Source organism: Heptranchias perlo, chromosome 25 (assembly GCF_035084215.1).
Source record: "Heptranchias perlo isolate sHepPer1 chromosome 25, sHepPer1.hap1, whole genome shotgun sequence".
NCBI lineage: Eukaryota > Metazoa > Chordata > Chondrichthyes > Hexanchiformes > Hexanchidae > Heptranchias > Heptranchias perlo.
Window position 1 is genome coordinate 28,114,647 of NC_090349.1, and position 144,179 is coordinate 28,258,825.

The following is a 144,179-nucleotide window of genomic DNA, read 5'->3' on the forward strand; positions in this document are numbered from 1 at the left end:
AAATGTTTTAAGAGAGTCAATAGGGTAGAAACTATTTCCTCTGGTGGGGGAAATACAGAACAAGGTGGCCCCAACTTGTTTCATGGGAATTGTGAGCATCATTTCCTGTTGTAGCAATGATGTCTTTTGCTGTTCCTTGCTTCCCATGCCACTTGTGTTAACAGCTATCTTAAAAGCTGTGTTCTATGTATGATCGTGTTAATGATCAATTCTGGCACATAAGAATGGATGTAAAATATCCCTGTCTCTAAGCTGTAGGGTGCTGCTTGACACAATGCCTGATTGAATCAGTTGAGCTGGTCATGTATGAAAAAGTACACACAAAAGTACATTAGTACAGAATATGTGTCAAGTACACAAGAATGTTTTTAAAAATGTATTTTGGGGCTCTGGATGACGCTGGCAAGGCTGCACTTTTGTGACAATGAAGGACTAGATATGTGTCCAAGTCAGGAAGGAGCATAACTTGGAGGGGAACTTGGAGATGATATTGTTCTTATCCTTCTTGGTGGTGGAGGTCACAGGGATGGGAGGTGCTGTCAAAATAAGCTTGGTAAATTGCTGCAGTGCTTCCTATAGATAGTACCCACTGCAGCCGCAGTGCATTGGTGATGGAGGGGATGGATTTGGGTCCAGTGGCAACAGAGCAGATCGAACAAATGTCTCCATCCTGAATGGTGCTGAGCTTCTTGAGTGTTGTTGTGGCTACACCCATCTAAGTGAGTGATAAGTATTCCATCACACTCCTCTTGACTTGAGCTTTGTAGATGGTGCAGAGGCATTGAGGGGTTAGCAGATGGATCACTTGTTGCAGAGTACCCAGTCTCTGTCCTGCTCTTTGTAGTCACAGTGTTGATATGGCAGGTTCAGTTAATCTTCTGGTCAAAAATGATCCCCAAAATGTTGGTAATGGGGTACTCCACTATGGTAGTGCAGTTGATGGTCAGGAGGTGATTGTGGTTTTTCTTGTTGGAGATAATCATTACCTGGCACAAATGTTACTTGCCACTTGTCAGCCCAAGCCTGGATATTGACCAAGTTCTGTTGTAGGCTAATATAGGCTGCTTTGTTATTGAAGGAGTTGTGAATGGAGCTGAACACTGTGAAATCATCAGTGAACAGACCCACTCCTGATTTTATGACAGAGGGAAGGTCATTGATGAAGTAGCTAAAGATGATTGAGCCAAGAACGCTTCCCTGAGGAACTCCAGCATTGATGTCATGGGGCTGTAATGATTGGCCTCCAACAATCATGACCAGCTGGAGGGTTTTCCCTTTGACTCCCATTGACCTCAGTTATTCCCTGGCCCCTTAGAACCATAGAAAAGATACAGCACAGAAGGGGGCTATTTGGCCCATCGTGTCCGCGCCAGCTCGAAGAACAACCAGGTGCCCATTCTAATCCCACCTTCCAGCACCCGGTCCGTAGCCCTGCAGCTTACAGCACTTTAGGTGCAGGTCCAGGTACTTCTTAAAAGAGTTGAGGGTCCCTGCTTCTACCACCAATTTGGGCAGTGAATTTCATACACCTACCACCCTCTGGGTAAAAAAGTTTTTCCTCATGTCCCCTCTAATCCTTCCGCCAATCAGCTTAAATTTATGTCCTCTAGTTCTTGAACTCTCCGCTAGGGGAAACAGGTATTTCCTGTGTACTCTATCTGGGCCCCTTATAATTTTGTACACCTCAATCAAGTCACCCCTCAGCTTCCTCTGCTCCAAGGAAAACAACCCCAGCCTATCCAATCTCTCCTCGTAGCTGCAATTTTCAAGCCCTGGCAACATTCTTGTAAATCTTCTCTGCACTCTCTCCAGAGCAATTACATCCTGCAATGTGTCATACTTGGTCAAACGTTGTTTTGATGTTGAGAGCAGCTGCTCTCGTCTCTCCTCTGGCATTCAGCTCCTGTTTTCATGTCTGCATCAAGATTGTAATGAAGTCTGGAACCATGTGGTTCTGGTGGAACATGAACTGAATGTCAGTAACCAGGTTATTGGTGAGTAAGTGTCGCTTGATGGCATTATTGATGATTCCTGTTATTTTACTAATAATTGGGAAGAGGTTGACCGGATGGTAATTGGCTGAGTTAGATTTATTCTTTTATTTGTGGATGGGACACATCTGGGAAATCGTCCATGTTGTTGGGCAAATGCCAGTGTCATAGCTGTACTGATCAGCTCGGGTTAAGGGGATGATTAGTTCTGGTGTGCAGGGCTTCAGCACTAGAGCCAGGCTGTTGTCAGAGCCATAGCCTTCGCTGTGACCAGTGCAGTCAGCTGCTTCTTAACATCAAGTGGAGCAAATTAGCTGGACACTGGCATCTGTCATGGTGAGGACCTCGGGAAGAGGCTGAATAAGATTGCGAACTCAGTATTTTTGGCTGATAATACTTTTAAACACTTACATGTTGTCTTCTGCACTTGAGCTGGACTCTACCATGGTTCAGGATTGGTAAGTTCATGGAAACTTCTCCTCCCATTTATTGCCTGATTGTCAAACGCAATTCTGGATGTGGTGGAGCTAGAGAGCTTTGCTGTCATCCATTAAAATCATAGAATGGTTACAGCACAGAAGGAAGCCATTCAGCCCATCGAGCCCTGGCCCAAGAATCTGAAGCCCTCCCTCCTGCACCATGTCTCTAGCCACGCATTGACCTGCCTTATCTTCCCATTTCTGTACTCACTAGCGCATGGCACTGGGAGTAATCCAGAGATTATTACCTTTTAAGCCCTGCTTTTTAACTTCCTCCCTAGCTCCTGAAACTCTAACCGCAGGACCTCATCCCTTTTCTATGTCGTTGGTACCCACGTAGTCCACGACTCCTGGCTGTTACCCTTTCCCCCGCAGAATGCTCTGCACCCTCCCCATGATGTCCTTTACCCTGGCACCAGGGAGGCAACGCACCATGCGGGACTCACGTCGGCAGTCACAGAAACGCCTGTCTGACCCCCTGACTATCGAATCCCCTTGACTACTGCATTTCTACACTACACTGTGCCCTCCCCATTGGTTGTAGGCCTGCTTACCTTTCTCTATGGCCTGTAGCTTTTGATGTTTATCATGCAGGTCAGTCTGTGTTGTAGCTTCAGTAGGTTGGTATCTCATTCTAAGGTAAACCTGGTGCTGCCCTTTTACATCCCATGCTGAACCAGTATTGGTTTTCCAGCTTTATAGCGATGGAGTAATGAGGGATGTGCTGGGCCATGAAGTTTACAGATTGTGATTGTATACAATTTTTTGGCTGCTGTTGGCGCACAGAGCCTCACAGATGTCCAGTATTGGGCTGCTAGATCTGTACATAGCCTGTTTCTCCTAGCACGGCAGTTGTGCCAAACTACACAATGGATGACGTCCTCACTTTTGTGATAAGACTTTGTCTTCACATGACCATGGAGTGTTCACTCCTACCAGTGCTCTTGTGGACAAATGTGTAGGTTGGTGAGAATGAAATCAAGTAGGTTACTCCCTCTTATTGGTTTCCTCACCACCTGACACATACCCAGTTTGGCAGCTAGTTTGGTCAGTGATTGTACTACTGAACCACTTAGTGCTGTACGCTGTAGTTCCCCAATCCAGAGTACATTCTGTGCTCTTGCTTCCCTAGGTGCCTCCTCCAAGTGATGTTCAACAGTTGAGGGGACAGTAGGTGGTGATCAGCAGGGATTTTGTTGGTCTTGTTTGACCCGAAGCAATGAAACTTCATGGGTCTGAAGTCAGTGGTGAGGGCTACTGTAAACCACTATGTCCACACCTCTAGAAGAGCCTGGGATGTTGGCTGATAGATATAATTCTGTGAGTACAACTATGTCAGACTGTTGACTAGTCTGTGGGACATTTTGAACAACTTGGGCACTAAATGTTAGTAAGCAGGACATTGCAGGTTCAACTGGGCTGAGATTGCTCAAGTCTGATACGTTGCCGGTAAAATCCAATCTGACTTTTTCCCTTATTATTGAACTTTGTAGGGATAGGGCCAGCAGGCTTCACTCTCTAAAGGACATTATTGAATCATTTACAAATATACGAATTAAGAGCAGGAGTAGTCCATTCGGCCCCTCGAGCCTGCTCTGCCATTTGATAAGATCATGGCTGATCTGATTGTGACCTCAACCCTACTTTCCCGTCTACCTACTATAACCTTTGATTCCCTTGTTAATCAGGAATCTATCTAACTCAGCCTTAAAAAATATTCAATGACCCTGCCTCCACCGCTCTCTGGGGAAGGGAGTTCCACAGATTCACGACCCTCTGAGAGAAAAAAATTCTCCTCATCTCCATCTTAAATGAGAAACCCCTTATTTTTAAAGTGTGGCCCCTGGTTCTAGTCTCTCCCACAAGGGGAAACATCCTCTCAGCATCTACCCCTTCTAGTCCCCTCAGGATCTTATATGTTTCAATAAGATCATCTCTCATTCCTCCAAACTCCAGTTTATACAGGCCCAACCTGTCCAACCTTTCCTCATTAGATAACCCCCTCATCCCAGGGATCAGTCGAGTGAACCTTCTCTGAACCACCTCCAAAGCAATTGTGTCCTTTCTTAAATAAGAAGACCATAACTGCACACAGTATTCTAGATGTGGTCTCACCAATGCCCTGTACAACTGTAGCAAAACATCTCTACTTTTATATTCCATTCCCCTTGCAATAAATGACAACATTCCATTTGCCTTCCTAATCACTTGCTGTGCCTGCATACTAACTTTTTGTGATTCATGTACCAGGACACCCGGATACCTCTGCACCTCAGAGTTCCGCAATCTCTCTCCATTTAAATAATATACTGCTTTTCTATTCCTCCTGCCAAAGTGGACAAGTTCACATTTTCCCACATTATACTCCATCTGCCAAATTTTTGCCCACTCACTTAACCTATCTATAGCTCTTTGCAGACTCCTTATGTCCTCTTCACAACTTACTTTCCTACCTACCTTTGTGTTATCAGCAAATTTAGCAACCATATGTTCGGTCTCTTCATCCAAGTCATTGATATAGATTGTAAATAGTTGAGGCCCAAGCACTAATCCCTGTGGCACTCCACTTGTTACATCTTGCTACCCTGAAAATGACCCATTTATGCCTACTCTCTGTTTCCTGTTAGCTAATCAATCCTTTATCCATGCTAATATGTTACCCCCTACACCATGAGCTCTTTGGGATTTTATGACAATGTTGCAGTTTTCATGGTCATTTTTCTGGTTCATAACTTTGCCATGGTGGAACAGTTTTCCATATTAAACCCATTCCTTGCAACAGACCATATAAAATGTGTCCAATAGTGGACTCTACCCAATTTATTTAATCTATTGCGATAATTGAATAACCGTAGGTTAAACTTCCAAGGAGATCAAACTGAAAATTTTCCATGACTTCTTATGGTAATCAAACAAAAACTCCCAGATAGTAAACACTTCAATAGCCTGTTGAATATGATACTTATTCAATTTGTAGATCCAACCAAATAAAGCGCAAGCAGGTACGTGAATACGTGTTGGATAGGGTTCCAAGTGTTATGCATGATATATGACTGTAATAATTAAAAATAGTGAACTTACTGACCAAGTGGTTTGAAATGTGGAAGCACGAGTACACTTCAAAGCAATAATACATCCTGGATGATTGGGTCATTGATAGGCCATTCAAGTTTGTTCTTTCAATATACAATGTTATCTGAACCCCTTGATATATTACTGCCCCTGAATTAAGTATGTGATCAGCAGCACAAATTTTTTAATTGCTTTAGTCTAGAAGTCATACTGCACACAGGACAATCACAGGCTGAGAAAATGAGTGCAGAATTAATTTCACTGGAACTTTTAAAAACATTGATAAAAGCCTATTCATATCATAGAACATCACTTGAGCAATGCCTTTTCCTGTTCAATTGCTGGATGTTTCTTATTTTAATTTCTTTTAGTTTTGGACAGGAGATTGTTTTGCATGTATGCCTAGGGCCAGGAGTGAATTTGCTATTTACTGTTTGCTAAAAGGGTGTGCACTCTGACTCTTTATGAACAAAATAAAAACGCCAGTAAATAACCTAATGAAAACCAGGGGTTCTACTTCCCCTTCCGACCTCATTCTATGCAAATCTCACACATCTTATTGCTTCAGTAATAGAAAAAGAATATTCTGTGCTATATTTACATCAGTTTTAGTGCAGTGTTAGCCAAGATTGTTACTAAATAAGAATGCAACAACATTTTTATTAAAACAGTGTCCTTGGGAACTTTGAATTTTAATTCGTTATGTCAATCCAGAATTGAAAAACAAATTAAAACACATATTTGTGAGGTTTTTGTGAATATCGTGTAGCAAATGGTATTGTGGCAATGTGGTAATTATTCAGTGAGTTTTGCTTCCGGGTGGGGAGTGGTTTTGGGGGGGGCTGGTGGTGGGGTGGGGGGGGCATGCAGGCTTATGGTAGGCCAGGTATTTCCATCTGCAGCCCCCAAGTGGTGAGTTTGTGATCTCAGGCATGCTGCCAGACAAACGCACAGAAAAAAGGTCAAGCACTTCTGCACAGGAGGTAAGGGTAAACCATACAGCACAGAATTCGGGATCATTCTTTCTAACCTGTGTCTACCTCTCAATATTGGCAGAGGCCTGAAAGCAGGTAAGCATCAATAACTTCTTATTATATTGTGGATGAAATCCAGAACTCTCTTGAACTCTATATATTGATATCAGTGAAGCCCATTTCAGTGTACAGTACTCTTCCACACTATCATTTCCATGCATTGAGGCCAGTTACTGTAATTTGCACTATCCATAACACGGCCATCCCTAAGTCTCGAAGGCACTAATAACTGGGGAACACCGAAAATTTAAGAGGACCGCACGGAGTTGCAACAGTATGATATTCTAGTGCCATCATGTGGCTCTGATAGTGTAATAACAGACACACTTATCCAAACATTGATGCAGTCACAGGTCTGCATAATTTTTGCTCAGGATGCTCCCTATGCACCTTATCAAATGGAACCTCACAGTTTTACCCTTTGTAATGATCCTGAGGGAAAGAAAGAAAGAGGTGAAGTGCTTTTGCAGTTGATGATTCTGTCTTTATTTGGAGATTTTCTTCTTCCCTGCACCTGGGGAATTGGTGCTTTCCAGGGTAGGGAAGAGGAAAAAGGGATGGAAACTTGTTATGTCAGGTCTTTTTAAAAAAAAAATTAATTCTTGTGATGCGGACGGCACTGGCAAGGCTGGCGTTTGTTTTCCATCCCTAGTTGCTGTCAAAAGGTGACGGTGGGCCACCTTCTTGAACCACTGTAGTCTGTGTGGTATTCATTGTAGCGGATTTGATACAACTGAGTGGCTTGTTAGGCCACTTCAGAGGGCAGTTAAGAGTCAACCACGTTGGTGTGGGACTGGAGTCACATATAGGCCAGCCTAGGTAAGTACAGCAGATTTCCTTACCTAAAGGACATTAGAGAACCAGTTGGGTTTTAACAACAATCCGATAGCTTCATGGTCACTTTTTTATTGATATCAGCTTTTTATTTCCGTATTTTTGAAAAACCGAATTCAAATTCTCAAACTGCCACGGTGGGATTTGAACTCATGTTCTCTAGATTATTAGTCCAGGATTACTAGTTCGGTAACATAACCACTACAGTAATGTACCCCATTATGCTGCCCTAGGGGCACCCGCTGTAGTAGCTGCAGGCCCAACGTACCTATTTTAATGAGGCGGAAGGTAATTTCCCGGCTTCATTTTCCAGGGACTATGTTCAATGGGCGCCTCAGCAGAGGTGCCAGAAAAAGCTGGAGCATTGGCCTGCTTTTGGAACCCCGCAGATTGGAGGGTCAATAGTGGCACTGGGGGCAAGCTGAAGACATAACAGATATGTGAAAACTTTTCATCTAATAACCCCAAGCGACAATCTCCAGCATTTGGACCTGCTCCCAAACAGCAGCCAAAAGGCTGCAACCTCAGCAGCCAGGTCTGATGTTATGCTTCTATTTCCTCCAGGATCTTTTGACACAAGGCCCAGCCAGGCGATAGGTCTGCACCTGGAGTGTGCCAGGGCCAAGCAAATGACTTGTGGCAGGGGAAATGGAGGCGGGGGGGCGGGGGGGTTAAGTCAAAAATAATCTGCACATTATCTTAGTGAGCGAGTGGTAAATATATGGAACAGGCTCCCTAAGGAGATGGTGGAAGCAGATAGTGTCATTCATTCAAATACAAACTAGATAAATTTCTTTCAGAAAATAACATTTTGGGATACAGTATATGAGTAATTTGAGACATAACATATGGTAAGTGTAGCAGCTCGGGAGGAACAGGTGACTTTGGAACTATGATTCTCAAAGGTTTCCACCATTGGGGGTTTTCCTCGCTTCCTGTCTGGGTCTATTGTAGATTAATTGATAAGAGATTGATTGCTGTGATTAGTCAACAGCTGTTTTATTGTGACTACTCGGATGGTAGAAGGTGAACAAGACTTGGTCTTTTTTTTTATCTAGTAATTCCTTTGTTCCTAAGTAAAGGAATGCATGCATGGAAAAGGACAGTTCATGATAGTAACAGTTGGTACAGTGATGTTGTAGTGGTGAGGCTATTGAATTTCTTGTGACACTGCAGCCATGTACTCTGGATATTGCTACTGGCATTTATGGAGTTGGCCACCTCTTGTCAAGGTCTGCGCCCCATTATCTGGGTGACCCATCATCCATCTTATGGAAAGAGGAGGTCTGCGTTAAGCTGCTGCAGGCCTTTAAATTCCCTCCTTCGATTGGGCTTGTATTTAATCCCCAGACGCTAAGCATTTCACAGAATGGCATGGTATTATAGAAAATTGATTAGAGATTGTGCCATTATTTCAGAACCACAAATTGCAATTACTCAATGGAATATGCCATTTGCACAGTCTACGAAGCGCCAAATGCCTTCTTGGTTTTGAAGAGAAACCTGTGTATAACAATTTTACTAGTTAAACACTATGGTTTGGAGTACACGCTAATGCTTCAGATTTGGGTCGAGACCATGACGAACTGTTTCATCTCGACCAAAATAGAACCAGAGGATATGGCCTGTGCTTGGTGGGGGGGGGGGGTTTAAGTCAAAAATAATCTGCACATTATCTTAGTGAGCGAGTGGTAAATATATGGAAATGCAGATCACCTGAACCTGGATATACAGATGGGTTCAGGTGTGTTCCACTCGGGCACATTTCGGTTCCATGCTGCATGACTTACACTCGGACGGAAAGGGGTGGAAAATCAATCCCCCATTGTGCCCACATCAGTGCTAATTTTAGATAATGTAATTTTACATTAATTTGGTTTTATATTCCTTCATACAATGAAAGGGCCAGAAAACACAAGAAGGCTCTTCATTTAATAGGGATGTTGCAGCATTTCTTTTTTCATGTGTTATATTGATGAGTGATGTGTTAAATATTAATGAGAGTCATTGACAAGCACTTATAGCTGTTTCAAATAATAATAAGTTGCTGTCAATGACTAAAAAGAACAAAACGCTTCTGGTATTACCTTAATTCATTTTTAAAGGGATCAGCGACAGTGATTACAAAACAGCAAGACTAAATAACTGGTGTACGTTTCTCTTGTGTTGGGTAAGTTGTTTTAATTAGCCCAAAGGCTTTTGCAAGGCCATTGTATCTACTGGAAACATTTCATATGTACCTAAGTCTATGCTCCCATGAAATTATGGTGTTTAATTTTGGCTGTTTCTTAGATGATGAGTCTTTTTAATACAGTGAAATCCTGTTCGATTAGACAACAAAAGTTTTTTATAACCAGAGTTGCGTATATCGAGAATGATTATATAAATACTGTACTGACGGACTTCAGAACAGGTGGAGATTTGTTTAAATGTGATCAAGTGAATTATTTTAAATCAGATTTGTTTCACACAGTAAATGATAAAAAGACAGATGAACTCTGTAAAGTTTTTTTGGTCAGTTTTTGTGCTCATCTATGTGAGAGATGTTAGCGCTGAGGAATGAAATACTTCCCCCATTTTGGTCACTCATTGTCAGTATCAAACATTCCCAATTAAGATATAACTTGGATGAGATACAGTGCAAATGTCCCAGCAATGTGTCTTAACTCCAACATCAGTACAGCATCCCCTACTGCAGCATCGTAACATTTCCATTTCCATCCTGGAGACTTTTCTGAGTGAGATTGCCAAATTAGGAGCAGGTTAGTGCTTTGGCCCCATGCTCACTGGTAAGAACTGAGTTGAGACTGACCAAACTCATTTCACTGAAGGAAAACTTTGCCTTATTTGGGCTCGGGATGTGGGTGACACTGCAAAGCCACATTTTTATTGCCCATCCCTAGTTGCCCTAAGAAGGTGGCAGGCTGTGCTTGAACTGCTGCAGTCCTTGTACTGTTGGTCCCCCCCACAGTGGTGTTAGGTTGGGAAATCCAGAATTTTGATTCAGCAGCGATGAAGAAATAGCGGTATATGTCCAAGGCAGGATGATGTGTGTCTTGGAGGTGATGACATTCTTACAATCTTGTTATTTTGCTGGATACAATAAAAAAGTTATTAATGAGTTTCACAATAAAATATACATTTAAAATAGCTAATGTCTGCATTATTCTCAAACCAAAGTTCATTGAATTTTTATAATATTTTATTCTCTCTGGATCTTTCTTACTTTAACCTCCCAGGACAACCCCCCACCATAAACATTTATTTTAAAACAAAAGGTAAACATCTGTATTTTGAAGAAGTTAGTTACAACATTATTATTTTGCCTATGAAGTGTCCAAACCTCCCCCATCCCCAAGTCCCACTATGCTTCTTTCAATGATGTGTGATAACAACATGGGAAACTCCATGATGTGCTGTGTGATGGACCATTAGTTTCCAAGAGACACCGAACAGATATTATTGCAGCACTGAAACTGGAGCCGCAGCCTGACAGCTTCCCTCCTTACCGAGCCTGACAGCTGCACTAAAAGATGCAGTTTCATGGCGAGCTTTCTTCTAGTCTTGACTTTTATTGACTGACTTGACAATCATATTAGGAAACAGGAGCTAATCTGGCAATTAAAAAAAATCTGTGTTCTTTCAACTTAAGCCAACATTACTCCTTTACGAAACAAACTTTTTTCCAATTTGTATGAAGCAAGTACGTTTTCCTTTTATTAGAGATAAAAGGAAAAACATCAAGTGCTGGAATCTGAAACAAAACCAGATAATGTCTGAGAGAAACAGAGTTATCGTTTCATGTTCATCTCCAACATCTTCCAGTTCTGATGAAAGGTCATTGACCTGAAACGTTAACTCTGTTTCTCTCTCCACATATGCTGCCTGACCTGCTGAGTGTATCCAGCATTTTTTGTTTTTATCTCAGAGTTCCAGCATCTGCAGTATTTTGCTTTAGTTTGACCATTAGTAAAATGTTTTCAATCAGCAACTGAAAGAGAAAACCAGACCAAGATTTCATATGTGATCCTTCATCACAACTGGAAAGATCAGCTGGAGAATTGGGTTTTGTAAGACTGACAAGGACAAGTCAGGACATGCACAGGAAGACAGGGTGGGAAGAGGAGAACAACGGGGAGAAATCAAGAATGCAAATACTGTATATTGACTCTTTTCTTAAAGTGTCTGCTAATGGGTTCAACAGCCGACTAACCGATTTTAAAGTGCTGGAAAGAGGCATATGATGTTTTACACTATATGAGGATCAATTCAGGTAATTGGATATGCAGAAATTTTAATGGCATTGGAAAGACAAAGAGGGCAGCCAGACATGGCTAAAGGATAAATGTAAATGACACCTAAATAGGATAGACAGCTGAGATCTAAAGTTGCTGGTTTTAATGTTTGGACTAGAGGGCTGAAGGGTGATCATGAAGAAGATGAAATACTGTTCTCGAAAGTTTGCACTGAGCTTCAGAAATAGTTCTTCATCCTCCTCTTGTGAACTCTTCTTGGAAGAAGAGAAAATACAAATGAGAGTTTAGTGAATTGCTTTTTCATGTACAGATATTTTAAAGTTAGCATAGGGGAATATATCTATCTGTTCAGTAACTAGTGCAATATTCATAAGAATCTTTCATTAGTCATTTGTTAATTTAGTCCTTAAATGTATACATTGAAGTTTGAGAGTGATCATACATGTAGTGACTAAGTAAAAGTCATACTGAATGATGGATACCTGAGCGATTACAGGACAGTAGTCTGATCTGATGTCGTAGACCACAAAAGCAACATCAAATTGTTTATAATTATCTGGGTCTCGGAAAAGATCTGGTTATAATATATAAATTCAGAACTTCAAGGGGTGGTTTTATTTTCTTCTGGATCCATGTTTTGGTAGTAGCTGTGGATGCCTGTGGTTGGTCATTCAGGCCCTCATTGTTATTGCATGAGGATATCCATACTGAATGATTATGTTGTATCACTGCTTGTCTATTATACACAATTTGCAATTGATTGCCAGGAAATAATATGACATCTGGATCTTTGTCATGCATCATTTTATAACAAAAAACATCCATGAATGCAACAGAAATGAGAAAACAGGTATAAAAGCCATTGACGAGTGTCTATGATCTTCAGATTACAGACTGTCGGAAATGAAAGGCAGCAACCAGCAGCTATACCATTGCCGCTGGGAACAAATTAAGTAATTCCTGTAATTAGTGCATGGGTGGAACGTTTGATAACATCTGCCGCCTATAGGTGTTTGTGTCTGACTCAGAAACATTAGGGTAGATTTTCCAATCGGTTACACCTGACATGGGTATAAAGTGATCATAACCAATTGCAAATATGCTGAATAACCATTATGCAGGATTGGAGTTTGTTATATTAAAACTAGGCTCCAATGATGTAATTTAGATGTCCATTCAATTTACCAGCATTTACACTATAGTGCTCTGTCATCTATCCTCCCATATAAAATGGGCATCCGGGACTGCCAGAGACTGCTGGATTTAAAGAGTCCTATTGTAAGATTTGTGGCATTTTGACACTGAACCTTTTACCTTGTTTCCTCTTAGCTGGTCAAGAGATTTTGTTCAAGAGCTACTTATACGTGATTTCCCACATGCCACCTCCCCAGCAAGTTCCCAGTACCCGGTCCAAAATGGACTGGGAGCGTGTCCACACTATTTAAATAAAGTTGACCCCAAAAAATCAGGCAGGGTCAGCACATTAATTGTTGGGAAGCTGCTAATAAGGCACAGGCCAATTAATATTATATATAAAATAAAAACAGAAAATGCTGCAAATACTCAGCAAGTCAGGCATCACCTGTGGAGAAAGAAACGGTGTTAATATTTCAGTTTGAGAACTTTTCGTCAGAACCGTCTTTGACCTGAAATGTTAACTCTGTTTCTTTCTCCACAGATGCTGCCTGACTTGCTGAGTGTTTCCAGCATTTTCTGTTTTTATTTCAGATTTCCAGCATCTGCAGTATTTTGATTTTGACAGGCCAATTAATGCTGGGTTGGAAACTCTAACCTTCACGTTTCATATTGTAAGAGCTCAAATTTGTTGAAGTCCCTGATATCATCTCACTCTTAAAGGAAATGAGTCCATTTGCAATCTGATCAAATTCTGACTTTAATTAAGAGGACAGGCAGAGAGATTGGTCGCAGATGACAATCTACAGAAGCTATGTGGGATTGAAGACACCGTGCATGCTCTCCTGAATGCAAACCTATAAATTTCAGCCTATTACATGTGTTAAGTTTCACTATTTTGACTATATCAGCAATTGAGTTGTACATAGTAACTTAATTACTCTTTACTAATTAAAAAAAAACATATTGGTTGCATTTCAGTTTTTTTTTTACCATTTAATTTAGTGCTATTGTTAATAACTATTGTTAATAGAGGCATGGTGTGTGTCCGTGCTGTGTTCAGGAGGATGATAGTAATACACTCACACAGTTATGGTGAGTTATCCTGCTCATCATGTCACTTGTGAAGAGATTCTGGTGTCTGCTGTCTGTCTAGTGACGACCCACACTAGTCAGTTGGCTGTTTGATGGATGTGGTAACTCCCATCAGTATGACTATTTTAACCAGAGATTTTATTGTGAAGAAATAGTAAAACACATTTCTTAATTATTTTTTTGAATCCAAGAGTTAATTGTTATAAAGCTTATACTTTCCTCCTTTAGGAGTCTGCTATCGGAAACAACCCATTGCTAGGTTTCACTATCATTGCCATTCCGAAAGTGGCAACGAAATTCCTCAAAAACAGACAAAAGTTCTCTCTGATTTTTCTCCCTCCTTATGGGGCAACGTCTAGGGCTCTTCATGGCAACTTCACAAGACTGCATATCTTAGACTGAGAATTCAATTGTCAGAGAAAATCACAGGAATGGTCCACTCTTCCACCACTATGTGGCACAATACACTAACATGCCACTCTTCATTTTATCTGGCCACCCAATTGTGCCAAGAACCATTGTTTTTGTGTAATTTCTGGCAGGCCTTCCAAGGCCTATTTAAGTGGAAATGAACCTCTTAAAGTGAGGTTGCATTCCCTGCTTTCACATATCACTATTATACTGCTGCAAAGGGGGAATCGTAGATATCTTCCTGGAGGTCCTGGTGGAGGAGGCCAGGGCAAGGAGGGTGGTAGTGTTCACAGCACCTGCAGGGGCATTGCCAGAATGACTATCCAGCAGGCCTGGATAGAGGTGGCTGAGAGGATTAGTGCCAACAGCATCACCCCAGGACCTGGCTTCAGTGTAGAAAGAGATTTAATGACCTAACGAACAGCAAGGGTAAGTACAGCTCGTTATCTCTCCATCTCTTTCAATAATACTTGCCAACATTCTTTTCACCCCTTCCCCATCACTTGCAACAATTCCATCCCCTCCATCACATCCATTACCATGCAATCAATGACACACTGCAACAACCCTCTCATTCCAAACACATTCACCTCTTCCTTTCAAAGACTAGCTGGACATTAATGGAGTGGTAACCCATCCTATTGACGAAGGCTGCTGGCTGGTATTTGGTGCCCTGATAGCAACATGTGTGTAGTCAATGATGCACCACTTTTAACTCAAGGAAGCGTACGGGAGGGTGCGAGGCAAGCGGCAAACCGTCCCGACCTCGGCAGCATGAGGCCTGGGAGATTTTAACTCATGGGCCTCAACTGCATAGGACCCATCAGCCTCCTGCCCGAAACTGATGGGCAGTGGCAGCTGGCCGGCGGGAAGGAGAGGAATGTTGCGCGGCTAGAGGCCAGCACTGAGATAATTATCTGGGAGGAACTTCGGAAGGGCTGTACGGTCGGGGTAGTAGGGAAGCCCAAGGCAAGGGAGACCTAAACATTCCTGCTCCTAACCCCACAAGCAAAGTAAAAAATAAAGCAAAACCACTTGCTTTTTTAGGCCTTTTTTGGCCATGACTCCTCTTCCCGCTAAATTTGCCTGATGCCTTTGGAGCCAGATTTGCATATTTAAAGAGTTTCTGGCAGGTAACTCGCAGGTTAAAATAGGAACATGTGGGAAGATAGTGGGATCTCAGCGGGCAACGCGAGTGGGTGGGCAGGGTTACAATCTCCTCTTGTCCTACCTTTGGAGTAGAGCCATCTTAATAGGATCCCTCTTGGTCAGCAGCTGCTTTTGTTGCTCCTCCTACTAAGAAATCAGCGTTAAGAATATGTGTACTGATGCTGAATAACAATGTCATGGTCTGTGTGCCCCAAAACTAAAATGTTAACGTGTATAACAAGTTTGCATCAGGCAAGTTCAAAACTGTTGCAGTGAGCTCCTTTGGAATTGGTTTGCTATGTACAACTGCATTAGTCAATCCTATGCATCATGTTAGTGAACTATCTCATAGAATGAACATAATTGACGCAGTCAGCCCAGGAAATGGGCAGTCAGCTCTGAACCCTAGAATATGAAACAAAACATTTTTCACTCAAGTTCAGTATCAGAAAGCTTCCGTTGGGAAAAAAAAGGTTGGGCTATGTTTGAGACTCTAATTATACAGCTCAGGGTGTCTTTGAGCATATGGGTGGAGATCTGTGTTTCCTGGTGAAATTAGAAATACACATGTAAAGAAGCAGTTATGCTTTACTAGAAATAGCAACCGGGGGAAATCTCCCACCAAGCCAGTTTAATGGCAATTCATTAAACACTGGGACAATGGAGAATAAATCAAAGATTTTTTTAGAGATTAGATTAGAAATAAGGGCACTGCCGTGGAAATTGTTTAGCGATGGTGGTACCAGAAGATTGGAGAGTAGCTAAGGTTATTCCAAAAGGTTTCATTTTTAAAAACAGTTCAGGAACATGATCATCGGAATCACAGACACGTTAGCTCGTAGCTTGGTATCTATTGTGGGAAAACTACTATAAAGGAAATTAATGACCAGCTTCTCTTGACACTAAAGGCAAAAAATTGAAATTAGCAGAGATTTATGAAAAACAACTGGGGACTTTCATCTAACTGAGCTAGTGGAAGAATGTGATCTAGTTGATATATATTTTGACTCCCAGAAAGCATACGATCAGTCCCTTCATAACAGACTTAAGGGCTAAAGTGAAATTTTGTAAGATCAAGAGCAAAGTTGTAAACTGAATAATAGGATGCAGTTACTAATTATAATTGCTCTAATTGAGTTGGTTTGATCAGAACCTATCTTGGGACTACGACTATTCATAATATTTGATGATGATGTTGATAAGCACATTGTTAATCAAGTTTGGCGATTGTGTGGTACAGTAGGTCAGCACACAGTTCTTGGACCTGAGATGGAATCCAGCCCAAACTGATGGGATGAAAATGTCCTGTCTCCAGTAGTTGTAAAAGTCTGATGTGAAATAAATTAAGGAGTTTCAACCCCATTCCTAATAGGCACGAGTTTACAATATCCAAGTAATCCTAATTTAGCACCAATTGGCAATGGATTGGAAATATGACTCAGAGGTCAGAGAGATTGTTGATGTAGAAAATTGAAAGAGGCACTCTTCTGAAGTCGAGGTTGAGACGCATTATTCAGGAAGAGCAAAGGGAGCTTTATTCTGCATCTGATGAAGCAAAAAGGGAACTGGGCATGCTTGATACTGGCAATAAGTAATAAATATTAAAAACTGTTCCATTCCTCCACAATAATAAGAAAGAAAATGACTCTTAATAAGTTATTAAAAGTAGTTTTCCTGTCAAAACTTCACCCCATCCTCTCATCCTCAATCCCATTCCCTTCCCATCTTTTTTCCCATATTCCCATGCTCCTATTGCCTCCTCTACCTCTTCCCACTATTCCCTTGCTTCATTGCTTTCCCTACACCTTCACGTCATCAAATCACCCCGTATACTCCTCTATAGGAGAATATATTGCCTCTACTCTCCCTTTCATCTCCTTGTAACAGCACTTCACCTTCAGCCCCCATTCCCTTTCGTCATATCACCCACATCCCCATCACTTTACCCCATCATTCCCTCTCCTCCCCTCTCCTTCATTTCCTCAACCCCCTTCCTCTCCCCTCACCTCCCCCATTTCCTTTGTCCCACACCAGCTTGACCCCTAAGTCAGTTTCCCAAGACTAAGCCTAGTGGCCCAAAGGTTGGTAGATGAGCATCGCCAATGGGGAGAGAGAGTAGTTAGGCAGCAAGAGGGCCAAATGGGGCAGTGGAGCATATGGAACAGGGTGGGAAAATGGGCAAGTTTTAGAAAGAGGGCATCAATGATGGGGACAGGAGAGGGGGCAAGCGTTCTGAGTCTCAAGGCCCCACGATGGTGAGAAGGGAAGTGGACAGTCAGGAGGAAAGACCCATTGAGGCAGCAGTGGCAATAAATTAAAAATAATGCTTATAAATTTAAAATAAAACATACTGCAGGGAACATGGCAGCCCAGGAATAAATATTACATTTAAATAAAACTTACATGTAGCATTACCAAGGTGTGTGGAACTCTGGGTGTGTATGTGTGTTTATTTCTTTCCATCTGTGTCTGCCTATCTGTCTTTTTTTCTTTCCTTGCTTGTCTGTATATGTCTTTTTATGTGTGCTGTTACAATGCAGCTGTGTGAAGTGGTTTCAGTTCACATTGTGCTACAGTTATGGTGTAAATCCAGTCGTGTAAATCCAGTCTAATTACGGAGTCAGGGCCTGAACTGACTCATGCAAAATAGAGTGTGACTCTGGCGGACGGAGTCTCACGTCTTTTTGTCCTTTTGGGCCATAACTCTGGATTTGCATTACACATTTAGCATTAGTGCTAAATTTAGCACTGTTTAAAAACAATGCTAAATTTGTAGTGTAAATGTACCCTTTGTCTGTCTTTGTTTCTTTCTCTTCCTGTCTGCCTTTCTCCTCTATCTTCTTCGTTTTTCTCTTCCCTGTCAGTAAGTAAACAATTCCTAGGAAATAATTTTCCCATTAAAACTTGCCCCAAAATTAGTTTTGAAAGTTCATGCTTTAATTTGTGTTGAGGTTTTTGAGAAAAACAAACTCAGAATTATTGTTTATAATCTCTTAGCTTCAAATACTACATAGGTTTTCTGCACAGACAAATACTGATGCATGATGGGAAACTCTTCCACTGTGTACATGTTCAGACTGCAGCATGCTGGGAATTGTAGGCACAGATGCGTGCTGGGAGCTGCTGGTGGTATCGTTGGTCTTTCTAATCAATGAATTCTAGGTTTTCATTGTTATGCACATTGAGCACGGAAAATGCTGTTGCATGGGCAAATTTAATCATTTTCTTGTAATTTTTAAAATTGTTTTTATTTTATTATGGTACAATCCTTACTTCCAGTTTTCAAGATGGCAGACGAAATGATTTTCAAAAGTGTTTTGAGCAATTTGATTGGCTTCTGCTTCTTGCTATTGGTTTATTGTTGCTGACTACCAATTTTTATTTGGAGATTTTTTGAAATTGCTTATTAGTAAGTTTCTTTCCTGGTTGCTACTTGTTGATTGGCATGTTCTGTACCTGTTCAGTTGTGATTTGTCACAGTTTTAAGAATATGAAATTTGATTGTGACACAAAAATTTGCATGATTTACACAGACGCTGAAGTGGGATGCCTAAGCATGGCCCTGAAGTGTGACACAGGGAGTGTGACAGACAGGACATAAGCAGTCGTACCAATTTTATTTTAATACTAGTAAATTGCCTGTGGCATTGCTCACTCTGTCTGTTGATGAATAAGTTTTTTTTATGTACAAGATGGCAATGGATTTGGGAGGAAATTCAGAAACTCACTCCACAGAACTACCTACTGGCCAGAAACTGAAACTACATTTTGTTATAGACAACCATTTACATGCAAGATTTGTATTCTAAATGTTTATGTAGGCAGTTTCAATGTTAAAACTGTGACCAAAAACTGTAACAACAGGTGTGTGCCAACACAAGACTTTTAATAATATGTTATTTAATAATATATATATAAAATAAAGAAGGAAGGAAAGACTTGCATTTTATACAGCACCTTTCACAACCTCAGGATGTCCCAAAGCACTTTACAGCCAATGAAGTGCTTTTGAAGTGTAGGAAATGTGGCAGCCAATGTAGGAAATGTGGCACTCAATTTGTGCACAGCAAGGTCCCACAAACAGCAATGTAATAATGACCAGATAATTTTTTTTAGTGGTGTTGGTTGAGAGATAGTATTATTTAATATATAGATACTAATGGATCTCCCATAGTATTGCTTAAGGTAATTCAGAGGATACACTGATTTGTAATGACAGGAGAGTTATTCCATTAAAATGTAATTTAAATCAGCAGTATGTTTTAAAGCATTGATATTCTGCCTCATTATTATCTGTGATGTGGAGATGCCGGTGATGGACTGGGGTTGACAAATGTAAACAATCTTACAACACCAAGTTATAGTCCAACAATTTTATTTGAAAATCACAAGCTTTCGGAGGCTTCCTCCTTCCTCAGGTGAATGTCAGGAAATCCTGACATTCACCTGAGGAAGGAGGAAGCCTCCGAAAGCTTGTGATTTTCAAATAAAATTGTTGGACTATAACTTGGTGTTGTAAGATCATTATTATCTGATTAGGAGTGAAAGAAATTACAGTATTAGCTGCCCGTACAGTCAGCACATACTTTGGTTACTGGCAATTTAATCCAAAGTCTGATTTTAAACAGTGCCAGTGAGCTGGAACTAAACTGCACCTACATTTATGTTTTACTTTTTAAAGTTAAAAGTGTAAAGTTGAAACTACGCAAATCAAAACAATAAAGGGAAAAACCTGAAACACCAACAATTCCCAAAGGCTGCTGCTGCAAAACACATGCTATTGGCAACTGTAGCCCAGAATTTGCTGTAGCCGGTCTAAGAACGGTGCCCGCCATTAGTTAAGACTTGCCCTGCCCGTTTAATTTCCATGAGATTTTGAACTGCAAGTTGTTGGATCTGCGAGATGGAAATGGCTTGGCGCCCTCTACAGGGCATCTGGGATCTGAGTGAACAGGGCAAACAACTGTGTATCTCCTTAACCAATCAGATTGAAGGATTGTTAAATGACCAGCACAGAGTCCGTCTGTCTGTCTACAAGGCAGTGTACGTTAAAATAGTGAATTCAATATCAAATCAGGTACAGAAAGAGAAATAAAGAGAGAGAAAGAAAGATTGGATTAAGAGAGAGAGAAAAAAAGAGACAGAAGGAAAAAGTAAAAACCAAATCTTAATTTTAATTTTAAAAAAAATTCTCCCAACAACAATTAAAAGCTGAATAAATGAGACTCCACACTTGTAATTGTTAATTTTCAGTGCCAGAGAGGTTGTTTGGCAGTAATTAACACTTATCACGCTGTTAAAAAGGATACTTAGACTGAAATGGACAAGCCCTATCTTTCTGTGGCGAGTTTGGTTCGTATCTACCATGCACTTACAGGAACTTCACATCGTTCAATGCATTTGAATGGTGAGTCAGACAGTGAGATGCCGTTCTCGCGAAGCTAATGGTGGAGCGGCACATCTCGGACAGGAACTTCCGGATTTTCATGTTTAACTGCGCATCTGCCCTCGCCTGAAGTTACTGTGCTATTTGTGCATAAGTAATGGTGAGCGCCGTTAACCTCCATTATTTTGACAGCAAATTCTGAGCCAATGTGATTAAAAGACACAAAACCATTCTGAAATATGTAACATTCAAATGTTGCTTTGTACTAAGAGCTCACTAAGAACGGTAGCCTCAGCTAGAATCATAGAAGTTTACAACATGGAAACAGGCACTTCGGCCCAACATGTCCATGTCACCCAGTTTATACCACTAAGCTAGTCCCAATTGCCTGCACTTGGCCCATATCCCTCTATACCCATCTTACCCATGTAACTGTCCAAATGCTTTTTAAAAGACAAAATTGTACCCGCCTCTACTACTGCCTCTGGCAGCTCGTTCCAGACGCTCACCACCCTTTGAGTGAAAAAATTGCCCCTCTGGACCCTTTTGTATCTCTCCCCTCTCACCTTAAATCTATGCCCCCTCCTCATAGACTCCCCTACCTTTGGGAAAAGATTTTGACTATCTACCTTATCTATGCCCCTCATTATTTTATAGACTTCTATAAGATCACCCCTAAACCTCCTACTCTCCAGGGAGAAAAGTCTCAGTCTATCCAACCTCTCCCTATAAGTCAAACCATCAAGTCCCGGTAGCATCCTAGTAAATCTTTTCTGCACTCTTTCTAGTTTAATAATATCCTTTCTATAATAGGGTGACCAGAACTGTACACAGTATTCCAAGTGTGGCCCTACTAATGTCTTGTACAACTTCAGCTAAGCCAAGGTATATTTGATTTTTCATCGATCCAGAATGGAAAATCCAATAATTCAGGCCAGAACCAAAACTTACTGAATTATGAATAATCAACACAGATCATATTCTGGAAAGGGTGCAGAGGAAGACCACAAGATTGAGTCCCAGTTTAAAACATCGTAGCTTCCCAGAAAGGCTTAAAGAGCTGGGTCTGTTTACTTTAGAGAATACATGATGCAATATCTATCCTCATCCTTCTTGAGCTCTCTGCAGCCTTTGACACAGTTGACTATGCAATCGTTCTCCAATGCCTCTCCTCCGTTGTCCAGCTGAATGGGACTGCCCTCGCCTGGTTGCCCTTTTACCTATCCAGTCGTAGCCAGAGAATCTCCTGCATTGGCTTCCTCTTCTCGCTCCTGCACAGTTACCTCTGCATCTATCCTTGGCCCTCTGTATTTCTCATCTACATGCTACTCCTCGGTGACATCATCGGAAGACATGACGTCAGGTTCCATGTATATGATGACGACACCCAGCTCCACCTCACCACCACCTCTCTCGACCCCTCCACTATTTCTGTGTTGTCAGACTATTTGACTGACATCCAATCCTGGGTGAGTCACAATTTCGTCCAATTAAACATTGGGAAGACTGAAGCCATTGTGTTTGACTCCCACCACAAACTCTGTTCCATCTCCCTCCTTGGCCACTGTCTCAGGCTGAACCAAACTGTTCACGTCCTTAGCGTCATATTTGACCCTGAGCTGAGCTTCCGACTCCATATTCTGTCCATCACAAAGACCACCTACTTCTACCTCCGACTCCTCCCCTGCCTCAGCTTATTTGCTGCTGAAACCCTCAACCATGCTTTTGTTACCTCCAGACTCGACTATTCCAATGCTCTCCTCGCTGGCCTCCCATTTTCCACCCTTCATAAACTAGAGTTCATCCAAAGCTTAGTTGCCCGTATCCTGACCCGCATCATGTCCTGCTCACCCATCACCCCTGTGCTCGCTGACCTACATTGGCTCCTGCTCCACCAACACTCGATTCTAAAATTCTCATCCTCATGTTCAAATCTTTCCATGGCCTCGCCTCTCCCTATCTCTGTAACCTTTTCCTTTCCTACAAACCTCCAAGAACACTGTGTTACTCCAATTCTGGACTCTTGTGCATTCCCCACTCCCTTCGCCCCACCATCGACAGCCGTGTCTTCTGCCATCTAGATCATAAACTCTGGAATTCCCTCCCTCAATCTCTCTGTTCTACCTCTTTCTCTTTCTTTAAGACCCTCCTTAAAACTTACTTCTTTGACCAAGCTTTAGTCACCTGTCCTAATATCTTCTTTGGCTTGGTGTCAACTTTTGTCTGATTATGCTTCTGTGAAGTGCCATGGGATGTTTTGTTACCTTAAAGGTGCTAAAGAAATGCAAGTTGTTGTTGTTGTATACTTAATCACCTCTACTTGGTATCAGGTTACAGCTTGCATTACTTAGCATTGACTGCAATAACAAGTATGTTCAATAAGTTCAATAAGTAAATAGCGCCTGGTTAAGGTCCAATTACCTTGTGTATTTAATCTCCTCTAAATGGTGTGGGGTTACAGTTTGCACTATTCAGCATTGACTGCAGTAGCAAACATGACTGGAAAGAGGAAAGTCATGAATCTCAGCACTAAAATCAACCTACTGAACAAAATCAACGCAAGGGTAAGGATGGGGAAGTCGAGGAGGCTCTTCTCTGCTGGTTTCAGAATGCACGTGGGAGAGATGCACCTATGAGTAACCCCCTTCTAGCCCAAAAAGTCCAGCAGTTGGCTGAAGCATTGGAAAGCCTCATTTAAATCCCTCAGATAGCTGACTACGGAAAAGGAAGTCTCTGTTCCGCCCTGCACACGGGTAAAAGTTTAACTCAGATGCTGCAGGTGCACAGCTGTGGTTAGAAAATGTGGGTGCTATACGAGCCCAAAATAAAGAGGAGGGACAACAGGAACAGAAACTGGATCTGGACAATAAAGAGATTATGGTAACACTGATCGATGTTCGTTTTGCGGGTCTCATGTTGTGGTTATGGAGCAGTATCTGATGTAAAATCAGACTGGGAGGCCCTCGAGGGCCAACGAGATGCCTCGCTGCAGCAATTTCTGGGCCCCTATGTTTTAATCCCCATTATTTTCCACAGTGGATTTGTGGGTCTTGCTGAAGCAGCTGTTGGTGCAGGAATGTCCATGGAGGTTTTTACCACTGTCGAGTCTCCAGTGACCAACAGACGATCAGTTGCTTAGCTATCTGGCAGACTCCAGCTATAATGTCAATAATCAGTAATGATGTGGAGATGCCGGTGATGGACTGGGGTTGACAAATGTAAGGAATCTTACAACACCAGGTTATAGTCCAACAGTTTTATTTGAAAATCACAAGCTTTCGGAGGCTTTTTCCTTCGTCAGGTGAAGTGTGGGATTCCTTGAATGTTACTGCATTTATAGTCAGAGAACAATATCTGGTGATTACAGATAATCTTTCCAACTGCCCGTTGTCAAGGCAATCAAAGTGTTCAGACAGAGAGATGTTACATACAGGACCACCGAATATACAAACGGCCAGAACAGCAGTCAAGGACATTCAGCCACCGATCTTCGGTTAAGCGTTCTCCAAGGCGGCCTTCGAGACACACGACAACGCAAAATCGTCGAGCAGAAATTGATAGCCAAGTTCCGCACCCATGAGGGCGGCCTCAACCGGGATCTTGGGTTCATGTCACGCTACACGTAACCCCACCAGCGAAAAAAGAGTTATCTGTTTTTAATACAACTGATCATTCTCTCTCTTTCTCTTCCTTTCGGATGTTTCTCTCTCTCTCTCTCTCTCTGTCTGTCTTTTGTTCTGGCCGTTTGTATATTCAGTGGTCCTGTGTGTAACATCTCTCTGTCTGAACACTTTGATTGCCTTGACAACGGGCAGTTGGAAAGATTATCTGTAATCACCAGGTATTGTTCTCTGACTATAAATGCGGTAACATTCAAGGAATCCCACACTTCACCTGACGAAGGAGAAAGCCTCCGAAAGCTTGTGATTTTCAAATAAAACTGTTGGACTATAACCTGGTGTTGTAAGATTCCTTACAATAATCAGTAACAAAGCGTATCATAACCAGTCCTTCCGTGACTGGTGGGCACCGCAAGGAATGGAGTGTCTTATAGACACGAGTAATAATATTATGATTTAGATTTATAAGTTTCTCTTTGTTGAAAGTACATTTTATATTTGAGTTTCTTTATTCGTTGTACCCCTTTTATAAAAAAAGTGAGGGGGGGGGGCGAGCACGTGTACATATTTTCTTTCTATTGTGACACTGGGGCAAACCATTGTTTGAAAAAAGGCATAAACCGTTGTCCTCTGGCCCCGATGCAAACATCAGTCACCCTCGGCGACCAAAAAAATCTCATCCCGAACACCATTAGCCAAGAATTTTTATTCAACAACTTAATCTGTATGGAGCATGGAACAAAATTAAATCTTTTTAAAGTTTGATGGATTTTTTTTCCACTGATAGTGCCTCATAGTTGTTATTTGAAAATGTTCTGTTTGGTTGTCAGTGCATTCTGGGTATTGTAGTTACAGAGGAGTAAGGCGAAAACTACAATTCCAATAATGCATCTCCCACACACAGACACATAACTAGTCCACAGCAGCTGGAAATCTGCATCACAGAGACACAATGAAATTTCCAACTTAAAACTCAGGCTGGAGATAGAAAAGCAGGCAGAAAACTTCTTGGAGAAATTTCTAACATTAGGTAACCAAGTTTGTTGATTTTATTCAGAACTATGTCATTTTTAATGGTTTTTTTAAGTAAACGTTATTCTAGTTGTATAGCTGATTCGAATGAAGAAGGAAAATTGAAGTTGTTCATTGTGTGAAGAAATTATTGGGGTGATTCAAACAGTTGGCTTTATGGAACCTGCAGTTTGTGAATTGTAGGTATGAAAAAAATTGAGCGATTTGATTGTTTGGTTTTCTGTTAGCTACTCCTTCCCCTTGGCGGTACTATTTGTTACTTTTTGATTCGTTGACATTTAATCAATCAGATATTTGATTAATAACAACAGCAAAATGGTCATTTCAGCTAATCATATGTTTGTAGGTTAAAAAAAATAATGACACTTTGGAGCTGTGACACTTTTGAGGCCACACTTTCAGGTGTGATGCCTTTGAAAGATGTGACATGACAGACACACACTGCATACAAGAGTTTTAATTATACAGATAGATAAATTTGTAAGAGTTAGTACTGATTAAGGTGTGCCTGGTAGGGAGGAGCTAAACCAAGGTGGAGATAATGCATCTCAAGATAGTATAGTGTATACACTATACTATCTTGAGCTAAACTATATATAGCCAGAGAGCTAAACTATATATACAGAGCCAAATTTGAAGGTACAGTGGCAGACCGCAAGGTAACTATATACATACATATTATATATATGAACTACTAGTACTGAGGTATGACTGCAGATCATAAGGTGGTAGCTTGGTGGTTGATAACCTTAAGTAGGGTCTACCAAGTTTGCAGGTACATCAACAGGCTGACTAATGGCAAAAATTAGGCTCTAGAGTTAAGACAGTAGGCCAAACTACAAATAGAACTATGGGCCATAAAGTCACACAGTACAGCAGTAGGCCAATTAACAAGGAACAAGGTCCATGAATTCTCAAATTAAAGTCTGTTTTATAACCAGAATGAGGATCCAAGGTATTATCAAGGAGATCATCGGTTGACTCGCCAGTGTAAATAGTGTTTTCTTTGTCCCACTATAAGATAGTGAGCTAAGGTGTTAGAAACATAGTGTCCCAAAGCTAAGATGACAGGTGCAAAGGCATATAGACAAGGTCAGGCTGCAGACACAATGGGAACCAAGCAAGGGTCTCAACCACAAATAGAGGCAGAGAGAATTCTAGGGGAAGATTAAGTGAGCACTAGACACAAAACTGGCAAGAGATGGTGGAGGAGAATAGCTGTGTAGCAGTGATTCGGGACTGGGAAAGCACCAGGAGCAGCTAGATATTCACTAAGCAGTTATTCTATTATCCATAATAGCATTCAAAGCAGGCAATCCAGAACTTATTTAAAATTAATTGAATTACAAAGCTAGGAGTTGGCCACTGCTTCTGGAAGACAGTTTGGTGCATTTCACCCAATAGCTAAGGTGTTTTAGAGGCCGGTGATGCATGCAGTTAGAAGACGACAGACATTTTAGCCTTCAAAAGCCTACAAATTAAGTGGAAAACAGGAACCATTGTACTAAAACTGCAAAGCAGGTCTATCAACTTTCCAATATTCAGCAGAGATCTTGACTATCTGCCTTTCCCGTTTCAGGATCACAATCTCAGGCTTGCATGCACTAGGCCAGTAATTCTCATAATTACTCTTGCTTCTTTCTGTAGAGAGTGAGAGAAAAGAGAAATACCCAGAAATTATCAGCACAGTCAGTACATGCACACTTCAAATTCTGATCCTGAAACAGGAAAGCAGGAGATCAGATCTCACACGTGAACCTCCTGTTGAACATAGGAGAGTTGATAGGCCTGTCTTCTGACTGTAACAACAGTAGTAAAGGCCCTGTATTAAGTGGCAGTGATAATTGACTTAAGGCCACTGTGCTATAGAACACTCTCCTCCCCAATAGTGCTCAGCTTGGATATAGTCTTAGTTTCATCACATGACCTCCCATCACCCTGCCTCCACACTCCTGCCATTGGCTGCCAGACACATCCATCCTCGCAGTGCCCCGCCTCCCCATGTCAATTGGATGATTCTTGACTGTCAGTCAAACAGCCTATTCCCCATCTAAACTATTCGTATAACCAATAAATGAAAGTTCAAAGAAAAGTAAAAAACAATACACTTTTTTTAATGGCCCTATGATTGTTCTTCCTGGTTACTCGCAGCAGTGTCCCAAAGATTAATCTTTAATCCCTGAAGGCTCCAGGACAACCCTAAGTGATACCAGCACTCCAAAAAATCAGCCCAGGAATTCTATAATGGTTGCATTTTCTCTCACTGCACAGGACAACCATTGGAGGAGCACAAAATTGAACAGGTCCTGAGGGTAAACTTTAAATTTAATTTTTGGCCTCAGAAAACCCTGGCAGCTCGGGAAACGTTGTCAAAACACCATTGAAGTGTTATCTAGGTGTTCAGAAATATTGGAGGAGGTAGACTCATGTAAATTTCCTTGCAGGGTCCCTGTCACCCTAACACTAACTCTGTCCAAGATAGTTTCAGGGAACGGTAAAATTTACAGGTTAACTGAACTAATTTCCAATCTGATAGAATCGAACATTTTTGGTTAAAAACTTTGAGGTGGCTTTCTGCATTTTGCACATTGTTCGGTTTGATTTTCAAGAGATCAAAACGATTCTCATCTGTTCTTATTTTCTCAATGCAACAGAAAGGTTAGTGGGAGGAGCGTGCTGTCCCTTTAAAAAAAAGTGGCTCGGAAGTGAACCATTGCCTGTTCAAATGGTAAACGCGAGGCAGCCCGGAACAGGAGCTTTACAGAGGATTGGAGTCAGGTTCGTCTGATGCAACAACGCTCGGATCTGGTGCAGCGCTTCCCTTTCAACAACGTTGGTTGTTTTAAGAGCAGATTCTAAGTAAACCGATGCGATTTGCTCGGGCGGACCGGACTCTTTCATTGGATTTTAGCGTGTGAGAGAGATGGACCTTCACATCTTGGAGCACCGGCTCAGGGTAACGAGCCTCAGCAAAGCCGGGCTGGAGCGTTACACACACGGGCTCATCAAACTGGTCTTCCTGCGGGACAGGACGAGGTAACAGCGCTGACATTGACACTCGCTTGTTTCACGCTCTCGGGCTTGCATTGCAAAGCAAAACTGGCCCCGTTGTTCTAATAGTTTTTAAGGATTTGGAGTAAAGATGCATCTTAAAAGGTCTAATTTTCATTGCATATTAAGTGGAAACTGGGAATCCCGCCCCAGAATTAGCCCTTTTTGTTGTGTTTATTTTGAGGTCAGCCATTCTGACAACTGGACCTCGGCTCAATGTATTGTTCAGTCTTGGGTTTGTATACAGTAGTAACCATTTTTTTTAAATTTAAAAAGTACGGTGACTTTGTTCACTTTGCCTTAGGATTGAAAGCATGATTTTTTTTTAAAGGCGATTTTATAGTTAAAGGGAAATAATCCAGTGATTGTGGTGGGGTGCTGTCAGCCTTTAGGTTAAATAGTTACCCTAATTTTTACATATTTTAAAAACGGTCTTCATATTTTATGCAGTATTAAAGGGGCTTGGCACACCCACCCTCCTCATGCAAGAAGTATTCCCCTGTTGTGCAATGAGTTCTACAATTCTTCTCATTAAAGCGTTGCGACATGGATTTTGTTATTTTACTTAGCTCAGCATCATTGGCATATTAATCTTTTTTTTGTTTTTCTTTAAGCACGAGGCAAACCCTGGCAGTTCAGCTGACATCCAGAAGGCCCCAGATTCATTTCATGGCCTGTAGTTAGGTGATCTCAGTTGGACAGTGGTGGGGGTATTGTAGTACTCCTCTGTGAACTGGGAGAGGGGGGAAATCTGACCAGGGGCCCTATTCTTTATCGTGAGCCAAAAACTTCTGAGAGTGCAAATGTGAGGACAGAATTGAGATCAGCTGTGGTATGTTTGATCTGCAGATTTAACTGTCTATCATGGCATAAGTAAAGGAAGAAAGAACTTGCATTTATGTAGCACCTATCACATCTTCATGATGTCCCAAAGCACTTCCTATTCAGTAAATTGCTTTTGAAATGTAGTCACCTTTGCTACGTAGGCAAATGTGGCAGCTAATTTGTGCACAACAAAGTTCTACAAACAGCAATGAGACATATGACCAGGATCTGTTTTTACATAGAATTACATAAAATGTACAGCACAGAAACAGGCCATTTGGCACAACTGGTCTGTGCTGGTGGATATGCTCTACACTAGCCTCCTCCCACCCTACTCAATCTAATCGCATCAGCATGACCTTCTTCTATTCTGTTCTTCCTCATGTATTTATCTAGTATCCCCTTAAAGGCATCTATGTTATTTGCCTCAACTACTCCATATGGTAGCAAGTTCCACATTCAAACTGCATTCTGGGTAAAGAAGTTTCTCCTGAATTCCTTATTGTTTTTGGTGGTACTTAAGTAATAAAGATTGACCAGGACATTGGGAGAACTCCTGCTCCTCTTTGAAAAGTATTATGAGAGTTTTTACAGCCACCTGAAGAGGTGGGGAGCCTCTGCTTGATGTTTCATTTGAAAGGTAGAATGAGAATTAATAACTGAGAATGGTGTAACAACAATTTCAAGGATGTTGACTGCAAAACCTCTGAACCACATTCTTTCCAATGGCAGAGGGCCCCAGACTTTACCACTGCTGCTCTTTTATGCCTTTGTAGTGGTGGCTGATCATGGTCATTTGTAGAAAGTTTTTCAGTAAACTAGAGAAGACCAAATGATCTTTCTAATTCTTGCATTTGTCAGTGAGACCCCTTTTGTAAGTTTGCAATTCTAGCCTTTGTGGTGAGACAACCTGCTAGTCATGTGTAATGTCCCAACATGGCCTCATTCAGCCAGGAGTGAGGGGCATGCTAGATTCTGACTCTTTCACTGGCCGTGGTGAATAAACAGAGATTGAAATTGTGACGTTAACGGGGCCCGTCAACTTGGGGAGAAGTATTTTCAATATGAAATGCTCCCTCTCCCGATTCTCGTACCTGTTCAGAGAAATTACGCCTAGTCTCTGCCAGCCACTCGCTGAAATCCTGCCATGTTTCGTTGTTCACGTGGCAGAGAGCCGCTGTGCTGATTATATGGTGGATCTGTTGGTATGTGGACCTTGCTTGTGGAGAACGGATTAACATCCCTTCTACTCCTAGATACCAGTTTGAAAACTCAAACAATGCAGGCTAGTACTGAAATTGGACCTTTTTAGGGTTGACTTTTGGGGACTGGGGGCTCCAACAGGCTCCTAGCGACTTATAGAGTAACTGAAAAATAATTACTTGCAATGTTTCTTTTATTTTTCTAAGTTTATTCGTAAAGCCAATTATTACAAATCCAAACAGGAAGCAGTTGAATAGTGTTTTCCAAACTAAGTGCTGAGCATACATACTTTCTTTTTATTTCTGCGCACTTCCCCCAAAACACATGGACAAAATAATGTTAATTGGGAAATATTACTGCAAAGCTCAAGGCTGCCAGCAGCTCTGTGCAAAATTAGTTTTGATGAGAGAGATTTACGTCCAGAGCATAATCTCCCCTTGGAGGAACCTTTCAACAGTACAAATTATTTTAAAATGTTGTAATTTTAACACTTCCTGAGCAGCATCCGCTGATATTCCACACGATCTTGCATTTACACTCGAATGAGGAAATTTATGTTTTAGAGAATTCTGCATTGAATTTAATTAACCTTTTCCTACTAATACACAGTATGTTACTCTTTTGCTATTGGCTCCATTATCACTGCAGGAACAGCAAAGAGCACAAGTTTTTGTCAGGAATTTCTACTGCAAATTAGGAAACTACTGTTACATTCATGTAGAACTTGGAATATTAAAATTTAACTAAATGTACTTGACAGGGGTAATTCACCAATTTATTGCTTCCCTTTTAAGTGACTTCCAGTGCCGTACTGAGGGAGTGCTGCACTGTCGAAGTTGTCGTCTTCAGATGTTATGTTACGTTACACCGAGGCCCCATCTGTCCCCTCACATGGTTGTAAAAGATCCCATGGCACTTTCTGAAGAAGAGCAAAAAAGTTCTCCTGGCCAACATTTGTGTCTGTCAATGTCACTGAAACACTTTCTGGATCATTTATCTCAATGCTGTTTGTGCAACCTTGCCATGTGCAAATTTACTGCTGTTTTTCCCTACATTACAACAGCAACTACAATTCAAAAAAGCAATTAATTGGCTGTGAAGCACTTTGGGATATCCTGAGATCATGAAAGGTGCTATATAAATGCAATTTGTTTGTTTCTTCCTCCAGAGTCGTTTCCCTTTTACTGTCTTATTTATAATTCTGTAATGTGTAAGGGAGTTTTAGGACTACAGCCCTAAAAAAAGTGGAAATTTTCTCTTCCTGAAGTTCCTATGGAATATGTTAATTCTATATTCACCCTATACTTTATTTGAAACAACACTGTGTGGTCTACTTCATTTTCCGTCAGGTGTTTCCTTCAATCTGCCCAGCATGATATTGAAGGAAGGAAGGAAGGTGAGGTAGAGTTATTTATTATTGTGGGTGTACATATACAGTAAATTGATCCACAACTTGCACTTTTTGCAAGTAACTTCATCATTATGCTATGATACAATTATGAAATAAGCAGACTGTTGATAGTAAAATCAGATAGGGCTCTTGCCCTACAGAACTATCTATTTAATCTGACTCATGGGTAGATAATTGCAGGATTAATGCATGGTATCTGATGGTCTTAATGCAGGCTAGGCAGTGATATAATAGTTGTAAATGTGGCAAGTGAAACTTTACATTTGAAATGTTGCTTTGCATTGTTTATCTTGTGTGTTCTGAGTGGTTTGGGGCAGCTGAATCTCCTTTTTAACGTGTGTCTGAGAGCGCACAAACCAGAACAACAGAGAAAGAGTTAACTTAACTTAAAGGAGGGAAATCCTGGAGGGACTGTATCATAATTTGAGCACGATGTGGAGATGCCGGTGATGGACTGGGGTGGACAAATGTAAGGAGTCTTACAACACCAGGTTATAGTCCAACAGCTTCATTTGAAATCACAAGCTTTTGGAGCTTGACTCACCTGACGAAGGAGGAAAGCTCCGAAAGCTTGTGATTTCAAAGAAAGCTGTTGGACTACAACCTGGTGTTGTAAGACTCCTATAATTTGAGCAGGGAGGGAAGTTAGCAATTTTAAAAAGTTTCACTTGCCACATTTACAACTATTATATCATTGCCTAGCCTGCATTAAGACCATCAGATACCATGCATTAATCCTGCAATTATTTTTTTAAAACTAGGAATGGCATGTAAGCAGGAGGTCTACAGTAACAGTAAGTATTATTATAGAGACATTTGGTCAAGGAAAGATGTAAGTTAATTTAAGTTTGGGATTTTTGGTTCTTTGTAAAAATTCATGTACTAGCCTGATGGAACAGTTTGTTCATTGGTTTTAGTTAAAGCCTGATTGTCAATAAAGATGCTATGATTTGTATTAATTTTGTTCTGCACAACATATGTTGTGCTTCTAACCATGCAGGAACAATGGAGGGAATTATAAGGCAGATTATTTAATATCATCAGTCTGCTTATTTTATAATTGTATCATAGCATAATGAAGTTACTTTGATGATAAAATAAAAACTGTTTTCAACCATACTTCGCTGATCTCCTGTGTCAAAGTAAGGTGGAGAGAGACCATAGAGGAAGGAAAGAATAAAATGCAAGCAGATCTGCAACAATGGCCAGATTCGCTTGACACAAGCTTAGGCTGTGTCGATGGTACTTCAGTCAAATGAGTTACAGGTTTTGGTATTACTTGCTACATTTAATCTATACTAGACAGTTTATTTGGACACTGTTAAAAGGATTAAATTAACTTTTTTGTTGCTGATGGCCTTCCTATAATCATGGAGAGAAATGTGAAAGGTGGTTCAGTGGGGTCAATTTATGAGCAGCATTTACAGCCATTTCATCAAATTTATATGAGGCTTGTTTTGACTCAAACATACTTTACATTGGTGCCATAGTTTCTACCTAGTTTCTGGTGTCAGTTGAAATAATGGATGTGATAGGCTAAGTATTACATTAGTGTACCACACAGTACCTGAGAAACGGGCCAGACTGTAGCTGGCAGCAACATGCTCCAGAGCAACCTGCCAACTCCACACCTACCTGCTAACTGACAGCTATGGCAGGCTAGCAGAAATGCTCATCCACTTATAACATTTAAAAGTGTCTTTAATGCATATTAATGTGAATTCCTCTAAGTTCACTTTTACTGTAAATGTTATGAAATAACATACTTGCATATGGACAGAACAGTTTTAAGATCAGTCTGTAAAAGAACACTTTCAAGGCTACTGTACAAATACTGGACTCCACTGTGACTTAGAAGGTAACTGTTTGAATTGGCTTTTCCTTAGATAAAATATGTTGTTGGCGAAATGACTTCTACAGATGAATGATATCTGATAGAAATGGAAAATTTTTACAGCGTTTGCATTAGCATTTCCTGGTCAGATATAGTGCAGGTTGCTCTTGTTCGTGGTTATTACCAGGTAACATTCATGCAAGATAATGATCATCCAAATAAGAGAGAGCCCAGTCATCTCCCTTTGACCTTTGACCGAGTCCCTCACCATCAACATCCTGAAGGTCACCATTGACCAGAAGCTGAACTGGACGAGCTGTATCAACACCATGGCTACAAGAGTTGGGCAGAAACTTGGTACTCTATGATGAGGGTTTCACCTCCTGACCCCTCAACGCCTCTCCACCAGGATGGAGTTGATGGTGCACCACCATTCTCAAGCTCATCTTTGAGTTTGGTTTTGTTTTGGCACTTTTGTGAGAATGAGATGCACATATTACAGTTTCACCGAGATGCTTCTGGGTGTAAGTTCCAGACTCGTTGCCTCCTTGAGGTGTGCGTGTGCGTGCGTGATCGGCTAATGTATTATACAGAATGACAATGTCCCTGTACAGTATTACAGAACACTCTCGGTATACACATTGACGGGAGAGGTTTCCTGCTGTCTGAGCACTCGTGGTGCTGACTGGTTTAACAAAATTAAATTGCTAATTGAGATGAATAACTGTCTATTTTTCTCCATTCAGCTAGGAAGTATCCTGAATTGTGTATTGCTTGCACTGTGTTGTGCTAATATTCCTTTCCTTTGCTGCTGCAGGTGTAAGTTTTTCAGCCTGACAGAGATGCCTGATGACTACACACTGGTATTGGATGAGGAGGGATTTAAAGGTATAAAGTTATTTTGCCTCTTTTTATTAATAAAAGTATCTATCTATCTATATCTATATCTATCTATCTCAGTCGAAATGCTGTAGTACTGGTATTTGTGCAGTAGGATATGTTATTACCGAAGACAATTGAACGGTTGTCCTAAACAACTATGGATGTCATTTCCTCTGTGCAATTGGTTAGTTTAGTTCCTCTGTGTGCTACTGTAACAAGCATGTTAACCTACCCTAAATATATGCGTTTAACCTTCTCTTATATGTAGGACATTGGTTAACATGTTGCTGTCTGCCCTGCTTTAAATCATTTTTAACCTGTTACTTTAAATGGGTTAGCAATTGCATTTAAAATAACGTACAGAAGATTTTTGCATGATAGCCAATACACTAATGGACACAGTTTAAAATAAGCATTTGTACAGCACTTCAGTACATTGCAAAGTGCTTCATAGCCAGTTAATTACTGTTTTGAAGTGTCATCACTCTTCATCGTCGCTGGGTCAAAATCCTGGAACTCCCTTCCTAATAACACTGTGGGAGAACCTTCACCACACGGACTGCAGCGGTTCAAGAAGGCGGCTCACCACCACCTACTCGAGGGCAATTAGGGATGGGCAATTAATGTTGGCCTTGCCAGCGATGCCCACATCCCATGATCCAATGAAAAAAATTTTGTAGACAAACATGACAGCCAGTTTCTTAAACTGTAAGGTCCCACTGACAGTAGTGAGATGAATGACCAGTTAAACTGTGTTGATTGAGGGACACTGGGAGAGCTCCCTGCTCCAGGATCTTTTACATTCACCTGAACGGGCAGACGGGGCCTCTGTTTAATGTCTTATCTGAAAGATGGCACCTCCAACAATACAGCCCCCACAGTACTGTACAGCACCCCCACTGAATTGTCAATTAGATGATGTGCTCAAGTCCTAAAATTGAACTTCAATCCATACCCTTTTTACTGAGGCGAGAGTGCTACCACTGAGCCAAGCTAAAGCTTAAACCCCACTCTTAAATATAGCGGTGAAGTTGAGCTGTATCTATTTGATTTAGATTCTACAAAATGCAGGCTCTTTTTAAGTCAATCTGAAACACTCATTTCATTAAACACATTTTTGTTTCAATAAAATTCTTTTCTTTTTTGCCATTCTTGAATCTTTTCCTACTAAGATGAGAAAGCATAAAATGAGAAAAGGCCACTTGGTCAATCAAGCTGGTTCTTTCCACTGTACATAACTCTGTAATGTATTTTAAACTCCCAAACAACAGTTCTGCTGTCTTTTTCCCTTTTTTGAGTATCTATCTAATTTTAAATTGTACATTATTCATCCACAGACTGATTTGATTTTTTTTTCCCCCCCTTCCTTGACATTACTGAGGCTCCAGTAGCTTAAGAACAATCATGTTCCACGTGGCATCCAACTTGAAGGGTACGCAATCCTGTTCCTAATCAGATAGTCATCCAGTTAAAAGGTGCTAATCAGTACATTAACTATTATTAAACTTTTTAATGTTACTGACTACTTCTGTTCCAATAAATTGTCAATAGTCTTGAGTCTTTCATAAATATTAAATAAGATATGTGACTTTGTTTCTCAGTTGCAAATTGGCATGCTCCAAATAATCTTCATTGGAATGTGCTTTTAAAAATGAACTCTTGATTTCAATGGTGTAAAGTTTTAGAATCTGATTGGCCAGTCTGCTGGCCTTAAATCACTGAATTTCTTTTCACAGAACGTGCATGGTTTACATTGGGAAATCGTGCAGAACCCAGGTGTGTGTTATGTGACTTTTTTAAAGCATCAAATTGTATTTGATACCTTTTGGAGTATTCAGTAATAAAATTGAACCACAGCTCACTGAATTGGTGAGGAGATACTCTTGACTCCAGTTTAGATTGATTTCTTCCTACTGAGACTTCCTGTTTCTCATCTTCCCAGTCAGTACTGCCCTTATTGTGAGGGTCGGATGGTTTAAGTTTTAATACTTTTTCACAGGAAGGAGCATTTGGATAGTGCTGGAAGGGGAGTCTGCTTCAAAGAAAAGGACATTTAGATCCCCTGACAGCCTAGTGTAAAGGTACTGTCTGATGTATCACAGAGCAATAAAAACCAGGTTCAATCACTGATTCCATTAAGTTTACTGCTGTCAGCCAGAACAGCAGCTGGGGCACTGTAACTGGTATTACTACTACGATTCCTACTCTGTACCATTGAGCTAGGAATGGGAAAACTCAGCCAGGGTTCCTGTCCCTGATTGTTATCTGTTGACCGTGCTGGTAAGTGTGCATGTTTAGACACAAGTAAGAACAGGATTGGACTTGGCTGTGGTCTGCTTCTTGATTGAATGTCCTGCTGACATTTTTTGTCTAGGCTCACTCCTGACTGGCTGCTTGGGTAAGGTACTGCTGGATTGCCAGCGCCAATGAATCCACACATCAGTAGGAAATTGCACCTTTTTTAAAGAGAGAGGTGTATGCGCAGTGGGGGAAATTATACAAACTACCATCTCACTGAGAGTGATGCTAACATTGACTAAAAAACATTGTTGCCAGCAATGACATCTCATTTTGGTGACTGAAGAATTTACCAAAGATTTTTAAAATAAAAAATATAAATTAATGCACTTTACAGCTGAGTGATGCTGACAGGGGCTGGAAACAGTGCAGCAGTTTACTTTCCCAGTCGTGGAAGTGGTTTATGTGGAGGAACCTAAAAAGGAAGGAACCAAAAACATAAAATGGGTGAAACCATGAAAACCTTGACACATGAGCCCTTACCAGTTCCTGTGTGAAGCGAACATCTTTTCACTGATCACTCTACAGTCAGGCCACAGTTGAGAGCCCAGCGCTGCAATAGTTACTGCGCTGCTGCAGAGTTTGCTATCTTTTTCTTGTTCTAAGTGCTTGCAATTAGCTGCATGATAATGATGTAGTGAGGGGCTCTCAAAACCCTATCCTGGGCTGTGGATAAATCAACTATTTAATGGAAGTTTGTTTTTTTTTTCTACAAAAACTAGATTAGCAAATTTTTGATTTCCAGAATCCCGTACGATGGTCCTTCCTGAAAAATGGATGCATGGGATCACCTCGTGTGGAGATTCACAGACTAAACACAGGTTCCTGCTAATTTTTAATTCATCAGCAAGACAGATCAGGATGTCCTTCTGATACATGTAACAACTACTCATTAAATCTATGTTAACTAGCTTCATTCTGCACATGGTGTGGGGGAAGGGTAAGGGGGAAGAAGTTAGCATCAATTTAACTAAAAAGTGAAATATATTGTGTGAAAGCTGCTGGTGTACATGATCTGGAATCAATCAGGTAGAGAATTGTCTTGGTCCCGCTGTTGTCAGTCATGTTGAATGACTTATCAGAGCAAATAGTTGCTTGTTGCCAGGCAACTGATTAATTCCATTTCAGAATCTATTTGTGTCACTACAAAGAAACTGTAGTCAGTCCAGTCATGTACCAACTTGAAATACATCTTGGTGGAGTCTGTGGGCCACATGGGAATCAGTCTGAGATGTTTAAATATTCTGCATTTTACAATGAATGAAGCCCAAATACAATGCTTAGTCCATTACTTGCTCAAACCATTTGGCTCTTTTCTGGATTACAGATTGAAGAGTTCACTTTCCCACAGCTGTTGCCTCAGCACTGTGTTGATTTCTAAGTTAATTTCTTACAGACGTAACTGCCAGCCTATAAAAGTAGCATTAGTTGCAGACAAATTGACCCAATTCCCTAAAAATCTGACACTTCAAGAATGAGCCAGATTATAAAACGATGATGTGTGCAGGCAAGTATCTACATAGGTTTGTAACTTACCTGTAGATTATACCCTCCATTCCTTCACTTATACTGTAGAAAACATAATGGCCCAGAAATTGCTTAAAAAAGAATGGTGAACTCAACAGCAGAAACCTGGAACTTGCTTCTCCTGGTTTGCCGGCGATATGACAGCTTCGAATTAAAGGTCTATCGCCGGCTGGGATCAGTGGAAACAACGTTCCTGCGCCAACTTGCTCTTCTGGCCTGCTGGAAAGTAACGAATATCACCACAAAACAGGTATGCTTAAAAATACCAGGTCTAAATTAAGTTTTAACAGTGCGGTTAGGCTTAATGACTGCCAAACAACTAAAAATTAACTTTTTAACTATGTGGAGTTTCATTTCTCATTTTAATAATTTTTGGTCATTTTAAAAAAAAAAATTATTTTAAAAAAACTTTTTCCTTCTGCCTCTTTTATTTAATTTGATTATTTCTTGCCCTCTTCTTTTGCTGCCTATAACTGTTTTTACAAATGATTTTTAGTGGTGTACCTTTTCACTTCCTGGATTTAACGTTGCAGCTTACAGAAACTGCAGCTTGTCAAAAATGCTGCAATCTGATTGGTCAAGGGGAGAGAGTGAACCTCTCGCTTCTCCCATGGGTCCTAGCTTCGCTGGAGCTAACGCCGGGCTCGGAGAGCTGAGCACTGTTGGTTCACCACTCAGAGCAATTTCTGGGCCAATGAGATTAAAACCTGAAGGGGGACATCCAAATCTTAAAGGCATAAAAGTAGTGGTTCATTTCTTGGGGCCTGCTCCCCCGGAAAATGTTGAATTTTTACATTTATAATGATGCATTCAGGTTAGAACAACAACGACCTGCATTTATATCGTGCCTTTAACATTTTAAAAAAAGGTCCTGAAGTGCTTCATAGAATTGTAATCAGATAAAAAATGTTACTGAGCCAAAGCGGGAGATATTAGGAGGGGTGACTAAAAGCTTGGTCAAAGAGGTAGGTCTTAAGGAGGATCTTAAAGGAGTAGAGAGTTGAGAAGTGGGAAGCTTTAGGGAGGGAATTCCAGAGCTTAGGGCCTAGGTGGCTGAAGGCACGGCCGCCAATGGTGGGGCAAAAGGAGTGGGAGATGCGTAAGAGGATCCAGAAATTCCTATTCCTACAGTATATGGACTGGGATCACTGTCGTTAGTGATGCTGAGAAGAGAGAGTTCTCAGTCTGATCCATTATCATCAGGCCTTGGATAGGAGCAGGGGGATGCAGAAAGACAGGAGTGGCAGTATTGAATTTAGAGGGCCTGGTCAGCACTGATTTGTCAGCCAATGCTGACATGTTGAGCAGGCACCCAAAACACTGACTGGCATGAAACACTGGTGATTGGCATCTATGTACAAGTGTTCAATGTAACTGCCCCTAAAATACCAAATGTGCATGTTTAGTTAAAGTAGTTTACAAATTTTATTAACTGTTCTGTAGGGCACCAGTACAATGAAAACTTTCAAAAAACAAGACTAGGAATTAGAAGAAATGTAATTTCCTGTAGTGCTTTGAATAAATGAAATAGACTCCATGAGAAGCAATTGATGTCAGTTTGCCAAAGGTCAAATTCTGGAACCAAGTGGTTCCCGTGCTGCTAATATCGTCAATCATCATCTGTGACTTCAGTAACTTGTCAGACTGGAATAGAATTTAAGACTGGAGGAATATGGTATTGTCTTCCTTTTTTTTTTATTCGTTCATGGGATGCGGGCATCGCTGGCGAGGCCGGCATTTATTGCCCATCCCTAATTGCCCTTGAGAAGGTGGTGGTGAGCCGCCTCCTTGAACCGCTGCAGTCCGTGTGGTGAAGGTTCTCCCACAGTGCTGTTAGGAAGGGAGTTTCAGGATTTTGACCCAGCAACGATGAAGGAACGGCGATATATTTCCAAGTCGGGATGGTGTGTGACTTGGAGGGGAACTTGCAGGTGGTGTTGTTCCCATGTGCCTGCTGCTCTTGTCCTTCTAGGTGGTAGAGGTCGCGGGTTTGGGAGGTGCTGTCGAAGAAGCCTTGGCGAGTTGCTGCAGTGCATCCTGTGCATGGTACGCGCAGGTGGTGGAAGGGGTGCCAATCAAGCAGGCTGCTTTGTCCTGGATGGTGTTCAGCTTCTTGAGTGTTGTTGGAGCTGCACTCATTCAGGCAAGTGGAGAGTATTCCATCACACTCCTGACTTGTGCCTTGTAGATGGTGGAAAGGCTTTGGGGAGTCAGGAGGTGAGTTACTCGCCGCAGAATACCCAGCCTCTGACCTGCTCTTGTAGCTACAGTATTTATATGGCTGGTCCAGTTAAGTTTCTGGTCAATGGTGACCCCCAGGATATTGATGGTGGGGGATTCGGCGATGGTAATGCCGTTGAATGTCAAGAGGAGGTGGTTAGACTCTCTTTTGTTGGAGATGGTCATTGCCTGGCACTTATCTGGCGCGAATGTTACTTGCCACTTTTCAGCCCAAGCCTGGATGTTGTCCAGGTCTTGCTGCATGCGGGCTCGGACTGCTTCATTATTTGAGGGGTTGCGAATGGAACTGACCACTGTGCAATCATCAGCGAACATCCCCATTTCTGACCTTATGATGGAGGGAAGGTCATTGATAAAGCAGCTGAAGATGGTTGGGCCTAGGACACTGCCCTGAGGAACTCCTGCAGCAATGTCCTGGGGCTGAGATGATTGGCCTCCAACAACCACTACTATCTTCCTTTGTGCTAGGTATGAATCCAAGCACTGGAGAGTTTTCCCCCTGATTCCCATTGACTTCAATTTTACGAGGGCTCCTTGGTGCCACATTCGGTCAAATGCTGCCATGATGTCAAGGGCAGTCACTCTCACCTCATCTCTAGAATTCAGCTCTTTTGTCCACGTTTGGACCAAGGCTGTATTGAGGTCTGGAGCTGAGTGGTCCTGGTGGAACCCAAACTGAGCATCGGTGAGCAGGTTATTGGTGAATAAGTGCCGCTTGAAAGCACTGTCGACGACACCTTCCATCACTTGCTGATGATTGAGAGTGGACTGATGGGGCGGTAATTGGCCAGATTGGATTTGTCCTTTTTGTGGACAGGACATACCTGGGCAATTTTCCACATTGTCGGGTATTTGCCAGTGTTGTAGCTGTACTGGAACAGCTTAGCTGGAGGCGCAGTTAGTTCTGGAGCATAAGTCTTCAGCACAACAGCCGGGATGTTGTCGGGGCCCATTGCCTTTGCTGTATCCAGTGCACTCAGCCGTTTCTTGATATCACGTGGAGTGAATCGAATTGGCTGAAGACTGGCTTCTGTGATGGTGGGGATATCGGGAGGAGGCCAAGATGGATCATCCACTCGACACTTCTGGCTGAAGATAGTTGCAAACGCTTCAGCCTTGTCTTTTGCACTCACGTGCTGGACTCCGCCATCATTGAGGATGGGGACGTTTGCAGAGCCTCCTCCTCCCGTTAGTTGTTTAATTGTCCACCACCATTCACGACTGGATGTGGCAGGACTGCAGAGCTTTGATCTGATCCGTTGGTTGTGGAATCGCTAAGCTCTGTTTATAGCATGTTGCTTCCGCTGTTTAGCATGCATGTAGTCCTGAGTTGTAGCTTCACCAGTCGGCACCTCATTTTTCTGTATGCCTGGTGCTGCTCCTGGCATGCTCTTCTACACTCCTCATTGAACCAGTCTTGATCCCTTGGCTTGTTGGTAATGGTAGAGTGAGGAATATGCCGGGCCATGAGGTTACAGATTGTGCTGGAATACAATTCTGCTGTTGATGGCCCACAGTGCCTCATGAATGCCCAGCTTTGAGGTGCTAGATGTGTTCTGAATCTATCCCATTTAGCACGGTGGTAGTGCCACACAATACGTTGGATGGTGTCCTCAGTGCGAAGACGGGACTTCGTCTCCACGAGGACTGTGCGGTGGTCACTCCTACCAATACTGTCATTGACAGATGCATCTGCGACAGGTAGATTGGTGAGGACGAGGTCAAGTAAGTTTTTCCCTCATGTTGGTTCGTTCACCACCTGCCGCAGGCCCAGTCTGGATGCTATAATCCTTCAGGACTCGGCCAGCTCGGTCAGTAGTGGTGCTACCGAGCCACTCTGGGTGGGGGACTTCAATGTCCATAACCAAGAGTACATTCTGTGCCCTTGATCCCCTCAGTGCTTCCTCCAAGTGGTGTTCAACATGGAGGAGGACTGATTCATCAGCTGGAGGAGGGCAGTAGGTGGTAATCAGCAGTAGGTTTCCTTGCCCATGTTTGATCTGATGCCATGAGATTTCATGGGGTCCAGAGTCAATGTTGAGGACTCCCAGGGCCACTCCCTCCTGACTGTATACCACTGTACCGCCACCTCTGGTGGGTCTGTCCTGCCGGTGGGACAGGACATACCCAGGGATGGTGATGGAGGAGTCTGGGATGTTGGCTGAAAGGTATGATTCTGTAAGAATGGCTATGTCAGGCTGTTGCTTGACTAGTCTGTGGGACAGCTCTCCCAATTTTGGCACAAGTCCCCAGATGTTAGTGAGGAGAACTTTGCAGGGTCGACTGGGCTTGGTTTGCCTTTGTCGTGTCCGGTGCCTAGTGGTCTGATGCTGGGTGGTCCGTCCAGTTTTATTCTTATTGTGACTCTTTTTGTAGCGTGATTTTACAACTGAGTGGCTTGCTAGGCCATTTCAGAGGGCAATTAAGAATCAACCCCATTGCTGTGGGTCTGGAGTCACATATAGACCAGACCGGATAAGGACGGCAGGTTTCCTTCCCTAAAGGGCATTAGTGAACCAGATGGGTTTTTACGACAATCCGGTAGTTTCATGGCCACCATTACTGATACTAGCATTTTAATTCCAGATTTTTATTTAATTAATTGAATTTAAATTCCCCAGCTGCCGTGGCGGGATTTGAACTGTTGACTCCGGATTATTAGTCCAGGCTCCTGAATGTTGCCTTTTACTTATGTTGGTTGCCTTCTTCAGGAAATTGAATAGACTGAGAGTCTACAATAGATCAAGTTGTAGAGGAAGGAATGGGCTTGAATGTGTTCTATTTCTCTTGTATTTTACGTAATCTAAAAGAGTTAAACAATTTCCAGATAGCCACCAATGAGCAAAAGCTTTGAAATATCTCCATGGCCTATTCCTCCCATCCCCAAAGATAGTTGAATGAAAACTCCCTAAAATATTAATTCAATTTCAACAGCTTGCACTCATCGACCCTGACATTCCTGTGATCACAAAAGCAGTGGAGTCTATCTGCGTCTGTAGCAATCCTTATATAACCGTCTGTTCCTAAGCAGATATTTTCAAAGGAGGTAATTAACAATATGTCTAGTCTACTTCTTCTTATTCCCATTCTCCTTTCCTGCTCCAGCCACCAAATTTTGGAGTTCTCAAATGTCTGGGGAAATGTTTGGGCCGAAATGTACAACTCAGTCAAACTGATAGTTTGAAGAATAATGATAAAATTGTCTTCCTGGTCACATGACCTTCTCATGTTAACGTATCCCAGATGAGGATTGCCGCTCATTGAACACAAGTGGATGTTTAAAACTAAATGATCAGCATTAAACAGATTTGAATGGGTTAACTCAAAATAAAACTGTACTCTTTTAACTGGCAAAATAAATAATGTTTGTAACTTTTTGAGCCATGGTTTAACCTTGTAAATAAGCCAGCTTTCTTTGTGACCTATGATATTACAAACACTTTGTGGAACTGCAGCAAATATTTGCTAACTTGAGTACAATAGCTTCTTGGCAGTCTTCCGATGAAGGTTATAGGCTTTGGCAGACTGCGGCTTTATTCTGTTAAGTTTTAGCTAAAGGGACAGGACCTTTGGTATTGCTTGCTATTTATGCAAAACATAGTTTTGCAGAACAGTATCCGAGTACAGTGAAATGGAACAACTTGTGTTTTTAAAAAAAAAACAAACTGCAATGTTGGCCAATGATCCCATACCACAGATGTGATTTTTTTTTAATTGCAAGGATTTTCCAGGATTTATTTCCACCGTTGAAGTACTCGATGGTAACTAAAGATAAATGTTGTTATTTAGCCACAAATTTAATACAAAAAGTATGGTTTCTAAGATCCAAAGTTTATATGGTTAATGTAAAGCTGTAACAGGAATCGAGAACTTTATCAATATCAGTTGTATGCACAAGGTTCTCAAGTCATAAAACAAGGAATTGACTTTTCTTACAGACTCCACAATCTGTTCTAGTTCAGTAGAAGGTCTGAGTTCCATTTTCATTCCTTTTTTTAAAACAAAAAGTAGGAGCTTTAACTGTTCTTATGCAAATCTTCTGTAGATCACGACTGACAAATCTCCTTTTTAAAATTTAGTTTTTAAAAGGAATAGAAAACTAGTAAGTAACTACCCACGGATATGTTCCTCCTGTTCATTTCCTAATAGTTTCATGTGTACTGGGCTTCCATTGTTGGCAATGATGCATACCTGAGGTCATTTGGGTTAAGCTTTCACAGAAAAATAAACCGAATTGTGGAATGTGGTCCCAAAAACACTTTATTGAAAAAAAATCCTGAAATAGTAAAGTAAATAGTGTAGTAAAAAGAAATGTAACTTATTCAGTTGCTTTGAGGCAGTGGCCTTGATAATAGGATTTTATTCTGACCTGTTCTTCAGTTGTACATTTTTTTGAGTTGTCAGCTTTTCTGAGGCAGTCAGCCTTTTGAAGCTGTTTCAGCTTTTCTGGTTTTGTAAGGTGGCATGTATGCACTCTTAAGAATGGGACTCTGTAGCTTGTGTTTTTTGTTTTTTTTGTCTGTCTCCAACTGCAACAGTGTAAGTTTTCACATTCCCTTCCAGTCTTAATTGGTACTGAGGGATTATTAATCAATAGTGTTTGTCATAGTCTATCCTGTTTTATTTTTGTATAAAACCCCTCAAACTAGCCACTGATGCAGCAGTCAAGTGTGTTATAGACTTACAAACATAATCTTCACCTCGCTCCGTGCTTTTTAACTTTTTCTCTTTGCCGTTCCCACACTATTATTCAGTCATGCGTAGCCAGAGAATATTGTAGGGGATTACATGTGTGAACTTGTGTACTATTATTCTGTTGGACTATGTCTTGGAATACTAATGCATTAAGACAGCTCAAAATGATTATGGCTGTCATCAGCCTGAATAACATTGCTAATTGGAAATACTCTTCAGAATTGATGTAGAAATATAAACTGTGCTATTTTGCCATTCTTCAGTCTGCTGTAGACAGTAGATAACAATAGACATGTTATCTCTATTTCTGTCCTGATACGTAAAAACATATCAAGATGCTACATACAAGTGACTTGTGGTTGGGTTTCACTATGGTTCATGTCATTGTTTCTAAAGAGTGTTTTGGCAAACTCTTCACACCAAGGGAAATCTACACCATTGCTGCTCAGACAGCACACTGACTAGTTATTGGGAAACAATATTTTATGGGAAAATTGTGTGCGAATGTTTAGAAACAAAGCCAACAGATTTCACCAAATTTCCATAAACCTCATTATTGTGAATTTGGTGGGGTTTAATAGCCTTTACACAACAATTCATGCTGCTGACTTCCTTTCTTCATGAGGTAAAAGGTGAATGTGGAACTGAATGAAGTGACATTTTGGTCATGAGACTTGTCACTTGGATTAGACGAGGGGCCATTCGCTAAATCTGAACTTTCTGGGCCTCTTTTTAGGTACCCTATTTCTATGAGGGTTTTTTTGTTTGGATCTGCATGTTTAGTTTCTATGGCTATGTTAAATATTTGGAAGTATTTAATTCGTGAACAGGTTGTTCCTCATTAAATTCTTGCACATAATTGAGGTTGGATTTTCATTGTCTATTTTTGTGTGTGGGAAGGGGTAGAGGAGGGGTTGAACCTGAATTCCAAATTTAATTTAAATGCTTATTGCTACTGCTTGGTATTTGGTTAATAGAGGCCATCAGGATGGGAGAATTTGGAACTCCCTTGTTTAGAAGTAGTGCACAGAAGCTAATTTTAAGGAAACTTATTGAGTACAATGATAATAGCTTCACAAGGCACTTAATATGTGTCGTGCTTCAGAGGATTTGATGCTACTGTTTAAACGGAGGGAGAAATGTGTATCCTCTAGTAAACAACCCATGCTAACATGGATCCAGGTTTCTTGAAAGAAGATCAATTTATAAAGATGTGCTGTATGTGTTTGGAGACTGACCTCTCATTGTACCATTCTTTCGTTGCACCGGTTTCAATATTTACCAAGCTACTGTAATGTTTCCAGCTTTTAGCACCCTTCAATGTCACTGGCTGTGCCTCTATAACTGGTTGCCAAGATGTGCTGATTTGAACTGTTGGAGTTGTGGGAGATGAAGTGTGTGCCATGTATTGAATTTCTGTGATGAATGCAGTCACAGCAAGTGCCAGCAGCGTGATTGTGAGCTAGCCTGGTTTTATCCAGCAATGAGAATGTGATAAACCATGTTTCACATAAATTCTTTGAGCAGAACTGTCGGTGGTGGGGGAAATCTTTAGGATTGAGATTCAGAACCAAAACAAATAAAGTAGATCACAATGACCTTTTAAATGTGGGACTGTTCTTTTTAGGAGTGAGATACATTTTGAGCAAACTATTTGATCTGCCTTGGTGTTACTCAAGTTAAAATGGAACCTTTTTTTCCCCTGAAAGTTTGTCTAGGAATGAATGATAAGTAACTTGCTTTTATTTATAACTTTAGCTTGTAAAAGGATTTTTTATGCTATTTACAAGCCTACTGTAGTGGATATTTCACAATGTCCTTGTAATTACAGAATGTGGACTTTTCTAGTGAGTGCAGAATTACTGTACACACATTGGGAAATCAGCACCTGAAATGAAGGCACTTCTGCGTTTTGATACTGCTGCTCCTTAATGACGTACTTAGTTGAAAATTGCTGGGGTTTTCAAATCCCAATAACTTCTGGGACTGGCTTTTCCTTTGTTTGCAGAGGACACTGAACTTTGTTTCAATGCCCTTACTCTGAAGCCCTTAAGAGAAAATCTGCCACAACCCATTATAAAAAGTGGACTTTTTTGCTAGGTGATTCCCATTAAAAATTAAAAACTACCTGCTGTACATGGCAACCTAGAAAACAAACAAAAACTGACCTTGCCTCAAAAAAGTTGACTCTTCTGAATCAATCCTGAATGGCCTAATGATGTGGTAGACAAGCACTTACATTAAAAGTATAGTAGGACGTGGATTATCATAACATGTGCCTAGGGTTACGTTCCAACGGAAGGGACTGCACCCTATAAAGTTGTACTGAAGTCGTTGCTTTAAATATGAAAATAAAAGTATTTATCATATCTAACATTTCTTGGATAAAGCATTTCTTGCTTGAAAGATTGATTGCTCCAAAATGTGTAATTGCAGGTTACAGCTACAGTTTAATCACTTATTGCAGGGGGCAAAAAAGTACAAAGTGCTGTTTGAAGCAGCAATTCATTGAAAGGAATGTAGGTGGTGAAGGGTGAGGTTTTTTTTGGGGGTGGGGTGGGGGGGAATGGCTGGGATCATGCCCCTCTTCCAGAATTTTATTTGGTACATTTTCTGGCATCTTGGAACCTACTTTAATTCTGCCTTTCAAGCCAAAGTTTATCCTGGATAATCTTTGCAGAAATGTTAAATATGAAAATAAAAGTAGTTTTAGGCACTTAAGGATAACTTTAAAGCGTCCAGTTCCTTTCATTGGGAATATAACCACAGATATAGTACAATTTGTGAATTGTAAGCTCTTGCAATATGCACCTACAATAATCCCAACTGGCAGTGGATTCCACATTCCACACTTGCAGGCAAAACTGGCTCACTAGCGCATCGGTCCCTGTCCCAGACCTCGTGGCAGCTCCGAGGCAGACAGGGGATTACATGGATTGAGAACATGCTGATTAACTCTAACTTTTTATTTTTAAGTAGTTCAAAGTATCATTAAGAAGGATAAGGACGAGTCAAAATCGTCAAAACAAAATCTTAGAACGGAGTTTGATGAAGGGTCACGCCCAAGCGAGGTGGGAGGTAACTTTGGTCGCTAAGTGTCGCCTTCGTCATGGGACTGATGTGCAGCAAATTCAATCTTTTTAGTAAACCTTTCACACTAGAAATTCCTGGTCTGGAAAAGACTAAAGATTGTGGACTAAGCCAAAAAATAATATATATGATAGTACTTGCATGCTTGAAATTTGTTTTGCATCTCTAGAGAAAGAACAAAGAATGAATTTGCATTTTTATGTACTTCTCACACCCTTAGCATGTCCCAAAGTGCTTCTCAGTTGAAGAATTAGTTTTGAAGTGTAGTCACTGTTGTTTTGTAGGTAGATGTGACATGTGGTAAGGTTCTACAAACAGCAATGAAATGTATGACCAGATAATCTATTTGGTGGTGTTGGTTGAGGGAGGAATGTTAGTCTGGACATAGAGAAGAGAGCTCTCCCATTCAAAAGTGCCATGGAGTATTTTATGTCTACCTGAAGAGGTAGACAGGGCCTTGGTTTAACATCTCATCTGAGAGACAGCGCCTTCAGTAATGCACATGTCAGCCCCAGCTTTTGTACACAAGTCCTGGAGAGGAGCTTGACCCACCACCTTCTGATTGAGAGGCAAGAGTGCTGCCGTTGAGTCAAGTTGTCTCTTGCATATACAAGATTGAAGCCTATAAATGTTTACAAATAAAGCTGCAGGCTCTTTTAACTTGAGGATGCCCAAATAATTGGATTCTATTGTGTGTACTTCTAATGGGTATAAATCATACTTTTAAATTTTAACACCTTTTGAAAGGTGAGGAATATAAAATGTGAATATCTCTAACCCAAGTGTAGAGGATATGGTGCTAGGTGGTATTAAGTTTGATATTTTGTTTAACAGTTGTCTCTGGTGTGGGGGTGAGTTGTTAATTTTGAGCATCTAATAGCGGTGTGTCTATTGACAACACTATCAGCCACTGAGTTGGAGGCTGGGTGGGACTTGCAGACGGCAGAACTTGCACCCAACCCCCCCCCGTGTATTTTACAGCAAACAGCAAAGCAAACAGCCTATTTAAAGAGAGTCTATTTAAATAAGAGTCTATATGAACTTCGGCAAACCGACCTCGTGCTTAAAATGAAACCCAGTCGCTCCAGGTGTGATTGACGGGGGAATTCCCCCATCATCTCCATTCTGGCTGGGAATAGTGGTGTTACCTTATGCAGCCATCTAATGGTGGGAGGTTTTTCAGAGCCCATCACTGTAATGATAGGACCTCTAAAATACTAAGAGGCTTGAAAAATCCAGGATCTATTGAGACTATCATTTTTTTTAAGCCCCCCCCACCCTACCAAACCCATAAGATTTGTTGTGTGCTGCAAACATCAAAAAGGTAGTAAAATCCTGGGCTTGTGTGCAGTTCTGTAGCAAGGTCGTATGGTTGCTGGTAATTTAAGGATATAATAAAGTATTTATTTGATTCAGATTGCCTTGCTTGACTGTATACTGGCGGAGGCTACTAAAACAGGCCTGCTTATCTTTATTGATAGTGTCAACATGGTGTGTCTGACTGACCTGCAGTGAAACCTGGAATGTACATGGGTTCATTTGCTTTCTGCTTTTGTTTGGACGCAACTGTGCCCAATATATTTTCTGAACTTGCTTTCTCCCTGTATTGATGCCTGCCTGCTCTCTGAGGCTGATTTTTCACTTGGGGAAAATTGGCGTTAACAAGGCGGTAAGAGTCTTAAAATAGGGTCTGTATCCTTACTGCCGTGCTAACTCTGATGATAAGCTCACCGCCATTTTGAAAAGGGCCTACCACGGCCGAAACACCTGCCTGTTATTAAAGCAGTGGGCTGCTTTTAATATGCAAATAGGGGTCCTATGCCATTTTAGGAGAGAACAGATCAGAGCGAGTGACACTGTACAATCAGTTCCACAGGAGATAGAGGCCCAGCAAAAGTAAGTTTGAAATTATTGTGGGGCTAGTAGGAAGAAGAGCGGTTCTGGGCCCCTCAAATAATCTGGGTTGCTGCGACCACCTACCTTGTTGCTAGCCGGGGCGGCCCGATAGTGGCCAGCCTCAATCTGGCAAGCTGCATCACGCTCCTCATTTGGCGCCCTGCAGCTTGATGATCCGATGTAAATGAGGCCGGGGCCTGAAAATCATGGCTGGCACGCTACGTCGGACAGCCGCCTAAAACTCAATCTCCAACCCCCACCTGCCTAAAACTCAATCTTCTCCCCCCCCCCCCCCCCCCCCTGCCAAGTATTTGACATAGATTCATGGAGCCATGCTTTCCCCAGCTTCACAACAATGTGACCAGATCTCACATTAAGTGTCAGCTGTGGCTCAGTGTCTCTCCTCTGAGTCAGAAGGTTGTGGGTTCAAGTCCCACTCCAGAGCACATAATCTTGGCTGACACCCAGTCGCTCCAGGTGTGATTGATGGGGGAATCATGCACAAGCAGCCCTCCCTCAGTGCTGTACCAGTCAGAGGTGCCGTTTTTCGGATGAGATGTTAAACCGAGGCCCCGTCAGGTGGATGTGAAAGAACTCACGGCATTATTCGAAGAAGAGCAGGGCAGCCGGTATTTATCCCTCAAACTAACACTTCAAAACAGGTCATCTGGTCTTTTATTTTATTGCTATTTGTGGCACCTTGCTGTGTGCAAATTGGCTGCCCTGCTTCCTACATCACAACAGTGACTACAGAACAAAAGTTCTTCATTTGGCTGTAAAGTGCTTTGGGACATCCTGAGGTCATAAAAGGTGCTATATAAATGTAAGTTCTTTCCAGGTGCCAAAAACATGGGGCCCACTTGCATCACTGTGAAAATGGAAACAGTAATGCAGCCATCAGTGCAGGATACATGTGGTATTAATATGTATTTCCTTTTTACTTCCGTTCTACTATTTTTCTTTTTGCACTTCTCTGTCTTTCAGGCTGAAAGGCTATGTGCTGCTAGTATAATGACTGCAGTCAGATTCCTTTCACTAAACCAGTTTATTGAGAATTTTTGAATAAGGCTACCCCTTAAAATGCCATGCAACAGAAATAAAGACATTCCAAATTCTCCCCTTCTACATCAACACTTCTACATCCTGAAATGACGATTAAGGCTATTTGTTTGCTGAGGAGTGAGAGAAAGCAAAAGAAAACTAGAGGGAGAAGTATTCCAGAGTTCATGGGTACTGAAAGTCTTCTATTAAAACGACAGTATATGCAGTTTTAATGACAGGTGTTCAATACCACTATGGATGCTGAGAGAGCCTTCACCTCGGGCTTCATTTTTCAGCAAAACAAAGGAAAAGAATAGTGCAAGGCCAGGATTTACCAGCCTAATGAAGGGATGATGAGAGCAAGGTCCTCCAGTGCAAGATTGCAATCTGATGCAGAGTGCTGATGCATGTGTACTGTCTGTTGGAAGGAAAAGGCTGGATGGCCTTGTCTTATTCCATACTGTATATTCAGCTCTAGTGGCAATCTGCACTGCAGTAAATCCTGGTTATCACATCATAACATTGTAAATCCCATTCATTGCAAAGATAAAAGCTACTTTGTAAAAAGATGTGGCATGTAAATCAGTGGGTTATCTGCTGCTTATTACTTCTGGGTTACATAATACTAAAAAGAGGCAGACTGGATTACTGATGGATTGTATTTTTTTATTATTGTGGAAATTTACTTCCTTGGTGTTTTTAAACTCTTTGTAATTCCTTGTGTAATGTTTTGAAACATATATTTTTCTTTACAATGGAAATTTTTATAAACAATTAGAAAGTGCAATCCATGCAGGCTGAAACATGCTGTCCTCCCTCCACTGTGTTTTAGTTCCAATCCAGATTAGATCATATCAATGAGCATTTATTGGGGTGTGGGTGAATGGGAGGGTTGTCTATTACGTGACATTTTTTAACATGCAGTAGGAAGAGTGTCTTCAGTGTTTATTTGTATGTGATTGTTTCCACTTTTTGTACTAGCTGCCTTTTATGGCCTCTTTGAGATTGTTTTTATGGGTACTAAATTGGCAGCTTTTGTGCTGTGGATTTGTGCCAACCTGGATCTGAGTTGAAAGTTGTTAAAGTCATATATCACTTGTGGTACTGGCACCAGGCAGAGTGAGGAAAAACTCATCCCCGACATGGGCTGGATTTGAATCTGGTGCCAGATACGAGACGGTGTGCTCTACTCGTCGCACCACCCAGTTTCCTTTACGTTCTTCATTTTGATTTTTAACCAACTCTCAGTACCGTTTCCCTCACCATCACCGCCCCCCCGCCCCACTATCTGTCTATTGTGTAAATAATTCTTTAGGATTCGGGTGTTAAATATTTGTAGCTCGGCGCCATGTTACCTAATACATATCAGAGTTTGGTTGATGCAATAATTTTAATATGAGGGATCTGAGGACATTGTCAGCCCATTTTGATGTTGCTCCAATTTTGGTGTTTTGTGAACCATCGGTTTGCATTCTGTTTGGTTACTAGAGATGGGCTCTCTCTAATGGTCTAATCACTATAATGGCCCCCCTCATCCCAGAATTGGAACAACGACCAGGACGATGGGCAGTTATATAGTTGCAGTCGGCCTGTGTCATAGTCTACAAAAGCTTTGAAGTTTTAACTCCTGTCCCTTTTTAAAAAATAGAATAGATTTGAATAATGTTTTTTTTCTGAGAATTTGGTGACACACATACTTTTCTGGAACCAGTTTGCTGTGTTTTATTTCTTTCCCCCCCACCCCCCCCCAACATCTGATGAATTAAACAGTCAAATTAAAATAGTTTTGAATGATTCTCTTCAATATGATCTCAATTATGACCTTTTTTCTGAAGCTTCCATGTGTTTGTCTCAATTCTCCCCCCCCCCCCCCCCCCCCATCTCTCCTGAAGGCCCTGACCTGTCATGTTACGAGGTTTCGTGGTGCTGGCAACTAATCAGTACCTCACTGAAGTGTAACTGTGTTTAGACAGTGAATGATGGGAGGCCATTCAACCATTTGGGCCTCACCGTTCAACTGGATCGCCACACATGCATATTTTTCTTGCAGAAAACCTGCAGACTTTTAAATTTTTTTTTCTCCAGTCCCTTGCGAAAGGCATTCACTCCTTTGCTGAGATATAATTCCATGAGAGCCAGTAACTTGCCCAAGAGGCCATTATTTGTGTGTGTCTGGATAGCTAGTGGTGAGTGTTGATCTGATTGACTGTTGGTGCTATCACACCTGAGCTTCATCTTGTCTGCCTGACATCCAAATGTGCATTTCCAGAAGGGGCATCGCGATAAAGATCAGGAGCAGGAACCCTAATTTCCCCCTTCTCCCTAATCCAGGAAGGCAGAGACCATTTGTAATGCTGCTACCACTGCCTTGAATGAATCAAAAAACTGCATGGACTGGAGTTCAAATCTTGGATTTTTCTGGTCGGTTCCACTTAGTTCAGCAAGTTTAGCCAGTAAGGAACTATCGGGGAACAGTCTTGCTGAGGCCAATTATAGTGCTCTGGCTAAGGACAGCTAACTCAGTGTGGACGGGATCTGTGACTTAATACAACAGCAACTTGCATTTATAGAGTGCCTTTTAACATTGTAAAATATCCCAAGGCGCTCCACAGGAGCGTTATCAGACAAAATTTGACACCCAGTCGCATAAGGAGATGTTAGGCCAGGTGGTCAAAGAGGTAGGTTTTAAGGAGCGTCATAAAGGAGGAGAGAAGTGGAGCAGTTTTGGGAGGGAATTACAGTGCTTGGAGTCTAGGTAGCTGAAGGCATGGCTGCCAATGGTGAAGGAAATCGAGGATGTACAAGAGGCCAGAATTTGAGGACCACAGAGTTCATGGAGGGTTGTAGGATTGGAGAAGGTTACAGAGATAGGGAGGGATTTGAACACGAGGATGTGAATTTTTAATCTGAGGCTTTGCTGGCCGGGTGCCAATGTAGGTCAGCGAGCACAGGGGTGATGGGTGAATGGGATGGTGTGAGCTAGGATATGGGCAGCAGAGTTTTGGATGAGCTGAAGGTTATGGAGGATGGCAGATAGGAGGCCGGCCAATAGAGCATCGGAATATTTGAGTCTGGAGGTAACAAAAGCATGGGTGAGGGTTTCAACAGCAGATGGGCGGAGGCCGGGGGGGGGGGGGCATGGCAGGAGATATTACGGAGGTGGAAGTAGGTGGTCTTAGTGATGGGGAAGATATGGGAGCGGAAGCTCAGCTCAGGGTCAAATAGGACGCCGAGGTTATGAACAGTCTGGTTCAGCCTCAGACAGTGGCCAGGAAGGAGGATGGAAATGGTGGCTAGGGAATGAAGTTTGTGCCAAGGGCTGAAGATAATGGCTTTGGTCTTCCCAATATTGGAGGCAGTTCCTGCTCATCTAATGTTGGATGTCGGACAAGCAGCATGACAAATCGGATGCAGTGGAGGGGTCGAAAGAGGTGGTGGTGTGGTACGCTGATGGCACCCAGCTCTACATGTGGAATCTAACATCGTGTTTCCAGATGATGTCGCCGAGGGGCAGCATGTAGATGAGAAATAGGAGGGGGCCAACGATAGATCCTTGGGGGACTCTAGAAGAAACTATGTGGGGGCAGGAAGAGAAGCCATTGCAGGAGATTCTCTGGGTACGAATGGATAGATAAGAATGGAATTAGGTGAGGGCCGTCCCACTCGGCTAGACAATAGAGGAGAGGAGAATGGTGTGGTCAACTGTGTCAAAAGCTGCAGACGGGTCGAAGGATGCAGAGAAATAGTGCACCACAGTCATATAGGATGTCATTTGTGACTTTGGCCATCTCAGTGCTGTGGTGAAAACCTGACTGGAGAAGTTCAAACATGAAGTTGGCGGAGAGATGGGCACGGATGTGGGCGGCAACAACATGTTCAAGAACTGTTTCCTCCCCTGCCTCAGCCCATGTGCTGTTGAATGAGGAAAGGGAGGTTGAAGATGGAATGGTAGTTTGCAAGGACAGAGGAGGTGATGGCAGATTTGAAAGGAAGGGGGGATAGTCCCAGAGAGGGAACTGTTAACAATATCAGCTAGCACGGGGGCCAGGAAGGGAAGTTGGGTGATCAGCCTGTATATCTAAGTATAGTCCTGGGTGGTGCATTTACCCATTAAACAAACTGGACAACTGATGTTGGTCTATTCAGTTGACTTCCTTATCCAAAGTTGCCTAATCTCCTTTCAAATTGGGTGATTCAGAGAAGGTCAAAGCTACCTGAGTTTTATTTTTTTTTAAGATGTTAGTAAGGATTTTACTCAATTTTTTTAAGTGTTGTCTATGGTGAAGTGGGTTTGCCTTTGTTCAAGCGGTTGAGTCTGTTTGAATATTAATTTATCCCTTTCCTTTTGCTATGTGAAACAATATTTTTTTTATATAAACCGTGATGGCTTTTGTTTTTCTTGCATTTTTTTTGCTTTTCTTTCTAGAACATGGAAATACTTTTTTTTGAGGGCGTTAGTTGGATTTTACTGTTTCTAACTCGAGTCTTGAAGGCAGTGATTCCTATTGTGTACCTCACCCAGTTAAGGTGAGTATCTCATTGGGGGGAGGTTGGAAGTGTGCCCACTTTATGTTCCCTGAATAAGCACTTCCAATAGGGGTTAGAAGCAGAAAATATAATTGTATCATCTAATCCATCTTCCTGCTGTCTTAGCAGTTGTAACTGACTATGTGATTCTCTCCAAGACACTTTTTCAATTTGACTTTGAAGAAATCAAAGCTTCTTGCCCTCTACAACCGCCTTTGGTAAGGTATTCCAAAAACCAACCACCTTCTCAGTGAAGTAGTAATGTTTTACATCCCCGCCTGAATCTACCTCTTTTCAGCTTATATTTGGGTCCTGTTCTGCTAAATCAAATCACTTGATAGGAACCAGGAGCAGGAACATTTTCCTTAATCCAGGAAAAGATGCCTCTGGTAGCATTTCCTTTGGTGGATGTATGTTAACGGAATACAGAACAGGATTGAGCTGGGACCTTCATTGATTTTGGCTCAGTACCACATCATAAAGGGCATTTATCCACTGAGCCATTGAGGGAGAGGGATCGGGAGAGGAATGAAGGTTTTTAAAAAAAAAAGTTGATGTAATTGTCGATATTCGCAGCTGTGAATCTAAATCATTTGCTCACCCTCAATTTCTTAAGTAAACAAAATGAACTTGATCAAGGATATTGTAATTGGACACATGCCTGCAAATACTATATTTACAGAGACTAAGGATGATATAATGTTTCTTTTTAAGTGACAGCCATTCTGGAGAAGTTGTCTCCTTCCTGTTGTTGGAGTGATCCACACTCTGTGAATAAAGGTACTCTATATGAATAAAGGCTCGAGACCCAGGAGTCAGATCAACTTGCCAGATTTTATTGGACAGCACACGTGAATAATACAACCAAGCCTTCCGTCTGTACACTTACCAGCTGGAGACTCCACGGGGGCTAAGCATCACCAATCGAGGTTGTTCCTAATGCTGAGTTCACCTAACACAGCTTTTCGTTACGTTTTTATACCTTTTCTTGAAACACATCGACTTGCATTGTTTCTTTGTCTGCAACTGTCACTCATGCTGACTCAGCAGATGTCACATGACTAGTTTCGGCGCAAAACCATGGGAACCAAGGGCCCCAATTCTTATCTGTACTTCTCAAGGCTATGCTCCTTGCATTGTTCGGCTGAGCACATCCATTTTCTCAGTAATTTGCCACTTTCTCTAGGCCCCAATTGTGTTAGTTTACTATAATTGTGCTTTAACTTAATTGAGCCTTTCCATTGTGCATTCTATATTTTTTTTTTTTATTCGTTCACGGGATGTGGATGTCGCTGGCAAGGCCGGCATTTATTGCCCATCCCTAATTGCCCTCGAGAAGGTGGTGGTGAGCCGCCTTCTTGAACCGCTGCAGTCCGTGTGGTGATGGTTCTCCCACAGTGCTATTCCGTTTATATTGTGTTTAGCCATAGACTGTCACATCTGTTTCTGCTTCTGCTTTCTCAGTCTTATCTTTCTTTTCTTCCTTTTCTAACTGGTTTGCTCAAGAGTGTGTCTCCTATCTGCACTCAGGAAAAAGCAGTTATGTGCATGTGTCTGGCTGAGTTCAGCTAATGGATTCCCATGCTAATTATCCCATCATGCTCTATGCTTATGCCAGGCCATTTAACTTGACCTGATATACTTCCCTGCACTTTCCCTCCCCCTCGGTCGTACGTGGCCCTGGATTTTAACTTGGAGCTGGGAAGAGAGCGGGGGGAGGGGTTTGTGGACAGGAAGTATGGGTTTCCCACAGGTCCGACTGAATTTAATGGTAGGACCTGCTTTAACGTTTTTTTTCAAATGTTTTCCTGCCCGATAACCAGCTTGATTGATAGGCTGGCTGCCTGTCTGGCGGGAAAGCAGCCGGGGAGCGGATAGAAGGTAAGTCGGAGTTTGGATTGGGGGTGGGGGGGTTCGGGGAGAAATCAGGATCTTTTGGGGGTTTGATTGTGGGGAAGTCGGAGATCGTTGGGGAACTGAGCAGTAAGAGATTGTTGGGGTGGTGAGCAGTTGGACGTGGAGGGTGATGGGGGAGGGGGGTGGTCTCGGACATCCGGGGCGGTCAATTGTGGAGGTCTGATCACAGCAAGTAAGCTTGTTGGGCCTGGAGGAAACGCTGCTGGCCCATAAGCAGTGCAATAAAGGCACTTACCTCAAGATCCGGGCTTTCTCGCCTCCTTTTCACTGGCGAGATTCACAAGCCCCGGGAAAACTACGCTGGAGGCATTAAATTTGAAGGTCAGTAAAATTCAATTTAAAAAGACCTAATTAATGTCTCCAAGACATTAATTGCTGCGATAACTACCCGCCTGCCTGAACTAATTAAGGTTCGGACTGTAGCGAGTAGGTTACTTGCACACATCCAAATGTACCTTTGTTAAACCCGGAAGTGGGCGCGTTGGGGCCAGGTTGCGGTTGCCCTCAATCAATTATTTTAACTGACCGCCTGCCCCCAACCCACCCGTTCTCGGGGGGGGGGGGGGTTAAAATTCCCCCCATGGTGTCTAGAACAGTGAGGTTTGCCTTTGGTAACTGACTGAAATTGGGTGAATGTAAGACATTCTTAAGATTGAGATTTCTAATGCAGCAAATTCTTGATGTCAGGCAGCCACATTGGACAGAGGCACACAGAGTGGACAGGGATGAAATGGCAGGCATATCTCTCCTTATGGCTGGCACTGACCGCAGCATTGGAAAACATTTGAAAGAAGGCTTCCCGTCTGTCCTTTTGGGCTCGGGTGTGGGCAGAGAAACTTTTTTATTGTGTGTGGGATGGGGGTGGGGAGAATTGCAGCACTGACTTCAGTCTGAATTGCAAGCTTTCTAGTGTCCTGTATTTGTTTGGCGAACAGTTGAAGTGAATTTGTAAATATTACTAAACTGCATATTGGACAGATTCAGGATGGAATGTTCTCCTACGTGGAGTCTTGCCATCTGGAAACAACAAATTGCAGCCTGTCTTGCTGGTTTTGTGAATTAGTACCTTACTAGATTTTGATATAATTTAATGACTTGGTCTTGAAGTAATCTACTTCTCACAGTAGGTAGATTCAAGCTCTCTTCCCTTGTTTTTCTTGGGACCCATTATTGTCCATAATGACCTGTGTCATACTTGTGAGAACATGCTTTAAGGGGACTGGTAAAGTCCCACACTCAGTAACCTCAGACTTCACTGCAACACCATTGGCACTGGATTGTCATGGGGCTTTGGGGATTAAATGATGTAGAGCACCAAATCATTTTAAATTGGTAATTGAAGGAATATATGTTACATCAGCACTTTCCGATACAGCAAGTAAAATACACAATTGTGTTTGCAATTCTCTCGGCGTGGGGACCATGTAACCTAGAGATCGACTTGAATAAATGTGTAATTTGAATATGTTCTGCATTAAGTGTTCTACACTGTGCTCTAGTTTGCTGCCTACAGGCTAACTAGTTGTAAATAAATCCGTTATCTAGACTCTGTACTTTAAAAGGCAAAGCATGGTCTTGGTCTCATCCAATAATTCTGAAACTAAGAACATACATTTACATTGTAATAAGAGCAATAAAAATGATGTAGTCCTTGGAAAGCTTTCCTTTCATTGAGAGTGAGCTGGTTAGTTGCAGCAAAAAATTATTTTCATTCATAGGAATAAAACAATGCTTCATGTATGAGATTTTAGTAATCTGTAGTAGCAATGATAAGAACATAGTCATTCAAAGCAAACAATTATAGCCCTCTATTCCCAGCTGAATTGGAAATTAATCTAATTTTAGTCATGTGTGGTACACTAGATGGCAGTACATGCCATAAGTTGATGACTTTCTAAGTATTAAGAGGTAATTTATTAAAACTGGATTGACTTTGTAAAAATTTGCAGCAGATTATGTGTTTGTAAAACACTTGTGATATTTTCACAAATATGATGCACAGATCTTCTATACATTAACATTCATTGAGTGGAAAATCTAGCCCATTATTTAAAACAGCACTTGGATGTGATATTGTGGGGATGAGATGCTGTCCGCCCAATGATCCAGACAGTGTGACTAAAATTTTGGTTATGATATCTTTGGCTTATTATTTAATCTCGTGAATTTTCCAATTCTGGCTTCACATCCACCTTTTTATCAACTTTCTAGATTTGCTTAAAAACACTCATTTTGTTTCCTCCTCCAATGACCCTCATAAAAAGAATCATTTTGTCCAATTAGAATAAATTGTTATTGGGATGTGGGTGTCACCGGGAAGGCAGCATTTATTTATTGCCCACAAATTACATTTATTTCAGTTTCACAATTTACCATGGTGGGATTTGGACTTTCAACCTCTGGAATGTTAGTCTAGTACCAAAACCACAAGGCTACTATAGCCATATGTATTTAATATAGAAAGAATATCTCAAGGCACTTCAGAAGCGTGATGAAAGTGGATGCTCAGCCAAAGGAGCAGGAGGGATGACCAACAGCTTGGTCAAAGAGGTATGTTTTAATGAGGGTCTTAACCGAGGAGGTAAAGGGTTTATGGAGGGAATGCCAGAGGAATTCTGGGACCCAGATAGCTGAAGGCACACCGCCAATGGTGGGGCAAGGGGAGTGGGGGAGGAGACATGAGGCCAGAGTCAGAGAAACAAAGTTTGGGGGGTGGGGGGGGGGAAATGTGGGTAGTAGGGCTGGAGGAGGTTAGAGATGGGGAGAGGCGAAGCCATGGAGGGATTTAAACACACTTTGTGTGCTTCTATATTCTTATACATCTAGATACAGTATTCAGCATAATTTTCAGACTTGCAGTCTGTGTATCTACTCATATATTGTTTCATTTTGTTTAACTTTGCTGTGGTTAGTACTTGTCAATTGTTCATCAGCTATTGCTCCACACGTCCATAAGCTGATCTCGTATCCTTATTATCCAGAATATATCTTTTTTTCTGCCCTATATCTAAACCAAAGCGGAACCCAGGGATCGCAACAGAGAACCCTTACTCTGTTCGTCAGCTATTAGAATGTATCATGTTAATTGTATGATTTTAAATTAGCGATTGTTAATTGTATTCAGGTGGTGGTTATCAATTGGGGACTCTCTAGTATCCTTTTTAAAGAAGAGCTTATCTAGGATGTGTGTGTGTAAGGGGAATCTCCGTGAATAAAGACTTGGAAGCAGCTAAAGACCTTTATCACATGGCTATCCAATTTTAACATCATGTGACACCAAGTCATTCTCCTCTCTCCAGAAAGCGGAGTAAAAATACACTCTCTTAACAGGCTTAGATGACTTAGTTAAGTAGAACAGGTAAATAAACAGTATAAAACCGTGAATTGTACACTTCACTACTCTCCTCGATACAAAAAATAATTAAGGTGACATTTTGCGTCTGTTTATAGGCTTTAAATCAGAAGCTAATTTCTTATGCTATGAAACATGCTGTAGCTTGTCTGCTGGCTGATACAAACTTAAGGAACAGAACCTTTCTACTGGCAGAAAGCTGAAAACTAACTGGCATAAAACCAATCCGACAGATCGTTCAACTTCTAAACTCCCTGCTCTTCCACACAGAGTACCAATACCTGCTGATTTTAAACATTATGCTTTTAATATTTTCTGCCACACAATTTATGACCGTTGTGAACGGCAAAGGCCCCAGGACTGATCCTTGGGGTATTCAACTGGTCACAGAATTATTAGAATTTCTCAGTACTGTTTGTTTCCTATTACTTTGTCTCTTTGTTTTCCATTTACAATATTAATTTATCCCAATAACTTCTATTGTAGCTGCAGGTCTCTTGTGAGATCCTTTATTAAATGTCTTTGACAATCATGATACATCATATCCAACAATTCTTAGACCCAGAAATTGTCCCATGAGATATTAGTATACAAAGCTTAACTGTGCTTGTCCGAAATTCCCCTCTCTGCTATGTTGGCAGAGATGTTAATCTATTTAACACCTCTGCTATAGTGGGCTTATTCTGTAGCTGTTCATTTGCTTATTTTCTGCCCTTTTAATTCCTTTTCTGGCTCTCCTTCCATTTTCCCCCTTCAAATCTTTTAGGGTATGCATGCAGATCAGATATGGCTCAATGACTCATGTATTGGAATGCAAGCTAATTAGAAGAACCAGTGATGCATAATTTATCTTTTACTACCCGTATAATGTTCAAATTCATGGTTGTGCATGGAGAAGAATTAGTCACCGCTCTGAAAGAACCCAACGGTTCATTCAGGTACTTTTATTGGATTGGAAATTAATAGAAAGGGAACATGCCTTTTATATTGCGCCTTTCACAACCTCAGGACGACCCAAAGTGCCTTACAGCCAATGAAGTGTTGTCGCTGTTGTAACGTAGAAAACACAGCAGCCAATTTGTGCATAGCAAGGTTTCACAAAAAGCAATGAGATAATGATCAGATAATTTGTTTTAGTGATGGTTGAGGGATAAATATTGACCAGGACATCAGGGAGAACGCTCCTGCTCTTCTTCGAAATAGAGCCATGGGATCCTTTACCTCCACCTGGGAGGGCAGACGAGGCCTCGGTTTAACATCTCATCCGAAAGACGGCACCTCTAACTGTGCAATTCTCCCTCAGTACTGTCGGCTTACATTTTGTACTCTAATCTCTGGTATGGGACTTGAACCCGCAACCACCTGAGTCAGAGTGCTATCAGCTGAGCCACAGTTGACATTTACAGAATTTTGCAATTTACAATATGCAGCATTGATGGCTTTTGATGTGTAAGAATATTTAGATGCCATTATCACATTTTTTATAAACATGATCAGGGTGATTCAGATACAATGACCCCACATATTCTGTAGGAATAAACAATCCACTCTTGATTCAAAGACACTTAATTCAAATTATCTCTTTTAGCACTAAATTCTTTTTGCTTTGTTATATACTTTGCTTAATTCAGATTATTGGGTAATTCAAACTTTTTAGTGCAAAAAGTTACTGAATTGTTCGATGTAGAGTGTAGTAATTTTTTATTTTGGTCATACCATTTGAAGTTAGTACTGAGCAGCTTTCAAATTTATTTTACTATAAATGTACAGAAACAGGCATGCCTCTTTCATCCAGATAAACATCTCACATACCATTATTGTTGCAGCTTTGTGCTAGGACTGGTTCTGAATTTGAAGACTTGTTTTTAGAAATTGAAACAGAGAAGAGTTACCAGGATGATTCTGAAACTTAGGATTTATTTTTCACTACAGGAGTGTAGCTAATAAGAGACCCATATGTCTTCCTCCACAGCGTGGACAAGCTCAGTTTCTAGGGGGATAAAATGTGGGTCTTCAGTTTCTGCTGGGGCGGTAAAGACAGCTGATTACAGTAATGTAAATGAGTGGGGGCTGTGGTCACCTCCTGAAACAGGATACGATCTTCAAACGGAAAGTAAAGATCTTAAAAGGGGTTTTCAGAATGTAACTCATTTCCATGGACGAAAGGATAGAGAGGGGACAGGAGCCAAGACTTTGTCTTGCGACAATTTGATATAGATATAAGCAAGTTATTGAATTTGGACTGTGGTCAAGGAAGAATTTATTTTTTCTTCAGAATGGCGGTTAGTGGAGTAGACTCCCAAACCAGACGAGTTCATTGATCAGTTCCTTTTAAAGAAGGAGCTGGATGAATATCTAATTGAGAATATTATTCAAGTTTATAAGAAGGATGTTGATCAAATAAATGAGGAAATATGGTTCCTGTGTTGCTGAGAGTATGGAAATGTCATCTGTGGAACGCAACTTATTAAAGATGAATGACGTAGGTTGTTGAGATGATTCTCTGATATTCCGAAGATTCCCTTCGGGGCAGAGATACGTTTCGCCAGGATTTATCTTGCAAATTTTACCAGTGGTTATTCACCAACTTAAGTTATTGAGTGGGTTGGAACTTTGTATATGATCTGTGGAAAGAAAAGTTTTTATGGTTGAATTACCATTTCTTCTTCCATATTATGTTCTGACTGTGCAAGGTTGAACTAGCCTGTACTGTTGGAAGCCTAAATATATATATTTTTTTCCTTCTCCCTTGGTTTCAGAATTGCCTCAAACGGACTATTTACAAGTGGCAGAAGCAACATGGCTGGCATTGAATGTTGTATCCAATGGTCATTCTTCTACCAGTTCTCAGACGATTGGAGTGACGAAGATAGCGAAATCAGTGATTGCTCCCCTAGCACAACATAATGTCTCTGTGTTCATGTTGTCGACCTACCAGACTGACTTCATATTGGTGAGAGTGCTCTCTATCTCTTTCTCAGTTTTGTACAGTATCCTACGGGAAGCAGTACTGAATATCATTTTAGGCGCATGCAAATGTGCGTTTGGCAAACCCATTTATTTACAAACAAGTGCTATGATTAAAATAGCATTGTAGTGTCTCTAGTGTACAGCATCATGGTGATGTGGTACATGAGGCATGGCAATGCTATTTAATGCATTGCTCTTGTTCCTTCTGAAATGAGAGGTTTACCAAACATTCTTTCATTAAACTGTACAGTGCCTTGTGTACTGTGTTTAGTTCTGGTCACCAAGAACCAAGGGAAACCCTAGGTGATTCCTAGCATCAAAGAATTGAGATATGAGCTGGAGAAACTGGGGCTCTTTTTAGCCTTGAAAGGAAGCAACTGGAGAAAGGAGCTTTTATACTTCAATAAGATATTTAAATGGCACAGATGAGGTCAATCTGGAGCCCTGCTTTAGAGTATGCCAAGATACTGGAACGAGGAACAGAGGTGAGAACTGATGAGAAGAAAATATAAGGCAGATGTCAGGGAGAACTTCCTCGTGCAAAGAATGATCAGAACTTGGAAGGGACTCCCTGGTAGAATAATGGAGGTGAAGACTTATTCAGGAGTCAGTTAAATGATGTGATGGGGCAAAGTAGGTCTCATATCTGGATGGATGAGTTAAGATGGGTTGAACAGCCTCCTTCATCTGTAACTATTTTGTGATCTTGTGTGGTGCTCCTTTTAGATACTGTAATACAGTTTTTGATGCAGTTTAATCATCATCCACTCGAACAACATGGCATTAAGCCAACTGATACAGGGATGATGCAATCTTGTACATATATTTGCATCAGATCTTCTTGTAAGGTGACGCAGATGTGATCATAAATATTGAATTCTATTATTCACTCATAAATCAAGTTATATTTTAGTTGCAAACTTATCTGAATGAATTGATTGATTTAAGACTGACCTGAAAAGTACTGCACACTTAATCAGGGCCTCCTAGCATTTTGTTGTAACCTAAAGTATGTTTTTTTTTAAACCAGCTCCTTTGTGTTTTGGGAGAGCACCTTTTAATGTCTGTGCTGAAGCTCCAATTATGCAATGGACAAGCTAATTACTATATAACCTGAGTATTGGTTGCACCGCAATCAGTACAGCACTTTTTTATAGAGGGTACTTCTATACAGGCAGAGCACAGTATGTTCATTTTAAAGGCACTTCTTGCCTCTTTTACAAAGACCAACCCACCAAAGTGAAACTGAGCAGAATTTAAGTACTTATGATCAAGTCAGGAACAACAAAATTAGGGCAGTTGGGTTGAGAATTTTGCTTTGAGCTCATTCTATAAGGACACATGACATACTCCACTACATATTGTAACCGTGAGAAACCCAGCATTTCACAAAACCGTTTTTTCTAGTAGTATTGATTTATTTTTGCTCAACGATGTTAATGCTAGTGAATTCATCACATTTTGTATCCAGTGTTGGCACCAAGCATTTTTGGGTCCATTATAGTTAAAGTATAGACCAGGAACAGAGCAAAGACCCCTGTCCACTGCTCAACAAGGTGTATAGGCCTCCAGCTTATAAGTGCATTGACTGCACCAATGACTATCCTTAAGGTGTGTCATCTAAGGGTGCAAAACTGATGACTTACTGTGACACTAGGTGATTTTATGCTGTGGGTTGACACTTACTAAGAGCTGGGCTGTGACTGTTAGCAAATTTACTTCACATAGGACCCCTAACACCTGTGTAAAGAGACTGCACTATTTTGTCTTCTGCTTGTGTATTTAATATCTTCTTTAATTTGTGCGCCCAGGTGCGGGAGAGTGACTTACCAGCAGTCATTCACACCCTGTCTGAAGAGTTCAGTATTTACAAGGAGGAAAATGGTGAATCTGTCCCTGTGGACAGTAACAATGTCACAAATGGCTTTATAAAACCCAAAACTGGTAAGATAAAATTGCTAGGTTAGAGTGTTCATAATTGTCATATTTCCACAAGAATAGAACTGGTGTTCCTCTCCACTTAACTCTCATTCCAAAACATAGCCTTTGTTTTTTTTTAAAAAAGAGGTTGTATTAAGTTAATGGAAACATGCATAGAGCATTAATTTATCCCCTCCCTCCACACCAGTATACAACATGACATTTAAAATAATTATATTTATGAAACCTGGTTTGTTTAGACTAGGCTAGTAAAGTTAATCCCATTTTAGGTAGTGTTCTGAGATGCTTGCACGAGTGCTCCTAGAATTCCTATTCCCCTTAGCAACAGTGTCTGGATGATAAATTTGATTGTAACCAGACTTGTATAAATTGACGGATTTGGCGTGAGCTGGACATTTCAACCCATTACTGTGCTCTGTGATAGACACATAAGGGTTAATTCAAAAACTCCCTCCCCATTTACATTTTTCTGTTTTTAAAATTGCTTTTTTCTTATCTTGGCCCTTTACATTCTATTTAGGCCTGATCAGATAAAAGGCTTAGAAAGATAGTCCTGCACTCATTCTTTGCACTTGAAAGACCATTCCCACAACTGGTAAATTCATAAATGTAGAATATATAATGTAAATACTATGAGCATGTATATTGCAACTAAGAATTCTTGAAGGATGTTCCATCTCTACTGCAGGCATCGGTATCAGTGACAGCTTTACTTAATTTCTGGAACTATTTGTGTTTAAGGGAGGGCAAGCTAGGCAAACACAAAGGACTTTTGTTTCATACAATTGGGCTTTATTCTAAACTTAGTTTACTCCCACAGGGACATCTGCAATGTAATTTAAATTAAATGGTCATTGAAATTTGCTGGAAGCTGAAGCTTATTAGAAGAAAAAATAACTTGTGTTTAAAGAATGTTTTTTTAAAAGTGATTTTGACAGAACAAGTGTCAAGATGTAAAAGCATTAACCCTTGTTGGTCATAAAAGGAGAAATGGAAGGGGAAAGCTAAAGTAGCTGCTTATTTTAATGATTATTAGAGGCCAGAGAAGACAAAGGGTTCATAGTCTGTTCTTGGGAGTGAGCTCCTAACCAGAACCCTAACTACACTATTCTCTGTTACAGCTGCCTGCCCCACAGTTCATCCAGTGATAAGTCCCAAGAATCAGTTCTGTGTAATGAGCTTGGACCCAGATACTCTTCCCGCTATTGCCACTATTCTCATGGATGTAATGTTCTACTCTGCAAGGTATAGATCCCCTGATAAATCCCTTGATATATGGTACTTAATAATTGCTTTCTGTAATACTCAAACTGGGAGTCCATTGTACTTGGGCCTTTTTTAAAGTAAATGTGATGGGCTGAATGACTGCCTTCTGTGCTGTAATTTCTGTAATTCTATTTTCGCTCTTTTATTAGAAGTTACAGGTAAGCGTATTCAGTTAAGTAAAGTAAATATGGCTTTTGCTCAATCTTCTGTGTAACATTTTGCATGGCCTACCAAATTTCACCACGTGACCTGAAATAGTTAACGTGGGGAATCTTCAATTAAACGTCAGTCCTTTTTCCTTACAATATCCTGACGTGAATAAAATAATATGAGAAGAGCTGAATGAGCTGCACCTGTGTTTGATTTGTAATGTAAAAGATTTAAATAAATATATTTGTGTTTGTTTGACAAAAGGAAAGGCTGAAGTTTGTCTACCCTTCTGTTGCAGTTTGAAGGCTCGATCTGCTGATCAGGATCTTGATTACATCCGTTTCTTTTCTTTTTCCTTGATTGATGGCTATATTTCAATTGTAGTGGACACGCAGACACAGAAGAGGTTAGTTTACTGAACCTCTTTTACGACAATTTTGTTACAGTACAGATTTGGAGATGTTTTGTATTGTAAATGCTACGATTTGTCATTTCATGCCATTTGACCAGGTTTTTTTTTTAAACATTGCATTGGGATGATCCAAAAGAGGGAGTGAACATTTCAGTTTGGGTTAATTTTAATCTGCCTTGTAAGTGTGGCAGCAAATGATTACTGAGATTGTGCTGGTTCAAACAGCCCTAGATGAAACTGGTTTTCTGCTATTCGTTCTCTCATTGAACATAGGATCATAGTGCACAGAAGGAGGCGATTTGGCCCATCATGCCTGTGCCAGCTCTTTGAAAGAGCTGTCCAATTAATTCCATCCACCTGCACTTTCCCTATAGCCCTGAAAATTTTACCTTTTCAAGTATGTATCCAATTCCCTTTTGAAAGTTACTATTGAATCTGCTTCCTCCACCCTCTCAGGCAGTGCATTCAGATGATAACAACTCACTGTGCAAAAGAATTTCTCCTCCTCCTCTTTCCCCCCCCCCCCCCCCCCCCGCCCCCTGGTTCTTTTGCCAATTATCTTAAATTTGTGTTCTCTGGTTACTACGCCCGCCCACCACCCCCCACCCCCCCCCCCCCCCGCCCCCCTGCCAGTGGAAACAATTTCTCCTAATTCATCAAAACCCTTCATAATTTTGAACAGCTCTATTAAATCTCTCCTTAACTTTCTCTGCTCAAAAGAGAACAATCCCAGTTCTCTAGTCTCTCCATCTAACTGAAGTCTTTCATCCCTAGTATCATTTTAGTAAATTTCTTCTGCACCCTCTCCAAAGCCTTGGCATCCTTCTCCGAATTGGACACAATACTCCAGCTGAGACCTAATCAGAGATTTACAAAGGTTTAGCATAACTTCCTTGCAGCTTCAGTTGGCCCATTATACAGGGGTAGATAACTTGATCAGCTTCTACTAGCGGATGAGTTTAAAAGCAATGGTCAGTATTTCAACCAGTCCTGGTTACATGTAGCAACAAAGTTTTCCCCCCCACCCCCACCCCCCCCGCCCCCCCCCGCCCCAAACTGCTGTCTGTACACCATCCATTCTTTCAAGGGGTTTAGATTAATGTGCTAGCAACATCTGCTTTGGGCTGAATGGCCTTTTCCCATCATTGGCTTTTCATGTGTGCTGAGGTTGGGGTGTATAGAGGACAGCACACCAGGGTCGAATAATGCAGAATGTAAGGATGCATGAGTATTTGATACTTCAGCTTGATTATCTTTGAGGATTATTTATTTTTATGCTGAGCTTTCCCTCGTGTGATTTGAGTGGTTGAGGTCAATGACATGGACTGATGGCCTTTTTGGGCCAAATGGGCCCTTTTATCATTCCATGTTTTCACTTGACCACCTGCTTCCTCTCTCAACAGATTCCCCAGCAACCTGCTGCTCACAAGTGCTTCGAGTGAGCTATGGAGGATGGTGCGAATAGGTGGGCAGCCCCTGGGATTTGGTAAGTATGAATGTCTGTTGTCTTTTCACTAGTTGGATAGGAGTTGAAAAGTCTTGAGATTTGACGGGATACTGAACCTGGTTTTAATATTCCTACAATGTGCCACTGAGTAAATAGGTCTTGTGCATAGATGCAATAATTTTCAGAGTGCGTTACAAGCTGAAGACAGCCTTTAGTATAGAATCTTGCAGGACAGAAGGAGCCCATTTGGCCCATCGTGCCTATGCCGGCTCTGAAAGAGCTATCTAATTAGTCCCACTCTCCTGCTCTTTCTCCATAACCCTGGAATGTTCTCCCCTTCAAGTATTTATGCAGTTCCTTTTTGAAAGTTACTATTGAATCTGCTTCCACTACCCTTTCAGGCAGTGCATTCCAGATCATAATAACTTGCTGCATAAAAAAAATCTAATTTCACCTCTGGCTCTTTTGCCAATTATCTTAAATCTCTGTCCTCTGGTTACTGGCCCTGCTGCCAGTGGAAACAATTACTCCGTACTTATTTTTTATCAAAACCCTTCATGGACACTTGAAGTACTTGAACAAAAATTAAACACTTTTCTCTAAAGAATGTACCAAAAATAGAGTTGGAATGAAAGATTTTTTTTTTGGAAAGAATGTAAGCTCCAAATTAGGTACATTTAGCGAATGCATTCTGTAATCGGGTTTAATGGAATGAAGATATGCAGGGGTGGTACTCTGGTCTATAGGACCAATTTTACAAAATGATACTCCTGACACCAAGCTTCATTGCCAGGCACATATCTCCTGTCTTGTCTGTCACCTTGTTTTTCTTGGTGAACCTTAAGATTAGCTGTCCTTTTTTTTTTCATGTTGGCTTCAGATTTCAGCAACTGAATTGTATTTTGTAACTTTGCAGATAGGTCAATAATATTCATAAAAACTTTGCAATGTCAGGGGATACAGTTGATTATGCACATGCATAAGAATGTAGGCAGGGTAGTAGTGCTAATGAACACACGCATGCACACCTGGAGTCATGAGTTCAAATCCCGCCACGGCAGCTGGGGAATTTAAATTCAATTAATTAAATAAAAATCTGGAATTAAAATACTAGTATCAGTCATGGTGGCCATGAAACTACCGGATTGTCGTAAAAACCCATCTGGTTCACTAATGCCCTTTAGGGGAGGAAACCTGCTGTCCTTACCCAGTCTGGCCTACATGTGACTCCAGACCCACAGCAAAGTGGTTGATTCTTAATTGCCCTCTGAAATGGCCTAGCAAGCCACTCAGTTGTAAAATCTCACTGAAAAAAGTCACAATAAGAATAAAACCGGACGGACCACCCGGCATCGGACCACTAGGCACCGGACACGACAAAGCAAACCAAGCCCAGTCGACCCTGCAAAGTCCTCCTCACGAACATCTGGGGACTTGTTCCAAAATTGGGAGAGCTGTCCCACAGACTAGTCAAGCAACAGCCTGACATAGCCATACTCACAGAATCATACCTTTCAGCCAACATCCCAGACTCCTCCATCACCATCCCTGGGTATGTCCTGTCCCACCGGCAGGACAGACCCACCAGAGGTGGCGGTACAGTGATATACAGTCAGGAGGGAGTGGCCCTGGGAGTCCTCAACATTGACTCTGGACCTCATGAAATCTCATTGCATCAGGTCAAACATGGGCAAGGAAACCTACTGCTGATTACCACCTACCGTCCTCCCTCAGCTGATGAATCAGTCCTTCTCCATGTTGAACACCACTTGGAGGAAGCACTGAGGGTAGCAAGGGCACAGAATGTACTCTTGGTGATGGACATTGGAGTCCCCCACCCAGAGTGCCTTGGTAGCCACTGACCGAGCTGGCTGAGTCCTGAAGGACATAGCAGCCAGACTGGGCCTGCGGCAGGTGGTGAGCGAACCAACACGAAGGAAAAACTTACTTGACCTCGTCGTCACCAATCTACCTGTCGCAAATGCATCTGTCCATGACAGTATTGGTAGGAGTGACCACCGCACAGTCCTTGTAGAGACGAAGTCCCGTCTTCGCACTGAGGACACCATCCAATGTGTTGTGTGGCACTACCACCGTGCTAAATGGGATAGATTCAGAACACATCTAGCACCTCAAAACTGGTCATCCATGAGGTGCTGTGGGCCATCAGCAGCAGCAGAATTGTATTCCAGCACAATCTGTAACCTCATGGCTCGGCATGTTCCTCACTCTACCATCACCAACAAACCAGGGGATCAACCCTGGTTCAATGAGGAGTGTAGAAGAGCATGCCAGGAGCAGCACCAGGCGTACCGAAAAATGAGGTGCCAACCTGGTGAAGCTACAACTCAGGACTGCATGCATGCTAAACAGCGGAAGTAACATGCTATAAACAGAGCTAAGCGATTCCACAACCACCGGATCAGATCAAAGCTCTGCAGTCCTGCCACATCCAGTCGTGAATGGTGGTGGACAATTAAACAACTAACGGGAGGAGGAGGAGGCTCTGCAAACATCCCCATCCTCAATGATGGTGGAATCCAGCACGTGAGTGCAAAAGACAAGGCTGAAGCGTTTGCAACCATCTTCAGCCAGAAGTGCCGAGTGGATGATCCATCTCGGCCTCCTCCCGATATCCCCACCATCACAGAAGCCAGTCTTCAGCCAATTCTATTCACTCCACGTGATATCAAGAAACGGCTGAATGCACTGGATACAGCAAAGGCTATGGGCCCCGACAACATCCCAGCTGTAGTGCTGAAGACTTGTGCTCCAGAACTAGCTGCGCCTCTAGCCAAGCTGTTCCAGTACAGCTACAACACTGGCAAATACCAGACAATGTGGAAAATTGCCCAGGTATGTCCTGTCCACAAAAGCAAGACAAATCCAATCCGGCCAATTACCGCCCCATCAGTCTACTCTCAATCGTCAGCAAAGTGATGGAAGGTTTCGTCGACAGTGCTATCAAGCGGCACTTACTCACCAATAACCTGCTCACCGATGCTCAGTTTGGGTTCCGCCAAGACCACTCTGCTCCAGACCTCGTTACAGCCTTGGTCCAAATGTGGACAAAAGAGCTGAATTCCAGAGGTGAGGTGAGAGTGACAGCCGTTGACATCAAGGTGGTATTTGACCGAGTGTGGTACCAAGGAACCCTAGTAAAATTGAAGTCAATGGGAATCGGGGAAAACTCTCCAGTGGCTGGAGTCATACCTAGCACAAAGGAAGATGGTAGTGGTTGTTGGAGGCCAATCATCTCAGCCCAAGGGCATTGCTGCAGGCGTTCCTCAGGGCAGTGTCCTAGGCCCAACCATCTTCAGCTGCTTCATCAATGACCTTCCCTCCATCATAAGGTCAGAAATGGGGATGTTCGCTGATGATTGCACAGTGTTCAGTTCCATTCGCAACCCCTCAAATAATGAAGCAGTCCGAGCCCGCATGCACCAAGACCAGGCTTGGGCTGATAAGTGGCAAGTAACATTCATGCCAGAAAAGTGCCGGGCAATGACCATCTCCAACAAGAGAGAGTCTAACCACCTCCCCTTGACATTCAACGGCATTACCATCGCCAAATCCCCCACCGTCAACATCCTGGGGGTCACCATTGACCAGAAACTTAACTGGACCAGCCATATAAATACTGTGGCTACAAGAGCAGGTCAGAGGCTGGGTATTCTGTGGCGAGTGACTCACCTCCTGACTCCCCAAAGCCTTTCCACCATCTACAAGGTACAAGTCAGGAGTGTGATGGAATACTCTCCACTTGCTTGGATGAGTACAGCTCCAACAACACTCAAGAAGCTCGACACCATCCAGGACAAAGCAGCCCGCTTGATTGGCACCCCATCCACCACCCTAAACATTCACTCCCTTCACCACCGGCGCACTGTGGCTGCAGTGTACATCATCCACAGGATGCAGTGCAGCAACTCGCCAAGGCTGCTTCGACAGCACCTCCCATACCCGCGACCTCTACCACCTAGAAGGACAAGAGCAGCAGGCACGTGGGAACCACACCACCTGCACGTTCCCCTCCAAGTTACACACCATCCCGACTTGGAAATATATCTCCGTTCCTTCATCGTCACTGGGTCAAAATCCTGGAACTCCCTTCCTAACAGCACTGTGGGAGAACCGTCACCACACAGACTGCAGCGGTTCAAGAAGGTGGCTCACCACCACCTTCTCGAGGGCAATTCGGGATGGGCAATAAATGCTGGCTTTGCCAGCGACACCCACATCCTATGAATGAACTAAAAAAAACACACACACATTCTCTCTGATGTCATGTCCATGTCCTCTTATACTGTTACTACTGTAGAGCACGGCACTGGACTGTCTAATTTTATGAGCTGCAGTAGTACCACCGTTTTTCATGCGTTCCTTTCGAAGTGCACAGTATTTGTTTTGGAACCGGATGTAAAAGTTAAGAAATAAACAAACCGTGGGGCCTTGGACGGAACTTATAAACAATAACCAGACTGAAAATCAGCAACGTACAGATAATGCATTGCAACGTCACAGGCTGTTGTGTCCAGTGGCTCCGACTAAATGTCCTACATTGGTCTTCATAGCGATCAGAGGAGCCACTGCCTAGGATTTAGCCACTTGTTGAATTTTAACTATCACCTGTGTCACAGAGAAGTATACTGGAGCCACTTAACTGGCAATTTTGAATAACAATTCAAGGTATAATTAATTAAAATACTTAAATATTCTGCAGCTGAAAATTATTGCTTTTCCAGAACAGTAAACAATGTTGGAACATACAGTAAAATGGTTTGTTGCAGTGTTCTAAGGAACCAAGTCGAGAGATGAAACGAATAGAGAATGCAGACATAACTGGTTACTATAGCAATTGGTGAGCAAACACTTGTAGGTATTCATGAGTATCTTTTAGCATCTGTTGGATCAGCTGCATGTTCTTTGTGGGTTTCCTTTTAATGTGCAATGTCCGATTGTGCCAAACTTTACAGTAGCTATAGCTCACTAGAAAATGTTGTAAAAACAACTACACTGGCAGTATGGAAGAATTAGGTGAATCCAGCAGCTTCAGGCACAAGCTAACTCCTGCCCTCTTGCTGCAAAGTGCAGCATAGCAGGTTTAGCAAATGTGTAACATACACATGGTTGGGAGCCTTTTAATTCCATACCTTTTTATTTAAAAGATGTCTGTTCACTCATTCTACTAAATGTAATGGTTTGCTTTTTTAGCAACACTAAAGTTAAATGAGGAGGAAAGTTATTGATTGGACTAGCAATATTGTAAATTGATCAGCTTTTATTTACCTATGTCATTGCTGCAAAGGCTTCTAACTGTTCATAGGAAGCAAATGTAGGCTAGTGATTGGGGAACATGTGCAGTTGCTTTTACTATTTTTTAGTTTTATTTTTTAAATCGCACAAACTCACAATCTTTGTTTTTAGGAGCTAGATTTACAAGAAAGTGGTCCTTGTAAATGTACTGTTCAAGTAAATTCTTGGTATCCTATTAAACCATATTTAAATACTTTTTCTTTCAATTTGGAGAGGAATATGAGAAATTCAGTATCGGCTTGAAGATGGGGCAAGTTCTGCAACAAAAGTCGATTAGGCTCAGTGGTAGCACTCTCTCCTCCTGCGTCATAAAGTTGTGGGATCAAGCCCCGTTCCAGGACTTGAACGCATGATCCCGGCTGACACGTCAGTACAGTGCTGAGGGAGTGTTGTGTTGTCTTTCATAGGAGATGTTAAAGGAGGCCACATGCGCAGTTCAAGCCACTGTCGAGGAAGAGTACAGAGTTCTCCTGGTATTTTGGACAACATTCATTCCTTTACCAACATCACCAAAACAGAGTAACTGATCATTCATCTCTGTGCTGTTTGTGGGCCTTTCCTTTGTGCTGTGTTTGCCTGTGTAACAACAGTAACACCCTTTCAAAATTCATTCTTTGGCTCTAAAGTGCTTTGGGATGTCCTGAGAAAATGAAAGGAACTGTGTAAATTCCAGTTTTATAGTACTATCATCAACAGCTTGCATTTATATAGCTTCTTCAACGTAGAAAACGTCCCAAAGCGCTTCAAGGGGGCATAAGAAAAAATGGACACCGAGCTAAAGATGGAGGTATTGGGAGGGGTGACTAAAAGCTTGATCAAGGAGGTGGGCTTTCAGGAGGGTCTTAATGGAGCAGAGAGAGGTACAGGGGTTTAAGGGGACTAGCAGCCAATGCTAGTGCATCTGTCTTATTTTTATTTACTAATCAAAACTGCAATTAGCCACATCTGAATTCCCTGTTATCCAATACATTAGATGCAAGGCACATGTGGCTAACACTGGTGTAGTTGACTGTGTGAAAGGCTGCAGGGAGGTCAAGCATATTGAGGAAGGATACTGTACCACGGTCACAATCACAGAGCATGTAATTTGTGACTTTGCTTAGGGCTGTTTTGGTGCTGTGGCAGGGGGCTGAAACCTGAGTAGTGAGATTGTAATGGAGTTCTGGGCGTTGTGGCAAAGAAGAGTAAAGATTTGGGAGGCGACAAGATATTCAAGGACTTTGGAGAGGAAAGGGCAGTTGGTGATGGGGTGGTCATTTGCTAGGTTTGAGGGGTCAAGCATGGGCTTTTTGAGGAGGTGGTGATGATGGCAGTTTTGAAAGGGAGAGGGAAGACTCTAGGCCAAATGAAGATTCCATTCTCATTTTATCCAAAGATGGAAGAAAGTACTCAATGCCTGTAATATAAGAGAGAATTTCAGTAAACCAACGTTTGCCCCAGACCTACAAAATAAAATCAGAATGTTGATCATCTCAGGAAAGAGAGAACCATTTACAATGCCAACTAGCATGGGGGCCAGGAAGGGGATTTGGGGTGGGGGGTGGGCAGGAGTTTAGTGGGAATGGAGCTAAGGCAGCAGGAGGTGGGTCTCATGGACGACATGAGCTCAGAGAGGGAATATGGGGAGATCGGGCAGAAACTAGAGAGATACACAGGTTCAGGGCTAGGGCAAGGGGGAGTGTGTGGAGTAGTGGGTGGTTTTGGTGGAGAGTGTGGCCCAGCCAGATCTGGTGATAGGTAGCTAAATCTTAAATTTGTTCAATGCCACCCATTGAGCAACACAATCGAGTACACTACAATCAATTCAGACAACCTCTTAAAGTCCTGGTTTCCATTTCCATTTAATTAATACTTTGGTCTGTTTTAATGTCTGTGTCAATGTACAAATTCCAGATTCACTGTATGCTTAGAGGAAAAAATAGTGTGTAATTGACATGGAGCGATGATTTCAATGGATTGTGAATGCAGGTCTGAGACAATAACAAACTGTAATAGCCCTAGTTGACTAATGGCTGTTGCTCATTTATGAGCTAGTTTTTTTTTTGTCTGTTGACTATGAATGGTTGAAAAATATAAATGGATATCTTTCATAGTGAATGTTTAGCAGATTGTGATTCTTTTCCTTTTTTTAATATGTGCTGCTGTGTAATGGGATTACAGTTTCATTTATTTGCTTGCAAACAGTTTACATTCCAAGCATCTACATGCCAAATTTCCCTTTTGTATGGCATTTTATGATTGAGACAGAAATTGCACAAAATCAAAGATCGGCATCCAAGATTTTGTTCTGTTTTTGATGCTTTTTATCGGTCCATCAGTTATCCCTCGCCCTTTGAATAAAGAGAGAACCAGACCGTAATTGCTCATACTCAAGAAAAAAAGTACAACATTGTAACCCAAGTAGATTCTGTATCTTCTGATCTCTTCCATTTTAGGCCTGATTTTAGAAGTTTGTGATGCCATCCTGGGTCTATCTTCATGCTATCTTAAGTACAAATTTAATCTGTGCAGTAAGGCGTGTAGCTGCTGATGTTGAGATCTCTACATAAAAAGCAACCAATGATCTTTTCTGTTCAGTAGTTTGTTCAACTTAAATGTCAAATGAAACTCCCTCAACTATCGGCTCTTCACTTGTCCATGTGAGAAGATGACACCACTGTATATCATTTTTACCAAACGCTGGAGTTGAGATTACAAGTCATTTACAGGGTTTAGGTTGGTGGAGGAGCCATCCAAATGGTAGTGAAATGCAGTGAACATAGTTTTTAAAAACCACTTCATTAAGTCTGTTGTCAGTGAGCTGCGATACAGTGATGTCAATTGTTTGATCTAAATGTTTTCTTATCTGTAAACCCTGATTGTTTTAATCTGTCTCTTCAGATGAATGCGGGATTGTTGCACAGATCTCTGAGCCTCTTGCAAATGCTGACATTTCCGCTTACTACATCAGCACCTTCAATTTTGACCATGCGCTGGTAAAAGTCTGTTTCTCTTTATGTATTTATGTATCGACTGCTATATCTGGTGCCAGTTTTTTTTTAAAGATAATGGACATTGTAGCATATCAGTTCAAGATAGATCAATGAATGGAGAAAGGCGGAAGAGGTTTTTGTCAAACAGCAGGTGGAACTTAGTGGCTTTTCATGATTTATTTAGTGTCTGGGCTATAGGATTTCTTTTACTGCTTGCATTCTGTGATGGGCTCTGAACCTGCTCCTGGGAGTGGCAAAGGAACCTTTTGTCTGAGAGAGACTTGGCACTTGAGGCTTTCCTTCAGAAAACTGAAAACATGTTGCTGAGAAGAAGAATGAGCCATTGGGCAATGTGGGGCTGGGTAGTGATGGGAGGATGAGACTCTGTCCTGGGGGAGGAAGAATTTATTCACACAAACTAGTGGAAAACAAAGTTCTTGGGGAGGAGGAGAGAAGGTTAAAATCTTGTCATTTCAGGCTAAAATCCTAACTATTCAATATATCCTTCCCCATTCCCCCCCCCCCACCATATTAGTGTAATTTATGTTAGTGTTAAGACAGATATAAAGCAATCGTGGAATAATCGATGGCAGGGTATAAATCCTTTGTGGATTCTCCCAGCTTTCCTATAACTGAAGCTCTGCCCCTGCAGTGCAATAATATAATCATTCCATATTACATAGGATTCTGTTACATAACTACATTCTATGTAATATTTAAAGAGCGCTACCTTTATGTTATGATGTCTAAACCATTCTCCTTTATGGCTTATAATTCCTAGGCTTGCAACAGGAGAGCTTCCTCCAGTCCATGTGCAAGATCCAGGGCTAAGCTGTCTGGAGGATTTGTGGGACTAGGGGAAGTAGTGGCAGAAAGTGAGGCTTCCAGCTTACCCGACCTGACACTGAGAACCCTGGAAGTCACAGCAACAACAACATACGAACGTTTGAACTTACAAAAATGACGGGCAGGAAAAGACCATCTGGTCCATAAGGCCTGCCCCACACAATCATGATGCCTGAATCATCATGATTAGATACCCCCAGCAGCCATGTAATCTCCTGGGAGAGGCAAAAAAAAATCAGATTAAAAAAAAACCCCAAGGCGAATTAGGGGGGGAAAAAGTGGAAAATTCCTCCACAACCCCCTTAGGCAGATGAAAACTAGTCAAGGAGACCACATTGACTATGTTTCTATGACCTGGTACTTCACCTAACTTTTATGAGGTGTAATCTCTGCCCCAGATAGGAACTGGTCCAGCTCTCTTTTGAAGGTTTGCAGAGTGAGTACTCGCCCCAGAAGCCGGCAACATGCTCCGATAGGTCTAATATCCTCTAGGAAAAGAAGAACCAGCTAACAGCTAATCTAACCTAGCCCCTACCCTTGCATAACATCTAGGCATGACCCCAATCTATTACATAATCTTATCAATATGAATACACAATCTAGTCCTTTAACACTTTTATATACCTCTATCAAATCACCCCTAAGTCCATGCACCTCTAAAGTGAATAGACCAATCTTTTTAAGTCTCTCATTTATGTGCATTTATATACCGTCTTTAATGTAAATGAAAATCTCATGGTACTTAAGAGGTATGAGAAAAAATAATAGACGCTGAGACAAAAAAAGGAGTTATTGGGAGGTGTGACCAGCAACTTGTCAAAGAGGTGAGTCTTAAGGATGGAAAGGCAGGTGGAGAGGCAGAAAGTTTAGCTAAAGAATTCCAGAGCATGGGGCAGACTGACACTAGTGATGGGACAAGGTGGGAGGGGAAGTTTGTACAAGAGGCAGGAGTTAAGAGGAAAATCGTATATTTTTGGATGCAAGCACTTTTTTAACTGAAGATGATACCCCTGCATTGGTTGGAACCTGGTGGCTCGGCACTTGAGGAATAGTCAAGGTGTGGGGTTTTGCTTAGGAAGAGGTATCTTTATAAAAATGAAAACATTTGAATTCTTTTTGTTTGGGCAGATTAGTCAGCTTATTTTTTCTTTCCCCCTCAGGTGCCTGAAGAAGATATTGATAGCGTTATCACAATGCTGCAGAGACGTCAGAATGGTGAAAGATAGCAGAGATCTGCTGACTTTATATTCACAATGGTTTCATCCATCAAGTTGATGTGTAAACTTTGAAGACCAGGAATTGTTATCTTCAAGATGCCTGTGCTGTCAGCATAAAACAGACATTTAGGCCTCTGGTTTTCTACAATATTTAGTAGTTAAACAGTTTACTTAGAATAAGATTAGCTAATTTTCTTCAGGAAATTCAGTTGAATTCTGTTTACTACTTCAATTGATTGAACTCTTGCACACAGTCGTGAAACTTTGTATCACTGTTTTACACTTACACCTTTAATGTGTGGAATGTCCTTCAAAAGTGCCCCGTTTGCTACTTAAGGGTAAACTGAATATAGTGTATGAAGTAGTTAAAAGGCCATGTAATGCAGGTAAGGCAGGCAATGAGCCTTAAAATGTTTGAGCTGTTACGAGCATCCGACCCGGGGTCTTCTAGAAACTAAGGCTGAAGAAAAATGAAGGAGGTGGGAGGAAAGAGACTTTAGGTCTAATCAACCCTCTGTTATATTATTGGAATTAGTTTATGGATGATTTTTCAGCCTGAAGTATGGCTCAATGAACTATATTGTTCTTTAATTTTCCATGAAAGTCTTATTTAATTATACTTAGTTTCTAAGTATTTTCATATGCTTGCAGTTATAATCCTCCAAGATATGTATTGTATTTAAGTGGTGCTGCTACTCTTCCACTACAACAAGCTTCCTTATTCTCAGGAGGCAAGAGAGATGAAAGTGAGGAGTTTGGAGTAAGGAAACTGTCATTTTGCAGTAATTTCATCATCTAAATGTTAATGTCTAAGATTTTATTCATGAAACCTTCGACAGGTGCTTTAGTCGCATGGTAACCAGAGTGTGCTGATGTCTGATATAAGCTTAAAGTTCGTTTTTTTTTGGTTCAGGAACTGATCCAGTGCTGGGCCCTGTAGCTGTGATGTTAAGTGTTGGACAGGCCTCTGGTTGCTAGTTGTAAAATGTAAATTGATTTTTGGGATTGCTTAAATGTTATTAAAATATGAATTAATTTACAAAAAAAATGGTGCGTGCGTGTGTTCGTCCAGAAAATGGAAAAGTGTACCATTTAAAGGAGTAGGTAGCTGGGTCTGGGTGTGACAAGTACTTTCAATGTTAGGTGCTCCTTGATCTAGTCCTTCTCCCTTTTTCCTACTCTCCCCACCCCCCACCCCCTATTTTCTTCGCTTTCTGAAGGAAGCTGCTCAATTGTCACCAATTACGGGAGTGTCGGTGGGCACCTCTGAGCAGATCATCACCCTTTTCCAGTGTTGGATGATTTGGAGGGTGTCTGATAATAGAAAACTGAGCGCAGGCAAAGTACACTATCTCATTCATCCAAACCTGATCTATCCTGACTGACGGTCCCTCCCTGGCATTCAGGCTGGAAAGGATCCTCCTGTCCCTGAGCATGGCTGAGTGGCTCCTTGTAGAGGGGGAGAGCCACAATGTTGGGTGTTCACAGGGAGGAAAAGATGCTAAATGTTACCAACAAAGTAGAAATAATTAACTTGCGTTCTCTAGATTTGAAGAGGGAGACCATTTTCTTATCATTGAAAGTTCACCTCCCTTCACCCCAACTGCATTTCTGCTTTCAGTGACTGGTGATATTGGGCATAATGAAATATGTAGTTTCATAATACAATTCCATTGAATTAAAGCATAAAGCAATGAACTTTCTGCTTTAAAAGTAATCAAGTATATTCTGGTATTGTGACAGTTCTACATAGCAAAACTGATAAACATTCAAGCTCCAACATTGTGTTTCACCAGTGGCAAGTAATTGGATACAGCGGTAAGTAAATTCCCTGCAGTGCAAATATTACAACAGTGTTGCCTGTTGGATTTAACATGAACTCAATCGTGGGCCCGAACAGTGACACAAACTTCTTGAGCTTTGTTTTCTCCCAGATTTTAACCCATCTGCTTCACAACTCTTTGCAGTATAGATTATCCTTTTTTTTGGTTTAAACTGGTTTGTTTGTACTTGATTTGCTTCAGAGGCCCCACCTGGATCTCCTGTGGGAAAACATTTCTGAAAGGAAGGTCATGTTTAACCTATCTAATTGAATTCTTTTGACTAGGTAATAAAGAATAGACCAGGGCAATGCAGTGGATGTGATATACATTGACTTTCTGAAGGCCTTCAATAATTTGCCACATAAAAGAATTGTGTTTAAAGGTCAGGAGGCATGTGGAGTCTGGAGTCAGGAGCCAGGTAACAGAATGGATTGAAAGATGGCTACATTATACATCTACTTGTGGGTGAGTCCAGAACAAGGTGACATAAATATAAGATGATCACTAACAGATCAAATAAAGAATTTAGGAGGAATTTCTTTACACAGTGGTGAGAATGAGGAATTTGCTGCCACGTTGTGGATGGGGTTGGGGGCAATTGAAGCAGATAATGTTAATCCCGGCCTCAACCGGGATCTTGGGTTCATGTCACGCTACACGTTACCCCACCAGCGAACAAATGTTATCTGTTTTTAATATAATGGGTCATTTGCTGGCTCTCTCTGCCTTCCGGATGTTTCTGCCTCTCTCTGTGTTTTTTTTTTCTCTTTTTTTTCCCTGTTTGTTTTTTTGTTGAATGTGTATTCGGAGGTTCTGCAGGTAACACCTCTCTGTCTGAACACGGTGATTGCCTTGGCAACGGGCAGTTGCAGGGGCAGTCTGTAAACACCATGTATTATTGTTCAATATGTATAAATGCGTAGGCTTCAAGGAGATCTTGAAACATTTGCCTGAGGAAGGAGAAAATCTCCGAAAGCTTGTGAATTTAAAATAAAATTGCTGGACTATAACTTGGTGTTGTAAAATTGTTTACATTATAGAAAACAGAGGGTAGGAGTTAAGGGAAATTTCTCGGACTGGTAGAAAGTGGGAAGTGATGTCCCACAGGGATCCTGCCCGGGACCACAGTTGTTCACTGTACACATAAATTATTTGAACTTAGGAATTGGAGGTATGGTGTCAAAATTTTCAGATGATACCAAATTGGGGGATGTGGCTAATAATGTGGAAGACAACACCAAAATACAGGAAGACTCAAACGGGCCTGCAGAGTGGGTGAATAAATGGCAAATTACTATATTGAATTTAAAGTGTGAGGTGGTTCATTTTGGTTGGAGTATCTTCCAAGGCATAAGGAGGCCACTTATTCCTTGGAAGATAAGAAACTAAATGGGGTAGAGGAAGAAAGAAGATTTGGGATTACTGGAAAAGAGGAAACTAAGGAGCACTGATAGACGGTTCAAAAATTCCCAAGAGGGTTTGATAGGGTGGATATGGAGAAACTGTTTCTACTTGTGGGTGAGTCCAGAACAAGGTGACATAAATATAAGATGATCACTAACAGATCAAATAAAGAATTTAGGAGGAATTTCTTTACACAGTGGTGAGAATGAGGAATTTGCTGCCACGTTGTGGATGGGGTTGGGGGCAATTGAAGCAGATAATGTTAATTCATTTAAGGGGAGGCTCGATGCATTCATGAGGGACAAGGGAATGGAGAGATATGGGGGGCAGGGTGGGAAGAGGTAATTAGAGTGGGAGGAGGTTCGTGTGGAATAGACCAGTTGGGCTGAATGGCCTGTTTCTGTGCTGTAGATGCTATATAATTCTTTTGTAAAGTAAATTTTTGGTGGTAGCAGGTTTTTAAATATAATTTTGTATTCTCACTTGTAGAGAGCTCCTTCTTGGGTGGAAAAATGAGCTCTGAAAACCTGTCCTGCATGTACAGGAAGGAAACACCCTTGGATTCCTGCAGTAATATTGGACAAATTATTATTTTCTGTAGGATATTTTATTTATTTATTTATTTATTTAAAAATTGCAGGTTTTTTTAATACATACTGACTTGTCAATATACCTCTGAATCTCCAGCAGTGTCCAAGATCTTCAGATCTAACAATGCACCTGCAGCCTTTCTCTGTTACTTCACAGCCTGTGGTGGTGGTTGAAGTGCAGCAAGTGCTTTACTCCAGTTTGCCTCTTTTGGAGAATAATGCTGCAGGTGATGGCTTATTGTGCTCAGTGGGCTGAGATACAAAAGCAGGTGAGCCACCTCCACTGTAAAATGCTCATCATTTTGTTGTGAGGCAAAGTGGAGTATGAAAGTGCATTAAAGCCTGGATAAAATGCACCCCTTTTAGAATTTATTTACTGAAATAGTAACGTAATGTTTTATAAATATGTTAAGAGCAAGAGGCTAACAAAGGAAAGAGTAGGGCCTATTAGAGACCAAAAAGGTAAACTATGTGTGGAGGCAGAAGATGTGGGTATGGTTCTTAATGAATACTTTGCACCTGTCTTCACAAAGGAGAGCTTTGATGATGCAGGGATTGAAGTTGAGGAGGAGGAGGAGGAGGAGTGTGAAATATTGGATGGGATAAACATTGTGAGAGAGGAAGTGTTGAGGGGTTTAGCATCTTTGAAAGTGGATAAATCACCAGGGCTGGATGAAATGTATCCCAGGCTGTTAAAAGAAGCCAGGGAGGAAATAGCGGAGGCTTTAACAATCATTTTCCAAACATCACTGGACACAGGTGTAGTGCCGGAGGATTGGAGGACTGCTCACGTTGTACCGTTGTTTAAAAAGGGAGCTAAGGATAGACTGAGTACAGGCCAGTCAGCCCAACCTCGGTGGTGGGCAAATTATTGGAATCAATTCTGAGGGATAGGATAAACTGTCACTTAGAAAGGTATGGACTAATCAAGGACAGTCAGCACGGATTTGTTAAGAGGAGGTCATGTCTGACCAACTTGATTGAATTTTTCGAGGAGGTGACAAGAAGGATCGATGCGGGTAGTGCAATTGATGTAATCTACATAGATTTTAGCACGGCTTTTGACATGGCAGATTGGTCAAAAAAGTAAAGGCCCATGGGATCCAAGGGAATGTGGCAAATTGGATCCAATATTGGCTCAGTGGCAGGAAGCAAAGGGTAATGGTCAACGGGTGTTTTTGTGACTGGAGGGCTGTTTCCAGTGGGGTGCCGCAGGGATTGGTACTAGGTCCTTTTGCTTTTTGTGGTATACATTAACAATTTGGACTTAATCGTAGGGGGCATGATTAAGAAATTTGCAGATGACACAAAGATAGGCCATGTGGTTGATAGTGAGGAGGAAAGCTGTAGATTACAGGAAGATATCAATGGACTGGTCAGATGGACAGAAAAGTGGCACATAGAGTTCAATCCAGAGAAATGTGAGGTAATGCATTTGGGGAGAGCAAACAAGGCAAGGGAATACACAATAAATGGGAGGATACTGAGAGGTGTAGAGGAAGTGAGGGACCTTGGAGTGCATGTGCACAGATTCCTGAAGGTAGCAAGACAGGTAGACAAGGTGGTTAAGAAGGCATATGAAATGCTTTCCTTTATTAGCTGATGCATAGATTATAAAAGCAGGGATGTTATGCTGGAACTGTATAAAACACTAATTAGGTCACCGCTTGAGTACTGCCCACAGTTCTGGTCACCACATTACAGGAAGGATGTACTTGTACTAGAGAGGGTGCAGAGGAGATTTATGAGGATGTTGCCAGGACTGGAGAATTTTAGCTATGATGACAGATTGGATAGGCTGGGGTTGTTTTCCTTGGAACAGAGGAAGCTGAGGGGTGATTTGATTGAGGTGTACAAAATTATGAGGGGCCTAGATAGAGTGGATAGGAAGGACCTATTTTCCTTAGTGGTCAATAACCAGGGGGCATAGATTTAAAGTGTTTGGTAGAAGGATCAGTGCGGAAATGAGGACAGTTTTTTCACCCAGAGGGTGGTGGGGTCTGGAACTCACTGCCAGAAACCCACAACTCATCTAAAAAATATATCTGGATGTGCATCTGAAGAGCTGTGACCTGCAGGTCTACGGACCAAGTGCGGGAAAGTGGGATTAGGCTGGGTGGCTCGTTTCTCAGCCGGTGCGGACACAATGGGCCGAATGGCCTCCTTCTGTGCCGTAAATTTTCTATGATTTAGCTAAGATTGTTTTCTGTATGAGATATTGGTGATCAAATAGATTGAGCAGAGTTGTGCTATTAGAAGGGATGATTGTTTCAAGACCATTACAATTCCAATCTCCATTTCTACCCCCTAACCCTGCCCCCCCACCCCCCCAACACTAAACTTAGAAAAAATCTACCTTCTCTTAAAGTCCTTGTTTCCACCTTTTTATTGTGTCTTGGCTCTGCCAATCAACCAGTTTGGGAAGATAGTTTCTGGCCTAGATTTGCACCGTTCTGTAACTTGCGTCTGGCTGAGCACAGTGTGCCAATAAATCGGGATCCATCTTTAGCAAAGCTCATGCACTAAAGCATTATCGAAAGTATACAATTATCGGATGCCATATTTCCAACATATTTAGATGTTTGAGATATTTTGTCAACCTTTATAAGACTGGCTGAGAATGCACACTTTTAACAGTACTCCTCGTGAAAAAATAAAATCTTTTTAGGAGGCTATAATTGTTAAGTGACTAGAGTTTCCAATCTGCCAGATGTTTCAATCTGTTTATTTCACCGCAGTGTGCTGTATCAAACCCTTGAGCACAAGCAGTGCCAAATGTTTCTTAAACTTTTTATAAATGCTTCTATTGTTGTAATTCTACCTGGGCAAGGCTACTAATCTAATGTTTCCATAGGAGTTAGCTTTACTGATGCACATGGTTCATTAGTATTTTAATTAAGGTCCCTGTTCTCTGCACAAAGGCAGTTTAATCTGCAAATCTAGGAGTGTAGCATTCTATATGACACATGTTCAATTTATTTTCTGTTTGCACTTGCGTTTAGGCTAGATTGTGTTCATGAAACTAAAAGGAAATCATTACTGAAGTGATCCAACCAAAGCTGTGGCTTTGAGAAGTGATTTTTGTCATTGAAGTTTTTTTCCATTGAAAATTACATAATTTCTAATGAAAAAATAATTTTGTATATTTGCATAGAGCTAGTGTTCAGTTCTTGTTCAGGGGCTCCCTCTGGTGTTGGAGAGTGGGAATAAGAGGCATGAAAAAAATTAATGTAATTTCAATAGCTGATTAAGTGTCTTGGGACATTTTACTAGTTAAAGGCACTATATAAATGCACGTTGTTGTAATTATTAAAGTATTTTAAGGAGAGCTGTAATGACAGTGAGCAGATTGTGACCATTTCAATTTGCACTGATATCTGCAGGTTCCTACAATAGTTTGTACTATTTAACTGTACTTAAAGGGCTTTGAGTGGCCTGCTGTAAATTTGCCAATTTAATTCTCTGAACAGAAGAACTCTAAAGCAATTTTTGCAAGAATTGTGCAATTTTCATAGTCTGTGTGCCAGAGTTAACTTGAACTGCTATTCTTTTTTGGTACATTTGACCTTTCACTGACTTTTTCCATTCATGCTTATTCTGTTGCATCAACATTCTGCAAGAGCGTTTCAGTCTAGTTTTGTTATTAGCAAAAATGATCAATAGATTAAAAAAAGATCATTTGTGCCAAGGTCTGCTTCTGCTTTGTACTGTCACGGTGGAGTGAATGTTTGCTGAGATCGGTTAGAGACCAGCATTGAAAATTGACCAATCATTACTGCAGTAGAAACCTTTCCACAACAAGGAAAGGATAAAGTGAACATTCCCTGTAGCACATGTATTAGTGCAGACACTGGTTTGCCATTCCAAGGATTGCATTCAGTAAAAGTGTGTAGAAGTACTTTTATCAGGGGTGTTTCTCGAGACAACTGTCTTGTATTAATAGAGAATCTATTGGATATAAAAATCATAGAAAGATTACAGCACAGAAGGAGGTCATTCGGCCCATCGAGTCCGCGCCGGCTCTATGCAACAACTATCCAGTTAGTCCCACTCCCCCGCCCTATCCCCGTAGCCACGCAAATTTTGTTCTTTCAAGTACTTATGCAGTTACCTTTTGAAGGCTATGATTGAATCTGCCTCCACCACCCCCTCTGGCAGTGCATTCCAGATCCTAACCATTTGCTGTGTTTTTTAAAAAAAAGTTTTTCCTCATGTCACCTTTAGTTCTTTTGCCAATCATCTTAAATCTGTGTCCTCTGGTTCTTGATCCTTCCACCAATGGGAACAGTCTCTCTCTACTGTCCAGACCCTTCATGATTTTGAATACCTCTATCAAATCTCCTTGCAACCGGCTCCGTTCAAAGGAGAATAATCCCAGCTTCTCCAGTCTATCCACGTAACTAAAGTCCATCATCCCTGGAATCATTCCAGTAAATCTCTTCTGCACCCTTTCTAAGGCCTTCACATCTTACCTGAAGTGCGGTGCCCAGAACTGGACACAATACTCCAGTTGTGGCCGAACCAGTGTTTTATGAAGGTTCATCATGACTTCCATACTTTTGTACTCTACGCCTCTATTTATAAAGCCCAGGATCCTGTATGCTTTTTAAACTGCTTTTTCAACCTGCCCTGCCACCTTCAATGATTTGTGCACATATACCACCAGATCTCTCTGTTCTTGTACCCCTTTTAGAGTTGTGCCCTCTAGTTTATATTGCCCCTCCTCGTTCTTCCTACCGAAATGTTCACTTCGCATTTTCCTGCGTTTAAATTTCATCTGCCATGTGTCCGCCCACACCACCAGCCTATCTATATCCCCTTGAAGTCTATCACCATCCTCCTCACTGTTTACTACCCTTCCAAGTTTTGTGTCATCTGCAAATTTTGAAATTGTGCCCTGTACACTCAAGTCCAAGTCATTAATATATATCAAGAAAAGCAGTGGTCCCAGCACTGACCCCTGGGGAACACTACACCTCCCTCCAGTCTGAAAAACAACCGTTCATCACTACCCTCTGTTTCCTGACCCTTAGGCAATTTTGTATCCATGTTGCTACTGCCCTCTTTATTCCATGGGCCGTAATCTTGATGATAAGCCTACCGTGTGGCACTTTATCAAATGCCTTTTGACAGTCTCTCTACACCACATCAACTACATTACTCTCATCTACCCTCTCTTGTTACCTCATCAAAAAACTCTATCAGGTTAGTTAAACACAATTTGCCTTTAACAAATCTGTGCTGGCTTTCCCTAATCAATCCACCCTCATCCAAGTGACCTGTTAATTCTGTCCCGGATTATCATTTCTAAAAGTTTCCTCACCACTGAGGTTAAACTGACTGGCCTATAGTTGCTGGGTTTATCCTTACCCCTTTTTGAACAAGGGTGTAACATTTGCAATTCTCCAGTCCTCTGACACCACCCCCGAATCTACGGATGTTTGGAAGATTACGGCCAGTACCTCCGCAATTTCCATCCTTACTTCCCTCAGCAACCTAGGATGCATCCCATCCGGGATGCACCCGAGAGCCAGCTTTTCAAGTATGTCTTCTTTATCAATTTTTAACCCATCCAATATCTCAACTATATCTTCCTTTACTGAGACTGTGGCAGCATCTTCTTCCTTGGTAAAGACAGATGCAAAGTACTCATTTAGTACCTCAGCCATCCCCTCTGCCTCCATGAGTACATCTCCTTTATGGTCCCTAATCGGTCTCACCCCTCCTCTTACTACCCGTTCACTGTTTACATGCCTGTAGACGACTTTTGGATTCCCTTTTATGTTGGCTGCCAGTCTATTCTCATACTCTCTTGCCCCTCTTATTTCCTTTTTCACTTCCCCTCTGAACTTTCTATATTCTGCCTGGTTCTCACTTGTGTTATGAACCTGACATCTGTCATACCCCCTTTTTTTCTGTTTCACCTTACTCACTATCTCTTTTGTCATCCAGGGAGCTCTGGCTTTAGTTGCCCTACCTTTCTGCTTCGTGGGAATGTGCAAAGACTGTACCCGAAACATCTCCTCCTTAAAGGCTGCCCACTGTTCAATTACAGTGTTGCCTGCCAATCTTTGATTCCAATTTACCCGGGCCAGGTCTGTTCTCATCCCATTGAAATTGGCCCTCCTCCAATTGAGTATTTTTACTTTAGAGTGGTCCGTGTCCTTTTCCATAGCTATTGTAAACCTATGATACTATGATCGCTGTTCCCTAAATGCCCTCTCACTGACACTTGCTCCACTTGGCTCACCTCCTTCCCAGAACCAAGTCCAACAATGCCTCCTTCCTCATTGGACCAGTAACGTACTGGTTAAGAAAGTTATCCTGAACACATTTCAAAAATTCCTCCCCCTCTGTGCCCCTTACTATTATTATTAGGCGAGTTGAAGTCCCCAATTATCACTACTCTATAGATTTTGCACCTCTCTAATTTCCCTGAAAATTTGCTCCTCCATATCCTTCCCACTAGTTGGTGGCCTAGAATACAATATATTAATAGGTTTGAGGTTTGTTCCATTTCCATGACTTATAGATTATTGAAAACAATTGGAGAACAATATAGGCTGCTTTATCAATCACTTTACATATAGAACGTCTTAAAGCTGAAAGGCTTTTTCACTGATAAAATCCAGAAATGTATAAAGAGACTGCATTTCTCATCTAGAGATCATTATTTGATGACTGGTTAATTTGGCCCAGATTCTTAGTTGGGAAGCTTATAAATGGTTGTTGGAGAAATCAAAAATGATTTGGATGAAACTTGTATGCTCACTGGATTTTATTAACTACCATACAAGCTTCCCGGTGTCTGTTTACCCTGCCCTATGAACAGGTAACATGTTGTATTATTAGCGATAGAGTTGAGAGTGAGACCTGGAGGAGCTTGATGTGGTTCAATCAGATCTGGTGAAGGATGGCTAAGCCAATTGTCTGCCAGATATGCTCAAGCCTGCATCTCTTGGAATGAAGATGGGGCTATACCTGGGGAACAACTAGGAAGAGAGACAGTGAAAGACTTTGCTGTGGACAAAAGCACCATAGGTGGGAGTGTTTGGGCAAGTTGATGGCTGCAGATGTATTGTGGTAAATAAAGGGTCAAAGGGTAGACAGTTTTTGGAATTTGAATGCAGTTTAAGCAATGTTCCTACTCTAACCACTGTCATTGCCCATGTACGCTGTTTCAGTGAAGGCACTATATAAATGCAAGTCTTTCTTTCAAAGGAAATTGGAGATATGAAAAACCTGGAGTTTAGATATGAAATTGAAACAGGTTTGAGAATGAAGATAAAGGTAATGTCTGAAGTTACTGAAATCAGTATACAGACCAGAGAGTTAGAGTGCCTAGGCAAAAGTTTTTTTTAAAATTTATTCATGGGATGTGGGCATTGCTGGCAAGACTAGCATTTATTGCCCTTCCCTAATTGCCCTTGAGAAGGTGGTGGTGAGCCACTGCTGCGGCCCGTGTGGTGAAGGTTCTCCCACAGTGCTGTTAGGTAGGAAGTTCCAGGAATTTGACCCAGCGACGATGAAGTCTCAACACAACCTTCAAGGACAATATCTCAACTTTCTCTTCAACGAGCGCAGCTCCAACAACAGCTTGACACCATCCAGGCCAAAGCAGCCCGCTTGATTGGCACCCTATCCATCACCTTAAACATTCACTCCCTCCACCATCGACGCACCGTGACTGCAGTGTGTACCATCCACAGGATGCACTGCAGCAATTCGCCAAGGCGGTTTCGACATCACCTCCCAAACCTGGGACCTCTACCACTTAGAAGGACAAGGGCAACAGGCGTATGGGAACACCACCACCTGCACGTTCCCCTCCAAGTCACACACCATCCTGACTTGGAAATATGTTGCCGTTCCTTCATCGTCACTGGGTCAAAATCCTGGAACTTCCTACCTAACAGCATTGTGGGAGAACCTTCACCACACGGGCTGCAGCGGTTCAAGGCGGTGGCTCACCACCACCTTCTCAAGGGTAATTAGGCCATTTCAGAGGGCAATTAAGAATCAACCACATTGCTGTGGGTCTGGAGTCACATATCGGCCAGACCAGGTAAGGACGGCAAGTTTCCTTCCCTAAAGGACATTAGTGAACCAGATGGGTTTTTACGACAATCCGGTAGTTTCATGGCCACTATTACTGATACTAGCATTTTAATTCCAGATTTTATTTAATTAATTGAACTTAAATTCTCCAGCTGCCGTGGTTAAACTCCAGGTTTTTTATCTCTCCAATTTCCTTTGAAAGAAAGACTTGCATTTATGTAGTGCCTTTCAAATCCTCAGGATGTCCCAAAGCACTTCACAGATAATGAAGTACTTTTTGAAGTGTAGCCACTGTTGTAATGTATCAAATACTCTCCTGTCCACATTATCTGACTTGCATTCAGGCTATGATTAAAGACAGATTTATTTACAAGTCTCCATCTCTCCAATTTCCTTTGAAAGAAAGACTTGCAGCAGCCAATTTACATACAGCAAGGTCTCACAAACAGCAATGAGATAAATGACCAGATCATCTGTTTTTTTAAAAATATTGGCTGAAAGAGGAACGTTGGCCCGGACACAAGGAGAACTCCCCTGCGGTTCTTTGAATAGTGGTCTTCAGTCGACCTTAATAGGCCGACATTGGCCTCGGTTTAATTACTACATGGCGATGATATTGACCCTGAATTTCCTCAATGTCTGTTGTGCTGGAAAGTTATCCTGCTCACCACTAGAGGGAGTTGAACGCAAGTTTCCTGGGTAAGTTGATTTGTGGCGCAGCCTCTGTAAAGACTGCAGTCTTCATTGGAGCACTTGGGGACAGCAAAGGGAGGCTGCAGAGATTCTTTCCTTGACCCCTTTGCATTTGCCCACTCAGGGCATCTCCCACCCTCATCTAAAATGCTTCCTGCCAGAAACATGAACAATCACAGACCAGCTGTGTACATGGGGCACCATGCCAGGGGCAGCATCTCGCCAAAGGACTGTGAATTTTTTCATAGGAAGACCTGCAAGCCTTCCTGGAAGAGGTGGAAGACAGGAGGGGCTGACTCGTAGGTGATGTTGCATAGATCCCCTGTGGCACCTTGAAATTCAGAACTGTGGCCACTTTCATAGTGAGAGGTAGAGCTGCTCTGGCAAAGGAGCGAGGCTGAAGATCTTTGCGAAGATGGTCACAGATGTGCAATGGCAACCTTGGACAATCGCACCCTTTAAACACGAGAACTCCTCTGAGAGGTTCTTGAAGCACCTGTGCTGCCTGAAAGCACTGTGTGGGAGGGTAGTACGTGCTGGGCAGGTGTATTTTGCCATGCTGCCTTATTCTTAGCTCTACACTCTGTTGTTCCTCCTTCTCCTCTAGGGAGAGGTATGCCCATGGAAAATGCAATACCTTCTTCAGAATTGTGTGTATGTGGGGGCTGGGAAAATTGGGGGGGGGATGGTGGAGGTGGTAAATGTAGAGGTGGGGTGAGAGTGAGTAAAACTGTTCGGGGGGGCGGGGGGGGAAAGGGTTGAAAAAACATATGTGAAGCCAGAAATCAGTAAGCAAACTTTGGGGACTCTTCGTAGTGCTCAAACTCCTAACTTCCAGCTGAAAGAAACGACTGGGGGAACCGCTGCACCTGTTTTATATGGGTCTAACTTTCCCAGAGAGCAGTCGTGGTGTAAAAGCAGGAAATTCCGGGCACAGCACCAACAGGTGAGTGGCGCTCCTATGCTAATAAACCCCACGGGGTTTGGGTGGGTGGATTATCAAAGCTGCCAAAAATATTGAAGAAACTCTTATCTAACACTTTAACGGTGTAATGTGCTAAACTGGACTTGCCTCGATCATTTTTAGTGCAATAATCTTAATAACCGTGTAAGTGCTGAGGATAATGAGGATATTCAGGGCATTATCTGCTTATCTAGTCGATTTCTAGGTCTTAGTCCTGCCCTGTCAGATGAGTGGTATCCTTACTTTGGCAATCTGGAGTAATTAGTTATACTTGGTGTTCATGATTGGCACAGACACTGTAAACTAAATGCCCTGTAGTACAGGAGCAGCACCATGCATCTCACAATCCACAGGCCACTAGTTCTAGTTCCAGGCCACTCATGCATGGAAATGATTTGCCTTTAAGCAGAAACTTCCAAGTCTTCAACCTGCTGTCTTGGTAGAACTCCCGATAGTCAGCCCATTCACCATTGTAAGTCAGCCTTGGCCTCCATCTCAATAATCCTTTTAGGGATGCACAGCACTGGCTGAGGCTAAGGGCTGTGTATAGCACTGATGGATGTGTAAAGGAAGAGAGAGAAATTTAGAAATGTGAATGGATATCCAGATCAGTTTTATATAAAACTGTATCTTGGGGAAAACCCATTTCAATTGTCTATTGATTCTTCCCAACGTCTGGAATATTGCTTCCCAAAAGAAGATGTGGATAATTTTACTTATCGTACACTTGTATGTTAGAGATATAAAGGATGTAACATGAAGAGTAGAAAAAAGATCAATTAGGCAGATTTTGTAAATGATTTTAAGAATATTGATGCGTTTTGTGAAGTCGCAAATTTTTTTTCATTTGCTTTAAAATGATTGAGTGGAGATCCAATTCTAAACCAGTCAACACACCAAGATAAATTTTAAATCTCGCAATACAGTGTAGACAAACGTGACTGGTTGAGGTTGAAACTGTGTCTGATGTGTTTTTAAGAGTCTAATGGTGTGATTACACCTATTACTCATTAAATCTAAATTCCTAGTCTAATTTTCCTTAATTAACTCCAAATGTAATGAGCAATAAATGACGTAGTTTTGATTTTAGCCGACACTTTTATTCAGGTCTGTAAGATATTAGCCACATCATACTTATGGTGACTTGAGAATGTTATCACTACGAGAGACAACTGCCATTAATAGAGCTGAAATTCTCTATCTTGGAAAATTGGTCATTTAGGGTGACCTTATGAGATGTATGGAACTGTGTTCCAACATCAGTCACTCCCTTGGGGGAGATGGAAAGAAAGAAAGAAAATGGAAGGGGAAAAATCCTCAATGGTCTGCAGATAATACCCACTTTTGAAAAGCTTTCTCAATGAGTTCAGGAACAAAAACCATGACTAATTCAGATGGAAGAAGAGGTGAGATCAAAGAATGAGCAGGATGAGACAGCCTCCATGGAAGGGGTCTCACACTGCAGGGTAGGTGTGCTTGGTAATCTTATTGCCACTTTTGTGATGCTGTGAACCCAAGACAGCTTTGCACTGATGCAAAAATAGCCAAATAAATGTAGTCTTGAGATTGCATAGGAAGTACATTTACTGTGCTCTAGATTGTGATGTATTAATTGGGGTGTAAGGTTTAAATAAAGCAGACAAATTAGAAACTCATGCCACAAGCTGCAATCATTTGATTTTTAAAGTGACTGATGCACAAAGTGTTAATGTGAAATATTTCTCCATGTACTGTAACCGTTAAACACTTGAGGGTAATTTCCTGAGGTTAGTTTTAAAAACATTTTTTTTCTCTGTATTTCATATGAAAAGTGAAGTGGCCACATCAGATGGCTATAGTTGGGGACCGGATAGATTAAAGATTTTAAAAGCTGCATTATCAGTTCCACCTAGAAAACCAAGACTTCATGATTCTCAGAAGAGCTTAAATTATCTATCTTATCAGTCATCAAGTATATTAAGGTAAGGTATCTGCCAAGGAGAACCAGTGATCTTTAATAAAATTCTTTGTTCAGCTCTCCCGATAACTCTAGACAAATGCACTACATGTATGGTATTGAGGTGCACTGATAAGGAAAGTCCCAGATTTAATCCTGGTCTGTGCTGAGTTAGATGGACTCAGCTGGAGCAATGGGTTGAAATGCAACAAGTTGCCTCAGCATCTGGTGGTTAGTGTGGAGGAAAATAAACTGAACCAGTGTTGCTACGTTTAATCATTAACTATTACACTGGAAAGTATGTGCAAGGATGCAGGTGAGGACTTGTCTGGGGCGAATGTTACTTGCCACTTATCAGCCCAAGCCTGTATATTGTCCAGGTCTTGCTGCATGCGGGCATGGACTGCTTCATTATCTGAGGGGTTGCGAATGGTACTGATGCCCAACACAGTAGAACAGACTGCCAACGCTCAACGGTTAAACGTCTGCAGGAAAATTGGTCACTTATGGCAGCCATATGAGATGAATGGAACTGTGCTCCAACATCAGTCACTCCCTTGGAGGCGGTGGAAAGAATGAGAGAAATTTTTTTTTTTACACATTCATGGGATGTGGGCGTCGCTGGCAAGGCCAGCATTTATTGCCCATCCCGAATTGCCCTTGAGAAGGTTGTGGTGAGCTGCCTTCTTGAACTGCTGCAGTCCGTGTGGTGAAGGTTCTCCCACAGTGCTGTTAGGTAGGGAGTTCCAGGATTTTGACCCAGCGACGATGAAGGGGCAGCGATATTTTTCCAAGTCGGGTCTTGGAGGGGAACGTGCAGGTGGTGTTGTTCCCATGTGCCTGCTGCCCTTGTCCTTCTAGGTGGTAGAGGTCGCGGGTTTGGGAGGTGCTATCGAAGAAGCCTTGGCGAGTTGCTGCAGTGCATTCTGCGGATGGTACACACTACAGCCACGGTGCGCCGGTGGTGAAGGGAGTGAATGTTTAGGGTGGTGGATGGGGTGCCAATCAAGCAGGCTGCTTTGTCCTGGATGGTGTTGAGCTTCTTGAGTGTTGTTGGAGCTGCACTCATCCAGGCAAATGGAGAGTATTCCATCACACTCCTGATTTGTGCCTTGTAGATGGTGGAAAGGCTTTGGGAAGTCAGGAGGTGAGTCACTCGCTGCAGAATACACAGCCTCTGACATGCTCTTGTAGCCACAATATTTATGTGGCTGGTCCAGTTAAGTTTCTGGTCAATGGTGACCCCCAGGATGTTGATGGTGGGGGATTCGGCGATGGTAATGCCGTTGAATGTCAAGGGGAGGTGGTTAGACTCTCTCTTGTTGGAGATGGTCATTGCCTGGCACTTGTCTGGGGCGAATGTTACTTGCCACTTATCAGCCCAAGCCTGGATATTGTCCAGGTCTTGCTGCATGCGGGCACGGACTGCTTCATTATCTGAGGGGTTGCGAATGGAACTGAACACTGTGCAATCATCAGCGAACATCCCCATTTCTGACCTTATGATGGAGGGAACGTCATTGATGAAGCAGCTGACGATGTTTGGGCCTAGGACACTGCCCTGAGGAACTCCTGCACCAATGTCCTGGTGCTGAGATGATTGGCCTCCAACAACCACTACCATCTTCCTTTGTGCTAGGTAGGACTCCAGCCACTGGAGAGTTTTCCCCCTGATTCCCATTGACTTCAATTTTACTAGGGCTCCTTGGTGCCACACTCTGTCAAATGCTGCCTTGATGTCAAGGGCAGTCACTCTCGCCTCACCTCTGGAATTCAGCTCTTTTGTCCATGTATGAACCAAGGCTGTAATGAGGTCTGGAGCTAAGTGGTCCTGGCGGACCCAAACTGAGCATCGGTGAGCAGGTTATTGGTGAGTAAGTGCTGCTTGATAGCACCGTTGACGACACCTTCCATCACTTTGCTGATGATTGAGTGTGGACTGATGGGGCGTTAATTTGCCGGATTGTATTTGTCATACTTTTTGTGGACAGGACATACCTGGGCAATTTTCCACATTGTCGGGTAGATGCCAGTGTTGTAGCTGTACTGGAACAGTTTGGCTAGAGGCGCAGCTAGTTCTGGAGCACAAGTCTTCAGCACTACAGCTGGGATGTTGTCGGAGCCCATCGCTTTTGCTGTATCCAGTGCACTCAGCCGTTTCTTGATATCACATGACGTGAATTGAATTGGCTGAAGACTGGCTTCTGTGATGGTGGGGATATCGGAAGGAGGCCGAGATGGATCATCCACTCGGCACTTCTGGCTGAAGATGGTTGCAAACGCTTCAGCCTTGTCTTTTGCACTCATGTGCTGGACTCCACCATCATTGAGGATGGGGGTGTTTATAGAGCCTCCTCCTCCCATTAGTTGTTTAATTGTGCACCACCATTCACGATTGGATGTGGCAGGACTGCAGAGCTTTGATCTGATCCGTTGATTGTGGAATCGCTTAGCTCTGTCTATAGCATGTTGCTTCCGCTGTTTAGCATGTATGTAGTCCTGTGTTGTAGCTTCACCAGGACGGAAAAGAACCTCAATGGTCTGCAGATAATACCCACAGACCTTTTGATGTACTATAAGTTCACACCTTCATCTATCATTTTTGTTTCTATTTTAAATATAGGAGAGTGGCACATACAATAGGATGGCTGCAGCAGCATTAAGGCTCTTGATTTTTGGCACTTCAGCATTTGTAGTTTCTTTAAATGCTGAGATGTTCAATACAGTTGAATGGAAATACTTGTTGTACAGAGTTAAGGAATTTGACACTGGAGCTATTAGCCTTCACTTTATGCACAGGATCCTACACATTATGTGTAGAGACTCCAGTTCCTGATTTGAATTGAAAGCCACTGATAAAACTGGCACTAAAAATCTCAAACTTGTTTTCATGAAGAAAAAGAAAATCGTGTTTCTTATTGCAGAATGAGTGTCATGTTTACTGACATCAGCACAGCCACTACACTTAAAACTCTAAAGATTTAGGTTTGGAGAAGGTGATATAAAAGGGAAATTGAGGTGCAGTGACTACAGGATTTGTATTTACTTTTCCCAACTTTGGGGAAAAGTTTGATCCAATTGAGAACAGCTTCATCAGTACCTGCAGGTACCATCAGCAGTGAGGTCACTTCTGGGATGTGAGCTGCAAGTCTGACCAATCGATGACCCAGGGATGAAATTCATAACTGTCAGCCATACTATTGGAGACTATCTTTTGTTTTGATGTAAAGTTAGAATGATTGAAGCTTGAAGTGGAGGAAAGGCTTGGAGCTGGGCATTGAACATGTGCTGACATCGAGCACACTCTATAAGTGGTATTTTCAATTGGGTATCTAACTGACGAGTGGTTAATTGTGTATGCCAGGAGTGATACCCAGACCACGTGGGGGAACATAAGGTAATTGGTGCTTTGAGATGCTTATGACAGATTGTGGGAGGGATCAATTGTGGGAAAAAAATGGATTTGTAAATGTAACAGTAAGAAATGGAATCTTGTTTATGTTGCTCAGGATTGAGCCAGAAAAGTAGTGTGGCAACAAAGATTCACACAGACTGGTTCTGCTTGTTCTTGCCTGAATACAGAAATTCCCTCTTAACATCCAGCAATTGCATAATAGAAAAAGTGACTGCATATCACTGAAGCAGGATGAATGCTTATGTGGGAACCAGTATCAAATTTAATCCAATGTGAAGAGTAATAGAAGAATGGGGACCCAGAGCAGGGAAATGGCATTAGAGTAGATGGCTTCAGTTGAAGAGCTAGCACAGCATGATGGGCTAGATGACCTCTGTTGGTGTTGTAAATTATGATGCAGGTTGAATGCTCAAGAGAATCTCTATAGATTAGAAAAGGAGAGGAAGCTATAGGACGAGATCCAGCCCATGGTATTACTGACTAAAGTAAAGGGTTGATTGTTGTCTTAGCAAAAAACTAAACTTCGATGCGTATTATTTGGATGAAAACCTTAATGAAAATAATATTTTTTTAACAGACAATAACTTAAGGCAGAACAACTTTGAAATTAAGATGACATTGGGCCATCAACATGGGGAGGAGTTCAGGAGAGATGTAAAGAACTGCCTGGTCAGAAAAGACACCTTGCATTCTTCCAAAATTTATCAATCTTACCATCATATTGGGAGTAGTAAGATAGAGGTAATTTATACTGTGCTAATAGATGTTGGTTTTAAAGTGGGTAAATATAATTCATACAGCATGTTAATGATGGGAGAGCTGGTATTTATTGGATTAACACCGTGAGCAACTACAGCAGGTATATAAATGGCACATCTCCTATGCTGATTTATTTTTCCAGCATTACTTGAGCCAATTGGAATTTCTCAATTCAAAGCATGATACATCCACCATTCCTGCACAGTCTTCTGTATATTATGATCAGTCACTCATTACTAAGCTGGCTATCGTGCTCTCCCCTTTTGCCAGTTACCACAGCTGTGAGCCTGATGACACTCTTCCATTCAGGTCTCCCTCTACAGCATCTTGTCATCTTGGCTTTGGTCTTCCACAATCTTTTGCCATTCTTAAAACACCTTTTGAGGAAGCCGATCTTCAACTGTGCCCTTACTGTTGCAATCTATATTGTGTTAGAAAATTAATTCTGGATTGGTTACTGGAGAGCTAGATGCAATTGTGAAATTAATTCACCCTGAAATTCTTTTCAGACAGATGTTATGACGGCCATTTCCCATTGAATCTGCAATACTACATATGTTTGTAGTTTCTAAGAAGAAAGAAAGACTTGCATTTATATAGCGCCTTTCATGACCGCAGGGCCTCCAAAAGTGTTTTACAGCCAATGAAATATTTTTGAAGTATAGTCACTGTTGTAATGTAGGAACTTGGCAGCCACTTAAAGTCCCACAAACAGCAATCTGATAAAAAGATAATTTGTTTGTGATGTTGGTTGAGGGATAAGACACTGGGAGAAATCCCCTGCTCTTCAAAATGGTGCCATGCGATCTTTTACGTCCACCTGAGAAGACAGAAGGACCTCATGTTTAACGTCTCATCTGAAAGACGGCACCTCTGACAGTGCAGCACTCTCTCAGTATGGCACTGGAATGTAGGCCTAGATTTTGTGCTCAAGTCTCTGGAGTGAGACTTGAACCTATGACCTTCTTGACTTAGAGGCGAGAATCCTACTCATTAAGCCACGGCTGACACCAAAGCATTCTAACGCATTAACTTAATTCTGTTTTTTCACACATACGTCACATTGAACAGAATCATTAATTCTCAGGCAAACCAACTGTTCAGACCTCCTATAAACACAGGTCACACCATGCAGGAAACAGTTGTACCATCTATTAGTGACTTTCATTTATCACAAAACAGACAATTCCACGTAACTGAATTACCTGATAAGCACATGTTTGTGGTTACTCACTTCCTAACACATTCAATCTACTGGTACACTCATTCTCTTTATTCCTTTTAACGGTGTATATTTTTTCACAGTAAATTCCAGCTAAGTGCCACCTTGTATGTTTTTGCTGCCTTGGGACGTTTTACCATTTTAAAGGAGCCTTATAATTGCAAATTGTTTTTGCTACATCCTGCCTGCCATTCTGCTCTGCATTATTTCAGGCAAAAAGCTGCTTGGGAATCCATTTTAAAAAAAAACTTCCACCCAAAAGAAGACAAAATATAGTCCAGCACCACCCCTAAAGGCCCACAATAGAACTGAAGGGAAAGGAAAACATGTCTGGAGTAGTTACTGTTGCAACTGTTTGAATGTGGGAGCACCGAGCCATCTCACACCAAATGTTGCACAAATCAAATCGTTTTTACACAATCGTGCATTTCAGGATTCCTGAACACAGTTTCTGCAGTAAATTGTCCATCTGTGCTAAACCCAAGCTGTTTACTGCCGATAAAAGGGGAGCTGCAGATTTACTGTTTGCAATTAAAACAAATGAACAGCTTCAGCGAGCACTCCAAGTAAAAAGCCTTCTCGCCCACGCTTATAAAGTTTGTGACCTCAAACTGTTATTTTTGTGTACACTGATGGACACAACAAAGTGTGGTTTTGCACTGCCCCAACGCCAACAAAATCAAACCCGATTTATTGTACGAAAAATTACCTGGGATATAAATCACTTTGACCTGGATTTTCCTTTTGTGGGGGGGGGGGCTGCAGATTACTGTAGTCACATGATTCCCCAGGTTTTTAGAAAAACCTTGAACAAAACATCCGGGGTGAAATTCCTCGCAATCGTCAGCAGTAACACCATAATTGCACAGTTATGGTGCTAAAAAGATTGAGGAAATTTGCCTCTCAGCACATTACGCTGCTTATGTGCTGTTAGTGCACTAATTGCAAATTTCCTGGATCTTTTTGTCAGATCCAAAAAGATCCATGAGAATTTTCTGCTTTAACTGTACTATTGCACGCTGGGTAAATGCAACCCATATAACTCGAGCATAACCTGTTCCCGCACTCACCTGATACAACTGGGAGCGAGGAGTTTGAGGGATTTGAAGAATGCCCAAACTTTCTTTCCTGATTTCTGGCCTCTAACATTTTTTCGACCCGTTTATTTCACAGTTTTGCTCACTGAGGCTTGCACCTGATTTCCCCCCACCTCCTCAGCCTCCTGCATACTCCGAAGGACTTTGGAGCAGGTATGGGATTCCCCCTGAGCATGCATCTCTGGGCTATCGTCATGGAGGAGAAAAAGCAACAGCGCATCGAGCTGTGGAGAATAAGGCAGCATGGTAGAAGACACCAACCTTTCAGGTACCGGCCTCAGCCACGTGACTATAGGCAGCACAGGTCCTTCGAGGACCTCTCAGAGGAGCTCTGTGGTTGAAGGTTTCCAGATGCCCAACGCTACCGTTGCACATCTCTGTAACTTTCTCCACAAAGAGCTTCAACCTCTCTCTCAACTGCCAGAACAACTCTATCTGCTGCAACGAAAGCGACCGCTGCCCTGAATATTTTTAGCGCTGGATCCATTCAAGGTGCCACAGGTGACCTGTGCAACATCAGTCAGAGAGAGGACATAGAAGCCATTCGACAGGTCATGAACATGCTTTTCAGCAGAGCTCATCCACTTTGGCATCATATCCAGGCAGTAGAGGGAGACAGCCAGGGAGTTCATAGAATCATTGAATGAAAAAGCAGAAAAGAAGGCCATTCGCCCCGTCGATCATGTGCCGGCTCTTTGAAAGAGCTTTCCAATTAGTCCCATTTCCTTGCCCTTTCCCCATAGCCCTGAAAATTTTTCCCATTCAAGTATGTATTCAATTCCCTTTGGAAAGTTATTATTGAATCTGCTTCCACCACCCATACAGGCAGTGCATTCCAGATCATAACAACTTGATGCGTTAAAAAAATTCTTCATGTCGCTTCTGGTTCTTTTGCCAATGACCTTAAATCTGTGTCCTCTGGTTACCGACCCTTCTGCTACTGTTCCTTATTTACTCCATCAAAACCCGTTATACTTTGAACACTTCGATTAAACCTCCCCTTAACCATCTCTGCCCTAAGGAGAACAATCCCAGCTTTTCTAGACTCTCCACATAACCAAAGTCCCATATCCCTCGTACCATTCTAGTAAATCTCTTCTGCACCCTCTCTAAGGCCTTGACATTCTTCCTAAAGTGTGCTGCCTTGAATTGGATAGAATATTCCAGCAGGGGCCTAATCAGTGATTTATAAAGGTTTAGCATAACTTCCTTGCTTTTGTACTGCATGCCTCTGTTTATAAAGCCAAGGATCCCATGAGCCTTCTCAACTTATTCTGCCACCTTCAAAGATTTGAGTATGTACACCTCCAGGTCTATCTGTTCCTGCACCCCCTTTAGAATTGTACCAGTCAGTTTATATGCCTCTCCTCATTCTTCCTACCAAAATGCATCACTTCTACCGCTAAATTTGCCAAAAGAAGATCCGCTGACAATCGAACGGGAAGGGGTTCCATTCACTTAATGTTGTGATTGTTTACGATGCCAACCAGAAGATCCTGCATGGGAGTACTAGGAATGCCGACAGCTACAACAATGCTTTGTGCCCTAAGTAGATCAAATGCACGGCTTCTAAATTTTCTAAAATTTCCTGGGGCTTACACTGCTCACAGTGCCTTTACAACGTTATTAAGCCACAGCTAGAGAATCTGGGGTTGTTCTCCTTGGAGCAGAGAAGGTTAAGGGGAGATTGGATAGAGGTGTTCAAAATCATGAAGGGTTTTGATAGAGTAAATAAGGAGAAACTATTTCCAGCGGCAGAAGGGTCAGTAACCAGGGGACACAGATTTAAGATAATTGGCAAAAGAACCAGAGGCGACATGACGAAACATTTTTTTATGCAGCGAGTTGTTATGATCTGGAATGCACTGCCTGAAAGGGTGGTGGAAACAGATTCAATAATAGCTTTCAAAAGGGAATTGGATAAATACTTGGAAGTAGAAAAAATTGCAGGGCTATGGGGAAAGAGCAGGGAATGGGACTAATTGGATAGCTCTTTCAAAGAGCTGGTGCAGGCACAATGGGCTGAATGGCCTCCTTCTGTGCTGTATCATTCTATGATTCTATAACTAATACCACTTAATATGCAAATTAAGTTACCCAAGAAATTTCTGTGCTACTCCCCCTGCTGGTGAATGCCGATATTTTCTGGCACTATAACCGTGCCATGGACTTCGAGGAAATTCAGGATCATGGGTCCCTGGACACTGAGGAGTCTGCAAGGTGTCTGAGATTGTCTGATTCCTGTATTTTTCTACATTTGTTCATTTACTAGCACATAATGTCTGCTGCTGTGTAGTCATTAAAAAAAACATTTTAGGCAACGATAGCACTGACTTGTTTGAGGAGCTGGTGTTGTTTTTTTAGAAGTGTAGGGGTATCTGCAAGCATGTCAATATTTACAGGGTGTCCTGGGAGAGGGGGATTGTGTTAATATTTGCAGGCGTTCCCAACACACACATGGTTGAAAAGTGTTTCCTCTGTCATGTGTAATGAAATTGTAAACCGGTTAATAAAATTGGCGCTTGTAATTTTTCTACACACAGTGAGTGCAGAGACGAAACCATTCCCTACATGTTTTATTTATGAGGTTCATTGCTGGCCCTAATAGTCATATTTTTAGTTTTAGTGAAATCGAGGATTAATTTTATTGCGGTTGGATATTATTATCAGAGGTTTTTCTTTGAAGGTCAGGAAGAAAATGAGTCACTCACTCATAATTCACAGGGCAGTTAAAATGATCTTGCATCCTTTGCCTATGTTAGGGATATTTATCTGAAACTGACTGCATCTCTTACAAATTGAAATCTTTGTCTTTTACTCTCTGCCTCGCTGAATTAGTGATTGTGATGAATTGATTGCTGGATGATATGCAGGATTCCCACTATACTTCTGCCAATCTAGAGGATGGAAAGCAACATACTGTCAGGCAAGCTAAACTACTGTTCTGATTTACAGATAAATTACACAGACAGCACAATCAGCAATTTATACTACATACAAACCAGATCACCTGTTTTAGTGCACTGCTCAGTGAGCTCTTGAATTCCTCTTCATACAGCCTGAGTTTTGAGGTGGGGATTGGGACAGGGGGCCCAAGGCTGAATCCCCACCCATATTTTACACCCACCTGATTTTCAGACATTATTTCCAGCAGAAGTGTCTGCCCAAAAAGGGGGCAGGCAGATTTAGTAGAGGCAGTAATGACGTGGTGATGTCATGTTTCCCAATTTCCATTATTACTGCCTCATTAATGCTGGACATTGATCACGCCCATATAAAACAGGCTTTGTGTTGCTAGACAGTAAGTGAAATGTGAAAGTACATTTAAAGGGCCCAGATCTGGTTATAAAATAATTTTTAGAAACTTTTTTTAGGTGTATTGATGAATATTTTTGTTTTTTCGCTACTGATAACTGCTTCACCATCTACCCTTGTGCTTTCTGCTGTGGGGCTCCAATTTCTATCCCCCTTCAGACCACTTTGGGTTTCTCATTGGGATTTTTGTATTTTGGAGGAAGATGATGAGTAACTGGGGCGGGGCAGGACAGGCTGGTCGGGACCATTGGAGGTGTTTGGCACCTACCCAATAGAGCCCCTACTTCGGAATATACAGACCAAGATTCTCCCATTTCCAGCTGACCTAGAGCAATGCTTGAGGAAGCTGCACTTTACAAGGGAAGCCATCAATGAGTTAAGCCACATGCTGCAATGTGACCTGCGGCCCACCTGCACTGTAGGCACTGCACTGCTTGTAGATGTTAAGATCGCAACTGCCCTGAATCTTTATGCTACTGGGTCATTGCAGGTTGCCACTGGGGACCCATGTAACATGAGTCAATTACCTGCGCATAGATGAAGCAAGCAAGTCAACAGCTGTGGTTTGCTAGAGCAAGCCAGTTCATTACCTTCCTCGTAGACAACTATAAACAAATGGCCATCTGTGTCTTGCAATTAATTCACAGATGCTGGAATACCCACCTTTACTAATATTAACACATCAGTTGCAGATAGCATACCTGTCTGGATGTGGTTCACAGAAATAGCATTTAAAGTATCCTTTCCTCTTTCAAAAATACCCTTTGAGTAATTCTTCATCAAAGCTTTTTGGGGCTCTGTCACAGGCAAACCATTTTCAATGCAGCATTTAGAAACCATTTTAGGATTGGTTACTCCCACTTTTAATAAACATATGTACAAGATATACACAACTAACAGCACAAAAGTTTTATTTTTTATCACCAGTGCATCCTTTTGCGTGCGTTAGGGATACTTGTCCGACACTGCGCTCTGCTCCTGGAGTTGCTGCTAGAGTGCCATTGCGAGCCTCACAAGCAGTTAATTAAAATATGACGAGTGATGCTTCTGATCGCCCACGTGCTCAGGTCATGATGTTGGCCTTGGCCTCAGGAGAAAAATAGAAAGCAACGGTTAAACACCTTCCCACAGAGAGGGAAAGCAAACTAGAGTAACAATATGGTCCATTCTTCTACATTTTCTAGTGGTTAGCTATAGCGTGGCACTAGCCAAGGTCTCAGAACAAGCTACTTGCCCACTTTATGGCCTAGGAGTGGGAAAAAGCACAGGGAAACAATTTAAAATAACTTATGCCTCCCCCTCCTGAAAAATGGAAAATTCTAGCTTACCAATGATATTCTGCCCACCCACATCCTCTTACAAAATCTCTCCACTCCCTTTAAAGAATAGAGTAACAGGAGTGGAATTTTGCTTCTCATATATATTTTGGGGGATGGGTTCATCATAGAAACCTGGAATTTGCTGAATAACTGCACTAGAACATTTTGAAAAAGACTAGAAATATTTAAATTCTGAGCTTGCTGGAATGAACCTCAGGAATTTGTTGTTCTTATCTACCAGGTATTTCTTAATTCTATGTATCTATTTTTTTTTAAAAAAGTTGATCTTCCAAAAAGCTCAAATGCTCTACCAGAGAATGAGTTCTGATGAAACGTCCCACCCAAAACGTTAAGCTATCTCTCTCTTCAGATGCTGATCAACCTGCTGCGCATTTGCAGCATTTTCTGTTTTTATTTCAGATTTCTAGCATTCATAATTTTTCTTTTTATCTCAGCTAAAAGGTTGATATCTACCGAGAGCAGCACACACTATGTTGTAGTCCAAGCCTCTCCCTTTCATTCAGGAGTCCAGAACTTTTGATTATTCCTAGAATGGTCGTATAAAGGAGAATTTCATTATGTTTGAAAGCAGTAAGCTTAAAAAAAATTTAAAATCTAATTTACGACTATTCAAAATCAATTTTGTTCGGGAGATTGTTCGAGCAAGCTAAATACTCAAGTGTTCCAATGATTTTTTAAAAATTCGTTCATGGGATGTGGGCATCGCTGGCGAGGCTGGCATTTATTGCCCATCCCTAATTGCCCTTGAGAAGGCGGTGGTGAGCTGCCTTCTTGAACCGCTGCAGTCCGTGCGGTGAAGGTTCTCCCACAGTGCTGTTAGGATGGGAATTCCAGGATTTTGACCCAACGACAATGAAGGAACGGCGATATATTCCCAAGTCGGGATGGTGTATGACTTGGAGGGGAACGTGCAGGTGGTGTTCCAATGTGCCTGCTGCTCTTGTCCTTCTAGGTGGTAGAGGTCGCGGGTTTGGGAGGTGCTGTCGAAGAAGCCTCGGCGAGTTGCTGCAGTGCATCCTGTGGATGGTACACACTGCAGCCACTGTGCGCTGGTGGTGAAGGGAGTGAATGTTTAGGGTGGTGGATGGGGTGCCAATCAAGCGGGCTGTTTTGTCCTGGATGGTGTCGAGCTTCTTGCTGCACTTATCCAGGCAAGTGGAGAGTATTCCATCACACTCTTGACTTGCGCCTTGTAGATGGTGGAAAGGCTCTGGGGAGTCAGGTGGGGAGTCAGGAGGTGAGTCACTTGCCACAGAATACCCAGCCTCTGACCTGCTCTTGTAGCCACAGTATTTATGTGGCTGGTCCAGTTAAGTTTCTGGTCAATGGTGACCCCCAGGATGTTGATGGTGGGGGATTCGGCGATGGTAATGCTGTTGAATGTCAAGGGGAGGTGGTTAGACTCTCTCTTGTTGGAGATGGTCATTGCCTGGCACTTGTCTGGCGCGAATGTTACTTGCCATTTATGAGCCCAAGCCTGGATGTTGTCCAGGTCTTGCTGCATGTGGGCTCGGACTGCTTCATTATCTGAGGGGTTGCGAATGGAACTGAACACTGTGCAATCATCAGCAAACATCCCCATTTCTGACCTTATGATGGAGGGAAGGTCATTGATGAAGCAGCTGAAGATGGTTGGGCCTCGGACACTGCCTTGAGGAATTCCTGCAGCAATGTCCTGGGGCTGAGATGATTGGCCTCCAACAACCACTACCATCTTCCTTTATGCTAGGTATGACTCCAGCCACTGGAGAGCTTGCCCCCTGATTCCCATTGACTTCAATTTTACTAGGGCTCCTTGGTGCCACATTCGGTCAAATGCTGCCTTGATGTCAAGGGCAGTCACTCTCAGCTCTTTTGTCCATGTTTGGACCAAGCCTGTAATGAGGTCCGGAGCCGAGTGGTCCTGGCGGAACCCAAACTGAGCATCGGTGAGCAGGTTATTGGTGAGTAAGTGCCTCTTGATAGCACTGTCGACGACACCTTCCATCGGATTTGTCAGATTGATCAGTTGCCAACTTATTTGTGTGTTTTTGTTTTAAAAGAGATCAAATCTTAATGGCATCCTTTGAATATGAAAGCACCTGTACAGAATGTTTGAAAGAGAAGAGAGCATGGAAAGTAAAGGAAAGAAATAAAAGGCACAGAGGCCAAAAAAAACAAGTGATCAAAAGGAGTGAGAATGAGATAAAGAAATGTGTTCTTTCTCTCACATTTTTTGACAAGTTCCTTGTACAGAGGGTCATTTACTATCTCTCTATAATCAGGGCTATAATTATATGACTTATGTCTAATTTTGGTTTTCAACATTTTCAAGTAAAATTCCGATTATCGCACTTTGGTTAATCGCCCTTCCCCCCCCCACATCTTTTTGCATACTAGTTCCTGGATTTTCCCTTTGTCGATAATATGATAAAAGGATAATCTTTTATTCTGTGTTCTGACAATTTCAGAATGACTAACCTATTTTATTTCAATATTTGATATTCAAATTTTGCCCTAGTTTAAATGAATAATTAAATGCCCTTGATACTTGCAGCATACAAAGCAACGACGCTCCCAGATCACCTGGAGGGCACGTAGATTCTTTTCTGCACACTAGGAAAGAAGGCAGTGCAACTTCCGAGTGAGGAATGTCAATATTCTGTAGTTTAAGAACATAAGAACATAAGAACATAAGAAATTGGAGCAGGAGTAGGCCAATCGGCCCCTCGAGCCTGCTCCGCCATTCAATAAGATCATGGCTGATCTGATCCCAACCACAAATCTAAAGAACACAAGAAGTCGGAGCAGGACCCGGCCACATAGCCCCTGGGCCCTCTCCGCCACCCACAGGGCATTGACCGATCCGAACTCAGCTTCATGTCCAATTTCCTGCCCGCTCCCCATAACCCCTAATTCCCTTTACTTCTAGGAAACTGTCTATTTCTGTTTTAAATTTATCTAATGATGTAGCTTCCACAGCTTCCTGGGGCAGCAAATTCCACAGACCTACCACCCTCTGAGTGAAGAAGTTTCTCCTCATCTCAGTTTTGAAAGAGCAGCCCCTTATTCTAAGATTATGCCCCCTAGTTCTAGTTTCACCCATCTTTGGGAACATCCTTACTGCATCCACCCGATCAAGACCCTTCACAATCTTATATGTTTCAATAAGATCGCCTCTCATTCTTCTGAACTCCAATGAGTAGAGTCCCAATCTACTCAACCTCTCCTCATATGTCCGCCCCCTCATCCCCGGGATTAACCGAGTGAACCTTCTTTGTACTGCCTCGAGAGCAAGTATGTCTTTTCTTAAGTATGGAGACCAAAACTGTATGCAGTATTCCAGGTGCGGTCTCACCAATACCTTATATAACTGCAGCAATACCTCCTTGTTTTTATATTCTATCCCCCTAGCAATAAAAGCCAACATTCCGTTGGCTTTCTTGATCACCTGCTGCACCTGCATACCAACTTTTTGATTTTCTTGCACTAGGACCCCCAGATCCCTTTGTACTGCAGTACTTTCCAGTCTCTCGCCATTAAGAAAATAACTTGCTCTCTGATTTTTCCTGCCAAAGTGCATAACCTCACATTTTCCAATATTATATTGCATCTGCCAAATCTCCGCCCACTCACCCAGCCTGTCTATATCCCCTTGCAGGTTTTTTATGTCCTCCTCACTCTCTACTTTCCCTCCCATCTTTGTATCATCTGCAAATTTTGATATGTTGCACTCGGTCCCCTCCTCCAAATCGTTAATATAGATTGTAAAGAGTTGGGGACCCAGCACCGACCCCTGTGGAACACCACTGGTTACTGGTTGCCAGTCCGAAAATGAACCATTTATCCCAACTCTCTGCTTCCTGTTCGATAACCAATCCTCCACCCATGCCAGAATATTACCCCCAATCCCGTGATTTTTTATCTTAAGTAATAATCTTTTATGTGGCACCTTGTCGAATGCCTTCTGGAAGTCTAAATACACTACGTCCACTGGTTCCCCTTTATCCACCCTATACGTTATATCCTCGAAGAACTCAAGCAAATTTGTCAGACATGACTTCCCCTTCATAAAGCCATGCTGACTTTGTCCTATTAAATTATGCTTATCTAAATGTTCCGTTACTGTCTCCTTAATAATAGACTCCAAAATTTTTCCCACCACAGATGTTAAGCTAACTGGCCTATAATTTCCAGCCTTCTGCCTACTACCCTTTTTAAATAACGGTGTTACATTAGCAGTTTTCCAATCTGCCGGGACCTCTCCTGAGTCCAGGGAATTTTGGAAAACTATCACCAAAGCATCCACAATCCCTACTGCCACTTCCCTCAAGACCCTAGGATGGAAGCCATCAGGTCCAGGGGATTTATCCGCCTTGAGTCCCATTATTTTACTGAGTACCATCTCTTGAGTGATTTTAATCGTATTTAGCTCCTCCCCCCCGAGAGTCCCCTGTTTGTCCAGTGTTGGGATATTCTTAGTGTCCTCTACTGTAAAGACTGAAACAAAATATTTGTTCAGCATTTTTGCCATCTCCATGTTTCCCACCATTAATTTCCCGGTCTCATCCTCTAAGGGACCTATGTTTGCCTTAGCCACCCTTTTTCTTTTTATATAACTATAGAAACTCTTGCTATCTGTTTTTATATTTTTTGCTAATTTCTTTTCATAATCTAACTTCCCTTTCTTAATCAATCCTTTAGTTACTTTTTGCTGTCTTTTGAAGAATTCCCAATCTTCTATCCTCCCACTAAGTTTGGCTACCTTGTTTTTAGTCGGATACTATCCTTGATTTCTTTACTTAGCCACGGGTGGCTGTCATTTCTTTTACACCCTTTTTTCCTCAGTGGAATATATTTATTTTGAAAGTTGTAAAATAACTCCCTGAATGAACACCACTGCTCATGTACCGTCTTACCCTTTAATCTATTTTCCCAGTCCACTTTAATCAATTCCGCTCTCATACCATCATAGTCTCCTTTATTCAAGCTCAGTACGCTTGTTTGAGAATCAACCTTCTCACCCTCTAATTGGATATGGAATTCAACCATGTTGTGGTCGCTCGTTCCAAGGGGATCCTTAACTAGGACATTATTAATTAATCCTGACTCATTACACAGGACCAGGTCCAAGGTTGCCTGCCCCCTTGTAGGATCAGTTACATACTGCTCAAGAAATCCATCCCTGATGCACTCAATGAACTCGTCCTCAAGGCTGCTCTGCCCAATTTGATTTGTCCAGTTAATATGATAATTAAAATCCCCCATAATTATGGCTGTTCCCTTATTACATGCCCCGACTATCTCCTGATTAATACTTCTTCCAGCAGAGTTGCAACTATTAGGAGGCCTATATACTACGCCCACTAATGTTTTTTTTCCCTTATTATTCCTTATCTCCACCCAAACTGTTTCATTATCTTGATGCTTTGTCCCAATATCATTTCTCTGTATTACAGTGATTCCTTCCTTTATTAACATAGCCACCCCACCTCCCCTTCCTTCCTGCCTGTCCTTCCTGATTGTTAAATACCCTGGCATATTTAATTCCCAGTCGTTGTCACCCTGCAGCCATGTTTCTGTAATGGCCACAAGATCATACCCATACGTAGTTATTTGTGCCGTTAACTCGTCCATTTTATTACGAATGCTACGTGCATTCAGATAAAGAACTTTCAAATCTGTTTTGTGACGCTTAGTTCCTGCTTTTTCCTTTTTTAACACTTTACCTATTACTCCATACCTTCTGTCCCTTCCTGTTACGCTTTCCTCTCTCTCCCTGCTCAGGTTCCCAACCCCCTGCCACTTTAGTTTAAACCCTCCCCAACAGCACTAGCAAACACTCCTCCTAGGACAGCGGTCCCGGCCCTGCCCAGGTGCAGACCGTCCGGTTTGTACTGGTCCCACCTCCCCCAGAACCGTTTCCAGTGTCCCAGGAATTTGAATCCCTCCCCCTTGCACCATTCCTCTAGCCACGTATTCATTTGAAATATCCTCCTATTTCTACTCTGACTAGCACGTGGCACTGGCAGCAATCCTGAGATTACTACCTTTGAGGTCCTATTTTTTAATTTACCTCCTAACTCCCTATATTCTGCTTTTAGGACCTCATCCCCTTTTTTACCTATATCGTTGGTGCCTATGTGCACCACGACAGCTGGCTGTTCGCCCTCCCCCTCCAAAATGTTCTGTAGCCGCTCCGAGACATCCTTGATCCTTGCACCAGGGAGGCAACACACCATCCTGGAGTCTCGGTTGCGGCCGCAGAAACGCCTGTCTATTCCCCTTACAATTGAGTCCCCTATCACTATAGCTCTGCCACTCTTTTTCCTCCCAGCCTGTGCAGCAGAGCTACCCGTGGTGCCAGGAAGTTGGCTGCTGCTGCCTTCCCCTGATAAGTCATCCCCCCCAACAGCATCCAAAGTGGCATATCTGTTTGAGAGGGGGATGGACACAGGGGACCCCTGCACTACCTGCCTGCATCTCTTACTCTTCCTGGTGGTCACCCATTCACTTCCTGCCTGTATACCCTTTACCTGCGGTGTGACCAACTCGCTAAACGTGCTATCCACGAGTTTCTCTGCATCGCGGATGCTCCACAGTGAGTCCACCCGCAGCTCCAGCTCCGAGATACGATCGGTCAGTAGCTGCAGGTGGACACACTTCCCGCACACATGGTCGGCAGGGACACTGGTAGTGTCCATGACTTCCCACATCTTGCAGGAGGAGCATATCACGGGTGCGAGGTCTGCTGCCATGACTTGCCTTAGCTGAGTTACCCCTTTTAAATTACGTTGAAATTAGAAAATGTTAACTATACTAGGGACCTAGGTTCACTAAAAAAAACACTATCTGCTATAAAACCTGCAGATCTTCCCTTTCTTATTACTTTACTTACAGTAAAATGGTAGAAATACTCACCTGAACCTACTCACCAATCAGCTGCCTCCCCTGTGCCGCGTCACTTTCTGACTGGTGACGTCACCCCGAACTGCCGCTGGTCTCAGAGTCTCGCTCTCAGAGTAAGCTCTGGTCTCGCTCTCTCCGCGCTGTTTATATCTCCGCTCTGGTCTCGCTCTCTCCCGCCGCTCACCGACTGGACTCTCGCTCTCTCCGCGCTGTTTATATCTCTGCTCTGGTCTCGCTCTCTCCGCGCTGTTTTTATCCCCGCTCTGGTCTCGCTCTCTCCCGCCGCTCACCGCTCTCAGGTCCACTACCGCTCTGCAGGAAAAGCAAGGCAAAGCAGCACCTCCTTCCCCCACTTCACCTAACTCCCACACGTACCGAACTCTCAGCACACTGTGTAATATCCGCACACCGTTTAAGTGAGACGTTATTCCACTGCTGGATGGGAACTATGTTTATGTACATCAATATGCCCCTAAACATTGATGTGTGAGCTCTGTAACCACAATTTTGTGAGGCTGCGCTGATGGCTGGGAGCAAGTGTGGGTCATGAAATCAGGCACACAGATCTGTGTGTCTGATGCATAGTGCACTGCATTTTGCGGCAAATAAAAATCTAAGGCAAAGGTAGGCCGTGCTGGTGTATTGTAATATTCAAATTATGGTAATCAAATACCATGCTAAATTTTATGTCCTTTGGGCAAACACTTCCTCTAGCACTTGCCTCTCTCATATAAAATGGGTGCATGGCAAATCCACTGATCTGGCCTGCTAAAATAGGATTCTTATAGCTAGGTTTCTATTGAAAATGTTGATAGTAATGCCTTCATTACTTTCCCTGCAGAAAGGAGGCATCATCTGGACAGGGCACAGAACTGGATGGCAGGGTTGCCAAGAGCCAGGGCTTGGTAGACAGCACCCATGTTGGGCATTATGGCTCCACCCAACAACCCTACAGCCTATGTGACCATTATCCAGGAAGCACCAAGGTGCCTTCATTATGTGGCTGTCCATGGTGTCCACATTATCTGAAGCATAATATAGACTGACTGGATGGGTGACCAGGGCTATCCTCTGCAGACATGGCAAGAAAGAAAGACTAGGATTTATATAGCGCTTTTTGTGACCTTGGGATGTCCCAAAGCGCTTTACAGCCAATGAAGTACTTTTGAAGTGTAGTCACTGTTGTAATGTAGGAAATGCAGCAGCCAATTTGCACACAGCAAAATCCCTCAAACAGCAATGTGATAATGACCAGATCATCTCATTTTTAGGTGTTGGTTGAGGGATAAATATTGGCCAGGACTCCAGGGAGAACTCCCCTGCTCTTCTTCAAAATAGTGCTATGGGATCTTTTACATCCACCTGAGAGGGCAGGTTTAACATCTTATCCGAAAGACAGCACTTCCGACAGTGCAGCACTCCCTCAGTACTGCACTGAAACGTCAGCCTAGATTTTGTGTTCAAGTCTCAATAGTGGGACTTAAACCCACAACCTTCTGGCTCAGAGGCAGGAGTGCTACCACTGAGCCATGACAATATAAAGAGTAAACATGATGAAAAAGAGGGCCATGTTGCAGCAGTATTAGAGGAGGAGGAGATGGAGGAAGCAGTGCTGCAGCCAGGAAGATTGGCGTGGCTCATTGATAACTGCTGCCAGCAATTCCCAGAACTGGCCCTGCAAAAATATTGCAGATGAAAGAAACACCACAGCGTTCCCAGAAACAATGTGCTGTACAATATGCTGTACATTTCTATTGACTCGAACTTATCCTACCATCGGTTGTTAGCTCAACATAAGCCTTCCTAACAAAGACTGTCAGCACTAAGGAGAAATAAAATGCTCAAAATTTATTCAGTGAGACGTGGGAAACGAGGTGCCACTCTACCGGCCACCATGATTCCCTTAGTGGACTCTATAAGTGTGCTTCACTCACTACTACATCTAAATGCTCTGTCAGTGGGAGGAGCACTTAGTCATAATGGCTTGGAAATTCCGTGTCAGTGGTAGCAAGTCTCTAAACTGTCCCTCTCGAACTCCTTCAATAGACTTCAGGCTGAAATGCTTTGGGCCACCTTCCGAAACCTGGACAGGCCTTTGACATAGGGAAGCCTCCTGCCCGTAGGCTCCCATTTGCAGTGTGCAGCCTTTTCATGGAAGCACACAGGCGACATCAGCACTGGGGGCCTAATTGCACCGGTGGGGCCATTCCAACATCATAAGCCTGTTTAGAAATTGGTTACAGCACCAGACAAGGACCCCTGTGGCTAGTTGAAATCCCTCCTAGCTTCTTTTGACAGTGCTGCTTCAGAGCACAACTTTCCAAATTTATACTGCACAACACAAGCTACTTACGTCTCATAAAAAGTATGGCCTTTAGATTTTCTGCAATAATGCCTGTAGAAAGGGAGAAAAGAGTCTGCAGCTCAAAATTTTGGTTTGTGCCATGCAAATTGTGCCTCAATGGTGTAATAATGTACACAAAAATTTGCCACTCCTCCTGATACCACAAAATCTCTATCTTTGGTCCTAACCACCTGGGAGATTCCATTCACTCTCTCCGTAACCTCCATCCAAATAGCGCTAACCTTTGCTTTGACATGGGGTGGCCTTCTACTCCAAACAGGGTCAACAGGTCCTGCAGTAGGATCTCAAAGGCATCATACTCAAAACAGGGAGTTCTTCCCAAATTCTTCCTTACCTTCGTTATTCTTACCAGAAAAGGCCTTGCTAAGGCAGCAAAAAAACCCCCGACAATTTCCATTGCTGGATTTCCCACCCCCTCCCCTTGCCAGGCTTCCTGTGCCTGTTTTGCTTGCGAAGGGAGCCTATTGAAATTAGAATTAGGGTGGTAACCTTGCAAGGTTTGGTGGGTACAGCCCAAATTTTGCTGTAATCGCAAATTGGGGCTAGTGGGGTAATAAATTCGTCTCGGGCGATAGCACAAAACGGGCGGGATCGCATTGGTCACCTGTTATAGGCCCGGCCCCAATATTCAGACCCGTTAAAGTCAATTGAATGGAATATCGAGTGGGGGCGATAGCAGGCGGCCTGTGTAATATCGGGCAGGGCCTATAACAGGTGGCCAGTGTGATATCGGGTGGGGCCTATAACAAGCGGCCAGTGTGATATGGGGTGGGGCCGATAACAGGCAGCCCGTGTGATATCAGGCACGGCCTATAACGGGCGGCCCGTGTGATATCGGGCAGGGCCAATAACAGGCGGCCAGTGTGATTTGGGGTGGGGCCTATAACAGGTGGCCTGTGTGATATGGGGTGGGGCCTATAACAGGCAGCCCATGTGATATCGGGCACGGCCTATAACAGGAGGCCCGTGTGATATCAGGCGGGGCCAATAACAGGCGGCCTGTGTGATATTGGGCCAGGCCTATAACAGGCGGCCAATGTGATATGGGGAGGGGCCTAGAACAGGTGGCCTGTGTGATATGGGGTGGGGCCTATAACAGGCGGCCTGTGTGATTTTGGGCCGGGCCTATAACAGGTGGCCTGCGTGATATGGGGTGGGGCCTATAAAAGGCGTCCCATGCGATATCAGGCCAGGCCTATAACAGGCGGCCCGTGTGATATTGGGCACGGCCTATAACAGGCGGCCTGTGTGATATCGGTCGGGGTCTATAACAGGCGGCCCGTGTGATATCGGGTATGGCCTATAACAGGCAGCTCATGTGATATTGGGCACGGCCTATAACAGGCGGCCCATGTGATATCGGTCGGGATCTATAACAGGCGGCCCATGAGAAATCGGGTATGGCCTATAACAGGCAGCCCATGCGATATCAGGCATGGCCTATAGCAGACGGCCCGTGTGATATCGGTTGGGGCCTATAACAGGCGGCCGTGCGATCCCGCCCGAGACGAATTTCTACCCAGTACGTTCAAAGATTTCATTAATGATGCCAATAATGCGACATAAGGTCAACAATTAAAGAGAAGAACCATGACCTGACCTACAATGATGTGTATTGCAGAGCAAGGGGACATGAATTCGATTGTGTTGGATTTTGCTCAGGTGTGAATTATAGTATAGTTTTTGAGATATCTTTGAAGTTTACAATCTCAATTATTTCCAACTGAGTCAGGTCCCTATCGGCATGCATTGAAGCTGGGGGGTCGGGGACAGGCGTTGCACTTTTGGAAATCAACGCAAGGTAGTGGTTTTAGAGAATTTGCATTTATACAGTTCCTTTCACTACCTCAATGCAGTGAAATTTTTGAACTGCTTTTTTTTATTTAAAAAAATATACTTTATTCATAAAATTTGCAGCAATACATACAATACAGTTGTCATATCACATTCCAAACGTATACAATACAGATTATACAATTTGCAGGTTACATCAAGTACAGTTCAATGAACACATTGTACATAATTACAGTTCATGACAGTCTAGGGTGCCTCATTGCATCATAATCAATGCAGGTGATTCATTACAGATACATTACAGGTACATTACATTTCATTACATCAATTTGAATATTACGTTCTGCCCGAGGGGGTTTACCCTGATTGCAGCCCCTCGGTTAATAATGGCGGGAAGGCTCTAAACGGTTGCCTTTCCCCACAGAGCCTTTGCGGCAGCCGCACCCAGCTTCAGTGCGTCCCTGAGCACGTAGTTCTGGACCGTGGAATGTGCCAGTCTGCAACACTCGGTCGAGGACAGCTCCTTGCACTGAAAGACCAGCAAGTTTCAGGCAGACCAAAGGGCGTCTTTCACCGAGTTGATGGTCTTCCAGCAGTTGATGTCCGTCTCGGTGTGTGTCCCAGGGAACAGCCCGTAAAGCACAGAGTCCTGTGTTACGGAACTGCTCGGGACGAACCTGGACAGATACCACTGCATCTCTCTCCAGACCTTCTTTGCAAAGGCATATTCCAGAAGGAGATGGATGACGGGGACAGCACGTGGTGGCGCTGAGACTCCGGGAGTGCATGAAGGATCTGACAGGAAGGGCCGTTCTCAACACCAGCCAAGCTAGGTCTTGGTGCTTGTTTGACAGCTCTGGCGATGAGGTGTTCTGCCAATTGACATTGACAGTCTGCTCGGGGAACCAACCGACAGGATCCACCATCTCCTTTTCCCGCAGGGTCTCGAGGACGTTACGTGCGGACCACTTACTGATCGTCTTGTGGTCAAAGGTGTTTCTCTGCACAAACTTTTCCACGAAGGACAGATGGGGCGGAACGGTCCAACTGGATGGAGCGTTCAGTGGCAGCGTGGCCAGGCCCATCCTTCTCAACACCGGGGACAGGTAGAACCTCAGCATGTAGTGACACTTTGTGTTTGCGTACTGAGGGTCTATGCACAGCTGATGCAGCCGCACACAAAGGTGGCCATCAGGATGAGGGCCACATTGGGCATGCCTTTCCCCCTTTTCGCTGGCGATTTGTTCATCGTGTCCCTGCTGACACGGTCCATTTTTGATCTCCAGATAAAGTGGAAGATGGCTTGGGTGACTGTCGCGGCGCAGGAGCGAGCTATGGGCCAGACCTGCGCCACGCACCTGATGACCAGGTTCTTGCCCACGATCGCACAGTCCCAGTTTCTGCGTGACCTTGGCAATACGCTCCTCCCAGTTTTTGGTGCACGCCCGGACCCCCCCCCGAACCAGATCCCCAGCACCTTCAGGTAATCCGACCTGACGGTGAAGGGGACAAAGGATCGGTCGGTCCAGTTCCCAAAGAACATGGTCTCGCTCTTGCTACGATTTACCCTGGCCCCCGAGACCAGTTCGAACTGGTCGCAGAAGCTCATCAATCTGCGGACCGACAGCTGGTCCGAGCAAAAGACAGCGACGTCGTCCATGTACAGGGAGGCCTTGACCTGAGTGCCTCCGCTGCCTGGGATCGTCACCCCTCTTATGCCCGCATCCCTCCTGATGGACTCGGCAAAGGGTTCGATGCAACACACGAACAAGACGGAGGAGAGAGGACAGCCCTGCCTGACTCCAGATTTGATCGGAAAGCTTTCTGATTCCCACCCGTTGATTGAAACGGCGCTACTGATGTCTGTGTAGAGCAGTCGGATCCAATTGCGGATTCCCTCCCCAAACCCCATTTTGGAGAGCACGTCCATCATGTATGTGTGGGATATTCTGTCAAAGGCCTTCTCCTGGTCCAGGCTGATCAGGCAGGTGTTCACCCCCTGTCCTGTACGTAGGCGATCGTATCCCGGAATAGCGCCAGGCTATCAGAGATCTTCCTGCTGGGGACAGTGCAGATCTGATCGGGGTGGATCACCACCTCCAGGGCTGACTTGACCCGATTGGCGATGACCTTGGACAGAATTTTGTAGTCCACGTTAAGTAGTGAGATGGGTCGCCATTTTTGATTTCTTCCCTCTCCCCCTTCTGCTTGTAGATGAGGGTGATGATGCCTTTCCTCATGGAGCCTGATGTTGACCGGAGGTCACCGGTTACGGTTATTGGCTTAGTACACCAACACTGACATGCTGCCTGCCAGAAGCATACCCCCGTACACTTCCAGCAGATCTGGGCCTATCCAGTCCCACAGAGCCGAGTACAACTCCACCAGTAAGCTGTCGCTTCCGGGAGTCTTACTCTTCTCGAAGGAACAGACGGCCTTTGTCAGTTCGTCCAGAGTTAGCGGGTGATCCAGACTCTCCCGTTTGCTGTTGTCTAGAGCCTCCTTGATAGACGACAAGAAGGACTGGGAGGCCGTGCTGTCTGTGAGCTTTGCGTCGTACAGTCCGGCATAAAAGGATTTGCAGATCCTCAGTATGTCGGGCTGCGAGGACGTGACTGAGCCGTCCTCTTCCTTCAGGCTGCTGATCACAGAGCTCTCTGTGTGCACCTTTTGGAAGAAGAAACGTGAGCAAGTCTCGTCCTGCTCCACGGAGTGGACTCTGGACCGGAAGATGATCTTGGAGGCCTCAGAGGCAAAGAGCGAGGCTTGCTGGTCCTTCACCTCTCTGAGTTCCTCCCCGACATCGATCCCCATTGACTGCAGCAGGAGAAGATTCTGCATGCTGTTCTGGAGTCGGGACGTTTCCCTCTGCCTCTCTCTCGCCTTCTGAACACCTTTGAGGATGAAGAACCTCTTGATGTTCGCCTTGATGGCTTCCCACCAGTGCACTGGGGAATCAAAGAGGGGCTTTACGGTTCTCCAACCTTTGTAATCCCTCTTCAGTTCCTCAATATTTCCCAGGGTCAACAGTTTCACGTTCAGCTTTCATATCCCCCTGCCCACTCTGCTGTCACTGTTGAATCTGAAGGACAGCACCTCTGACAATGCAGCACTCCCTCAGTACTGCACTGAGGTGCCAACATAGATTACACGCTTAAGTCATTAGTGGGGCTTGTTGAATCCACAACATTGTGACTCAGAGATGTGAGTGCTACCAACTGTGTTTAATGCATCACAACCTGGAGTGATATTACCATCTTACCCAAGTCGGCTCAACTGTTTTTCTAGATTATGCAGCTAAGATACAGGTGCTACAGAAATTAAAAGGCGTGGGTGGTGAAACTCATCAGCTTCAGCCAGACTGCAAGTCTTTTTTTTTGTCTCAGATGCTTGAAGCTGGAGCTTTTGTGGTGTGACATGACAGTCATAATCTTCACTTTGTGGACCGCTCTAGTTTTGAGTTTCTGCCCAATTGCCATGAATGTAATTTTAATAATAGGGTCACGGTGTAAGGTCAGAGGCATTGTAGTTGGTATGACTTACTGTATACAGTGAGTTGGACTCATCAAATGTGCCTGACCACTCCTTCCTCCTTCCCTCAAAGACGGAATAAGAGACCTGGAGATTTTGTTAATCAGTTGCTGCACTGCAGACTCGACCCAGTGTTCAAGCACAGTGCAGTATCAGAAGAATGTACAAGTTTGAACAAGGCATCGGATGACCAGGAGCTCAGTGTGCTATTGTGATTCTTGTGTATCATGACAGTATTGTATTGTAAATGTCTTATGATTCCACCTGTATTTTCATACAAGATAATTAAAATTTAACTAACCTGGTTGGTCATATCATAAGAGTTGCATATTTTAAAACATATTTAACAGTTTACAACGGAAGTCCGGAACAAGTCTGTACTATCTGATCAATGCTGTTTCCATATGAGTAATCTTGGTTTATTGTAGAATCTCATTTTGGTGATCAATGTAGCATCTTTGCATCATCAATAATTCTTTGCTGATCTCTGCATGTTAATTTTACATTAAGATCCTATGGTAGATTTTAATAACAAAATCTTAAAAAAGGAAAGAAACTTGCAGTTATATAGCACCTCATCTCTTACAGTGTCAGACAAATGCAGCAGCAACCATTTTGTCCACAGCAAGATCCCACAAACAGCATTGAGATGAATGACAAGTTTATCTCTTTTTTTGTTGGTATTGGAGTGTATTATCCAAAACACCAGGAGAACTCTCTACTCTTCCAATTGTGTCTTTAGATCTTTAGCATCCTCCTGAAACTGTGGAACATGCAGGTGAAGCCTCACTTTAATGTCTCATCCATTGCAGTGTCACTCTAGATTATGTGCTTAAGTCCTGGGGTTGGGTTTTTGAATCCATACCTTCTAATTCAGAGGTAAGGGCGTGGCCAACTCTGCCAATTTGACTTGAAGTGAGCCGCGTTAAATGTCACTGCTGCAGGTCTCAGGTGGCAAAAGATTTATGGGCTGAATGGGTATCTTAATTTGTACTCCAGTATCCTGTTTAAAAAAAAAACAAGTTTTTTACTTGCTAATTTTCTCCCCTCTTGAAGGATTTGACTTCTTGCTGGGATATAGTTTTATAGGAACCATTGTGTTTCAGTGGAAAAATGTATATATATTTTAAAATTTGTATTTGTGGAGTATTACATGCATCAAGTTATAAAGAAATGCATCGGAATATGCCATGATTTAACTACAAGTACCTATTGTCAGCATCTGGCACTCCTAGGTAACCCAATCAGATGTAGAATCCAGCTCCCTCCACTCTTCACTAACAATATGCTGTAACTTCCAGTTCAAAAACATCCACCTATTACAATATTATGGATATTTTCATTTCCCATATCTGTTATTACTACAAACTCCGAGACTGCTAATTTGTATAGAGCCGTGACCAATTTTGTGCTGCACCTATTAGAATCCGAGTTGAGACTGCCAAAGCCTCTTTTAGGTAAGATTCTACAATCAGCAGAGAGAGGAAACTGTCAACCCATTAATGTGGGCTGGATTTAAATCCACCTTCCACAGCTTAAAGGGCAGCTTGTCGACCCACTGACTATAATAAGTTCAGATGGCCATAAATAAACCATTTTTTCTCTTGACACAAGTTTTAATAGTGCAAAATCTTTTTAGTTATATTGAGTAATATGTTTGTCTTCATGGCTGGGGACTCATGTTATTTCAACCATTCCTGCTTCTAGTCTAGGGAACGTTCTTCCCAAGCTCCCTAAAATATTCATTAAAATACGGTCCCCTCATACTGTCTTTTCCATTGGTTTACAAATAATTAAATATTGTTCAAATTCCTCTTTAGTCTGATCATAGGATTGTTCTAATTTGGATCAGAGAAGCTCTATCAATTCGTTCACCATGCCTTTTGGTCATCATAACAAACTGTACTCTTGTTCCTTGAGTAGTGTGCAATCACTTGGTGTTACTTCCAGTCAATTGGAATTGGGAGGAGATTCAATACTAATGTCAGAATAGGACAGTGAATGAATATTACCACTTTGTGAATCAAACCACCACGTTTGATGTTAATGGAATATCTCTGTACTAGTCAAGGCAGAAAACCAATGAAACAAATGTTTCTCTAGCATTGCTTGTTATGTAATTTGATATTTTGCCATATTTGACATGTTTATTTATCTATTCATCAGTAAAATTAATCTGTCCCTTACCCCATCAAAATTTAGAAGCTTAAACTGAGACCTAGTGGTAAATCAGTAATAAGCATGGTCAAACTATGTATGGTTTACTCCTGTGATTGAAAGTGTGATCCCTGTTCTTAACTAAAGATAAGGATACTGTAGTTATCTCTGATACATATTATTACAATCGATAATACAGTTTCTACAGTAGCATAAAGTAAATATCCATTGTCACTAGGCAAGGAGTCTTGCAAGGCAACGTTAGAAGCACACAACTATTAATGCCATCTTGTGGCACCAACAATCTGCTGTTACCTTTTAAAGTAAATTTGGTATTAAAGATCACATTGCAAATGTTTGTGTTACAGTTTAGCAGCGTAGACTTTGGGTGGAATTTTAGGTCCAGACTGTTTCTCATTTTTACAGGCAGCTTGTCAATGCCTTTTCAGGCCAAGAAAATAAATTGTGTATCAGAATTGGGATGAGGATTTCAGTGATGGTGGGGAGAGGTGACAATGAATATTTACTTTATGCTACTGTAGAAACTGTATTATCGATTGTAATAATATGTATCAGAGATAACTACAGTATCCTTATCTTTAGTTAAGAACAGGGATCACACTTTCAATCACATGCTTCCACTACACAAAACTACAAAATAGCCACTTAAAAATATATACATCTGGAAAGTGTTGTCATTCACTCAGATTACCAACTTTTTAGCAAAAGTATTAAACTGTTAGTTTATTTATCAGAACCACCCAATGGCCCCACAATTCTGGCCTATATCAAGGGCAGAGAGGGAGCTGCCTGTGGCTGCAATTTGGGGCAGAACCTGATCCAGCTGGGATTCTGCCTTTGTCCAATAGGCAGGGATGCAGACAGATCTTCCATTCACCCATCCCCCCACATCAAGGTGGGGGGGGGGGGTGGTGGTGTCAGTCACAGTTCCCAGGCTACCCCGGGAATTCTGCCCTTTACATTCTTAAAAGACCTCAGCTGAGAACTTATGCACACGAGTCCCTTTGAGACTTTTTCAAAGGCCCCATACATTGTTTAGACTAAGAAAATCGATCCCAGAGGGGTCCATTACCTTGTTCGGAGGAAGAATGGCTCCTTTTGGAGCCAATAACTCCAAATTTTTTATTTGGGCCTGATGATTCTTGGGTCACCTCAGTTGGAGCAGATGTGGGCTGCTCCCCTTACAAGACCAGATCGGAGAGGGCAACTGGTTTATCCTTGCAGGCATTGATGGTCCTCGGATTTGGGACGGGGTCTCCAGCCTGGGGCTAGGGTGGACAGGGATTTTGCTTCACTGCACTTGTGCCAGAAAAGTAGGCCCTCAGAAATTTTGTGGCCACTGTTTATCCATTATCTTGTTTTTGTAGAAATTTGCCAATGAATTTGCAAAATTAATTAAAAAAAATTCTGCAGTGAATGTTCACGTTTTAATGCTTGAATCAAAGATTCTCTTTTTTATGTCTGGCTTTCTCGTGGCCTTTGGGTCTCTATTATCAGGCATACATAGGACTAAATGTTCCTGTGTCAACTTGGCTCAGTCGGTCGCACTCTGCTCTCTAAGTCAGAAGGTTGTAGGTTCAAGTCTCACTTCACAATTTGAACATATATGCTATGCTTGTCAGAGGTATTGTCCCTTAAACCAAGGCCCTGTCTGCACAGACCAGTGGCTCAGATCAACGTTAAAGATCCCATGGCACTATTTCAACAAGACCAAAGATTTGTCTTGGCCAATGTTCCTTTCTCAACCAATATCACCACAAAAAAACACTTAACTGCCTATTCATCTTGCTGCGTGCGAAATAGCTATTGTGTTTCCTCACATAGCAACAATCACTGCACTTCTGACTAATTGTGCATGAGATGTCGTGAGATTTTTCTCAGAGATGTGATGAGGCAATTCACCAAGTTTTCTGTTGATTATACTTGTATTCTATGACTAGGACCGTGTTGCACAATATATTATGGCTTGTGCTTCAGCCCATTTCCTAGAATCCCGTTCCGAATCCTGCATTCCATCCATCCTTCCCAATATTGCAACATTAAGCAGCACTATTAAGAGAAGCTGCAGATTCCTGAACTGGAGAAATAAGCCAATTTGATGGTTTCATAGGAAACTGTGCTTCCACAGGACTGCTCCGAATTCTATCCTTTCAACGCAGATTGAGAGATATGATCTTACTACAGTTAAATCCTAGCAAACGTGTCGAAAAAAGAAAAGAATATTTAGCCCATTAAGCCTGTTCCCTCCAGAGGTCATGTACAGCTGGCCTCAACACACGCAAGTCCCCTAAGGGAGGCAAAAATACCAGGGGTAAAACCTCCAGAAAGCAAAACTCTGAAATTCTCCCTAACCTTCAAAGGTAACTGAGCATCTCTAACACATTCATCTATCCTTATAGGCAAGCATGCCCCTCTGACGCTCAGGGAGTTTGTATCCTTGGGTTGGTACTGTTACTATTTAAAAGGTGAAAGAGGCCTTTCTGGAATTAAATGAATCTGGATCAGTTCCTGACCGATCTGAAGCCCCATCCCTCTTTGCAGTGAATGGAACTCATCTAGAATGCATGTGCTCCCTCACTGAGAACAGCTGAGGAACATAAGAACATAAGAAATAGGAGCAGGAGTAGGCCAATCGGCCCTTCGAGCCTGCTCTGCCATTCAATAAGATCATGGCTGATCTGATCCTAACCTCAAATATCTCCCATTGTCCCCCCATATCTCCCATTGCTCCTCCCCATATCTCCCATCGCCCCCCATCACCCCTCCCCATATCTCCCCAATCCCCTTCCCCATATCTCCCATTGCCTCTCCCATCACCCCTCCCCATATCTCCCCAATCCCCTTCCCCATATCTCCCATTGCTCCTCCCCATATCTCCCATTGCCTCTCCCATCATCCCTCCCCATATCTGCCCAATCCCCTTCCCCATATCTCCCATCACCTCTCCCCATATCTCCCATTGCCTCTCCCATCACCTCTCCCCATATCTCCCATTGCCCCTCCCCACATGCATCTCCCCACCCCACTCCCCCTCCTTCCTATATCCCCCATATTCACCACCCCCTCTTTAAATGCTGCCCATCTGTAATATCTCCCAGTTCTGAGGGAGCGTCCACACCCCAAAAAAACACGGACGTGTTAATCTCTTTTTCCCCCCCCCCCAGCAGACGCTGCCAAGTGTCCCCTCCGGTTCCCTCCCCTGCGTCTGCAACAGTGTCCTTTGAACGAAAGCCTCCCTCGCCATCAAATCCCGTGTCGAGGAAGCAATGAGGATGGCGGGAGAAAAAAAAAGGGGGGTGGGCCGGCCCGGCGCCGGTAGCCCCTGCACACCCCCCCCTTCGCCTCTTCCCCTCCCGTGCGGCCAACCAGCAGGACGCCCGGCAGCGCACAGCAGGAGGTGAAGACTGAAAATGGGTCTGTGTGAGGTCACAAATCGATATTCTGAATTTTATTTATCTAAACTATGTCCATAACTAAATATTTTTAAGACAGCCCTGCGGGGGGAGTATAAATGTAAGCTGTAGTTGTTGTATTCTGTGTTAAGTTCAAACCTGCATATAAGAAAAGTTAGTTTGTTAAAGTTAGTTTGGGGTCCTAGTGCAAGAATATCAAAAAGTTAGTATGCAGGTGCAGCAGGTGATCAAGAAGGCCAATGGAATGTTGGCTTTTATTGCTAGGGGGATAGAATATAAAAACAGGGAGGAATTGCTGCAGTTATATAAGGTATTGGTGAGACCGCACCTGGAATACTGCATACAGTTTTGGTCTCCATACTTAAGAAAAGACATACTTGCTCTCGAGGCAGTACAAAGAAGGTTCACTCGGTTAATCCCGGGGATGAGGGGGCGGACATATGAGGAGAGGTTGAGTAGATTGGGACTCTACTCATTGGAATTCAGAAGAATGAGAGGCGATCTTATTGAAACATATAAGATTGTGAAGGGGCTTGATCGGGTGGATGTGGTAAGGATGTTCCCAAGGATGGGTGAAACTAGAACTAGGGTGCATAATCTTAGAATAAGGGGCTGCTCTTTCAAAACTGAGATGAGGAGAAACTTCTTCACTCAGAGGGTAGTAGGTCTGTGGAATTTGCTGCCCCAGGAAGCTGTGGAAGCTACATCATTAAATAAATTTAAAACAGAAATAGACAGTTTCCTAGAAGTAAAGGGAATTAGGGGTTACGGGGATCGGGCAGGAAATTGGACATGAATTTAGATTTGAGGTTAGGATCAGATCAGCCATGATCTTATTGAATGGCAGAGCAGGCTCGAGGGGCCGATTGGCCTACTCCTGCTCCTATTTCTTATGTTCTTATGTAATACCAGGGAACATTCTTCTGTATGCTAGATGTATCAAAATCAAAACCTGTTCTTTTAGGCAGATTTACGATTTCACTATACATAGGGCTCAGAAGTTGTTCTCCAATAAGTCTGAATATAAAGCCAATTAAAACAAATCCAAAATACACATTGCACAGATGGGTTCAAGATGAGCTGTGTTTGGCATCCAGTGCCTGCATGCAAGTGCTAAGGTCCTAGCATTTTAACAGCAGTGTGTTCATTGGCTGATTACTGATGGTGACTAAATAGTGGCCTTTCATCTACTTTTACTTCTTCAAAATAAAAATAATCTCACTAGAAATGATTGGGAGAATAAAGGATTAGCATGGAACACTTTGCCTCACATTATGCAATAACTATTTTTAAAAAAGGAACAAATAACACTAAGGCAAACAGGAAATCACTTCATCCTCACTACAGTTCTATTCACTGGACTTTCACATGACGTAGGTTTGATGCCACTAATCTGATGAAAAGTTTCCAAGTTTCAAGCTTTATAAACTTTTGCCCTCAATTTGTATTAAGAACTAGATCTTACAAATGAACACTTTTCTCTAAAAGTTATTAAGCATGCAGCAAAGTCTCCACTACAAAAATGATGTAAACAATTTTAGCATCATACATTTAAAATGTGATGAGATCTGAATTAGGCAGTAGCAAAAATGCATTGTAAGATGAATGCTCAGCACCATGAAGTGGTGGGATTTAGCTTTGCATCTGTGTGCTCAGATCTCAGCTGTGGAGAGGTCTTCTTCCCCCGATAGTGTAATTTCTGGGCTGCTCTTTCACATTTCCTGGCATGAAACTGCTCACAGAATGAGAATATTAGGTTGCAGTGGTTTGTGATATGTAAATAAAGCAATAGTACACATGCAAATCAGGCTCTTGAGCATGTAACTGGCATAAATAAAAATACACTTTGCATAACATACTGTTAATGGAAATGGATGCAGCCTTAAGGAGGAAGGTGGGCCAGACATCACACAATACAAACCTACTCTTAGAGATAAGTTACTGCCATTAATCCTTAGAATTAGGATTGCACATACAACTACATAATTGGAGTGCGTCACGTGTTTTAATGCGCTTCTTTCGTAGAAATAATTCAATAAATAGAATATTTTGTTCGATACACAATATAATTTCTTCAAGAGCTCACATTTCAAATGAACATATGACAAGTAGTTTATGATGGTGAAAGGCCTTGTCTCACATTTTTTTACATACAATAAAACTCATTCATACACTGGGGATAAACAATTTTCCTGGATCTGTTCATAACCTCGTTCAAGTTGAAGAAATGATCTACATGGGTGCATAATTACTACTCACTACTCAGCAGGCTCAGTGGTATTAATCTGACTTACATGCTTACAAATGTGTAAAACTGTGGAATTAATTTGCCAAGGAAGGGCAGGTGACAGAAGTGTTCGTGAGGGATCACTTTGGGACCAGTGATCATAATTCCATTAGTTTTAAGATGGCTATGGAGAATGATAGGTCTGGCCCAAAAGTTAAAATTCTAAATTGGGGAAAGGCCAATTTTGATGGTATTAGACAGGAACTTTCAGAAGTTGATTTGGAGAGTCTGTTGGCAGGCAACGGGACGTCTGGTAAGTGGGAGGATTTCAAAAGTGTGCTAACCAGGGTTCAGGGTAAGCACATTCCTTATAAAGTGAAGGGCAAGGCTGGTAGAAGTAGGGAACCTTGGATGACTCGGGAGATTGAGGCACTAGTCAAAAAGAAGAAGGAGGCATATGACATGCATAGGCAGCTGGGATCAAGTGGATCCCTTGAAGAGTATAGAGATTGCCGGAGTGGAGTTAAGAGAGAAATCAGGAGGGCAAAAAGGAGACATGAGATTGCTTTGGCAGATAAGGCAAAGGAGAATCCAAAGAGCTTCTACAAATACATAAAGGGCAAAAGAGTAACTAGGGAGAGAGTAGGGCCTCTTAAGGATCAACAAGGTCATCTATGTGCGGAACCACAAGAGATGGGTGAGATCCTAAATGAATGTTTCACATCGGTATTTACGGTTGAGAAAGGCATGGATGTTAGGGAACTTGGGGAAATAAATAGTGATGTCTTGAGGAGTGTACATATTACAGAGAGGGAGGTGCTGGAAGTCTTAACGCGCATCAAGGTAGATAAATCTCCGGGACCTGATGAAATGTATCCCAGGACGTTATGGGAGGTTAGGGAGGAAATTGCGGGTCCCCTAGCAGAGATATTTGAATCATCGACAGCTACAGGTGAGGTGCCTGAAGATTGGAGGGTAGCAAATGTTGTGCCTTTGTTTAAGAAGGGCGGCAGGGAAAAGCCTAGGAACTACAGACCGGTGAGCCTGACATCTGTAGTGGGTAAGTTGTTAGAGGGTATTCTGAGAGACAGGATCTACAGGCATTTGGAGAGGCAGGGACTGATTAGGAACAGTCAGCATGGTTTTGTGAGAGGAAAATCATGTCTCACGAATTTGATTGAGTTTTTTGAAGGGGTAACCAAGAAGATAGATGAGGGCTGTGCAGTAGACGTGGTCTACATGGACTTTAGCAAAGCCTTTGACAAGGTACCGCATGGTAGGTTGTTACATAAGGTTAAATCTCACGGGATCCAAGGTGAGGTAGCCAATTGGATACAAAATTGGATTGACGACAGAAGACAGAGGGTGGTTGTAGAGGGTTGTTTTTCAAACTGGAGGCCTGTGACCTGCGGTGTGCCTCAGGGATCGGTGCTGGGTCCGCTGTTATTTGTTATTTATATTAATGATTTGGATGAGAATTTAGGAGGCATGGTTAGTAAGTTTGCAGATGACACCAAGATTGGTGGCATTGTGGACAGTGAAGAAGGTTATCTAGGATTGCAACGGGATCTTGATAAATTGGGCCAGTGGGCCGATGAATGGCAGATGGAGTTTAATTTAGATAAATGTGAGGTGATGCATTTTGGTAGATCGAATCGGGCCAGGACCTACTCCGTTAATGGTAGGGCGTTGGGGAGAGTTATAGAACAAAGAGATCGAGGAGTACAGGTTCATAGCTCCTTGAAAGTGGAGTCACAGGTGGATAGGGTGGTGAAGAAGGCATTCAGCATGCTTGGTTTCATTGGTCAGAACATTGAATACAGGAGTTGGGATGTCTTGTTGAAGTTGTACAAGACATTAGTAAGGCCACACTTGGAATACTGTGTACAGTTCTGGTCACCCTATTATAGAAAGGATATTATTAAACTAGAAAGAGTGCAGAAAAGATTTACTAGGATGCTACCGGTTTGACTTATAGGGAGAGGTTGGATAGACTGAGACTTTTTCCCTGGAGAGTAGGAGGTTTAGGGGTGATCTTATAGAAGTCTATAAAATAATGAGGGACATAGATAAGGTGGATAGTCAAAATCTTTTCCCAAAGGTAGGGGAGTCTATAACGAGGGGACATAGATTTAAGGTGAGAGGGGAGAGATACAAAAAGGTCCAGAGGGGCAATTTTTTCACTCAAAGGGTGGTGAGTGTCTGGAACGAGCTGCCAGAGGCAGTAGTAGAGGCGGGTACAATTTTGTCTTTTAAAAAGCATTTGGACAGTTACATGGGTAAGATGGGTATAGAGGGATATGGGCCAAGTGCAGGCAATTGGGACTAGCCTAGTGGTATAAACTGGGCGACATGGACATGTTGGGCCGAAGGGCCTGTTTCCATGTTGTAAACTTCTATGATTCTATGATTCTATGTTCTCCCTGTGTTGAGAGAGTTACTGTCTCAGCCAGCAACGAGCACAGCCCTAGGCAGTCACGGGGCGCTGGAGGAGCTCTTCAATTTTCAGATTACTAGTTTCACCAGATAATGGCAGAGAAGCTACCCCCGTCATTTTGGGCATGAGAGAAAGTGGCAATATACTTAAAGTACTTTAGAAATATAGGAAAAGGAAGGTATTTGTTTGTTAGTGGTTTAATGGGGCTTTCAATCATTGGGGCACCACTGTTAAAATCTTGTGTTTGTGGTAAGAGGTTGGGAGTGCCAGCCAAAGAGACTGGCTACATGGTGGCTCCTCCATTATCTCCGCCCACCTCCACCCCCTCCCAACCCGTGAGTACCAATCACACCTTATTTTTGGGAAGTTCAGTGAAATATCACAAAAGTACTCAAACTCTTGTATCCCTTTGTTGGAGCCATGAGGTAAAGCCTTCTTGGGGGGGGGGGGCGGGGGCGATGTTGGGGAGGGGGCGGGGGGGGTGGGGTGGATTATATTGAACCCATTGTGATTTCCTGTTATAGTTTCAACCACACTTAATGGCAGGGCCTCCATGTCCTCGAACTCTCCGGGTGCGCCGCCTGCTACCGGGCTTGCTCTCCCCCGTCCTCTTCTCCCCCCCATAAAAATCGAGGCCATTGAATTTGTGAATACAAACAAAACAACTCTAATCTGAGCAGCCAAGATCAATTCAGAGATCAAATTTATCCTCCATCCTTGTGAGTAATGGGAAATTCCAAGCTTGGGATAACGTTTGATTGTGGGTAGACAGTCTAAAGCCTCTTTGTGAGGAATGTATTAATCAGAAAAGATGCAAGTCTAAACACTAACCACATGTAAAGTATACAGTGTTTGTCATTGTCCTGCGAATATGCAACATTGGTACAGAGCACTAATTATCTGATATTTATAAACAAAAATGTTTACATCTATGCACCACAGATCAAAACTATTTTCAGGCTGACTATCTAAATACAGTGATAGGATGTTAAAAATTATGTTTGTGATTTTATCGGCCTTTTTTCTCCTACTGTGCTGCAAACTTGCTTGACCAGGAGGTAGGACAGTCCAATCCATAGATTTCTTGTTGGACCGCATCAGCACCACTCCTCAGCCAGGGTTCCAGGAGGGAGAGTGTGGCCAGCAATATAGCTGAGACTGGGGTTACTCATCTTCTGGAAAAACCCCGAGTGTGATCTTGGTTGAATCAGTGACGATGAACTCACGGCTTCTGGTTGCAAGTCAAATGCTCTAATGTTATAGCAAAGGGGCTATCCTCCTGGGATCTAAATTTGAAAGCTTGCCATTTTTAAGATGACAATGTTCGTAAGACACTAACCAAAGTACATGTAATCACATTATATCCAAAAGGTTAGAGGCAGAAATCTTTGTCTGAAGATTCCATGTCAGCAAACACCAGCAAATAAATCCTTGTGCAAATCTCCAGTACAATTTCAATCATATTGGAAAATACTACAGCCAATGTAAACAAAGTTTTATGGAGTAGATTTTGATCTTAATGCCTGGGCGGAACACAGAGAGGAAGATCTGGCTGGGAGGATTGCACGTCCCTTACAGAATCCACCTGATTTTCCTTCCATTTAAATTGATGCTTAATGCCCAGGCCCTGAAGATGAAAAGCTACCCCCATATGTCCACTCCACCTGCTACAAATGGTCACAAATTCCAAACTAATCACATCTCAAATGTAAGATCAGCAGGGCCTGCTTCTAATCAAGGTATAAATCAAAACCTCTGGTCAGTCTCCTTAAATCTGGCACTGCATATATTTTTTTTACATTAAGTACAGTAATTCCAATTACTTTGCATTAAATTTGCAATTATACCAACTAGTGGTACTAGTCCCTTGTGCTCACTTTTTCTACCTCTGCAATGAAGCTGTTCTTTCTGTATCTATTTCTCTTTATTTTTCCTCTCTCTGCATCAATTTATTTACATCTTTCACTCACTTTTTCTTTCTTTTTATCTTTCTCATTCTTTCTGCTTGTGTTTTTTTCTTTGATTTACCATTTCATTTTTATTTTACTTTTGCATCTTTTTTTCTGACAATTACTTTTCTATTTCCCAGTCATTTTTATGTCATTATTTTCTCATTTTATTTTTCATTACCATATTGATTTCTTCATTAGTATCTTGCTTTCTTTCCATTTTATTCTCTTTCGATTTTTCTGTGCCTATGATGTATGGTTCTGTTCTTCTCCATTATGTGTCTCTATCCCATGATACCTAGGCTGGCGGGGATTGCTGTTTTCTTGGGTTATTCCCGAGATCCCCAGACTCTCTTTTTTTCTATTGCTGTCTCGACTCACTTCCTCCCTACAGCTAGTTGGCTCTGTCCTTTCTCATCCTCAGGCTGTGTCCTTGGAGGTTTCCCTTGCTCTGGAGCCATGATCTCCTGCCTCAGTCTTTCTCTCCTACTTCTATCTCCAGGTTCCACCAACGCTGTCCCTTTCCATTTCTCTCCATGGATCATTCTCCTTTCTCAGGTCTATCCACAAAATTTATCACATACATCCTTCTCTATCCCTATAATTTTTATAAGGCTTTGATCAGCACTCAACACAGATGAATACTGCTTACTGCCAATCTTGTGACACCCCAATAGTGATGAAGCTTCTATCACTATATTATACAGAAATATTTAACCTTTGATCTTTAATTCAACTGTTAAATATGAAGCTCCAAAACTAGTACCAATGTTTTTTGTGCTTTGAGGTGTATTTCAAGACAGTTATTTACTCAATACTTAAGTTATTTGAAATTACTACAGACACTGATATGCAGATGGACAACAGTACCCTAATGGTGAGATCTTTCTGGCTCCACACAAAATTTCTTTGTATACTGTAAACAAATAGTAAATTCTTTGAGGTTAAAGTAATCTACTGCTTTGATGCCATGATGGTTGTCCTATCAGTTTTGATGTGCACTGTGATGCAAGTATCTGATAATATTTTTGTCTGTGTTCTCCCTTTATGTGAGCGAACTCAGATGTGGAAAACTCTCCTGCATTTGTAGCACTGATAGTCATCACTGCTAGGTTGAGGTTTCAGATGGGCCATCTTTTCTGGTGCACGGCTGTTGGCTGCTGGCTGTTGAAGTGTGCCACTCCTTTGCAAAAGCCAGCACCTCCAGTCTGACTGATCCATGACAGCACGTTCTAACACAGTTGATTATATTTTGCATGAATATTTCCTTGACCTGTTTGTGCAGCCTGTCTCGCTTGTGATTTGTCTCCTTGACATTTTGGGAATTGGTCCTTGTCCATACTCATCATATCCAACGCAAATGTGTCTTTATCAACATCACCTCAGTGGCTGATGTTACAAATTTTGTGTTGTGTACTTTGTCCTGACATGGTATTCAGGATGCCATGGAAGTGCAATATATGGTACATGTTGATATGCTAGCTGAAGAAGGTCCAAAACTTGCAGCCATTCCCAAAGGTGAAGACGAGGGCTGTATGGTAGATTTTGAGCTTGTTATCGTAGTATCATAGTATGGTACAGGACAGGAGGAGGGTATTCAGCCCATTGTACCTGTACCGGCTCTTCCCCATAACCCTGTAAGTTTTTTCCCTTGTTGTGCACCTTTATACAGGTTTCCTGAACTGCCCAAAGGTTACACTCACTTCTTCAATGCAGCTGGCATCCTCTATGTCAATTATGCCATTCAGGGAGATGACGCTGCCTAGTGCTTGACCACATTCAAGTGGTTTCCATAAAGGTCACTCTCGGCAGGTTGTACAACTTGGCTTGACTTTATTTCATGTCACTACAAAAAGGTCAAGCCACTTTGAGTTTTTTTTCTTTTGTGACCATCTTCCTAACACTGGTTCAGTGTTAAACACAGGAGGCTCAACAGGCATATGACATTAAACCTGACCTCAGGTGACCATGCATGGCAATTCACAGGTATGGCAGAAAAAAACCTGCATGTTTCATCTCATTATAGCTGAATATAATTTTGAATGAATCAAAAAAAAACATACTTTAGTACAATATATAAAAATCCTGTTCTGGTATACTAGATCCTCTCAGCCTTTACAAGGCCAAGCTAAGTGAAATTATTAGTTGTTGGGCCTGTGACACTGACAGAGACTTAATGCATAGACTATAGGATTCTTTTAAAATCAAACAACTGTGGTAAGATATTCATAAGGTCATCTGCTGACTACTGAGATAATCTTTACAAGAATGATATTTTAGGGACATAGTTCCCTAATTCTTTTAGAAAAGACGACGGTTGGCTACTTGTTACCATACTTTCTGCAATGGATTTATCTGTATGAATATATGCCTCTGTGGTCCATTATTTTTACTGGTCTTTTGATCCATTAGTTACCCTTGTAAATAAAGATAGGGGTTTATGTTGCAATGCCATGTGTAATCAATCTGTCAGTGCGTGGATCATTGAAATCGGAAAAGATTGCACTTTTCATTACCAAACACAAAATAATTGGATGCAATAGGCACTCCCCAGTCAAAGACATATTGCACTGCATGTCATGTAATTTCCTTCCTTCCTTATTCTCTCATTGAAACTTTAACCTTTTCCTTCAAAGGAGAAAGTATTTTCTACTCATTGTTGCTCTCACAAGTACCTGAAGAATGTGAGAGTCTCTGGGGCCAATTTTCTACCGCCCTCCCCATCTTTGGATGCTCTGCCTGACATGACTTGAACTCACCTGTATTTCTAGGTTCAGGGCTTTAGTCTAGGTCATGTGCTCCCCCCTGGCATAGGCCTAGTTCCCCAATAGGGCCTTGCACCTGGAAATGGGGCTGAAAATCCATGTTGCTGCAGATGAAGGCCTGGAGCAGCAGTAATGGTCACCGGCCATGGGGCTTTCTGGCTGTTGTCCAAAAACACCAGCCAAAAGGCCTCCAGGTTCGAACATGGTGTCCAGTATCTGTAAAGAAAAGGTACATAGATTTTTCCTAGCTCCATCTTTTGATTCCTGGGGCTGGCACAGGGTCCAACGCCCATCTCTAAATGGGCACCCGTAAATGATGATGGGGGAATAAACTGAGTTGGGTGGCTGGTTACATCATCTCCCACCTCATTTGCATGGCTGCATCTACTTGGGGTCTATCTCCTTTATTACGCCCAACCTAGGAATCCCCTGGAATTTCCTGGGCAACACAAAGGGAGCAAAGACCTGGTGTACAATGTCTCTGGCCCTTTTATCTCCGCATCTGGGAACTAAGTGTCCCTTGGACACAAGGAGAGGAAACTCATCCCTTTTATCTCCGTTTGATGTGCATAAGATGATATCACTCCACATCATACTGCGTGGGAGTTTATAATCTACTTAAGAATTATAGACATGAAAGAACTGGTGTCCCACAGATTATACACTAGATTATAGTATGTTGGTTTCTATCTTGCATAATGGCCTCAAACTGCTGCTGGCTATGACATATTTTCCATATTTTTTCACCACTCAATTCCTGCTCATGTGCTGACCTAAAGTTACATTTCCCTAAGATTCTGTTTCTGCAGTTTCCAGAAATATTCAAAACAAACTCTTTGAAGTCCCTTGCATCCTCCATCAATGTCATTTTGTTTGTCAGTCTAGTGTTTACCAGATTTTATATTCCGATTCTTATTCTTCACAATGATCATATTAGTTGATTTATTTTTCAATTTAACTGAACTTTCTTCTGTTTACTTGTTCTTCTTTACGTTACTGTTTTATAAATTCTGGAGTGCTCTGTGCTTGCTTTATTCCTTGGTTTATCATGTGGAAGCATTAGCTCTGTGCTGACAGTGCTTTCACATGCTGAAACTGCAGTGTTAGTACTGTTAAGGGTTAAGATAAAGCAGTCTGAATATGGAGGCACGTGCTCCAAACACTGTTAGAAATGTACTATATATCGTCCCACAGAATGTGAAGCACTGCCTTGGAAGCTGAAAGCTGACTTTGTGATAGTGCATACTCAGATACCACTTCACTCATTCAATACGAATTATTATTTCTCCTTTTTCCTTTTTTAACACATTCTCAGGAAAGCACAAGTTTACCAGGGGTGCGTTTTCAGTGGAATATGGTGCGTTATAAGAAACATTCAACTGAAAAGGCAGTCAGGCCACACCTCTAATAATGGTGATGAGACAATCGACAACTATGTGAACATCCATTTAACCTGTATAGATGGAGCACAGTGGGACAGTGCTATATTGTGAGAGAGGCCACTACCATAATCTTATAGTTGAGAGAGTGAGGTCCTAGCAAGGTGCTCTCATCTTGACAGAAAGGACGCAGAAGGCCTGTGAGGCAATCATGTAGATGATATTCACAGTGTCACATGTGGCAGGATGTTCAGAAGCAAGTGTCAAGCCAGTGGCTAAGGTAGATTTTGTTACAAAGGACACTCTCACGTCTGCCGCTCTTTGTGTACCTGCGACCCAACCTCTGTGATGATTGGCCCCACTCCCAACGCTTTGACTCTTACCCCAGCAACCTTTGACCTCAGGGAGCAGCAGCAGCATAGTCAGCAGTAAGACTGTTTTTAATGAAATATATAAAAATATATTTCCCCTCTTGCTCCAGTAAATCCATTCAGTGAACACTTTGTTGAAATAAACACTCATTTTCAAAATGAATTCACCTTAACTATAAGGCTAACCCTAAACTCAACCCTGAGCCCTAATCTTAACTCCCAGCCCAAACCGAAGTTCCACCTTAAATTTAAAACCAGGTTCTCCAAGTCTTAACCCGGAAAGATTTTCTAGCAACAAGGTTGGTGGGGGTGGCAATAGAGTGGGAGGGAGCAGCAGCAAGATGGCCAGGGGTGACAACAAGTAAAGCAGGAGTGGGCACAAGTTCAATTAGGATTAGCAGAAACCTGATAAAAGGTAAAAAATGTAAAGTTAGCTGCACTAGTAATGGGCTGGTCAGAGACAAGCTGCTAAAGGAACAAACGTAGAGAGATATGGGTGAGAAAGATAGATAATGGCCCATCATTGTTCACATAGCATGCCAATGCACTAAGTCTGCTATTACAAATTCAGCCACTGAAGCCCTTTAAATTATATTAAACTACAAATAAAATAAAACCACACATTAGCTGCAGTGTGAACTGACCACTAAATAATAGCTGCTCATTTAATGCATATTGTTGTTATTTTTGCAGTAGAAGGTGGGCTGAATGAGATCCAGTGCCTCAGAACAGGTGGAAGCAGACAGAAACCCCTGTCTTCTTTTAAAGAGGCAACAATGGAGTCGGGGGCCTGGAGGTCATAGAAGGCTTGGGTAGTGTACACTCCCGTTGGTTTGTATAATTATACTCACATGTCTTAACTGTGCCCCAGCAAAAATTAGTCTCAGTGGATGTAAAGCAATGATTGTTCTGCGTCACAAAATGGGAGTTTTGTGCGAGTAGGAATTCTTGCCCGCAGCTTGTAGCAGAGTTTTGATTCCTGGAGCAGCAGCTTCAGGTAAGGGGTGAATTGGGGAAGAACAGTGCCAGTGTAAACTAGCGGGGAGGAAAGCAGAGTGTCAGTGAGAACTTGGAAGGTAGGGAGGAGAAGAGTATGGGGATGGAGAGGAGAGTGTTTCTACATTATTGTGACAATCATATAAATAAGTTTAAATTAAATTTAGCAAGAGAGTGTACCAATATATATCCATAAGCCAGTATAAAACTTTCAAAACGGAATTGGATACATACTTGAAAAGGAAAAATTTGCAGGGCTATGGGGAAAGAATGGGGCTAAGTGGATACCTCTTTCAAAGAGCTGGCACAGGCACAATGGGCTGAACGGCCTCCTTCTGTGCTTTATGATTCTACCATTCTATAGAAGCCAGCTAACTGCGCTGCTGTGCACGCTATCAAGTTCTGCAAATGCACAGATAAGGTTCCGGCAACATTCTGGGCCGACTTCTGGTCAGCTGCCCAACGGCATAGCCCAGGTTACATTTTCGTCAGCAAACATTGCCACATGCATACAATGCTAGAAACGCTGACTGTGTATGTGAAATGCTCATGCTTTGCATGTATGGAACGTCATTTTTTCCATTTTTGTCAATAATGTTTTCCCAGGAAAATAAGGAAAAGTGAAGCTGTCTTACGGCTGGAGATTAGGACAACCCTGGGTATGATATGTAGCCATGTGATATGGTCTTAGTTGACAGCCTTGGCTCAGTAGCAGTAGTGTTGCTTCTGAGTCAGAAGGTCATCAGTTCAAGCCCTACTTCAGAGAGTTGAGCACATAATCCAGGCTGACACTCCAGCGCAGTACTGAGGGAATGCTGCACTGGTGGGGGTGCTGCCTTTTGGATGGGTCATTAAACCAAGGCTCATTCTGCCCTCTCTGGTGGATGTAAAAAAAAATCCCATGGCATGATTTGAAGAAGTGTGTCGGAATTCTCCCAGTATCCTGGCCAATATTTATCCCTTAAACAACATCGCTAAAACAGATTATCAGGTCAATTATCTCACATCTGTTTGGCGGACATTACTGTGTGCAAATTGACTGTGTGTTTGCTTACATTGCAACAATGCCTACACTTGAAAAGTATTTCATTGGCAGTGAAGGACGTCCTGAAGTTATGAAAGCTGCCGTATAAATGCAATTTCTTTATTTCTTTCTTTATATCTCACTATCGATGTTGATTCATGACTGTGGTACACATCACTCACCCGCAGTGTTACCACTTGTGCGTAATCAGATCGCCCCTTAATGGATATTTTAGATCACTCTTTCCGCATATTTTCTGTGTAATATCAAACCCTTCTGCTCTCTGAGTCAGATGTTTTTCCATGTAATGCCTGCTTCACTTTGGCAAATTGGAATCAGATCAAATTGATTCTCTTGAACATAGGACATTTTATTTATAATTTTTCCTGGACACAATTAGGGTTTATGCTTTTTGATGCTTCCATGAAAGGCTTGTTCATGTACGATGTTTGAAGGAATACAACACTGGGATTGCAGTAGCATGGAAGAGAGCAGATTGTCAAGCGTTTGTGGTCAAAAACAGTGCTTTAAATGTAAGCTCGATTTACGGAAACTGTGAAGATACTTAAATCAAATGACTTCAGTAAATAGAACTTTGAACATAAAAGTTTCAGGAAGCACACAGCACTCATTGATGTATATGAACAGGAATAAGGTTGAAATTGCACTTTGGCAGATTACTGTGGACCAGGGTTCAGGGTCCACGAAGCATTGGTTTGATTGGTAGGCAAGTAGCTAAGCTGATTTTAGTGATGGTTGGGCATGTAGTTTGTGCCTCTTGGTTTCCATGTCAGACTTGGTCTCCCTAGGTTTACGGGCTGGGGGTGGGGGGGCAATGGAAGGCTGCAGTGTTCGGTGAATTTGGTGGAGTGGATCTTCTGGGTAGGGCCCTACATGGTTTAATGTTTGTCCAGGTCTAGGTGCAGCCTGTATATCAGTCACTCAGACTGATATCTATAGTATCCATTCCCTGCAATTAGTGATAACTGCGCGAGCTATAGACGTCAAAGATAGGACTAGTAAAACTTTTCACCTTTCACACTTGCACTCTACGTAGTTACTGTAAGAAATTTACAGCTGCGACTGTGGCTTTGCAGAACGCACACAAATGGTCTGTGTCGGCTTACCTTGGGAAAGTGTCTGCTGACGTGGCTTTGTGCTGAGATCAAGCACTCACCACATGGGAAATTCAAGGTTTCAGCCTGACATTGATTGCCCTGTAGCATAGTGCACTTATCTACAACACAACAGGACTGCCTAGCTATTGAGATATTCTTACTGTAAGCATCACATTATTATAGGCGCATATTCACAATCCAATCTCTATTTTTATATCATGAACTTAGAAATAAAAAGTAATTAATGTCTTGAGTCACCTGCTGAATGAAGTTCCTAAAAATTGAGGTCATTGTCCATAACGATGCGAGTCAGAGCAAAATTCACTGTTTGTTAGCTTTGGGTTGATTTCAATAATAATGGTTCACGGGAGACAATCCTGTCAAATGAGCCAAGCTAGCACATCACAGTGAAATCAAAAAATAAAATGATCATGTATTAGTTTGATACTCCATAAAGATATTTTATTTATTTGCCTGTAATATTTTTTGTAGCTGTTGAATAAAAATTGGTTATCTTTTTTGCTCACCTCTCGGTCTCATCTTTCCTCCTCCATGCAGTCTTTCAATTCTATTTCATATACCACCCTTCACTACACTTGCTGTTTTCTCTCCTGATGAACCTGTAACAGTTTCTGGAATGTTCAGTCACATGTGGCGCACTTTTATCTTGTGTGTCCTGCGGATGGTAATACATTCATGTTCAAGGAGTCTTGAGCTGTGCTGGTTCTAGTCGAATACTTTTCCCTCCAAATATTTTGTACTTGCACATTTGTGTAATGTGTACATGCTGAAAACAGCACTGACATAAATGATGCACAGCGAATGTATTGCATACAGCACAGTGCACACCAATGTGAGGCCAAATCATCATGTCAGAATTGCATACATACTCATTAACTGACGTTCTTTGCATGATTTAAAAAAAAAGACTTTTATCCTTGTCGTGTGAGGAGGGATTGGGTCGACTCGGCCTGTATTCACTTGAGTTTAGAAGAATGTGAGGGGATCTCATTGAAACATATAAAATTGTGACAGGGCTAGAGAGACTGGATGCAGGGAGGATGTTTCCCCTGGCTGGGGGGGTCCAGAACGAGGGGTGACAGTCTCAGGATATGGGGTAGGACATTTAGGACTGAGATGAGGAGAAATTTCATCACTTACAGGATGGTGAACCTGTGGAATTCTCTACCACAGAAGGCTGTGGAGGCCAAGTCACTGAATTCATTTAAGAAGGAGCTAGATAGATTTCTAGACGCAAAAGGCATCAAGGGGTATGGGGAGAGATCGGGGATCAGCCATGATCATATTGAAACATAGAAACATAGAAAATAGGAGCAGGAGTAGGCCATTCGGCCCTTCGAGCCTGCTCCGCCATTCAATATTATCATGGCTGATCCTCTATCTCAATACCATATTCCCGCTCTCTCCCCATACCACTTGATGCCTTTTGTGTCTAGAAGTCTATCTAGCTCCTTCTTAAATATATTCAATTTTACAACACCAAGTTATAGTCCAACGATTTTATTTTTAATCCCACAAGCTTTTGGGGGCTTTCCCCTTCCTCAGGCGGTGTGGAAATGACAATTTCGAATCCTTCGCATTTTAAGATCACATAACAATGCCTGGTGATTACTGCCCGTTGCCAAGGCAATCACAGTGAGCAGACAGAAAGGTGTCATCTAAAAGGCCACTGAATATACAACCCCCCAAAAAAAAAAGAGAGAGAGAGACAAGGAAGACAGTCAATGACCCGTTATATTAAAAACAGATAACATTTGTTCGCTGGTGGGGTTACGTGTAGTGTGACATGAACCCAAGATCCCGGTTGAGGCCGTCCTCATGGGTGCGGAACTTGGCTATTAATTTCTGCTCGACGATTTTGCGTTGTCGTGTGTCTCGAAGGCCGCCTTGGAGTATGCTTACCCGAAGGTCGGTGGCTGAATGTCCATGACTGCTGAAGTGTTCCCCGACAGGGAGAGAACCCTCCTGTTTGGCGATTGTTGTGCGGTGTCCGTTCATCCGTTGTCGCAGCGTCTGCATGGTCTCGCCAATGTACCATGCTCTGGGGCATCCTTTCCTGCAACGTATGAGGTAGACAACGTTGGCCGAGTCACAGGAGTATGAACCGTGCACCTGGTGGGTGGTGTCCTCTCGTGTGATGGTGGTATCTGTGTCGATGATCTGGCATGTCTTGCAGAGGTTACCGTGGCAGGGTTGTGTGGTGTCGTGGACGCTGTTCTCCTGAAGGCTGGGTAATTTGCTGCGAACGATGGTTTGTTTGAGGTTGGGTGGCTGTTTAAAGGCGAGTAGTGGAGGTGTGGGGATGGCCATAGCGAGGTGTTCGTCATCATTGATGACATGTTGAAGGCTGCGGAGAACATGGCGTAGTTTCTCCGCTCCGGGGAAGTACTGGACGACGAAGGGTACTCTGTTGGTTCTTTCTTGGACACACGAATCTCCATCAAAGATGGGCACCTCAGCACCTCACTCTACCGCAAGCCCACGGACAATCTCACAATGCTCCACTTTTCCAGCTTCCACCCTAACCACGTCAAAGAGGCCATCCCCTATGGACAGGCCCTGCGAATACACAGGGTCTGCTCAGACGAGGAGGAACGCGATGGACACCTACAGACGCTGAAAGACGCCCTAGTAAGAACGGGATATGATGCTCGACTCATCGTTCGACAGTTCCGACGGGCCACAGCGAAAAATCGCGTAGACCTCCTCAGAAGACTAACACGGGACGCAACCAACAGAGTACCCTTCGTCGTCCAGTACTTCCCCGGAGCGGAGAAACTACGCCATGTTCTCCGCAGCCTTCAACATGTCATCAATGATGACGAACACCTCGCTATGGCCATCCCCACACCTCCACTACTCGCCTTTAAACAACCTCAAACAAACCATCGTTCGCAGCAAATTACCCAGCCTTCAGGAGAACAGCGTCCACGACATCACACAACCCTGCCACGGTAACCTCTGCAAGACATGCCAGATCATCGACACAGATACCACCATCACACGAGAGGACACCACCCACCAGGTGCACGGTTCATACTCCTGTGACTCGGCCAACGTTGTCTACCTCATACGTTGCAGGAAAGGATGCCCCAGAGCATGGTACATTGGCGAGACCATGCAGACGCTGCGACAACGGATGAACGGACACCGCGCAACAATCGCCAAACAGGAGGGTTCTCTCCCTGTCGGGGAACACTTCAGCAGTCATGGACATTCAGCCACCGACCTTCGGGTAAGCATACTCCAAGGCGGCCTTCGAGACACACGACAACGCAAAATCGTCG

At 42.5% G+C, this 144,179-nt stretch overlaps 1 protein-coding gene across 2 annotated transcripts; it reads left to right on the forward strand.

Annotated features, from left to right (window-relative positions):
* The first annotated feature begins 28,177 nt into the window (after positions 1-28,177).
* LOC137342165 (cytosolic arginine sensor for mTORC1 subunit 2-like) lies at positions 28,178-80,868 on the forward strand. Of its 2 annotated transcripts, none has more exons than XM_068005890.1 (9): positions 28,178-28,529; positions 34,635-34,705; positions 64,043-64,236; positions 66,065-66,197; positions 67,316-67,439; positions 67,909-68,016; positions 69,426-69,508; positions 75,193-75,304; positions 77,666-77,751. In XM_068005890.1, exons 1-9 carry the CDS (start codon positions 28,417-28,419, stop codon positions 77,667-77,669), a joined length of 942 nt encoding a protein of 313 aa, XP_067861991.1. In that variant the 5' UTR covers positions 28,178-28,416; the 3' UTR covers positions 77,670-77,751. The 2 variants fall into 2 exon arrangements, with proteins under 2 accessions (XP_067861991.1, XP_067861990.1); XM_068005889.1 differs by lacking the exon at positions 75,193-75,304 and adding an exon at positions 79,764-80,868 and having other exon boundaries at positions 28,187-28,529; positions 77,666-77,760.
* The last annotated feature ends 63,311 nt before the right edge of the window (positions 80,869-144,179 follow it).

Excerpts from the sequence above, each read along its gene's own strand:
- LOC137342165 (XM_068005889.1), top strand. The coding sequence starts at position 28,417 with ATGGACCTTCACATCTTGGAGCACCGGCTCAGGGTAACGAGCCTCAGC. Across the intron at positions 64,237-66,064 it reads ACCAGACTGACTTCATATTG|GTGCGGGAGAGTGACTTACC; the intron begins GTGAGAGTGCTC and ends TTGTGCGCCCAG. Across the intron at positions 69,509-77,665 it reads TGGGCAGCCCCTGGGATTTG|ATGAATGCGGGATTGTTGCA; the intron begins GTAAGTATGAAT and ends CTGTCTCTTCAG.